General features: G+C 45.0%; 2 protein-coding genes across 3 annotated transcripts; both read right to left on the bottom strand.

The window, feature by feature from the left end:
• Positions 1-5257: 5257 nt before the first annotated feature.
• LOC138674697 (vomeronasal type-2 receptor 26-like) lies at positions 5258-58332 on the bottom strand. Its single transcript, XM_069762513.1, has 6 exons — positions 58273-58332; positions 49505-49704; positions 41701-41992; positions 9318-9441; positions 8303-9189; positions 5258-5311 (listed from the first exon to the last, which is right to left on the bottom strand). Exons 1-6 carry the CDS (start codon positions 58330-58332, stop codon positions 5258-5260), a joined length of 1617 nt encoding a protein of 538 aa, XP_069618614.1.
• Positions 58333-75643: 17311 nt separating this feature from the next.
• LOC138677354 (vomeronasal type-2 receptor 26-like) lies at positions 75644-129778 on the bottom strand. Of its 2 annotated transcripts, XM_069767412.1 has the most exons (5): positions 129230-129778; positions 117960-118251; positions 95982-96212; positions 76988-77111; positions 75644-76905 (listed from the first exon to the last, which is right to left on the bottom strand). In XM_069767412.1, exons 1-5 carry the CDS (start codon positions 129442-129444, stop codon positions 75989-75991), a joined length of 1779 nt encoding a protein of 592 aa, XP_069623513.1. In that variant the 5' UTR covers positions 129445-129778; the 3' UTR covers positions 75644-75988. The 2 variants fall into 2 exon arrangements, with proteins under 2 accessions (XP_069623513.1, XP_069623514.1); XM_069767413.1 differs by lacking the exon at positions 95982-96212.
• Positions 129779-144179: the final 14401 nt, after the last annotated feature.

Genomic DNA, 144179 nt, shown 5'->3' with positions numbered 1-144179 from the left:
GCAGCAATGAGCTGCGGAGCCCGAATGTGCTCAGCAGGCTCCCAGGATCTATCCTCAGGACCGTAACCGCTCCAGTGCACCAAATAAAATTTTTTGCCACGAACCACCTTGCACCCCAAAATAGCGTTCACCTCGTAATCATCCGTAGACGAACCCGATGTCCTGGCAGATGACTTAGAAAACCGGGACATGTATACGGGCTTAAGGAGGGACACATGAAAGGTGTTCGTGATACCTAGGCGTGGAGGAAGGGCTAGACGGTAGACCACAGGATTAACCTGTTCGAGGACCTTGAAGGGACCTAAGTAGCGAGAAGCAAACTTAGTGGACTCAACACGCCGCCTGATGTTACGAGCGGAGAGCCACACTAAGTCGCCAGGAGCAAAGGTCAGGGCAGGGCGCCGATGTGCATCAGCGGAGGACCTCATTCTCTCCTTGGAGGCCCGGATGGCATCCTGAGTGCGGTCCCAAATGTCTCATGCCTCCACTGCCCAGTCTGCCACCTTGGAGTCAGCAGAGGACATGGGCATAGGTACAGGAACCCGCGGATGCTGGCCGTAGTTAAGGAGGAAAGGAGTCTGACTGGTGGAGTCGGCTACAGCATTGTTAAGGGCAAACTCTGCCCACGGTAACAAGGATGCCCATTCATCCTGACTAGCAGAAACAAAATGTCGCAAATAAGTGACCAGAGTCTGGTTGGCTCCCTCAATCAACCCATTCGTCTCGGGATGATAAGCCGAAGAGAGATTTAACTCAATACTGAGTAAACGACAAAGCTCCCTCCAGAATCGAGACGCAAACTGGGGACCCCGGTCACTGACAATCTTGTCCGGCATACCGTGTAAGCGAAAGATGGGTTTGATGAACAAGGCTGCCAGAGCCCGTGCAGATGGTAGCCGTGGAAGAGGCACCAAATGAACAATTTTGGAAAAATGGTCGGTGATCACCCAGATAATGGTGCAACTACGAGACTTGGGTAAGCCCACCACAAAGTCCATCCAGACCATCTCCCAGGGCCTGTCCGCCACTGGCAGAGGATAAAGCAAACCAGCTGGCCGTTGCTGAGGGGACTTGTTCTTGGCGCAAGAGACACACGCCCGAACATAGTCTGCGACATCACGAGCCATATGCGGCCACCGGTATGTACTCGCCAGTAACTCAGATGTCCTTTTGGAACCAAAATGTCCACCCACCCTGGACGAGTGTGCCCAAGAGAGAACCTCTGGTCGCACACTGGGTGGTACAAAAGTCTTGCCCGGAGGCACAGACTCTAGCGAAACTGGGGCCACAGTTCTCAGGCTCTCGGTGGGGACAATAAGCCGAGGCTCCTCTTCCTCCTCCACAGATTACACAACGGAGCGAGAGAGAGCATCGGCACGAATGTTCCTCTCCCCAGAAAGAAAATGAAGGGTGAAATGAAACCAGGAGAAGAACAAGGACCATCTGGCCTGGTGAGAATTTAACCGCTGGGCTGTCTGCAGGTAAACCAAATTTTTATGATCTGTGAAGACCTGGAAGGGAAAAAGAGCTCCCTACAAGAGATGTCTCCACTCCGAAAAAGCCAACTTCATGGCTAGCAACTCCCTGTCCCCGATGGAATAATTCCTCTCTGCCGGTGAAAAGGCCTTAGAAATGAAGAAGCAAGGATGCTTCCGACTTTGAGCATCCTTTTGGAAGAGGACTTCTCCAGCACCAACAGAAGAGGCATCCACCTCCATGATAAATGGCTTATCTACATCGGGGTGAGGTAGGATGGGAGCAGTAGCGCAGTGTGATTTTATGGAGACAAAGGCCTTGGAGACCTTCTCAGACCACAATTTGGGATTTGCCCCCTTCTTTGTGAGAGCAACCAAGGGAGCTACCAAAGTTGAGAAGTGCGGAATGAACTGGCGATAATAATTTATGAACCCCATAAAGCGCTGCACCGCTTTAAGAGAATGGAGTTCTTGCCAGTCCATCACCGCCTGTAGTTTGGCAGGATCCATAGCCAATCCCTGGGCGGAGATGATATAGCCAAGGAAAGGTAAGGACTCCTGCTCAAACATACACTTCTCCAAATTGGCTTAGAGGGAGTTTGCCCGTAGGAGGTTGAAGACTTTGCAAACATCTCTCCGGTGGGAGTCAATATCTGGAGAGTAGATGAGAATATCATCCAGATAGACTACGACCGAGGTGGAAAGCATATCCCGGAAGATGTCATTCACAAAGTCTTGGAAAACGGCTGGGGCATTACAGAGCCCGAAGGGCATCACCAGATATTCATAGTGCCCATCCCTGGTGTTAAAAGCCGTCTTCCATTCGTCCCCCTCACGGATGCGAATCAGGTTGTAAGCACCACGCAGATCTAGTTTAGTAAACACCCTTGCTCCCCAAAGCCTATCGAAGAGCTCAGATATCAAAGGCAAAGAATACTTATTCTTAACGGTGATGGCGTTAAGACCCCTGTAGTCTATGCATGGACGCAGTTCTCCATTCTTCTTCTGCACGAAGAAGAACACAGCCCCTGCAGGTGACACTGACTTCCTGATGAACCCTCTTGCCAGATTCTCTTGAATGTACTGAGACATTGCCTCCGTCTCCGGGAGAGATAACAGATAAACTCGACCCCGGGGAGGCTCAGCACCAGGCAAGAGATCAATAGGACAGTCATAAGGGCGATGGGGCGGAAAGGTCTCTGCCTCCTTTTTGGAGAACACGTCTGCATAAGACCAATACTGCTTGGGGAGAGAGGATAAATCTGCGGGTACCTCTGTAGTAGCAACCTGAACGCACTCTCGGTGACACCTACCCCCACAAGATTCACCCCATCCCAGTATTCTGCCTGAGGACCACTTGATATGAGGAGAGTGGTACCGTAGCCAAGGTATCCCCAACAGGACCTCATCAATTTCCTCAGGAATGACGAGAAGAGATATAATCTCCTGATGGCGACATGGACAGAGTAAAAGGGATGGTCTGGTGTGTTATCTGTGAGGGCAGTGTTGACCCATTCACCACTCGTACTGTTACTGGTTGAGCTAGCATAACCAGGGGTATAGCGTGACGTTGGGCGAAGGCAGAAGACATAAAATTGCCCTCCGCCCCAGAATCCACGAAGAGCTCTACCGACTGGGAGGATGAGCCTATAGTAATTGTCCCTTTAAAAGGTAAATTTGGGGGCAAACGTCGCCGTGTCTAGTGTACCTCCACCTACTACCACTAGACGCTGATGTTTCCTCGACCGTTGGGGACATCTGGTGGCAAGATGTCCTGACTGCTGGCAAACATGACAGACCTTGAGTGCATAAGCGGTCCGGGACTTAGATCCCGCTTGTGACACTTCCAAGGCCTCATGTGACTCAGGAACCTGGACCTCAGATTCCAGAGGTTTGGCGAAGGTGGGAGCCAGCCGAAACCTCTGCCTACACTGGGCTCGCTCTAACCTCCGCTCGTTAAAACGGAGGTCAATTCGAGTAGAGACAGTTATTAACTCCTCCAGTGTGGCAGGAATCTCCCTAGTGGCCAGAGCATCTTTAACGTGGTCAGCCAGGCCCCTCCAAATATGGGGATAAGGGCTTTATCCGACCACTCCAGCTCGGAAGCTAAAGTACGGTGTACGGTGTATTGTGAAGTCAAATCACTGTGTCTCCAGGTAGAAAGCTTCCACGTAGATTCGAAGAATCTAGTTTGCATTTTGGGTTATTTAGCATTTCCAAGTAGAAAGTTGGAATGAAGCAGGAGAAAACAAGGATCCACACTGCTGAAGATATGCCCACCATCTTGCTTTATTAGCAAATAAGGCATTCGGGTTTTATGCAGTAAATCTGGTTAAGTAGCTCTCCTGGAAATAATCTAAGAAAATGTTAGAATTAGGTGGATCTCATAAAGCCATAAACCTGTGCCAAGACCTGGACTTTATTGTCCCTATTTGACCAAACTAAGGGTTCTAGAAAGATCTAGCTTTGGTTCCGTAGAACTGCGAGATATCCAGGATAAGTATACAGGATATTGACAGGGACACACAGCAATTACTTTACATTAGATAACAGATTGTATGGGAAGTGTGTGCTGTGGGACAGCAGTAGTTTCCTCACTCGCTCTGACTTGCCCATCTCATAATCATTCCTTCCTTCCCTATTTATATTGCCAGACGAATTTCTATTTCAAAGTGTAATTATAATGTTAAACCATGTGTATGTCATTGTTTCTACCTTATTCCTCACCTGTATTTGTTCTTCATGGGTTAAGAGAAGATGATTGCCTCAAATGTGAATTCCCTGGCATTGGTAACTCCCTGGTGAGGAGTTATCATCATTAACTTCTTGGGTGGGAATTCTCAACAAATACTATTTGGAGCAATAAGTTTTTTTTTTATTTTTAAGGGAAATACATAAAGTAAAGTTACAATTATTAAGGTTAGTTTTTGAGTTGTATATGTTTGCTTTCCATAGAGTCAATGAAATGTTAAAGGCATGGTATGAGCTTTATTCATTTTCTTTCTAAGGTTTATGTCGGAAAGTGTGATATCTTCTGAATAGAAACATTGACTACATTTTCGAGGTTTGATCTCTGACTTAGTCTACTCAAATTGATCATTTATTAAACAAACTGGACAGGAGATAGCCACAAATCACAAAGACTAGTGTTTCTAAACACCCCCATACACATTAGGATAATGTCTGCTACATCTATTGACAGATTTGGCCAACTGTCTAAAGAGTATGGGGGAGACAGACAACTAATTTTGATATTGCTTGGACATATCCAATTTCTGACTGCTGATCTCACCTATCACCTATCCACATGGTGCTACAGACAGTTTTGGATCGAAATTTTTTCGGTAGGGTTTGGATTAAATTTTTGTCTTATCCACTGTGTGCTAAAACTAACATTTCCACTTTATTCTTCATTACGATCCGAGCAAAATTTACTGTGTATATCTAATAATTTCTTTACTAAACTTCCAAAATATTATATAATAAAGAGATAAATTATTTTCCACAATTTGTGTGTTGAACGTCATAAGCTGTATATCCATATCATACAGTTCCAAGAACGATCAACAATTTCGAGAACCTAACAAAATGCTCTGTAGCACTTCTTTATGATACTCTTCTCCCCTGAATCCATCTCCTTGTGCTGCCTTTTCCTTCTGTTCGGTCTCTCTCTGCTCCCTGGCAACCGGGTCCCATCTCTAAATTCATGCTCTCAGGGCTTATAGGCCAGCTCAAGTGGTGGATCACTAGGAGATGCATCTAAGCCACAACTGTATCTTCTTTCATGTCACAGATACATTTATGAAATTTTCCACTTTTTCAATAGAAGTTCTTCCCTCCATAAGCTCTGAACCAGTTTTGTGACCAGTGTTTAGTAAGTTTCTTTCCTTATTCCTTTTTACTTTATTTGATTGCATATGTCATATTGTTTTTCTCCCATTTTGTATCATCTTGTATATTTTTTAAGAAAAAATGCCTTCATTTCTGGATCAAATATAAAATGTAATAGCTCTTTTCTTAATCTAAACTGCACCCCTGAAAGACATAGGTTACTTGTAACTGGTGTCCAATCAACCTGAATTAAGAATTGGTGGTGGCAGCTAGTGTTTTTTTTTATCATTGTTGAGGTGACAGTGACTGTACCGGTGGTATATATATATATATATATAATCAATAAGTTGGAATCGGAGGTGTATGAACTTTTCGCTCACTGTTAGTTCCCCGATAACCGGCCTAGTAGTGGAAGCAGCCGTGGTGAGACCTCGGTGAGATCACCGCTAGCACCGTGAGAAAGTCGCATGGTGCAGAGTCGAGTTCACCGGGAGAATTTCACTGCGGTGAGCTCGCCACTGCACCGTGTGACTTTAAAGGAGGTGCCTGTGTCACATTGTAAGTTTTTCCTAAACACTCTTGTTAGTTACCAAGTCCTCAAGTCCAAGACCTCGTATTCCTGTATAACAGTCTGTCAACCAGCAGTGTCTGAGTGTTTATCAGCTGTGCCCGCCTGCCTTACTATCAGCCGAGCCCATCTGCCTGTGTTTCAGCCAGTCCAGCCTGCACCTGAAAAAGGTCCTCTCTGCGTCAGCTGGTCCATCCACACTTGCCAGTGCTTATCCCTATCTCAACCTATCTAGTTGCATTTGCTAGGGCTCATCTCTACGACAGCCGGTCCAGCTGCACTTTCTACGGCTCATCTATACATCAGCTGGTCCCGTCTGCATCCATGACTCCCCGTAGTCTCACAGCACCTGCCTGCATCTACTGGACCTTCCTTTGGGCTGTCCCAGCTACCCGTCCTTAGGGGTAAGCTGTCACCTTCCCAAGCTCCACTCAGGAGTAACACCTGGTCAACCTCCTTAGTCCCTCCTTAGATTACTGTATCGTGTGCAGCTCTGTATCAGAGGTCGGATTTGGTATTCATGCCCCTCCAGACTTTCCTTGGTCTATGGCACAGTGTTTCCACCACCCAGCTCGTTAACGTATGCTAATTCTGTCCACAAAGATTTTACTGACATTAGCACTGACCAGCATTGGACTTAATCCAGCCTTGTGTGCAACATCGCAATATTCAATACCGAATGATACCTGCGTGCATGCATCCCCGCAGTTCTCCTCTGAAATCAAAATTAGCAGATGAGTAAGTAGTTGACTTCAGCAGTCCACCAGTCAGTGCCTGTTTAGACTCTTCCACAACCCTCTTGTATGCTTTTGTGCTGGGCCCGCATTCCCAGCCATCCTTGATTTCAACCAATTGCTGTGGATTTTACTCTCCTAATTTGAAAGTTTGGCTATGTAATATTGATCCTTTGCTTGATGGTAACAATTTGCCTGTTATCCCACCAGCATTCCAGCATACAGCTTGCTATCCTCGCCAGCATGACCAAAAGCCCCATGGAAAACTACGTTGCTACAAAGGTAAACACACAGGAAGTAAGCGACGGCAATACCCAGCTGTATTGTTCTATTGTTGTAGTACATACACTTGTTAAATTAGACTAGTAAAACAGTTGCAGAACCTTAACTTTTTGTTGCATTATTTCCAATCATCTCTTGGCAAAAAATCTATGTAACTCTAAAATACTACACTGCTTAGAAGCTATAAAGAAAGCAGAAAGGATGCCCATAAAAAATCTTGTGGCAACAACATGCAGTATGGTCATATGGTTGCTAAATTGGACTACCAAAACAGGTATTCAAAAATTAAATTGTGTCCTTTACTAACAAAAGCCAAATAAGTTATCATCCTGAAATTAAGCAAATGCAACAGACCGCTATATTCTGAGTCCCCTATATGACTATATATCAATTGGGCAAGGAAGTGAGTAAAAATACAGTATATATTTAAATCTTTGCAGTGTGTGAAGAAAAAGAAATCTAATATTAAAGTGCTGTTACTTCAGTATATTGCAGATCCTTCAATTCACAGTCACACTGAGTGACTATGCAGGTGCATCACTTCCCTATGTATCATGAGAATATTTGGATTGTTATTCACAGCCTCAGACTAAGTACTCATAATCACATGCGAGAAAGTCGGATGAGTCTCGCACGTCAATACCCGGGACTGCACCCGGCATGCGGATCGGAGTGTGCGCCCATGTAGCAATACATGCAGCCACATGCTCCGCTCCTGAGTGCCGGGTGCAGTGCCGGGTATTGATGTGCGAGACTCATCCGAGTTTCTCGCATGTGAGTATGAGCCCTAACACTCTCGTTTTCAATGTGCTTCAGCACTGCAGGAGGAAACGCCACAATCAGATTTATGTTTTTATTTTATCCCTATTTGTAATACGCTGAGCACTTTGACCTTTTGTTTCTAGGCTGTAAAATTGCTCCCCTTCTTCCCAGAGCCATAACTTTTTTACTTTTTTGGTGAAAATGGCCATGTGAGGGCTTTTGTTTTGCGGGACGAGTTGCACTTTTGAAAAACATCATTAGTTTTATTAGTTGTGTTTTCTAACGTTATTATAAAACAAAGTTAAGCTCTTTAAAAGTTTTTCATTTGTCCTCATAAAACCACATTTCCAATTTAGGAACCTTGTATTGAACTTTTGAAACTGTTGAGGCTAAAATAGATTTGCTTTATGACTGAAAGTCATTGCTTTATTTGAGGCAAATAAAGTAGGAAATTTGGATTCAAAAAGGTTTTTAGATATAGCTGATGCAGAAAAAGATATTGACAGGATAAATATATAGAATATTGTTAGGTTCAACATAATTCACAATAATTTATGTCAGGATAGAAATTATTTATTTATATGAAACGCTGAAGACAGAGATAAAAATGAATAAAAACACAATTGTCTATTTTAATTTTTTTGTTTTGCCATTAATTTCTCTCTTGAGTTCATATTGGGTCTGAATACAATAATAAAACATTTTGGAAGGAACATGCAAATAACCACACCCCAAGTTGATGACTGAATAGCAAAGATCTCCATGGCCACCACATATTTTCCTTGTGAACTGAGAGATGCTGGGATGTAAGATACCCAGACACTCAAGAATGCCAGCATGCTGAAGGTGATGAACTTGGCTTCATTAAAATTATCTGGAAGTCTCCTGGACAAGAAAGCAACAATGAAACTGATGAAGGCCAGCAGTCCAAGGTAGCCCAACATGCTCCAAAAAGCCATCGGTGAACCCTCATTACACTCAATAATTAGTACTTCTGAATTACTCTCTGATTTCACATCAAAAAAGGGAGGAGATAATGTCAACCACATAATGCAAAGAAAGGTCTGAATAAGCATACATGAGATTACTATGAGATATGATACATGTGGACCAGTCCATTTCCGCAGTTGGGTACCTGGCTTGGTGGCTTTGAAAGCTATAACAACCATAACAGTTTTGGCTAAAATGCAGGAAACAGAAAGTGCAAACACAATACCAAAAGTGACTTGTCTTAAAAGACATTTCGTTGACTGGGGATAACCAATAAACACTAAAGAACAAAGAAAGCAGAGTGATAATGACAATAGAAGAAGACAACTTAAAGAGTAGTTATTGGCTCGAACAATGGGTGTTGTTCTATGATGAAGAAAAAGTCCAAGGATGACCATGGGAATAAACGATGAGGAGATGCTTGTAGCCGTTAAGGTGATGCCTAGTGGATGTTCATTTGAAAGGAATTCTTGGGTCTTTGGAACACAACGATCTTGCTTACAATTTGGCCACATATTCCATGGACATTTTGTACATTGCAGTGAATCTATAAAAGAAGTTTCAAAACGCCTTGTTAAATGAGTTGATCTAAAGTTCTACCACATGGTTTGTCTTGCTCAACAATGGACTAAGAGAGTAAAACATTTTATAATTCAATTCTTTTTTGTTTCTTACCTGTTTCGTTAGTCATCTCTCCATTAAGACAAGTAATGCACTGGAAACAGCATGAAGGTTCACCTCTTCTGGCTGCCTTTCTGAAGCCTGGTGGACAACCCGGGCTGCAAACTGAAGAAGGTACCTTGAAAAAATTTTGAAGAAGAAAATTTTTAAAAAAATTATAGGAAGTGTTTTATAGGAGAAAAAAAAATCAGATGCTGATCTGCAACTTCAAAACATTTATTTGCCTGAGGTTCCACTCAGGATTCTCATTCTAAAGGATCATTTTACACAGAGTGGAATCAAAATTGTACTTGTCCTTCACGATGCGCTAAATAATGGTATTGTTTGTTTATAGCAATGATGTAGAAAAAACCTTCTCACCTTCGTAGAGGCCATTGTAGGAGAAAACCACATCTGCCCGGTATGGTGCAAGATGTTGATAGAGGTAAAGTACTCAAGCCATATTCCATATTAAAAGGTAAGCAGTCCTTATAAGAAACGCATGGGAAAAGGACAGAATTTTTACTCTGGATTATATTTCAAACTCTGGAATAAAGTTTGACCTAGAATACGGCTGGAGAACTTTTCTTCTTTGGACTTATTTATTTACACACTGGAAGTTGTCCGTCACACCTCTTTGAGAAATTAATGGAAATGTCATGATGCTAGGACCACTTTGGCTATCATTGTTTGTAAGTGGCAAAAATAAACGTTTATGGGCAAACCCTTTGTTTGCTTATCATTGCATTCATATTTTTTGGCATGTTGTACAAATATAAGTAAATTTATATCATGGTGGGACCTCTCCAAGTAAGGTTTGGAGGTCAACTGAAATTAACAGATTGTTGCTTGACATTCTAGTATACTACTGTGCTACTAAAGAAATAAAAAAAAAAACACGGCATCTTTATATAATATTGTGAAGACTCTTTCTAGTCTTATCCAAATGATGGCCTAGTGATAAGTGAGTCAGTTTAATTTTACTACAAAAAAATCTTGTTATTCTAAATTTTTCATCAATTTGCTTTGCGCAAATTAAACAAAATGGCAGTTAAATAGATATTATTCTCCTTACGTGTTGAGGGTTCAGTAATGGGAAGAAAATAAAACCCTGCTGTTCCCTTATCCTTTCGACAAAGCCCCCATTACGTCCTCCACACAGCACCCTCTAGCCCCTGCTTTACTTAAAGAGAAATAACTGGAGAGACAAAAAAGTGCAATAGGATCTTATCCAGTAAAACAAAGGGTGGCAGGGTTGTGACAGTCACAACCACTGTAGAAACCATGTAAAGGCCACTCCAGGACCACCAAGTAGATAGAATGCAAATGATGAGGGATGTGGTGGTTCTAAATCTGTGCTGCCAACTATCCAATATACGATTGGAGGAATTGTTTGGTCTCCAATCGTATGTTGGATACGTGGCAGCACGGATTTGCAACCACTACATCCATCATGAATTGCATCCTCTACTTTGGCATCATGCATGACATCTATGCGATAGAGCTTCTGGAGCTTCTGGCATCATGATGCACAGTATGTTGTGAATCACCAGAGGTGAAGACAAGGTCTCCAATGAGCCACATTTCTATACATTTATTATGCTCTGGGATCTGGATAAAACTCTGCTTGTGATAAGGTATGTTTCATTCTAATTGAATAAATTTACTGTGAATTAAATGTTCTGGCTAAATTCGAGTAAATCTGCTCAAATGAAATTTGGCAGGTTTGCTCCTCACTAAGGTGGATTATTTGTTACAGTGTGTTATAGATGATATACGTAAGTTATAGAATCTGAAAATCTCACCATATGGTCTTGTGTTCCCCACTGTACATGGCTGGTATTAATCATGAAGATGTTTCCACTAATTACGCTAGTGTCATAGCTGCCCACTTTGACTTGTTGGAGTTGTCCTCCTGGGCTCAGTTGCCAGTTCATTATATCATAAGCAGCAGGTGGATCGCCATTCTCATTGAAATAGAGTTGCCTTCCACTGGACAAGCTTAGACGTAACTTCTTCATGTAGTGCAACAACTATGCGGTAATAATACAACATTAATGGTTTTAATCTATCTGCAAACAAATCGGTAAATAATGGCGTTTTTTCAACAGCAGTGCCGTACGTGTCTTTTGGCTCTGTGCAGCATTGCAGCTAGCTTCCATACAGTTTAACTGTCATTTTAGGTAATTTCAGGCTAATTTGTGTGCGCACATGGGGAATAACACAATTTCTGGCTATTATATCACTTATATCCTTCATGTTTCATCAATTATCCCTTCTACCAGCTGTATCTCTATTTTTCAGTCGCCTCTGAGCTTTTGGGTAGAAAATTCAAAACTCTTGAACAGCATGAAGCTTCTCCAGAATTTTTATTTCATGAAGAATGCATGCAGTTATTTAAAAAAGTCATGTCAGGAGCCCTTTACATTGATAATATGTCTTAATTGTCTTAGATTCTGACTTAAAAGGAGTTTAAGAGACGAGGATTGATATTTTTTTTTATTTTGACTGTCACACTGAGTGCATGTCCCCCAAAAAGGAGTGAACTTGCAAATAAAACATGAATACAGCTCATATGCTGACCTATGTGTATTATGAATTCCTGTCCGCAGTGTGATTCCTATAAGTGTGTCCTAGAAGTGTGAAGATTACTGCCACCATCATACTCTAAACAGCATGCCTATTCTTCCTACAGGTATGTTCATACACCCAGCTCCCCAGCCTGCTCTCCTGCCTTGTCTATCTATGAAGTGCATATAGTACATCACCTAACTTTCCATACAGACTTACCTCTGCTCCTAGCTTCCACTTGATATGTATTTCAACTAACCCCAGCTTAACCCCCCACCCGTGTTATTTATGACCTTGTTTACTCTGGCTTGATTATATGCATCTGATCCACTCTTAATTCTCTGACCAAGATGAACAGAGGCCCCTCCTCTCTGCTTCACACCTGAATGCGCTCAATAGTACATATATTGCATAGCACAAGTCTGCAAATACTTTAGTCTGCAGTGTGATTCCTATAAGTGTGTCCCAGAAATGTGAAGATTACTGTAGAATTAAAACCAAAACTTAACCAGAAGGGAACTGAAGGAAACTGGCCAGTCACTGTAAACAATGTTTCTGTTTATTTTCACATTCACCCCTATAAAAAATGATAGTGTTGGCCCCCTTAAAAATAGTCTGGGTGAAATGGTGGATGAGGATGAGGAAAAAGCCAATATGCTAAATGACTTTTTTTCATCAGTATTTACACAAGAAAATCCCATGGCAGACAAAATGACTAGTGATAAAAATTCCCAATTAAATGTCACCGGCTTAACCCAGCAGGAAGTGCGGCGGCGTCTAAAAATCACTAAAATTGACAAATCTCCGGGCCCGGATGGGATACACCCTCGAGTACTGCAGGAATTAAGTACAGTCATTGATAGACCATTATTTTTAATCTTTAAAGACTCCATAATAACAGGGTCTGTGCCACAGGACTGGCGTATAGCAAATGTGGTGCCAATATTCAAAAAGGGGACAAAAACTGAACTCGGAAATTATAGGCCAGTAAGCTTAACCTCTACTGTGGGTAAAATCCTGGAGGGCATTCTAAGGGATGATATACTGGAGTATCTGAAGAGGAATAACCTCATGACCCAGTATCAGCAGGGGTTTACTAGGGACCGTTCATGTCAGACTAATTTGATCAGTTTCTATGAAGAGGTAAGTTCCGGATTGGACCAAGGGAACCCAGTGGATGTAGTGTATATGGACTTTTCAAAAGCTTTTGATACGGTGCCACACAAAAGGTTGATACATAAAATGAGAATAATGGGGATAGGGGAAAATATGTGCAAGTGGGTTGAGAGCTGGCTCAGGGATAGGAAACAAAGGGTGGTTATTAATGGAGCACACTCGGACTGGGTAGCGGTTAGCAGTGGGGTACCACAGGGGTCAGTATTGGGCCCTCTTCTTTTTAACATATTTATTAATGACCTTGTAGGGGGCATTCAGAGTAGAATTTCAATATTTGCAGATGACACTAAACTCTGCAGGGTAATCAATACAGAGGAGGACAATTTTATATTACAGGATGATTTATGTAAACTAGAAGCTTGGGCTGATAAATGGCAAATGAGCTTTAATGGGGATAAATGTAAGGTCATGCACTTGGGTAGAAGTAATAAGATGTATAATTATGTGCTTAATTCTAAAACTCTGGGCAAAACCGTCAATGAAAAAGACCTGGGTGTATGGGTGGATGACAAACTTAAATTCAGTGGCCAGTGTCAGGCAGCTGCTACAAAGGCAAATAAAATAATGGGATGCATTAAAAGAGGCATAGATGCTCATGAGGAGAACATCATTTTACCTCTATACAAGTCACTAGTTCGACCACACTTAGAATACTGTGCACAGTTCTGGTCTCCGGTGTTTAAGAAAGACATAGCTGAACTGGAGCGGGTGCAGAGAAGAGCGACCAAGGTTATTAGAGGACTGGGGGGTCTGCAATACCAAGATAGGTTATTACACTTGGGGCTATTTAGTTTGGAAAAACGAAGACTAAGGGGTGATCTTATTTTAATGTATAAATATATGAGGGGACAGTACAAAGACCTTTCTGATGATCTTTTTAATCATAGACCTGAAACAGGGACAAGGGGGCATCCTCTGCGGTTGGAGGAAAAAAGGTTTAAGCATAATAACAGACGCGGATTCTTTACTGTAAGAGCAGTGAGACTATGGAACTCTCTGCCGTATGATGTTGTAATGAGTGATTCATTACTTAAATTTAAGAGGGGACTGGATACCTTTCTGGAAAAGTATAATGTTACAGGGTATATACACTAGATTCCTTGATAGGGCGTTGATCCAGGGAACTAGTCTGATTGCCGTATGTGGAGTCGGGAAGGAATTTTTTTCCCCAATGTGGAGCTTACTCTTTGCACATGGGGTTTTTTTGCCTTCCTCTGGATCAACATGTTAGGTTAGACTATGGGTTGAACTAGATGGACATATAGTCTTCCTTCAACCTTAATAACTATGTAACTATGTAACTATGTAACTATAATCCTTCACTTTCTGCTACCTCCCCTAATCCCTACACCAAGTAAGGAACTGTTCATCTCTTCTTCAATCCTCCCCATCCATCTCACCTCCTCCTCAGAACTGTTGCTCAACATACAATCCTCTGTCTCAAAGCACAGACAGACACCTCATGCCCTCTCCTGCTATCACCTGCTAACACTTCCTCTGCTGCTTCTCACTGCTGGTGATATCTCTCCAAATCCTGGTCCTGCTCACCACATCCCCACAATCAGTTCTACCTCCCATCCACGCTCTATCACAAATTTCTGTAACCTCTCTAACCTTATACCCATTTGCCCGGCCATCACAGTCCCATAAACAGGAGCTCTATGGAACACTCGCTCTGTCTGCAACAAGCTTTCCTACATCCATGATCTTTTTATTACTAACAAACTTTCCTTCCATGCCATCACCAAAATCTGGCTTACCCCTTCTGACACAGCCTCTCCTGCTGCACTTTCGTATGGTGGCTTCCACCTTTCTCACACACCCCGCCCTAGCAGCAAGCATGGCGGAGGAGTTGGTTTTCTCCTGTCAGATAACTGCTCCTTCACCCACATCCCACTGCCACCCTCTGTTACCCTCCCTTCCTTTGAGGTGAACTCTGTGCGCATCTACTCCCCCCAACCTCCAACTGGCTGTCATTTACCGCCCCCAGGGCCAGCCACCACCTTCTTTGATCACTTCATCACCTGGCTACTTCATTTCCTTTCTGCGGACATCCCCACTATCATCATGGGTGACTTCAACATACCCATTGACACTTCCCTCTCAGCTGCCACTAAACTTCTATCTCTCACTTCCTCCTTCGGCCTCACTCAATGGTCTTCTGCAGCCACTCACAAAGATGCTCACACACTGGACCTCATCTTCACCTGCCTCTGTTCCCTATCTAAACTCTCTAACTCACCTCTTCCTCTATCTGACCACAATCTACTCACATTCTCTTCCCTCTCCATTCCTTGTCTACAATCCCCACCCCACAAACTTCCACATCCGCGCAGAAATCTTAAACACCTTGATCTGCAATCATTCTCTGAATCCCTCCCACCTATCTCAGATATATGTTCCCTATACAATGCGGATGATGCTGCCGCTCTATATAACACCACAATAGCTGTAGCTTTGGAATCGCTTGCCCCTCTCACACATACCAAAGCTCGCAAAATCAACAGACAGCCCTGGTACACCAGCCTGACCAAAGAACTGAGGCGAGCTTCCAGGGCTGCTGAGCGGAGATGGAAAAGATCCCACTCTATCGAGCACTTCATCGCATTCAATAGTCCCTCACTACTTTCAAGACCACACTCGCCACAGCAAAACAAACCTACTTCTCATCTCTCTTTTGTCTCACAACCCTAAACACTTATTCAACACCTTCAGTTCTCTCCTCCATCCCACAGCACCTCCTCTCTCCCCACTCATCTCAGCTGAAGACTTTGCCTCATTTTTCAAGCAGAAGATTAAGAACATCATAGACAGTTTTAGTCGACAATCCCCAGAGCCCTTCCTCCCAACTACCCAGTCCTCCACCTCCAAAACCATCTTCTCCACCATTACAGAAGATCGACTCTCCACTCTACTCTCAAGATCATATCTCACCACCTGTGCACTGGACCACTTCCCACTTCATCCCAAACCTCGCCACAGTCTTCATCCCAACCCTAACCCATCTCTTCAACCCATTACTAACAACTGGTGTTTTCCCCTCAAGCTTTAAACATGCCTCAATCACACCTATCCTCAAAAAGCCCTCTATTGACCCATTCTCTGTATCTAGCTATCGCCCTATATCACTTCTCCCCTATGCCTCAAACCTACTGGAACAACACGTCTATCTTGAATTGTCCTCCCATCTATCTTCCTGCTCCCTCTTTGACTGCTTACAATCGGGTTTCCGGTCACACCACTCTACTGAAACTGCCCTAACTAAGGTCACCAATGACCTATTATGTTATGAACTGGTGGTTTAGGAGCAACATGGGACAAGCTCTGAAAAAGGTGGAGCCTGTACTGACCGCAGTTCCTAAGCTTAACACAACACTAGCAGTAGCCGTGGGATGTTCCTGTCACTCCCTAGACACCTCGTCACAGCCGGAGAACTAACTACCCCTAAAGATAGAAACAGGAAAGCTATCTTGCCTCAGAGAAAATCCCCAAAGGATAGACAGCCCCCCACAAATAATGACTGTGAGTGGAGAGGGAAATGGCATACGTAGAATGAAAGCAGGATATAGCAGAGGAGGCCACTCTAGCTAGATAGATAGAACAGGACAGAATACTGTGCGGTCAGTATTAAAAAACTAGAAAAATCCACACAGAGTTTACAAAAATCTCCACACCTGACTAAAGGTGTGGAGGGTAAATCTGCTTCCCAGAGCTTCCAGCTTAACTGAATAAATCCATACTGACAAGCTGGACAAAAAACATAGAATGTACAGAACAATTAAGTCCACAACATGTGGACAGAAAAGAGCAAAGCAAGGACTTATCTTGCTGAACTGGTCAGGATATCAGGGAAATCCAAGCAGAGATGTGAATCCAACCAGGAACCATTGATAAGTGGCACTGGCTGAAGGAAAGAGCCAGGCAAAAATAGCTGAGCAGAAAGACAATCAGTGGAAGCAGCTGCAGACTGCTAAATCCAAGGAGCAGCCATTCCACTTAAAACCACCGGAGGGAGCCCAAGAGCAGAACTCACAAATGTGCCACTTACAACCACCGGAGGGAGCCGGAATTCACAACAGTACCCTCCCCTTGAGGAGGGGTCACCGAACCCTCACCAGAACCCCCAGGCCGATCAGGACGAGCCAAGTGAAAAGCACAAACCAAATCGGCGGCATGGACATCGGAGGCAACAACCCAAGAATTATCCTCCTGGCCATAACCCTTCCACTTGACAAGATACTGAAGCCTCCGCCTCGAAAAACGAGAATCCAAAATTTTCTCAACCTCATATTCCAACTTTCCCTCAACCAACACCGGGGCAGGAGGATCAACCGAGGGAACAACGGGCACCACATATCTCCGTAACAAAGATCTATGGAAAACATTATGAATGGCAAAAGAGGCTGGAAGGGCCAAACGAAAAGACACCGGATTGATAATTTCAGAAATCGTATAAGGACCAATAAACCGAGGCTTGAACTTAGGGGAAGAAACCTTCATAGGAACATGACGAGAAGACAACCAAACCAAATCCCCCACACGAAGCCGGGGACCAATACATCGACGGCGGTTAGCAAAACGCTGAGCCTTTTCCTGAGACGTTAAATTGTCTACCACAAATCTGCTGTAACCTGTCCACCACAGAATCCACACCAGGACAATCAGAAGGCTCAACCTGCCCCGAAGAAAAACGAGGATGAAAACCAAAATTACAAAAGAAAGGTGAAACCAAAGTAGCCGAACTAGCCCTATTATTAAGGACAAACTCGGTCAACGGCAAGAAAGCCACCCAATCATCCTGATCAGCAAACACAAAGCATCTCAAATAGGTTTCCAAGGTCTGATTAGTTCGCTCAGTTTGGCCATTTGTCTGAGGATGAAACGCCGAAGAAAAAGACAAATCAATGCCCATCCTAGCACAAAAGGCCCGCCAAAACCTAGAAACAAACTGGGAACCTGTGTCAGACACAATATTCTCCGGAATGCCATGCAAACGAACCACATGCTGAAAAAACAATGGAACCAAATCTGAGGAGGAAGGCAACTTAGGCAAAGGTACCAGATGGACCATTTTAGAGAACCGGTCACAAACCATCCAGATAACAGACATCTTCTTGGAAACAGGAAGATCCGAAATAAAATCCATGGAAATATGCATCCAGGGCCTCTCAGGGACCGGCAAAGGCAAAAGCAACCCACTAGCGCGGGAACAGCAAGGCTTGGCCCGGGCGCAAGTCCCACAGGACTGCACAAAAGCACGCACATCCCGCGACAAGGAAGGCCACCAAAAGGACCTAGCAACCAAATCTCTGGTACCTAAAATCCCAGGATGACCAGCCAACACTGAACAACGAACCTCAGAAATTACTTTACTTGTCCATCTATCAGGAACAAACAGCTTCCCTTCTGGACAGCGGTCAGGTTTATCAGCCTGAAATTCCTGAAGCACCCGCCGCAAATCAGGGGAGATGGCAGAAAGAATCACCCCTTCCTTAACCCCTTAATCCCATGTGACATACTATCCCGTCAAGGTGGGGTGGGCCTTAATTCCCACCGACGGGATAGTACGTCATAGCGATTGGCCGTGCTCACGGGGGGAGCGCGGCCGTTCGCGGCCGAGTGTCAGCTGCCTATAGCAGCTGACATCCGGCACTATGTGCCAGGAGCGGTCACGGACCGCTCCCGGCACATTAACCCCTGGCACACCGCGATCAAAGATGATCGCGGTGTGCCGGCGGTGCAGGGAAGCATCGCGCAGGGAGGGGGCTCCCTGCGTGCTTACCTGAGACGATCGGTACACGGTGATGTACTCACCGTGTACCGAGCGTCTTCTCCCTGCAGGCCCCGGATCCAAAATGGCCGCGGGGCTGCATCCGGGTCCTGCAGGGAGCACTTCCGGGTCAGGATCAGGCTGCAGCTGCAGCTCTAATCCTGCCCGGCTGTATGTCAGATCACTGATCTGACAGAGTGCTGTGCACACTGTCAGATCGGTGATCTGTGATGTCCACCCCTGGGACAAAGTGAAAAAGTAAAAAAAAAAATTTCCACACGTGTAAAAAAAAAAAAAAATCCTAAATAAAGAAGAAAAAAAAAATATTATTCCCATAAATACATTTCTTTATCTAAAAAAAAAAAAAAACAATAAAAGTACACATATTTAGTATCGCCGCGTCCGTAACGACCCAATCTATAAAACTGGCCCACTAGTTAACCCCTTCAGAGAACACCGTAAGAAAAAAAAAAACGAGCCAAAAAACAACGCTTTATTATCATAATGCTGAACAAAATGTGGAATAACACGCGATCGAAAGGACGGATATAAATAACCATGGTACCGCTGAAAATGTCATCTTGTCCCACAAAAAACGAGCCGCCATATAGCATCATAACCAAAAAAATAAAGAAATAAATAAAGAATAAAGCGATGCCAAAATTATTATTTTTCTATAAAATAGCTTTTATCGTATAAAAGCGCCAAAACATAAAAAAAGATATAAATGAGGTATCGCTGTAATCATACTGACCCGAAGAATAAAACTGCTTCATCAATTTTCCATCAATTTTCCAAACGCGGAACGGTATAAACGCCTCCCCCAAAAGAAATTCATGAATAGCTGGTTTTTGGTCATTCTGCCTCACAAAAAATCGGAATAAAAAGCGATCAAAAACTGTCACATGTCCGAAAATGTTACCAATAAAAACGTCAACTCGTCCCGCAAAAAACAAGACCTCACATGACTCTGTGGACCAAAATATGGAAAAATTATAGGTCTCAAAATGTGGAGACGCAAAAACTTTTTTGCTATAAAAAGTGTCTTTTAGTGTGTGACGGCTGCCAATCATAAAAATCCGATATAAAAAATGCTATAAAAGTAAATCAAACCCCCCTTCATCACCCCCTTTGTTAGGCTAGGTTCACATTGCGTTAATGGGTTAACGCTAACGGACAGCGTTGCACGGCGAAAATGTCGCAATTACCGCCGTGCAACGGGTCTGTTAGCACACCCATTGACAGCAATGTGATTTTCGGGTGTAGCGCATCGCTAGAGCCTGCCATTTTCGGCTCGCGCTAGCAAGGTGCCGTTCTTTTGTGGCGCGCCTCGGACGCTGCTTGCAGCATCCGCGGCGCGCCCGAGGTCCGATCCCCGATCTTCCAGAGCGGGGACGTTAACACGACCACTAAACGCGACACCTAAAAAGACATTGCGTTAGCGCAATCCGCTAGCGCTAGCGCTAAACGGATTTCCCTAACGCAATGTGAACCTAGCCTTAGGGAAAAATAATAAAATTAAAAAAAATGTATTTATTTCCATTTTCCCATTAGGTTTAGGGATAGGGTTAGGGTTAGGGCTAGGGTTAGGGCTAGGGTTAGGGTTTGGATTACATTTACGGTTGGGATTAGGGTTGGGATTAGAATTAGGGGTGTGTCAGGGTTAAGTGTGTGGTTAGGGTTACAGTTGGGATAAGGGTTAGGGGTGCGTTTGGATTAGGGTTTCAGTTATAATTGGGGGGTTTCCACTGTTTAGGCACATCAGGGGTTCTCCAAACGCGACATGGCGTCCGATCTCAATTCCAGCCAATTCTGCATTGAAAAAGTAAAACAGTGCTCCTTCACTTCCGAGCTCTCCTGTGCGCCCAAACAGGGGTTTACCCCAACATATGGGGTATCAGCGTACTCGAGACAAATTGGACAACAACTTTTTGTGTCCAAGTTCTCTTGTTATCCTTGGGAAAATAAAAATTTGGGGGGCTAAAAATCATTTTTGTGGGAAAAAAAAGGATTTTTTATTTTCACGGCTCTGCGTTGTAAACTGTAATGAAACACTTGGGGGTTCAAAGTTTTCACAACACATCTAGATAAGTTCCTTGGGAGGTCTAGTTTCCAATATGAGGTCACTTGTGGGGGGTTTGTACTGTTTGGGTACATCAGGGGCTCTGCAAATGCAAAGTGACGCCTGCAGACCAATCCATCTAAGTCTGCATTCCAAATGGCGCTCCTTCCCTTCCGAGCTCTGCCATGCGCCCAAACAGTGGTTCCCCCCCACATATGGGGTATCAGCGTACTCAGGACAAATTGGACAACAACTTTTGGGGTCCAATTTATTCTGTTACCCTTGTAAAAATACAAAGCTGGGGGCTAAAAATCATTTTTGTGAAAAAAAAAAAGAATTTTTATTTTCACGGCTCTGCGTTATAAACTGTAGTGAAACACTTAGGGGTTCAAAGTTCTCACAACACATCTAGATAAGTTCCTTGGGAGGTCTAGTTTCTAATATGGGGTCACTTGTGGGGGGTTTGTACTGTTTGGGTACATCAGGGGCTCTGCAAATGCAACGTGACTCCTGCAGACCAATCCATCTAAGTCTGCATTCCAAATGGCGCTCCTTCCCTTCCGAGCTCTGCCATGCGCCCAAACAGTGGTTCCCCCCCACATATGGGGTATCAGCGTACTCAGGACAAATTGGACAACAACTTTTCGTGTCCAATTTATTCTGTTACCCTTGTGAAAATACAAAACTGGGAGCTAAAAAATAATTTTTGCGAAAAAAAAAAAATTATTTTCACTGCTCTGCGTTATAAACTGTAGTGAAACACTTGAGGGATCAAAGCTCTCAAAACACATCTAGATAAGTTCCTTAGGGGGTCTAGTTTCCAAAATGGTGTCACTTGTGGGGGGTTTTAATGTTTAGGCACATCAGGGGCTCTCCAAACCAACATGGCGTCCAATCTTAATTCCAGTCAATTTTGCAATGAAAAGTCAAATGGCGCTCCTTCCCTTCCGAGCTCTGCTATGCACCCAAAAATTGGTTAACCCCCACATATGGGGTTTCGTCGCAGTCAGGACAAATTGCACAACAACATTTGTGGTCTAATTTCTTCTCTTACCCTTGGGAAAATAAAAAATTGGGGGCGAAAAGATCATTTTTGTGAAAAATTATGATTTTTTATTTTTACGGCTCTGCATTATAAACTTCTGTGAAGCACTTGTTGGGTGAAAGTGCTCTCCACACATCTAGATGAGTTCCTTAAGGGGTCTACTTTCCAAAATGGTGTCACTTGTGAGGGGTTCCAATGTTTAGGCACATCAGGGGCTCTCCAAACGCAACATGGCGTCCCATCTCAATTCCAGTCAATTTTGCATTGAAAAGTCAAATGGCGCTCCTTTCCTTCCGAGCTCTGCCATGCGCCCAAACAGTGGTTTACCCCCACATATGGGGTATCGTCGCACTCAGGACAAATTGCACAACAAATTTTGTGGTCTAATTTCTTCTCTTACCCTTGGGAAAATAAAAAATTGGGGGCGAAAAGATCATTTTTGTGAAAAAATATGATTTTTTATTTTTACGGCTCTGCATTATAAACTTCTGTGAAGCACTTGTTGGGTCAAAGTGCTCACCACACATCTAGATAAGTTCCTTAAGGGGTCTACTTTCCAAAATGGTGTCACTTGTGGGGATTTCAATGTTTAGGCACATCAGGCGCTCTCCAAACGCAACATGGCATCCCATCTCAATTCCAGTCAATTTTGCATTGAAAAGTCAAATGGCGCTCCTTTCCTTCCGAGCTCTGCCATGCGCCCAAACAGTGGTTTACCCCCACATATGGGGTATCAGCGTACTCAGGACAGATTGTACAACAAATTTTGGCATCCATTTTATCCTGTTACCCTTGGTAAAATAAAACAAATTGGAGCTGAAATAAATTTTGTGTGAAAAAAGTTAAATATTCATTTTTATTTAAACATTCCAAAAATTCCTCTGAAACCCCTGAAGGGTTAATAAACTTCTTGAATGTGGTTTTGAGCACCTTGAGGGATGCAATTTTTAGAATGGTGTCACACTTGGGTATTTTCTATCATATAGACCCTTCAAAATGACTTCAAATGAGATGTGGTCCCTAAAAAAAAAATGGTGTTGTAAAAATGAGAAATTGCTGGTCAACTTTTAACCCTTATAACTCCCTAACAAAAAAAATTTGGTTCCAAAATTGTGCTGATGTAAAGTAGACATGTGGGAAATGTTACTTATTAAGTATTTTGACATATCTCTGTGATTTAAGGGCATAAAAATTTAAAGTTGGAAAATTGCAAAATTTTCTAAATTTTCACCAAATTTTCGTTTTCCGTTTTCCGTTTTCCGAAGTGTTCCAGAGTTATAACCTCATAAAGGGACAGTGGTCAGAATTGTAAAAATTGGCCCGGTCTTTAATGTGCAAACCACCCTCGGGGCTTAAGGGGTTAAGAATGCCAACCGGCTCAAGGACTCCAGGAGAATCAGGCAAAAAACTGCTAGAGAGCGCATCAGCCTTAACATTTTAGATCCCGGAAGATACGAGACCACAAAATCAAAACGGAAGAAAAACAGGGACCATCGAGCCTGTCTAGGGTTCAGCCGCTTGGCCGACTCGAGGTAAATCAGATTCTTATGATCAGTCAAGACCACAACGCGGTGCTTAGCTCCCTCAAGCCAATGTCGCCACTCCTCAAATGCCCACTTCATAGCCAACAACTCACGATTGCCGACGTCATAATTGCGCTCCGCAGGCGAAAACTTTCTGGAAAAAAAAGCACACGGTTTCATCAAAGAACCATCAGAATTCCTCTGAGACAAAACGGCCCCTGCCCCAATCTCAGAAGCGTCAACCTCAACCTGAAAAGGAAGAGAAACATCCGGCTGACGCAACACAGGGGCAGAAGTAAATCGGCGTTTAAGCTCCTGAAAGGCCTTAACAGCCGCAGAGGACCAATTTGTCACATCAGCGCCTTTCTTCGTCAAATCAGTAAGGGGCTTAACCACACTGGAAAAGTTGGCAATGAAACGGCGATAGAAATTAGCAAAGCCCAAAAATTTCTGAAGGCTCTTCACAGATGTGGGTTGATTCCAGTCATGAATGGCTTGGACTTTAACAGGATCCATTTCCATAGATGAGGGAGAAAAAATAAAACCCAAAAAAGCGACCTTCTGAACTCCGAATAGGCACTTAGACCCCTTCACAAATAAAGCATTATCACGAAGGATCTGGAATACCATCCTGACCTGCTTCACATGAGACTCCCAATCATCGGAAAAAATCAAAATATCATCCAAATACACAATCATGAATTTATCAAGGTAATTGCGGAAAATATCATGCATGAAGGACTGGAATACAGAAGGAGCATTAGAAAGCCCGAAAGGCATCACAAGATATTCAAAATGGCCTTCGGGCATATTAAATGCAGTTTTCCATTCGTCACCCTGTTTAATACGAACAAGATTATATGCCCCTCGAAGGTCAATCTTAGTAAACCAACTAGCCCCCTTAATCCGAGCAAACAAATCAGAAAGCAAAGGCAAGGGGTATTGGAATTTGACCGTGATCTTATTAAGAAGATGATAATCTACACAGGGTCTCAAGGAGCCATCCTTCTTTGCAACAAAAAAGAAACCCACTCCCAATGGTGACGAAGACGGCCGAATATGCCCCTTCTCCAAAGACTCCTTAACATAACTCCGCATGGCGGCATGCTCTGGCACAGACAGATTGAAAAGTCGGCCCTTAGGGAACTTGCAGCCAGGAATCAAGTTAATCGCACAATCACAGTCCCTATGTGGAGGAAGGGAACTGGACTTGGGCTCATCAAATACATCCTGGAAATCTGACAAAAACTCAGGGACCTCAGAAGAGGGGGAAGAGGAAATTGACATCAAAGGAACGTCACTATGTACCCCTTGACAACCCCAACTAGTTACAGACATAGTTTTCCAATCCAGCACCAGATTATGTTCCTGTAACCATGGAAAACCCAGTACAACAACATCATGCAGGTTATGCAACACCAGAAAACAGCAATCTTCCTGATGTGCTGGAGCCATGTACATGGTCAGCTGCGTCCAGTACTGAGGTTTACCCTTGCCCAATGGTGTAGCATCAATGCCCCTCAAAGGAATAGGGCTCTGCAAAGGCTGCAAGGACAAAACCACAGCGCCTGGCGAATTCCAAGTCCATTATTTCAGGGCAGCGCCTGAATCCACAAATGCCATGACAGAAAAGGACGATAATGAGCAAATCAGGGTCACAGATAAGAGAAATTTAGGCTGTACAGTACTGATGGTAACAGACCTAGCGACCCTCTTAGTACGCTTAGGGCAATCAGAAATAGCATGAGCAGAATCACCACAGTAAAAACACAGCCTATTCTGACGTCTGAATTCCTGCCGTTCTGCTCTAGTCAAAATCCTATCACATTGCATAGGCTCAGGACTCTGCTCAGAGGACACTGCCATATGGTGCACAGCTTTGCGCTCGCGCAGACGCTGATCAATCTGAATGGCTAGAGACATAGATTCGCTCAAACCAGCAGGCGTAGGGAAGCCCACCATAACATCTTTAAGGGCTTCAGAAAGACCTTTTCTGAAAATTGCAGCCAGAGCATCCTCATTCCATTTAGTGAGCACAGACCATTTTCTAAATTTCTGGCAGTATAATTCTGCCTCTTCTTGACCTTGACACAGGGCCAACAGGGTTTTTTCTGCATGATCCACAGAATTAGGTTCGTCATACAATAATCCGAGTGCTTTAAAAAAATGCGTCTACATTCAGCAATGCCGGATCCCCTGATTCAAGGGAGAACGCCCAGTCCTGAGGGACACCACGCAGCAGAGAGATGACAATTTTAACCTGCTGAATGGGATTACCAGAGGAACGGGGTTTCAAAGCAAAAAACAATTTGCAGTTATTTTTAAAGTTAAAAAACTTGGATCTGTCCCCAAAAAACAAATCAGGAGTAGGAATTTTAGGCTCTAAAGCCGGAGTCTGGACAAAATAATATTGGATACTCTGTACTCTTGCAGTAAGTTGATTCACACGAGAAAACAAACCCTGAGCATCCATGCCAGCGCCAAAATCCTGAACCACCCAGAGTTCAAGAGGAAAAAAAAGACAAAACAGAGTGCAGAAAAAAATAATGGCTCAGAATTTTTTTTCCTTCTTTTGAGATGCATTCAATTCATTAATGGCCACTTGTACTGTTATGAACTGGTGGTTTAGGAGCAACATGGGATGAGCTCTGAAAGAGGTGGAGCCTGTACTGACCGCAGTTCCTAAGCTTAACACAACACTAGCAGTAGCCGTGGGATGTTCCTGTCACTCCCTAGACACCTCGTCACAGCCGGAGAACTAACAACCCCTAAAGATAGAAACAGGAAAGTTATCTTGCCTCAGAGAAAATCCCCAAAGGATAGACAGCCCCCCACAAATAATGACTGTGATTGGAGAGGGAAATGACATACGTGACATAAGAATGAAAGCAGGATATAGCAGAGGAGGCCAGTCTAGCTAGATAGATAGAACAGGACAGAATACTGTGCGGTCAGTATTAAAAAACTAGAAAAATCCACACAGAGTTTACAAAAATCTCCACACCTGACTAAAGGTGTGGAGGGTAAATTTGCTTCCCAGAGCTTCCAGCTTAACTGAATAAATCCTTACTGACAAGCTGGACAAAAAACATAGAATGTACAGAACAATTAAGTCCACAACATGTGGACAGAAAAGAGCAAAGCAAGGACTTATCTTGCTGAACTGGTCAGGATATCAGGGAAATCCAAGCAGAGATGTGAATCCAACCAGGAACCATTGACAAGTGGCACTGGCTGAAGGAAAGAGCCAGGCAAAAATAGCCGAGCAGAAAGACAATCAGTGGAAGCAGCTGCAGACTGCTAAATCCAAGGAGCAGCCATTCCACTTAAAACCACCGGAGGGAGCCCAAGAGCAGAACTCACAAAAGTGCCACTTACAACCACCGGAGGGAGCCCAAGAGCGGAATTCACAACATATTATCTGCCAAGAGCAAGTGACACTACTCTATCCTCCTCCTCCTGGACCTGTCATCTGCCTTTGACACAGTGGACCATTCCCTGTTGCTGCTGACCCTATCATCACTTGGCATCACAGACTTGGCCCTATCCTGGATCTCATCATACCTAACTGACCGGACATTCAGCATCTCCCTTTCACACACCTCCTCCTCACCTTGCCCACTATCTCTCGGAGTCCCGCAAGGTTCAGTTCTAGGGCCCCTGCTCTTCTCCATTTACACTTATGGCGTGGGGCAGCTCATAGACTCTCGGTTATACGGTTTTCAGTATCATCTCTATTCTGACAACACACAGATCTACATCTCTGGACCAGATATCACCACCCTACTAACCAGAATCCCTCAATGTCTATCCGCTGTGTTAGGACTGGCGGAACACACCAAGAATAAGATGTAATATTAATAGATGCGTTCGCAGTCCGGGGTCCACCGTGCAGGTGAAAACCTGCTGCTAGTAAATGGCAGCGTAATATGGCGGTGGAAGCGAACCCAGTAAAGCCACAGGTCCGCAATACCGCACCAAGGAGTGCAAGCAAGGAGTCAGCGAACTCAACCCCAAGACTCAGGATTGAAGTCCGATTAGACTACTTGCTCACACAACACCGCAACTGGGTGTGTTAGATAACTGTAATAATTAGAGCACCGAAGTGCGAACTGTGCCGTGCTGGCAGACACCACTAAGCACCCAGACGTGGGTCAGGAAGCGCACTACTGGCGCGTGGCGCCGCACTGGCGGTCACAGCAATAGACGCTGATACGTGTGTGACACGTTGAGTGGTTAGTCGGGCGCTAGATAGCAGCCATACACCATACGCAAACAGTCATACAATAGGGTAGGGGTATTTAATGAACGACTTGCACTCACAACAAACACACGTATACAATTGTACACTAGCGCATGGCCGTGCGGTCATGCGAAGCTTATATAGCTGCAGTACTTTCAGGACCTTCAAATAAAGGACCAATGGGCAGCTGCCACAGAAGTTAGCCCTTTCAGGACCTGCCAGGAGGACCAATGGGATCCACTGCAGCATCTGAGCATGTGACCCTCGATCTCCAATGGGAGATCACACCCTAGGCATGCTCAGAAGGGAAAAAGCAGGATTAAGGCTACGTTCAGACTAGCGTTGTGCGCCGCTGCATCGGCGACGCAACGCACAACGCACGCAAAAACGCGGTAAAACGCACGCAAAAACGCTGCGTTTTGCGACGCGTGGGTCGTTTTTTGCCAAAAATCGGACGCAAGAAAAATGCAACTTGTTGCGTTTTCTTGGTCCGACGCTTGCGGCAAAAAAGACGCATGCATCGCAAAACGCAACAAACAAAAACGCATGCGTCCCCCATGTTAAACATAGGGGCGCATGACGTGTGCGTCGCCGCTTCGTCGCCCGACGCAAACCAGACGCACACTAGCACAACGCTAGTCTGAACGTAGCCTTAGTCTCAAAAAGCATCCACTCGCTGCTGCCCAGCACTGGCTTTAATGGCAAAAGCTGGAGAAGCAACATCAAGCCTAAGCACAGAGTGAGACTGAGCCAGACACAAGGACCGTCGTCTCTGCTGAGCAGGTTTACCCGACCATCTCCCAGGGCCTGTCTGCCACCGGCAGAGGATATAACAATCCAGCTGGCCATTGACAAGGAGACTTATTTTTGGCACAGGAGACACATGCCCGAACATAGTCTCCGACATCACGAACCATATGTGGCCACCAGTACATTCTCGCCAGCAACTCAGATGTCCTCTTTGCCCCAAAGTGTCCACCCACTCTGGACGAATGAGCCCAAGAGAGAACCTCCGGTTGCAAATTGATGGGAACAAAAGTCTTGCCCGGAGGCACAGACTCAAGCGAAATCGGAGCTACGGTTCTCAGACTCTCTGAAGGGACAATAAGCCGGGGCTCCTCTTCCTCCTCCTCAGTTGACACAAGGGAGCGAGAGAGAGCATCAGCACAAATGTTCTTCTCCCCGGCGAGATAATGGAGAGTGAAGTGGAACTGGGAGAAAAACAAGGACCATCTAGCCTGACGAGAATTCAGCCGCTGGGCTGTACGCAAATAGACCAAATTTTTGTGGTCCGTGAAGACTTGGAAGGGAAACCGAGCACCTTCCAAAAGATGTCTCCACTCCGAAAAGGCCAACTTCATTGCTAGCAACTCCCTATCCCCGATGGAGTAATTTCTCTCCGCTGGTGTGAAGGTCTTATAGAAGAAGAAGCATGGATGCTTCCGACCTTGAGCATCCATCCAGCACCAACGGATGAGGCATCCACCTCCATAAGGAATGGCTTATCCACATCGAGACGATGTAAGATGGGAGCGCTAGCAAAATGGGACTTTATAGAAGTGAAGGCCTTGGAGACCTCTTCGGACCACAATTTGGGATTTGCTCCCTTCTTGGTGAGGGATACCAAGGGAGCTACCAAAGTTGAGAAGTGGGGGATGAACTGGCGATAGTAATTTATGAACCCCATAAAGCGCTGCACCGCTTTAAGAGAATGGGGTTCCTGCCAGTCCATCACAGCCTGTAGTTTGGCAGGATCCATAGCCAATCCCTGGGCAGAGATGATATAGCCGAGGAAAGGTAAGGACTCCTGCTCAAACACACACTTCTCCAACTTTGCATATAGGGAATTCGCCCGTAGGAGTTCGAAGACTCTGCCAACATCTCTCCGGTGGGAGTCAATATCTGGAGAGAAGATGAGAATATCATCCAGATAGACTACAACCGAGGTGGAAAGCATATCCCGGAAGATATCGTTGACAAAGTCCTGAAAAACGGCTGGGGCATTACAGAGCCCGAAGGGCATCACCAGATACTCATAGTGCCCATCCCTGGTATTAAAAGCCGTTTTCCATTCGTCCCCCTCACGGATGCGAATCAGGTTGTAGGCACCCCGCAGATCTAGTTTGGTGAATACCTTTGCTCCCCTTAGCCTGTCAAAGAGCTCAGATATCAGGGGCAACGGGTACTTATTTTTAATGGTGATAGCATTAAGACCCCTGTAATCAATGCAAGGACGTAATTCCCCGTTCTTCTTCTGTACGAAGAAGAATCCCGCCCCAGCAGGAGACACCGACTTCCTAATGAACCCTCTTGCCAAATTCTCCTGGATGTATTGAGACATAGCCTCCGTCTCAGGGAGTGAGAGGGGATATACCCTTCCCCGAGGAGGTTCAGCTCCAGGCAAGAGATCAATAGGACAGTCGTAGGGGCGATGAGGTGGTAGAGTCTCTGCAGCCTTTTTAGAGAATACGTCAGCATAGCACCAATAGCACTTGGGAAGAGAAGAAAGGTCTGCGGGTACCTCGGTAGTAGAAAGCTGTACACACTCACTCACACACCTGCCCATACAAGACTTACTCCAACCCAATATTCTCCCTGAGGACCACTCAATATGTGGGGAGTGGAAACGGAGCCAGGGTATTCCCAGCAAAATCTCATCCATTCCCTCGGGAAGGACAAGAAGGGAAATAATCTCCTGGTGGGAAGGGGACATGGACAGCGAGAATGGAACAGTCTGGTGTGTGATTTGCAGTGGAAGTGTCGCCCCATTCACAACTCTAACTGTTACAGGTTTGGCAACCATTACTAGAGGTATAGCGTGGCGCAGAGCAAAAGCAGAGGACATGAAGTTTCCCTCTGCTCCTGAATCCACACAAAGCTCGACTGTTAGAGTGGAGGAGCCTAACAGAATTGTCCCTTTAAAGGACAGTTTGGAGGAAAATGCAGCTGTGTCTAGTGAACCTCCCCCAATGGTTACTAGACGCGATCGTTTCCCGACCGCCGTGGACATTTATTGGCGTAATGTCCTAGTTGATGACAGTTTTTACAAACCACGGGTACTCGAGCGGCCTGAGACTTAGGTCCCGCTCCAGAAACCTCAATGGCCTCATGGGAGTCGGATGCCAAGACAGGAGATTAAAGAGGTCTGGCGAAGGTGGGAGCCAGCCGAAACCTCTACCTACACTGGGTCCGCTCTAACCTCCGCTCGTGAAAACGGAGGTCGATGCGGGTAGATGCAGAAATAAGCTCCTCCAGTGTGGCGGGTATCTCCCTGGTGGCCAAGGCGTCCTTCACGTGGTCTGCCAGTCCCCTCCAGAACACCGGAATAAGAACTTTGTCTGGCCACTCTAACTCTGAAGCTAGAGTCCGGAACTGGATGGCAAACTGGCTGACCACGGACAAGCCCTGAGTAATAGTCAACAACTGGAGCGCGGTATCGTGGGTAACACGAGGTCCTAAAAAGACCTGCTTCAGAGCGTCCAGGAAGAGAGGAGCACTCTGTACCACACGATCATCTCGCTCTCAAAGTGGCGTTGCCCACTCCAACGCCCTGCCCAACAAGAGAGATAGAATAAATCCCACTTTCTCCCGTTCCGTAGGGAAACGTGACGCCAGGAGATCAAGGTGTATGGAGCACTGGCTCACGAATCCGCGACATAGTTTACTGTCGCCAGCAAACTTGTCAGGAAGCAGGAGACGGGATAAAGTCGGAGCAGGGGTGGCAGCGGACAAACTGGCTGCGGCTACACTTGCAGCCTGAACAGCGACAGCAGTGACATCCACAGCTGAGGTTGAACACTCAAGAGCCGCCAACCTTCCCTCCAGCTGCTGGATGTACCGCTGTAAACGCTGATCGTCCGCCATTTACTAGCCAGACCCTGGCGCTAGTGTTCTGTTAGGACTGGCGGAACGCACCAAGAATAAGATGTAATATTAATAGATGCGTTCGCAGTCCAGGGTCCACCGTGCAGGTGAAAACCTGCTGCTAGTAAATGGCAGCGTAATATGGCGGTGGAAGCGAACCCAGTAAAGCCACAGGTCCGCAATACCGCACCAAGGAGTGCAAGCAAGGAGTCAGCGAACTCAACCCCAAGACTCAGGATTGAAGTCCGATTAGACTACTTGCTCACACAACACCGCAACTGGGTGTGTTAGATAACTGTAATAATTAGAGCACCGAAGTGCGAACTGTGCCGTGCTGGCAGACACCACTAAGCACCCAGACGTGGGTCAGGAAGCGCACTACTGGCGCGTGGCGCCGCACTGGCGGTCACAGCAATAGACGCTGATACGTGTGTGACACGTTGAGTGGTTAGTCGGGCGCTAGATAGCAGCCATACTCCATACGCGAACAGTCATACAATAGGGTAGGGGTATTTAATGAACGACTTGCACTCACAACAAACACACGTATACAATTGTACACTAGCGCATGGCCATGCGGTCATGCGAAGCTTATATAGCTGCAGTACTTTCAGGACCTTCAAATAAAGGACCAATGGGCAGCTGCCACAGAAGTTAGCCCTTTCAGGACCTGCCAGGAGGACCAATGGGAACCACTGCAGCATCTGAGCATGTGACCCTCGATCTCCAATGGGAGATCACACCCTGGGCATGCTCAGAAGGGAAAAAGCAGGACTTAGTCTCAAAAAGCGTCCACTCGCTGCTGCCCAGCACTGGCTTTAATGGCAAAAGCTGGAGAAGCAACAGCAAGCCTAAGCACAGAGTGAGACTGAGCCAGACGCAAGGACCGTCGTCTCTGTTGAGCAGGTTTACCTGCGGTAGGAGACGAATGGGAGACCGCAGCAGAAGCGGCCCGAGATTCCCCCTGTGCAGAAGCGGGAACTCGACCCCTAACACGCTGTTTCATCCTTTTTCTCCGCTAGATTTCTAAAACTTATTATGGACAAAACAGAATTCATTATGTTTCCCCCATCTCACGCGACCCCCCCAACGAACCTATCCATTACAGTAAACAACTGTCCACTCTCCCCAGTCCCACAAGCTCGCTGTCTCGGGATAATCCTTGACACTGATCTCTCCTTCAAACCACATATCCAAACCCTTTCCACTTCCTGCCATCTTCTACGCAAAAATATTTCATTGATCCATACATTCCCTCCCCACTTATCTCCGCTGAAGACTTTGCCTCATTTTTCAAGCAGAAGATTGATAGCATCAGAGACAGTTTTGGTCAACAACCCCCAGAGCCCTTCCTCCCGACTTCCCAGCCCTCCACCTCCAAAACCAACTTCTCGACCATTACAGAAGATCAACTCTCCACTCTACTCTCAAGATCACATCTCACCACCTGTGCACTTGACCCGCTCCCATCCCACCTCATCCCAAACCTCACCACAGTCTTCATCCCAACCCTAACCCATCTCTTCAACCTATCACTTACAACTGGTGTTTTTCCTTCAAGCTTTAAACATGCCTCCATCACACCTATCCTCAAAAAGCCCTCTCTTGACCCATCCTCTGTATCTAGCTATCGCCCTATATCACTTCTCCCTTATGACTCCAACCTACTGGAACAACATGTTTACGTTGAACTGTCCTCCCATCTCTCTTCTTGCTCCCTCTTTGATCGCTTACAATCTGGCTTCCGGTCATACCATTCCACTGAAACAGCCCTAACTAAGGTCACCAATGACCTCTTAACTGCCAAGAGCAAGCGACACTACTCTGTCCTCCTCCTCCTCGACCTGTCGGCTGCCTTTGACACAGTGGACCATTCCCTATTATTACAGACCCTCTCATCCCTTGGCATCACAGACTTGGCCCTATCCTGGATCTCATCATACCTAACAGACCGGACATTCAGCATCTCCCACTCACCCACCACCTCCTCACCTCGCCCCCTATCTGTCGGAGTCCTACAAGGTTCAGTCCTTGGGCCCCTGCTCTTCTCCATTTACACCTTTGGCCTGCAACAGCTCATAGAATCTCATGGTTTTCAGTATCACCTCTATGCTGATGACACACAGATCTACATCTCTGGACCAGATATCGTCTCACTACTAACCAGGATCCCACAATGTCTGTCCACTATTTCATCCTTCTTCTCCGCTAGATTTCTGAAACTTAACATGGACAAAACAGAATTCATCATCTTTCCCCCATCTCACGCGACCCCCCCAACGAACCTATCCATACAGTAAATAGTTGCCCACTCTCCCCAGTCCCACAAGCTCGCTGCCTCGGGGTAATCCTTGACGCTGATCTCTCCTTCAAACCACATATCCAAGCCCTTTCCTCTTCCTGCCGACTTCAACTCAAAAATATTTCACAAATCCATTCATTACTCAACCAAGAATCTGCAAAAACCCTAGTTCATGCCCTCATCATCTCTCGCCTTGACTACTGCAACCTCCTGCTCTGTGGCCTCTCTTCTAACACTCTCGCACCCCTCCAATCTATTCTAAACTCTGCTGCCCGACTAATCCACCTGTCCCCCCGCTATTCCCTGGCCTCTCCCCTCTGTTAATCCCTTCACTGGCTCCCCATTGCCCAGAGACTCCAGTACAAAACCCTAACCATGACATACAAAGCCATCCACAACCTATCTCCTCCATACATCTGTGACCTTGTCTCTCGGTACTTACCTACACGCAACCTCCGATCCTCACAAGATCTCCTTCTCTACTCCCCTCTTATCTCCTCTTCCCACAATTGTATACAAGATTTCTCTCGCGTATCACCCCTACTCTGGAACCCTCTACCACAACACATCAGACTCTCACCTACCATCGAAACCTTCAAAAAGAACTTGAAGACCAACCTCTTCCGACAAGCCTACAACCTGCAGTAACCACCGATCGACCAAACCGCTGCATGACCAGCTCTATCCTCACCTACTGTATCCTCACCCATCCCTTGTAGATTGTGACCCTTCGCGGGCAGGGTCCTCACTCCTCCTGTACCAGTTATGACTTGTATTGTTTAAGATTTTTGTACTTGTTTTTATTATGTATACCCCTCCTCACATGTATAGCGCCATGGAATAAATGGCGCTATAACAATAAATAATAATAATAATAATAATAATAATTCCTAAACCAAGAATCTTTAAAAACCCTAATCTGTGCCCTCATCATCTCCCGCCTCAACTACTGTAACCTCCTGCTCTGTGGCCTCCCATCTAACACTCTCGCACCCCTCCAATCTATTCTAAACTCAGCTGCCCGACTAATCCACCTGTCCCCCTGCTATACCTCGGCCTCTCCCCTCTGTCAATCCTTTCACTGGCTCCCCATTACCTAGAGACTCCAGTACAAAAGCCTAACCATGAAATGCAAAGTTATCCACAACCTGTCTCCTCCATACATCTGTGACCTCGTCTCCCTATACTTTCCTGCACACAACCTCTGACTATCACAAGATCTCCTTCTCTACTCCCCTCTTATCTCTTCTTCCCACAATGGCATACAAGATTTCTCTCACGCATCACCCCTACTCTGGAACTCTCTACCACAACATATCAGACTCTCACCTTGCTAGGTGTCAAGTTCCCACCTCTGCACAGGGGGAATCTCGAACCATCTCTGCTGCGGACTCACATTCTTCTCCAGCTGCAGTGGAGTCTGCTCAGCGGAGACGTCGGTCCCAGCGTCTTGCTCAGTCTCACTCTGTGCATAGGGTTACTGCTGCTTTTCCTGCTTCTGCCATTGAAGCCAGACCTGGGCAGTGGCGAGCAGATGCTTTTGGGACTAAGTCCTGCTTTTTCCCTTCTGAGCATGCCCAGGGTGAGATCTCCCATTGGAGATCGAGGGTCAAATGCTCAGATGCTGCACAGGTTCCCAATGGTCCTCCAGGAAGGTCCTGAAGGTGCTAAACTTCTGTGGCAGCTTCCCATTGGTCCTTTATTGGAAGGTCCTATACATGCTGCAGCTATATAAGCTTCGCATGATCATACGGCCATATGCTAGTGTACAATTGTAATCGTGTGTGTGTTGATGAGTGCAAGTCGTTCCTTAAAAAACCTATCCCTTGTGTATGACTGTTCGCGTAAGGTGTATGGCTGCAATCTAGCGCCCGGCTGAACTCACAGCGTTAACACACGAAACAGCGCCTACTGCTGTGACCGCCAGTACGGTGCCATGCGCCATTAGAGCGCTTCTTTAACCCAAGTCAGGGTGGTTAGTGGCGTCCGCCAATACAGCACAGTTCGCACTCTCGTGCTATTTAATTATTAGTTTTGTTACATGCGGTACTGCGGCCCTGTGACGCAACAGGGTTCGCTTCCATCACACAGCGTGAAGTTAACCCGTGTGTGTATTCACATTGTACCGCCATTTAATCCGTCATTACTTGGCAGCAGGTTCCATCTCTGCACGGTGGACTCCGGGCTGCGAACGCACCTTATTCCATCTTATTATTTGGTGTGTTCCGCTAGCCCTAACACACCTACCATGGAAACCTTCAAAAAGAACCTGAAGACCCACCTCTTCCGACAAGCCTACAACCTGCAGTAACCACCATTCGACCCAACCACTGCACGACCAGCTCTATCCTCACCTACTGTATCCTCACCCATCCCTTGTCAATTGTGAGCCCTCGCGGGCAGGGTCCTCTCTCCTCCTGTACCAGTTGTGATTTGTATTGTTCGAGATTATTGTACTTGTTTTTATTATGTATACCCCTCCTCACATGTAAAGCACCATGGAATAAATGGTGCTATAATAATAAATAATAATAATAATTAGCACTCTATATAAGTAATTTGAAATAACAGAAAATAATTATTTTATGAATAACATGATATAACAAACAAACTAGTGAGAATTCAATCTTCTATTAAGCTTTCTAGAACTTCCTTACCTGCCAAGGCTCAAAGTTGTCTATGTGAGCACATGTTCCATTGAGAAATGGTCCAAATTCATCCTTGCATTTACCCAAATCGTGCAGAGCTTTTGCTATCACATGAACTGCTGTATAAATGCTGTACGTCACCCTCAGACCAGAAATGTCATTGTAACTATTCCGTATGCCCTCAAGACTTTCTTGGCCAGTACATTCTTTTATTGATGAGTTTGAAGAGACTTTGATACTGTTCTGGTCTTGGAACTTGCAACCAAAAGCCTCTTCCCAAAATATTTGTATCCATTGCCTACCGACAACCATGGATGGGTTGATATTATTAAGGAAATCTCCAAATCCTGGCATGCTTCCACTGTGGAGGGCAAAACCAATAGTTCCAAAAAGAAGTCTTGAATATTTATATATTGACAAGAAAGGTGATGTTGCCCAAGCTTCACTGGCAATCCATACTTTACCTGTGATGTTCTGCTTCAACATCTCATCCAGTACATAGACTAAGTCTACATCAGTAGAGAAAATGACCACCGCTGTAGCTGTTGAATCTTTAACCACCCGAGCAATATGTTTGGCGTTACGATCCTGTTGACTGGAAACTATGGTCTCTGTGAAAGCCACACAAGCCCCAGCTTTTATTATATCATTCTTGATCATTTGTATACCTTGTTGACCATAATCATTATCGATGGCCAAAAGACCAATCCAGGTCCATCCAAAGTGCAACACCAGCTGCGCTAGACCCTTAGACTGAAAAGCATCACTGGGCACTGTTCTAAAGAATGACTGGAATTGAATACGGTTGCTAAGAAGGGAACTGGTGGAAAAGTGACTAATCTGTTGGAAAATTCAAGAATATCAGAGTGAGAAGACTAGTATTGGTCTTTTAGACAGCTTTTGAAGGCTACATATTTTATGAGTGCGGTTTAAGGTGTTATTCCCAAAAAACAATTATTTTGGGGGTTCTAAGTATAAAGGGCCCCTTAAGCGCTTGAACATGGATCTCAAAAGACCCTATATGAATGGAGCAGAAGTGCACATGTATGATTCCATTATATTCAAGTTTACTACTTCTCTCATTGACAGTGAGTGAACGGTTTTCAATGTGAGCAATGTAACTCCATTCACAGAAGGGACTTTGGAACTCTCTGTTAGGACTAGCGGAACGCACCGAGTAAATAGAGATGTTTTATTGATATTGGTGCGTTCGCAGCCCGGGGTCCACTGTGCAGGAGTACCTGCTGCTAGCAAACGGCGGAGCTATATGGCGGTATAGACTAACTCAGTTAATTCACTGAGTAGCCGTGAAAGGAAAGCACTGTGCCCTGTTAGACTCCACAGAGGCACAGGCTAACTGCCCAAACAGAGAGCAGTCAGTGGTCACGCAATTACACAAAACTCCTCGCCGGAGGAGCCAGCATTCTAGGGGCTTATTTCAGCCGGGTCCCTGAATACACACAGACTCAATCTCCTCGCCAGAGGAGCCAGCATTCTAGGGGCTTATTTCAGCCGGGTCCCTGAACACACACACATGTGACCACACTGGCGCAAAGCACATAACTTAAGACAATACTAGCGCATGGCCGTGCGGTCATGCGAGCCTTAAATAGCTGCAGCACGTCTAGGACCTGTGAAAGAAGGACCAATGGAATTGCTGCAGCACCTGAGCACGTGACCCTAGACCTCCACTGAGAGATCCTGCCTTGGGCATGCTCAGTGTGCAAAGCAGAACTAGTCCTAGTACCTGCAGGACCTTCCGTGAGAAGGACCAATGGGAGTCGCTGCAGTACCTGAGCATGTGACCCTAGACCTCCACTGAGAGATCTTGCCCTGGGCATGCTCAGTATGTGTAAATGTGTAAATAGGGACTTAGCCCCAGAGAAGCCTGCTCGCCGCAGATCAGTGCAGGGTACAATAGGAGAGCCAGAAGAGGCAGTAGTAACCCTATGCACAGAATCAGCCTCAGCGAGACGCTGGGAGCGACGTCTCAGCTGAGCAAACCCCACTGCGGCCGATGCAGAATGGGAGACCGCAGCAGACACGGATCGAGATTCCCCCTGTGCAGCAGAGGAAACTCGACTCCTAACACTCTCATTCCTAAGATCATGAGAGTCTGAATAGTTTGATTTCCAATGATCACAAATAGGAAAGGTGACAAATGTTGTTTCTGGTACAACCTTTCCCCAAAGGTGGAAATAGAGAATCTTTAACATCCTAGAATTTACCCATATCTATGTATGTTGTGGTCACTTTGACACTACTATGACTGAGTTTAATTTAAAGAGCTTGAAGAGGGTTCAAAACCATCCTGGGAGACCTAAGAGCGGTGGACATGTGTTTATAGGCCAGTGGACTTTATTGTACGTTCAATTTGCAGCAAATCAAATTTTGTGTGAAAATTCCAAAAGATTCCCTCATCTCTATAAAGATTCCATTCAAGTTATAATCACCACGAATATTAACCACAAACAATTCATCAAGATTGGTGCTTCGTATGAGAGTCTTAATGAGGGATAAGAAGGGGCTCAAATGAATATTAATATGATTAATATGATTAATATTAATATTAATATGAAGTAATAATTCTAATCTGGAGACTTAATGAATGGAGGATTAAATTTATGGCTAAAGATACTGCATTTCTACCACCAATATCGCTTCTTCCTTTGTGCACATTGAGCACATTGGTACCATTCGGAGTAAGTAGGATACCCCTCTTGAGAAACATATGCAAGCTGAGAGAATCTCATACTCATAAAATTCCAAGGAATTGAGAAATTGAAGCAATAGCCCTGATGGGGTGATGGGATAATTATATTTTGAGGAAGAAAGCTCAATGGATTTTTAGATTGACAACTGTGGCACCATTGAGCCTAAATTAATCCATCTCAGATACCCCATTATTTTTTTAATCTTGAGATGCTGTATATTTAGTTGGTAGATATTTTTTTTTACAATAGAGAGGATAGTTACCGGATATATTTAGGTTCTAGCTGAGGGGCAAAGTAGCAGTGTATGCGGGAACTAATAAATCTGATAAATACTATTTTAGCAACATTACGGGGACACCTAAATAGAAGGGGATGAATGTGTGCATTCAATCTAAGGGGTTTAATGGTGGGTACCAATGGCATGTTTTGGTGATGGAATGAGGGGGTAATTATATCATCCCATAATATGGGCGGGGTCTATTACATGGCCTCATCTGAGAGGGGATTGTGTAGTGGTGTTATGATGATTGCCAACTTCATTTTGTAGGAACCTTCTGTCTAGTTTTACTGCCTTTGCTTATCACTTACTATTTGTCTCTTGTATCTGGCAACCATAGTTAGTGCTTCATCACCAACACCATGATGGCTTTTTTCCTTCTTCAGCATTTTTATCGCCATGGCTGAGGAAGCACCTCCAGTGACACAGAGGCACGTGACCCGACCTGACCGCATGGGATTTGTCCCTTGAGAGGGATAAGATGAGAGGCCAGATCTGGTGGACATCGTTGTGTGGAAGCTTTAAACACACATAGCTCATATCGTGGCTGGCAGAATTTTATTCATACACTCTAGTACTGTTATATAGTGCTTAAATTAGTCTCCTGATGTGCCCACTGACAAAGTGTTGGCGAAACCCATTGAGGCTTCGGATACACTATTACCAGCTTGGAAGGATATCATGTTCCAATATACTCATACAATATGTGTTATAGTTATACTAAATTACCAACACTGGATACCACTGGGGCAAATAAAGATGTCCTTGACCGATGCCTCAGTTTTGACAACATTGGATTTTCAGAGAGTAATTTGAGGAATGTAGCAAACTCCTCTGTGCTATTATTGTTCAATGTGGAAACCTCCTTTAAGCACCTGCTGCTGCTTTTGTCTACTAGTGGGTAGAGCTCTTTAATGTAAATATATAGAGATTAAGGTGGCAAAAAGAAATACACAGCCTTGATTTCATGGCTACATTATTGTGTCCACTGACGGGAGTTTTGAATTAAGGCGACCAACTCCCCAGCTGCACCATAAGCATTCTATGCAAATGAAGAAGGGGTATTGGTGGCAGAAAAATCTTTATATCCATGATTTATAGGATATCTAGATTGGAATTAATATCCTGTAGACAATACAGCACCTTGAGTGTCAAACCTATTAGCTGGATAGACTTAAACAAAGCATGGTGAAATTGAATCACTACATGTTCAATTCTATAAATAAAAGTTATATTTTATCTATATTGTCCACCTGAGTCAGGGATATATTTGAAATTTGGTGGATTTCCTTAATTCCTAAGTCCTCATTCAATCATATCTACCTCTATGTGCTTTACCGGAAATGTTAAAAATTGAAGTAACTTTTTTGGTGTAGGAAGCACAACAACTTTATAGAAAATTTATGGGTGACCATCGACACTCTTCATCCCCAATCAACTCCTCCCCAGTGCTGCCCATTTTTTCAGAGCTTTATGAAGCTCTGATGTATCATCCTCAATGTTTCATCATGAAGTCGCATTGAGCTTTTAGAATGAAGGGCAACTCTTTATTATATGCCCAGTAAATATAAGAAAGTATCATGGAAGAAGACCCCAACACCTCTTATGTTGGCAGACTTTACTATATATTGCAGAGTGTGGATTTTTTTTAAATGGGTGCCATGTAATGCAAGTTGGGAGCCTTCCTTTAAAGAGATTGGGTAATATGTCAGGCTAAAGAAAATATACTGGAGGGCTAAAATAATCTTAAGCCCTAAAAATAAACATGACTAACTAGTATTCATTGAAGGCCAGCTCTCGAAGAAAGTCCAGGAGGCTAGAGAGAAAAGTAGACTTCCAAGACTCCAACGATGGGATGCTTTGTCATTGGGTTCATCTGTAGAAGCTAGATTGTTTTTCATTGGATGAGAACGAGTTGTTTATTAAGCATTGCTTTTCAAAAAGACAGCATATTTATTGAATAGCAATCCCTCATTTTCTGGAAAGAAATTTATCATAATTTAGTCTAATTAATGAATTTTATTTGTTCTTTGGCAAAACAATGTGAAACTTTCATCAACCTGCATCTATACCCTGTATAACTATTCCCTTCGACTGGATCCTTAATCATCATTACAAATTAACCAACACCCTAGAAGATGATCACAGAGGTTAAGTCATTCGCTAAAAGGATACCTAATATCATGGGTGCTCCAGCACTTACTTGTGGGTACCTGTATAGCCCCAATATTTGAGCTAGTAACATTGTGTATGTAGATATAGAGTGTCCAATTACTGCAGCCAAACGGATGTCCTGCTTACATCGATAATTAGGGAGAGGTTTTCCGTATCCGCTCAACAGCTGCAAGGTTCCTGAGATTGCTCTTTGGAGATCTGTACAAGCATCGAAGACCTGGAATCCTAGCGTGACATTTGGCAAGAAATCAGGAGTTTTGTTAACTTCTTCCACAGCAAAATGTACAGCCTGGACACGCTGGTAGTTCTCTAACCTGAATCTGAGGACAATGAAGGCAAGAAATTATTATTCCGAGCATCATATCGAGTAATAATAATTACTTTTGGCTTGTTGGACTTATCTTACATTAATAGTTCCATTTGCCAATGATGCAAATTTTCCCAAATTTCTTGAAAAATTAATTTTTCTTTTTAAACAGAAACTTAACCTGCTTACTGTAGTCTCAGTAAAACATTTTTCTTGCATGCCTATGAATCTCAAAATAGGTTTTCTAATAACTAATGAAAAACCACAACAAAAATATGCGTCCTTTATCTTTTTCTGCTTCTTAATATGGAGGAAATCATTTGGCTTTAACATGTTCTTCTGAATCAGATAATATTTTTAGTTCTTGCTCCGATCCGTTATTGAGATATGGCCTCCTCTTTCCCATAAATAAATCTAATTATTTTATCCTAGTGAGTGTGTGTTAGGTACTGGGATTCTCCCGCTGCACAGTGTAGATCCCAAGCCTTGCCTACATCAGCGGTCTCCCATTCATCTTTGGCCGCTGCTCCTGAGCATAGATGTCGGTCTCAGCGTCCTGCTCAGGTTCGTGCAGTTCATCTGTGACGCCCCAGGATCCTGGTTGTCATAGTGGCATTGCTGGGAGAGTGATGTCACGCTTGGAAGCGATGAATGATCTCTTTAATCAGGTAATCACATACACACAACATGTTCATACTCCAGGCAAGAAGGGGGAGCTCTGAACCCGGATTAAGGGTGAACTCCCCTATAAATACATTCTGGTCTGGAGGAAAAGGGAGTATTTGAGTAGTTAGTGCCAGGAAGCAGACTGGACCAGTCTGGGGCAGAGAGACATGCATGGGGCCGTGCAGCCAGAGTTGCTGCAGCTCCAAAATTGAGATATATTGAAGGAAAGAACACTGTTAGCGGACATGTAGGAGCGTGGAGCACAGAAGAGTGACACCAGGGGAGCAGAGCAGCGATTTAGCTACCTCCCTGGATGAGCGCAGACACCGGTAGCCGGAAGACCGGGGTTGTGTCGGACTTCATGAGACACAGCAGAAACTGTCAGGACAGCTGGATTATAAATCACCTGTCCGCCTTAATACCCAGGAGGCACAGTGGCATATAGGGCCCGGGTCATGATAGAGACCTTGTAAAAAGGATCGAGTCACCTGTCTTACAGGTTTGTGTCCTAACCTTTATGGGGGACAAAGAGGAACGGTGAGGACCTTATTAGAAGCCATAGGCAGTAAGGGACTACAGCACCACCGTGCTTTGAGGAAGGCTTTCATCTCCACTTGGTAAAGGGGACTCCGGATTCGCTTCCAAGCCGGCCGGACTCTGCCTGCCCTGTGATCTGATGCTCTGGATTGCGGTTGCCTGAAGCTTCAGTAAACCAGGTAAAGAGACTGAATGCCTGTGTCCTCCATTTCTTACCGCACTACTCACTATCTTTACCTATACACCGGGTGCCCTGGGGATATACTTCACCTGTGGGAAGTTATACTATCCAGCTGCCATAACATCACCCCAGAGGACCCCTTTAAGCAGCATCAGTTCCTACTGACCGAATACCACAGGTGGCATCACGAACACGAACTTTATTAAACCATTAAAAGACTTTTCCCTTTAATTGGGCTCCCAGGGCCACGAACTGGCTCGCTGCCACAGTGACATCCCCCTGTGAGTACCGGACTCTGGTGGGCGTTCCACATCTGTTTACTACTCGCTCTTCAGCCAAGCCTATGGTAACCAGCGGTAGACAGCGACGAGTCTACTGAGCATGCTCGTGATGTCGGGACATCTCATTGGTGGTCGGTTGTCAGCAGCGCTGGTGATGTGGCAGCTCTGGATTCGCCCGCGTGTAAGGTCCTGTCTGACTGGAAATGAACTGAACATATAAAAGAGTCTCAGAGGCACACGCGGGCGTGCTAGTATCAAACACTATACATATGTGTATGAGTCTATGCAAAAGTGTGGTCTTTGTCAGCATGAGCTCAGGGTTGGCGGTAAGACTTTAGAATTCCGGTTCCCAGGAGAGGAGTTTGTGTGGATGAATTCAGGGCTGGTGTCTAGCCATTTGAATTCCGGCACCTCCAGAGAGGAGTTTGTTGTGTGCTTTTGCAGACTGCGTGACCACTGTTTGCTACTTTCCCCGAGAGCAGGCTCTGATCCCCTGTGAGGTTAACAGGGATCATATCTAGTGTCAATTCTATTTCCTTTCTGTGTGCGAGTGACACAGCTTTATAGCATAGCATCTGTTTCACTACTGTATGCGAGTGACACAGCTCTACTGCTGAGCATCTATTTCATTACTGTGTGTGAGTGACACAGCTTTGTGTGCAGTTCACTAAGTGACGCTTAACTCCATGCGTGCTACCAATCGCTCGCTTTGGGTTCTGTCACTGTTCACATCAGCTGCAGTTCTACACATCTACACGGTGGCTTCTATATTAAATGTGTTCCTCATTTCTTCTCTGTGGGTCCTGGGCAATTTTCTTAAAAGACTAGATTTACACATGGGGAAGAGAGATCCATAACTCCTGTGGAAAGGAGAGGGTAAGGAAGAGCAACACTAGATTCAGGAGAACAGCGGCATTCACACCAAGTAAGAACATTAAATGTTTATTTGAAGTTATGTCTTCTTAAACCCCTTATCAACATATGACCTACTGATACGAATCCACATCTTTCCCCGCACATAATGGCTGTTATGTGTAGGACAAGCAATCAGATGATTTCAACTTCAAGTCCCCCTAAGGGGACTATTAAATACAGTACAATAAAAAGTAAAAAAATATGTTATTCCTATTTAAAAATAAAATAATAAAAAATACACATACATGGAGTCGAACTATCAAAATATAAAATAAATGAATCTGATTGGTAAACAGCATAATGAGAAACAAAAAAAAATCCAGAATTATGTTTTTTTTTGGCAGCGACAATATTGCAATAAAATGCAATGAGAGGTGATCAATATATTGCATCTGCCTCCAAATGGTATCGATAAAAATTTCAGCACAGGGAGCAAAAAATTAAGCCCTCACACAGCCCCCCATGCTGAAAAATTGAATGCTATGGGAGACAAAAAAAAGTTGGAGTTTTTTCGAATTTTCAATTTTTTTTCCACCTCTTAAATTAAAAAAAACTGTGCATAATTGAAAGCTAGTCACAATAAACTCAGAAACAAAATACACAAAATAGAATAAATGGCACGACTAAAATACTTAGTAAGTAGCAAAGTGCATTCCTGTTTTTGCCATTTACATGTGTAATATACGGTAGATATAATAAAGAGCATATCGGCAAGGTACATAACAAAAACGAAGAAAGAAAGTTGCATTTACAACCCAATCAGTAAAAAGAAAAGCATATTTTATTAGGTACAGTAATAAAATGTGGTTAAAGGTGGAAACAAATACTCAGGGGACCAAAAAGTGGATGCGATACACTGGGGACAAAAAGGAGATGTAACAAAAAGATGTTATTAATAATAGCAGCAAAGTATCAAATAAATATTAATATAATCTAATGTGTGATAATTATTTTGAGCTGGTCATATATCAGAAAAATCAATGATGAATATATATAGAGAAATATACCCTTGAGTCACCCCTTGACGAAGGCAGACGCCGAAACGCGCGTCGGGGTGGACGCATCCTTGGGGCAGCATTTGACATTATTATTGACAAAAAACATTTTTTTTTCTCTTTTTGCCATGCACTATTACTTTTCCTCTGCCATATATTATCTCACATGGTCACCAGTGATTTAAGGTGGCCAGATAGGCACCTGCACTTTATTATTATTTATTAATATTATAATTATCTTTTCTTATCATACTTCTTATCTGCCTTTCCTGCTATATGCTATTTTTTTAAGGATCCAATCCTCTATATACATTCATGATTAGTTTCTTGTGATCAAACTAATTATCATGCATTAGATTATATTGATATTTATTTGATACTTTGCTGCTACTTTTGTTACATCTCCCATCTGTCCCCAGTGTATTGCGTCCACTTTTTTGTCCTCTGAGTGCTTATTTCCATCTTTACCCACATTTTAATATTACTGTACCTAAGAAAATCTGCTTTTCTTTTTACTGATTGGGTTCTAAATGCGACTTTCATTCTTCGTTTTTGATGATTGGAATCTGCATAATCGTACTAACCTGGCAAATTATACTGTCAGGTGAGTTTTCTCATATTTTAAATATGGCAAATAAAAAAAAAAATTGTAAAATTGCACTTTTTTTCTGCAATTCAACCATTCAACGCACTTGCAATTTTTTTCCTGTTTTGCGGTGAATCACGTGATAAAATGAAAGGTGTCACTCAAAATTACCACTTGTCCTGCAAAATACAAGACTTGACATGGCTTCACTGATTGAAAAATAAATAATGTGTGGCTCTTGGATTAAGGAGAGGAAAAAAATGACAGCAAAAAACTGGTAAATAGCCAAGACGCGCAGGAGTTAAAGTAAGTACTCCCAAATATGACTTAAACTGATGAAGTATTGAGCAAAATGTAGGTGCACAACTATAGCTGAGGTTACATGCGGGTTGGATTATGACTAGTGTTGAGCATTCCGATACCGCAAGTATCGGGTATCGGCCGATACTTGCGGTATCGGAATTCTGATACCGAGATCCGATACTTTTGTGGTATCGGGTATCGGTATCGGATACATAGAGATGTGTAAAATAAAGAATTAAAATAAAAAATATTGATATATTTACCTCTCCGGCGGCCCCTGGACTCAGCGCGGGTAACCGGCAGGCTTCGTTGTTCAAAATCAGCGCTTTTAGGACCTGAGAATCACGTCCCGGCTTCTGATTGGTCGCGGGCCGCCCATGTGACCGCCACGCGACCAATCACAAGCCGCGACGTCACCGCAAGCTATTAACGCGCTCATTTTTGAAAAATGAGCGCGTTAATGACTTTCAAAGACGTAGCGGCTTGTGATTGGTCGCGGCCACGCGACCAATCACAAGCCGCGACGTCACCGCAAGCTATTAACGCGCTCATTTTTAAAAATGAGCGCGTTAATGGCTTTCAAAGACGTAGCGGCTTGTGATTGGTCGCGTGGCCGCGACCAATCACAAGCCGCGACATCACCGCAAGCTATTAACGCGCTCATTTTTAAAAATGAGCGCGTTAATGACTTTCAAAGACGTAGCGGCTTGTGATTGGTCGCGGCCACGCGACCAGTCACAAGCCGCTACGTCTTTGAAAGTCATTAACGCGCTCATTTTTAAAAATGAGCGCGTTAATAGCTTGCGGTGACGTCGCGGCTTGTGATTGGTCGCGTGGCGGTCACATGGGCGGCCCGCGACCAATCAGAAGCCGGGACGTGATTCTCAGGTCCTAAAAGCGCTGATTTTGAACAAAGAAGCCTGCCGGTTACCCGCGCTGAGTTCAGGGGCCGCCGGAGAGGTAAATATATCAATATTTTTTATTTTAATTCTTTATTTTACACATCCCTATGGATCCCAGGGCCTGAAGGAGAGTTTCCTCTCCTTCAGACCCTGGGAACCATGAGAATACCTTCCGATACTTGATGTCCCATTGACTTGTATTGGTATCGGATATCGGTATCGGCGATATCCGATATTTTTCGGGTATCGGCCGATACTATCCGATACCGATACTTTCAAGTATCGGACGGTATCGCTCAACACTACTCAACACTAATTATGACCTGAGGGCATTAAATTATGCCTCTGGCATGAAAACAATGTTGGATATGTAAAGTTCTAATCTATTAAAATGAAGTAGTTTACAGAGATCCTCCTTCACCATGAAATAAGAACAACATTCCGAGAGGCTTAAATTATCTAATTTTTGCAAACCAAATTAAGAAATTCTAAGTTTTTCGAAAGGTTTGGTCTATCAAGATCCTTATTTGTTATTCAGTCAAAAAAAGACCTATCAATGATGCCTGCGCCTTTGGAGGACCCAACTCATCTCTTTACTACTTTGGCAGCTCATTGATTTAACTGATAACTGTGCAATACTGTATTTCTCCTTTGGGGGTGCTGTAGGGAAACTAAACACTTAGTGAATGGTTCTCCCATAGATTAAAGCCAGAAAATTTTAAGCCAGAGCACATTTTTGGGTATTAAAGAGACGATTGATTGGCAGCCTCATGTCAAGATAACAAAGGGAGCAGTCTGAGAGTAGAGTAAAAGAACAATCCACCTCACTATTAGTTCCGTTATACAGACAGTGATCAATGAGCAATCAGATCAATGATCAATGAGTCAGAAATGAGGCATCAATGCCCAGGACATAATATAAACCAGGACACCGTCCCCTCACCGGGTACCATTTATAAAACTGGCATTTAGTTTTTTCTTTTGGGGTAGAAGTGAATTTGGTTTGGGTCCTCCTTGGGCACCAAGGTCTGGGCGCAATTGTTATCATTGCACTTTTTATATCCACCTATCTTAACACAAGCTTTCTAATAAATGTCATAAATCTGAAGACACAAAAGAGAATGGTAAAACCAAAAACACTCAGTTTGAAAAAATGTTTGCAGTAATCCGCAAGTGCTAGTAAAAGATGTAAATAACAGGGTATTTGGTTGATACGTTTTTTGCAAAAAATGTATACTAAGCTGCTCTACCAATCTTCACGGTATACCCATATCAGAGCAGTCCTAACTAATGTATGCAATCCCTATCTGATGTATTTAAAAACCTGATCATCTGTATATTACCTGTGTGAACAGGGTTCAGAGAGGAAAAATCCATGTGTGCATACAGGGTAGAACAGCTTTTGTGCAGATAGCCCAAGAGGAGTGGTGGAACTCCCCAGTCTTGTAGACACAAGAGAACAATCATGGAAACAGGAACACATGGGCTACTTGCACAGTGAACAAGTCTGTAAGAACATGTTCACACACCACCAAGAAATCTGAAGACACAAAAGAGAATGGTAAAACCAAAAACACTCAGTTTGAAAAAATGTTTGCAGTAATCCGCAAGTGCTAGTAAAAGATGTAAATAACAGGGTATTTGGTTGATACGTTCTTTGCAAAAAATGTATACTAAGCTGCTCTACCAATCTTCACGGTATACCCTTATCAGAGCAGTCCTAACTAATGTATGCAATCCCTATCTGATGTATTTAAAAACCTGATCATCTGTATATTACCTGTGTGAACAGGGTTCAGAGAGGAAAAATCCATGTGTGCATACAGGGCAGAACAGCTTTTGTGCAGCTAGCCCAAGAGGAGTGGTGGAACTCCCCAGTCTTGTAGACACAAGAGAACAATCATGGAAACAGGAACACATTGTTTTTGGTTTTACCATTCTCTTTTGTGTCTTCAGATTTCTTGGTGGTGTGTGAACATGTTCTTACAGACTTGTTCACTGTGCAAATAGCCCATGTGTTCCTGTTTCCATAAATGTCATAAATGTCTGATCTAAATATACCTTATCCTTTATTTACATAAAAATGGAAGACCCCTTTAGTACAATTTTATCTGAACCCTTAGCGAGAACCTCAACAACAGCTGAGGAACAAATCTTACGTCTTACAGATGACAGGTTCAGGGCTCTCCTTGTAACTGATCTTGGTGTATACTTTGTCCACGTGAACGGGGATCACCACCCCGATTATTATATTCCCATCCAAGGACATGCCCGTGAGCTCGCTGCTGTCCAGTCGGCAGCCATGTCCAATGCAGTCACAGAGTTGTAAGAAGCACAGCATGAAGAGAAGTCGCATTGTCTGTAGGAAATGAGGCGTTAGATGAACAAGAGGTCATACGTGGAGATGGTATTGTAGGGTTTACAATACGAAATCAGAACAATAGTATATTATACTAGAATTCATCTGACTTGGGGTTATGCATTCTGTAGACACGGGAATGTAGCGTTGACCGGTTGTGTTGTCTCAGTAGAAAAATTGTAAACGTCATGCGTATTAAATTATGACCATAAAGACAACAATTGAACAGAAAGACTGGCAGGCCCATAGTCAAGTTTTCTCATCAGTAGACCTTGAATGGGGGACCAAAGCCCTACGCACTGTCTTCTACCTCCCAACATCACGGGCGCGTCTTCTTATTTCTGGTTCTAGAGTGTCATGCCGCAACTATGATGTCGCAGCGGGCCTAGTAATCCTAAGAAGGGCTTTAACTGCCAGCAGGTTGGTAGAGATCTGCAATTCTTGGATCCTGTAGCTACAGACTACTGACATGGTTAATGGATTCAACAAATCTTTTTAATCAACTCTAGTAAATAAATATATAAATTACTATGTATAAACTTGAAGACCATCTCTTCCCCCAAATCCTCATCCTCTATTTCATTCATTTCTTCAGCTTACAGATGAATTAAAGCTTCAAATAAATTTACTTTTATAGAAACTAAACACTAATTCCTTGAGGTGTTTTTTTTTTACAGTTTTCTGGTATAAAATAGTTTAATAAGCCATAACATTTTTAGGTAATTTTGAAGTTGCACAAAAGTTTTGCGACAATCAACATTTTCATGCTAGTCCCGGTCAGCTTTACCATCGTCATAGTGGGGAGAAGATGCACCCTTTCGTTTTATTCATAAAAATTTACTTTAGTGGCACAATTTTCAACAGAAATGTACTACAGTCCGAGACAAGAATAGATTCTTGGTGGAGGAGCATGGAGCCAGTAAGATGCACTTAACTCATTAAGTGGCATGCCCGGCCTAATGAATTAGACGTGCCACTTCATTAAAACTAGCATGTACAAAGCTGCTCTTTGTAAATCAGTCACAATTAGTGTTGAGCATTCCGATACTGCAAGTATCGGGTATCGGCCGATATTTGCTGTATCGGAATTCCGATACCGAGTTCCGATATTTTTGTGATATCGGAAATCGGTATCGGAGTGTGCGGTGCGTGTGGTTCCAAGGGTCTGGAGGAGACGAAAGTCTCCTTCAGGCCCTGGAATCCATATTAATGTAAAAAATAAAAAATAAAAATAAAAAATATGGTTATACTCACTCCTCCGAAGAACCCTGGCTGTCCCCGCTGCAAGCGTCCGCCTCCGTTCCTGAGAATGTAGTGAGTGAAGGACCTTCGATGACGTCGCGGTCAGGTGAGCGGTCACCTGACCGCGACGTCATCGAAGGTCGTTCACTCACTGCAATTCTCAGGAACGGAGGTGGACGCTTGCAGCGGTGACAGCCAGGGTTCGTCGGAGGGGTGAGTATAGCCATATTTATTATTTTCATTCTTTATTTTTTACATTAATATGCATCCCAAGGCCTGAAGGAGAGTTTCCTCTCCTTCAGACCCCGGGAACCATTGAGGATACATTCCGATATTTGTGTCCCATTGACTTGTATTGGTATCGGGTATAGGTATCGGCGAGATCCGATATTTTGCCGGTACCATCCGATACCGATACTTTCAAATATCGGAAGGTATCGCTCAACACTAGTCACAATGCATTCGATGTGTGCCAAAACCACTAAGTTCTCAAAAAGAAAGGTGCAGAAATCGAAGTTATTAATGTATCTCCTTGTTTCAGAAACTCATTTAGATAACTCAAAATGAAGAGCCTTTGTGACAGAGTTAAGACTTCAATTTCCATGCACATTTCTTTATGGGTGCAGTCAGACAGCCATAAAATACGGATGACGAGTACATTGCAACGTTCGGACTGGCTGGCGGCTCTCCTCACCGAAGAGTGACAGCTGCATAGAAATGCATGCTGCCACACTCTGATCAGGAGAGCCACCGGTTATATGGCTGTCTGACTGCGCTCTATAAAAAAGGCAATGAATCAGGAGGTGCTGCATGTTTTCCAGCACAATTCCGCACTTATTCTGTGGGTAACCCCTTTAGTTAGCGTTCCTGTACTTAAAATTGACCTAAACATGTAGTCTACCATGATAAAAAAAGACACTAGATAATAATAGCAACATTTCAATTACATACTTAACAAACTTAAAAGTCTTAACCTTACCTTTAGATTATTGGCTGGGGATTCCTTGGAGGTCAATAGCTTTTGGAACCAAGATATTGGAAACCCTTTATCAAGGCGTCACCTTCACAGAGTCCAGATTCCCCTCTTTATAGATACCATCTTCGTACAATTTTCAGATTCAAAGAAACATACAATCAGTTGAAAAACAGTCATATAGTATATGCTTCACTCAACACCCTTTTTTTCCACCTTCTACCAAAGTGTAGCCGCTGAGGAGCCTTCTCTAACCAATGGCTCGAAGTATTGAAGTTAACAAATATCTTGAAAAATGAACACTTTCAATCACAGTTGATCACACCCAGATTTTTGGGCATGCTGACAGATACAAATATGAGAATCTGGTAAGTGTTAATCAGCTCAACGCTTTTAATAAAGGGTTATTCCAGATCTACCTCCATCAATCACACACACATTCGACAGGTATATGTAGATATTTCCATTTCAGAAATAGGCAGCACCGGAATAACCTTCTACAAATACATTCCCAGTACTCTTCCAGGAGAGAGCAATGGAAAGTTTAGCTCTTCCAATTCTTTTTTTTTTTTGTGCAACCATCATGACTCTAGTCAATGCTAAAGCCTACGAAGAGAGCATCTTGGAGATTAAACGCAGGGCCACTCACAGTCTGAATCGCAATCATTATTAGCTTTAGAAAAAGGTATGGCTGAGGATCTTCTGACATTGTCCCCACTGCCTTCACTTTGGAAGAATCAAAAGATTAAACATATAACACTGTCCTCAACATCTATCCTAATGATGACTCAATTGGAACAGCTTCTCTTGGTCTACCATCTAACCTCAATTGCTAATGCAAAAAACATTATCTTTGGACAACCTCCCTTGCCAAATCAACTCACTTCCAAAGGATTTCCAAACCAACTATCAACCTTTCTACTCCCGGGCACTACAGGGCGTCTTAGACTCCAGGACCCCTTTGACAGCACCATTACTTGTACATATGACTAGTGCTATGCATGACTGTGACCCACTGGGAATTGCTCGTCTACGATGACCCAATTGGTGTAGTGACTAACATTGTGCAAAGTATGATAATCCACTCATTAAACTGGGATGTGGTGTCATAGTAGGGGAAGCCCCCCTAGCTGCCTGAAACAACAGCAGTTTCCTCTCTGTTGCTTCCCTTTTGTGACATATGGTTCTGGGCTGGTTTAGTTGGTGAATAAAATCTGAAAGTGTTCGAATTCGTATGGAACCTTGAATTTCAAGAAAGTCACTAGAACTTGAGTGACCTCAGCTGTCAGCTTCCTCAATGATGTCCATGAATAATGCTACTTCTTGAAAAAAAGGGAGGAAGGGATAGAGAAGGTGCTCCCTAGTGTAATATCATTAGGTTACAAGAGAGAGGAGGACATGTACATACAATACGTCTATGAGCCGGTTATCTCAGATGAGGAGACCTAGCAGACGGGCTGGGTATTCTGATCTGAGCACAGACCGAATTTCATGGATTCGTGAAAGATTGCTATGATATAACTCTTATCCAGTGGCCATGTTGGTAGTCTGTGGTCACCAGATCAGATCTCTGCTAACTGTCTTCTGTGAAGGTTTGCAGGTTTCTGGTCCTGCAGTCTATGAACTATTTTATTCAACTAATTGCTATATCTCCTAAAGATTTGTCTCATATTAGTCTCCAGGAAAAACAGTATGTATCTCATACGGGAAAACCTGAGTGAGTAATAAGACATCATGAAATGGAGGCTGTCCCTAATAAAGCATGGGGCTTTGGTAGGTCATGTGTTCAGGCCTGGATTGATAGGCAGGTTTGGGTAACAGGCCTGTCCTTCCTTTCTGGCCTAGTGTTCTGTAGTCATCAATCAGTACAAGTTTTAGGCTGGATCATTACAGGTGAAAGAAAGGAGCACACTGTGTGGATGGTGGTTGGAGGAAAGTGTCTGAAGAGGCAAAAGGTGTCCTCTAAATGGATGACTACTGAGGTCCACTTGCCTCAAAGAGGTGCAATGGACGCAAGGTCTTAAAAAAAGCACCAAAAAAGCCCAGCGTGATCAAAACTTTTGTGTCACTGTCTCTTACTGCATTTATCCCTTTGCCTACCCACTACACAGCTTATTCCACAGCATGATCATACTGGCAGTATCACACATGAAGGGATTAGGTACACAGCTCAGCAGACAGTATCACTCATGACGGATTGGAAAAACAGCTCAGAAGTCAAAATCACACTCTATAAGAGTAGATACACTGCTGAACAGTCAGTATTACCCATGGTAGGATTAGATTCACAGGTCAGCAGTACCCAGTCCCTAAATCTCGCAGTATTAGCCCAATAGGTGAATTCTGCACTCACCTCATATCCTTCCAACACTTTCTCCTGTTGTTAATGCAGTCACTTATTATATGGAAGCTCCTGTCTGTCTTGGGAATCTCACTGATAATTACCCAGGTCGGTGCTGGAGGAAATGACACCGGCTCAATCCCACTGGAGACATTATCAGGAGAAATATATAATTATGTAATGATTAGTGATGGACGAGCACTAAAATGCTCGGGTGCTCGTTGCTCGGGTCGAGCAGATTGGAATACTCGGGTACTCGACCCAAGCAACGAGTCCAATGTAAGTCTATTGGAAACCCGAGTATTTTTACCGCGATCCCCCCCGGGGGTCCTTGTAAGGTCTTAAAATGTCAGAAAATTATGGAACCACTGCTCAACTGACAAGGGAACATCATGGGGATCGCCCCTGGAAGCATTCCTGACTCCTATGTAACAGCTGTAAGCAATGTAGTCAGAGTTTAACGCCATTTGTACAGGTGCACCAACAAACATACAAAACCAAAGTGGATTTTGCAGGGAAATATGTTAAGGTACATCCTTTCCAGGGTAATAAGTTGTATATAAGGCAAAATAATTAACTCCAGACCAAAATGTTCCTCCACCACTTTGGCTATGTTCACACGCATCGTTTTTGATGCGTTTTTCAACTTTTACATTGCTTTCAACCAATACAAATGCATTCACTGGGAAATGTCATTGTTACATTTAACACCCCTAGCTGGCCATGTGGTGTGTGACACATAAGCAGACCCATCTTGTTTCATTTATGAAGGAGGAACTCTTTCATTCACAAAGCCTATTTTTAGAAGGGCATCAGGCGGCATTAATATTCTTAAAGGGCCATTATTAAACAGTGGGTCTCCTATGCTGTTATTGCCTGTGCAGTGAGTGGCTGGGCTGCTAAGAATTATGACGCACCACAATACTTCTTTTACGAGAGGTACAGGAGGGCTTCCTGAAAAAATGTTGCATTGAATGCAAGGCCTGCCCTGCTATCAAGTCATATGCATCCCAAGAATCCTTTTGAACCCAGATACTGGATGGCCACAAGAAAACCCACTTCAGATTCTTCAGTTGGTCCTGCCATACTGTTTTCTTATGTACTGACTGCAAGGCCTATATTGCTACCCAGTCATATGCACCCCAAGAATCCTTTGAAGCCAGGTACTGGATGGCCACGGGAAAACCCACTTCACATTCTTCAGTTGTACTGTCATACTGTTTCCTTATGCATTGAATGCAAGGGCCGCCTTAACCCAAATTTGCATGCACACCAATCCCCTCTTGGAAGAACCATGGATAAGGGCCTCATAAAAAAAAAACTGTCCCATCACAAAGGAGCGGGTCTCCTATACTCGTAATGCCCATACACTAAGTGCATAGGCTGACCAGCATTTCCCCATGGGGGATACATTTTTTAAAAATATTTAACAGGGATCATAGACACCCTGTTAGGGCTAGCGAAACGCACCAAGTATAGATAGGTAGCTACAAGGTGCGTTCGCAGCCCGGGGTCCACCGTGCAGAGATATATGCGGCAAAGTAACGGCGGATAACCTCTGAGCTCACACGTGGGTTAAGCTTCACCCCGTGTGAACTGGAAGCGATCTCTGTTGACTCATAGAGTCATGCTGTACACAAAACTATTACCCTGACTACGGGTTGTGCTTTCTCTGGAACTCTTCTGTGCTAACCGCACACATGAAGGAACCAGATGCTAAGCCAAGGCTAATTGCCCCCACTGATGCTAGCTGCCTGCCTGAGTGTACAGTCCCAAAGCTACAGCCTCAAACCACATATATATAGAGTGGTATAGTATCCACTGGCATAAGCCAAACACATTGATACATTCGGCCATGCAAACCTTTTATAGTTGCAGCTTTACAGGACCTTCCTGGTGGACCAATAAGAGCTGCAACAGGGCCTGAGCGTGTGATCTCCGACCTCCAATGAGAGGTCATCCCGTTGGCATGCTCAGTGCCTGAAAAGCAGGACTTAGTCCCAGAAAAGCCTGCTTGCCGCTGACCAGGGCTGGCTACAAGAGCAGAGCCTGGAAAGGCAACAGCAACCATTCGCACAGCATCAGGCTGAGCCAGATGCTGGGACCGACGTCTCCGCTGAGCAGGTTCCACTGCGGCTGGAGGAGAATAGGAGACTGCAGCAGAGATGGTTCGAGATCCCCCCTGTGCAGCGGCAGGAACTCAACACCTAACACACCCTTGCCAAAAAATTGTCTGTCTGTAGCAGCACGGAACACGTGAAACCTGGTGATCTAGTGGTGGAAAATTATGAGAGGTGGAGGAAGGCCTCATTAAAAAGTAGGCCCAATTTAAAGGAGCGTGTCTCCTAGACTTTTAATGCTCATGCACGAAGTGCTAGGGTTGACAAACATTTCCCCATGGGGGTTACAGTTTAAAAAATTTATTCATGGGTATCATACACACCCTTGCCCAAAAATTGAAAGCCTGTAGCAGCATACAACACGTTCACCATGGTGTTCGAGTGGCTGAGAATGATGATATGTGGAGGAAGGCATTATTAAAAACTAGGCCCAATGATAAGGAGCGGGTCTCCTAGACAAGTAATGGCCATACACGCAGTGCATGGGCTGACAAACATTTCCCCAAGGCGGATACATTTTTAAAAAATATACTATGGGCATCATAGACACCCTTGCCAAAAATTGGACTGCCTATAGCAGCACAGAACATGTTCAGTGTAGTGATCTAGTGGTGGAGAATGAGGAGACATTGCTGAAGGCCTCATTAAAACTAGGCCCAATATAAATAAGTGAGTCTCCTAGACTTGTAATGCCCACACATGCAGTGCATGGGCTGACAAACATTTCCCCAAGAGGTATACATTTTTATAAATATACTATGGGCATCATAGACACCCTTGCGAAAGCTTGGACTGCCTGTAGCGGCCCAGAAGACGTTAAGCCTGGTGATCTAGTGGTGGTGAAACATTGCTGAAGGCCTCATTAAAAACTTGGCCCAATGTAAAGGAGCATGTCTCCTAGACTTGTAATGCCCATACACGAAGTGGTAGGGCTGACAAACATTTCCCCATGGGGGTTACAGTTTAAAAAATTTAAAAATTTATTCATGGGTATCATACCCTTGCACAAAAATTGAATGGCTGTAGCAGCATGATGATATGTGGAGGAAGGCATTATTAAAAACTAGGCCCAATGTTAAGGAGCGGGTCTCCTAGACAAGTAATGCTCATACACTAAGTGTATAAGCTGACAAACATTTTCCCATGGGGGGTACATTTTTAAAAAAACTACTCTGGGGATCATAGACACCCTTGCCAAAAAATTGACTGTCTGCAGCAGCACGGAACACGAGAACCATGGTGATCTAGTGGTGGAGAATGAGGAGAAATTGCTGAAGGCCTCATTAAAAATTAGGCCCAATGTAAAGGATTGTATCTCCTACACTTGTAATGCCCAAACACGCAGTGCATGGGCTGGCAAACATTTCCCCAAGGGGGATACATTTTTGTTAAATATACTATGAGCATCATAGACACCCTTGCCAAAACACGGACTGCCTGTAGCGGCACAGAAGACGTTAAGCCTGGTGATCTAGTGGTGGAGAATGAGGAGACATAAAGCTCAATCATAATGAAATCAAACAAATAAATAAAGGATGTGAATCCACTGATGAAACTAAATAACAACAATGAGGGGCGAACACAGGTTCATAGATTTGAAGCCAGAATGTGTCCAATGAGACATTTTTATCCCTACCGTAGCAACAGCTCAGCTCAAAGATAGGGCTATAAATAAAAGTATACTGTATTTTCCAGCATATAAGATGACTTTTTATCCCCTGAAAATCTTCTCAAAAGTCGGGGGTCGTCTTATACGCCGGGTACGGCGTGTGCAGGGAGTGGTCCTGGATGGTTCCCAGGGTCTGGAGGAGAGGAGACTCTCCTTCAGGCCCTGGGATCCATATTCATGTAAGAAAAAAAAGAATAAAAATAAAAAATAGGGATATATTTACCTTCCGACGGCCCCCGACTCTCAGTGGTGCAAGCAGCTGCTTCCGTTCCCAAGGATGCATTTCGCAAAGGACCGAAGATGATTGTCTTTACTTTGGGCATAACATTTCAAGCATAACCAAGAATGGAAAACAAGAACAAAAGCAACCGTTTAGCATGTGCACAGAGGAAAAAGGGCAATAGCTCAGCAGACAGGAGAACTGACCACGCTGCAATAAGTCACTAGATCGAATCCGCAAATCGAGCCATGACAGCCCTCCTGATTGCCTGCACTAGAAGATGTAATTCTGATACTTGTAGGGCATTATGGTTTACTCTACATGGTCATATCTGTCGTCATTATCCCACTCTGTGAGTATTCAGCAGTATGTGAAATGGCGCTGGTAATTTTTTTGGGTGATCCTCACAAATTAAACGGCAAAGTGTTTGAATTCGCAGTTATTAGCATATTTTTGGAAATTTGACTCAAAGACAATCTTTCAGAGACTGATCCACTAATCTCTATTGCTCACCACAATATAAATAAAGTCCATCAAAAAAGGAGTCAGGATGTTTTGTCCTATAACAATTCCTTCTCAACACTTTGCATTAGGTTCCTTTACTGCCTGTCTAGAAGGAGATTTTAAAGATGCTCTGGATTGTTGGAGACAGAAATTTTGTTTCTTTCGCTAAAGCTAATAGAACTGAAAGTGGCAAACCTGACAAACAGTATCTGAACACAAAGAAAAAAACACAAAAATTGAGCTTGAACACAATCCTGACTAAACACTCAGTCATCGTCACCATATCTAAGTCAGACTTAAATGGCCTTGGATGATGAAGTTAGTGAGGTATACCAAGCAACTTATGAAACCTGATGAAGTACAGCAAATGAACTACAGCCATAAGGAGAGGGATCAAAGTCTGACCTTGGAGTTGAGATGGGTGCGTAACAGAGTCTCTCAATTAGACCAGGGTCACACTTGCGAGTGTGATGTGAGAAATTTGCATGAGTCTCTTGCATTAATACCCAACACTGCCGCCGTCACTCCGGACCGGAGCATGTGGTAGTGCCGGGTACTGATGCGAGAGACTCGTGTGAGTTTCTCACATCACCCTCGGAAGTGTGACCCCGGCCTTACTGGTGGATTGGCACATAAATGAAAAATGGCCGGAGAGTTGAGATAAAAAAATCTGCTGATGTTCAAATTCGAGATTAAAGGAGATTTAATTATTATACTGCGATGCTAGTATAAATTCCTAATGGGGCTACAGCAGCTAGATTTTGATGTATGGCTTTTCAGTGTTGTGTCTTACATAATTAAATCAGGTCAACTCAACAGTTTTTTTTAATAATATTTTTATCATGATAACACCCTATTGCTCCTTTCCGTTCCCTTTGCTATTTCTCTACAATGAGATTCATATTTGAATTACTAGATGTTAGTGGTCGAGTTCCCGCTTCTGCACAGGGGGAATCTTGGTCCGTTTCTGCTGTGATTTCCCATTCTTTTCCTGCCGCAGTGGAGCCTGCTCAGCAGAGACGTCGGTCCTTGCGTCTGGCTCAGTCTCACTCTGTGCTTAGGCTTGCTGTTGCTTCTCCAGCTTTTGCCATTAAAGCCAGTGCTGGGCAGCAGTGAGCGGACGCTTTTGGGACTAAGTCCTGCTTTTTCCATTCTGAGCATGCCCAGCGTGAGATCTCCCATTGGAGATCGAGGGTCACATGCTCAGATGCTGCAGCAGTTCCCTGTATGCAAAGTTGGAGAAGTGTGTGTTTGAGCAGGAGTCTTTACCATTCCTGGGCTATATCATCTCGGCTCAGGGATTGGCTATGGATCCTGCCAAACTACAGGCTGTGATGGACTGGCAAGAACCCCATTCTCTTAAAGCGGTGCAGTGCTTTATGGGGTTCATAAATTATTATCGCCAGTTCATCCCCCACTTCTCAACTTTGGTAGCTCCCTTGGTATCCCTCACCAAGAAGGGAGCGAATCCCAAATTGTGGTCGGAAGAGGTCTCCAAGGCCTTCACTTCTATAAAGTCCCATTTTGCTAGCGCTCCCATCTTACATTGTCCCGATGTGGATAAGCCATTCCTTATGGAGGTGGATGCCTCATCCATTGGTGCTGGAGCAGTCCTCTATCAAAAGGATGCTCAAGGTCGGAAGCATCCATGCTTCTTCTTCTCAAAGACCTTCACACCAGCGGAGAGAAATTACTGCATCGGGGATAGGGAGTTGCTAGCAATGAAGTTGGCCTTTTCGGAGTGGAGACATCTTTTGGAAGGTGCTCGGTTTCCCTTCCAAGTCTTCACGGACCACAAAAATTTGGTCTATTTGCGTACAGCCCAGCGGCTGAATTCTCGTCAGGCCAGATGGTCCTTGTTCTTCTCCCGGTTCCACTTCACTCTCCATTATCTCGCCGGGGAGAAGAACATTCGTGCTGACGCTCTCTCTCGCTCCCTTGTGTCAACTGAGGAGGAGGAAGAGGAGCCTCGGCTTATTGTCCCTTCAGAGAGTCTGAGAACCATAGCTCTGGTTTCGCTAGAGTCTGTGCCTCCGGGCAAGACTTTTGTTCCCATCAATTTGCGACCGGAGGTTCTGTCTTGGGCTCATTCGTCCAGAGTGGGTGGACACTTTGGGGCAAAGAGAACATCTGAGTTGCTGGCGAGAATGTACTGGTGGCCACATATGGTTCGTGATGTTGGAGACTATGTTTGGGCATGTGTCTCCTGTGCCAATAATAAGTCTCCTCGTCAACGGCCAGCTGGATTGTTATATCTAGGGTTGAGTGACTTTTCTTTTTATAGGATCGGGTCGGGTTTCACGAAACCCGACTTTTTCAAAAGTCGGGTCGAGTGAAATCAGCCGATCCTATAGAAAAGTCGGGGTCGGGGTCGGCCGAAACACGAAACCCAATGCAGTGCATTGGGTTTCTAATGGTTCCCAGGGTCTGAAGGAGAGGAAACTGTCCTTCAGGCCCTGGGATCCATATTTAAGTGTAAAATAAAGAATCAAAATAAAAAATATTGATATACTTACCCTCGGACGCGCCCTGGTTCTCACCGGCAGCCTTCCTTCCTAAGAATGAGCGCCTGAAGGACCTTCGATGACGTCGCGGCTTGTGATTGGTCGCGTGAGCAGTCACATGGGCGTCACGTGACCAATCACAAGCCGCGACGTCATCTAAGGTCCTTCAGGCGCTGATTCTTAGGAAGGAAGGCTGCGGGTTAGAACCAGGGCGCGTCCGAGGGTGAGTATATACCTATTAGGAATATACTCACCCTCGGACGCACTCTCGGACGCTTCCTTCCTAAGAATTAGCGCCTGAAGGACCTTAGATGACGTCGCGGCTTGTGATTGGTCGCGTGACGCCCATGTGACCGCTCACGCGACCAATCACAAGCCGCGACGTCATCGAAGGCCCTTCAGTCACTCATTTTTAGAATGGAAGGCTGCCGGTGAGAACCAGGGCGCGTCCGAGGGTAAGTATATCAATTTTTTTTATTTTTATTCTTTATTTTACACTTAAATATAAATTCCGATACCGATTCCCGATATCTTAAACATATCGGAACTCGTATCGGAATGCCAATTCCAGATCAGAAGATCACCGACCTCATGGCTGACCCCACACAGGGGTCGGGTCGGGTTTCATGAAACCTGACTTTGCCAAAAGTCGGCGACTTCTGAGTCTAGCTGACCCGTTTCACTCAACCCTAGTTATATCCTCTGCCGGTGGCAGACAGGCCCTGGGAGATGGTCGGGATGGACTTTGTGGTGGGTTTGCCCAAGTCACATGGCTGTACTGTCATTTGGGTAATCACCGACCATTTTTCTAAAATGGTGCATTTGGTGCCGCTTCCTCGGCTACCTTCTGCATGGGTCTTGGCAGCGTTGTTTATTAAACATATCTTCCGCCTTCACGGTATGCCGGACAAAATTGTCAGTGATCGTGGTCCTCAGTTTGCGTCTCGGTTCTGGAGAGAGCTTTGTCATCTTCTCACTATTGAGTTAAATCTCTCTTCTGCTTATCATCCCGAGACAAATGAGTTGGTAGAGAGAGCCAACCAGACCTTGGTCACATATCTGCGACATTTTGTCTCTGCCAGGCAGGATGACTGGGCATCCTTGTTACCGTGGGCAGAGTTTGCCCTTAACAATGCTGTAGCCGATTCCACCAGTCAGACTCCTTTGCTCCTTAATTACGGCCAGCATCCACGGGTTCCAGTGCCTATGCCCGTGTCCTCTGCTGACTCCAGGGTGGCAGACTGGGCAGTGGAAGCACGAGGCATTTGGGACCGCACTCAGGATGCCATCCGGGCCTCCAAGGAGAGAATGAGGTCTTCCGCCGATGCACATCGGCGCCCTGCTCCGACCTTTGATCCTGGCGACTTAGTGTGGCTCTCCGCTCGTAAAATCAGGCTGCGTGTTGAGTCCACTAAGTTTGCTCCTCGCTACTTGGGTCCCTTCAAGGTCCTCGAACAGGTTAATCCTGTGGTTTACCGTCTAGCCCTTCCTCCACACCTAGGTATAACCGACACCTTTCATGTGTCCCTCCTTAAGCCCGTGTACATGTCCCGGTTTTCTGAGTCATCTACCGGGACGTCGGGTTCGTCTATGGACGATTACGAGGTGAACGCTATTTTGCGGTGCAAGGTGGTTCGTGGCAAAAAATTTTATTTGGTGGACTTACGGTCCTGAGGATAGATCCTGGGAGCCTGCTGAGCACAATCAGGCTCCGCAGCTCATTGCTGCCTTCGAGCGTAGTGAGGCCCAGGGGGGGGCCTGGGAGGGGGTGTGATGTTAGGGGTTGAGTTCCCGCTTCTACACAGGGGGAATCTCGGGCCGTTTCTGCTGCGGTCTCCCATTCTTCTCCTGCCGCAGTGGAACCTGCTCAGCAGAGACATCTGTCCTTGCATCTGGCTCAGTCTCACTCTGTGTTTAGGCTTGTTGTTGGTGCTTCTCCAGCTTTTGCCATTAAAGCCAGTGCTGGGCGGCAGCGAGCGGACACTTTTGGGACAAAGTCCTACTTTTTCCCTTCTGAGCATGCCCAGCGTGAGATCTCCCATTAGAGATCGAGGGTCACATGCTCAGATGCTGCAGCAGTTCCCATTGGTTCTCCTGGAGGGTCCTGAAAGGGCTAAGTTCTGTGGCAGCTGCCCATTGGTCCTTTATTGGAGGGTCCTGAACGTACTGCAGCTATATAAGCTTTGCATGACCGCACGGCCATGCGCTAGTGTACATTTGTATATGTGTGTTTGTTGTGAGTGCAAGTCGTTCATTAAATACCCCTACCCTATTGTATGACTGTTCGCGTAAGGAGTATGGCTGCTACCTAGCGCCCGACTAATCACTCAATGTGTCACACACAAATCAGCGTCTATTGCTGTGACCGCCAGTGCGGCGCCACGCGCCAGTAGTGCACTTCCTAACCCACGTCCGGGTACTTAGTGGTGTCTGCCAGCACGGCACAGTTCGCACTTCAGTGCTCTTACTATACCTAACACACCCAGTTGCGGTGTGGTGCGCAAGTAGTCTGTACGGACTTCAACCCTGAGCCTTGGGATTGAGTTTGCTGACTCCTTGCTTGCACTTATTAGTGCGGTATTGCGGACCTGTGGCTTTACAGGGTTCGCTTCCACCGCCATATAGCGCTGCCATTTACTAGCAGCAGGTTTTTCACCTGCACGGTGGACCCCGTACTGCGAACGCACCAATATTATTTCATCTTATACTTGGTGCGTTCCGCCAGTCCTAACACTAGAATTTTCCTAGGAAACTCTATTTGCATTAAACAAGTTCTATGCAAATCTATTCTGACAGGAAAGTTTTGTTTGTATCCTTTATTCAGTTTTCCTTGGCCTTCAGCATTCCACTCTCATTGGTCTTCTGGTAGACTCTTCTGTTTTCATTTTATTTTCTTTATTCTTCTATCTTCTTCTTGTACTCAACCTCTGTCAGTGCCATTATTCACTCTACCCCATGCATCCACATAAGGCATGATGCGCCATTAATGACATTAATGATACTTATCACACTGCACATGGTAATGTATGGGCATGACACACCAATGCCATACTTTGATTGGACAGGGTCTAGTGCAGAGCAACAGTGCTGGAGAGCCGGAATGGGAGAAGGTAGCAGACAAGCAATGGAAAGACAAAGCACTCTTTATGAAGGTCCAAAGAGAAATTAATATAAAAGTTTGTTGTCTTTTTAAACTTTTATCGACCTTCAGAATCCAGCAACAACTTGCTGTTTGGCCACCACTTTTCTGGATTTGAGCAATTTGAATCTTTAAAAATTTGGATTCATTCGAATTTAAACTCATATTGAAATTGATTATATTAGAATGAGTTTCTGATGACATACAGTATAATATTTCATCCAACTACCAAGTAGAGATGAGTGCACCTGAACAGTAAAGTTTGGGATCCATGCCGAACACCTACTGTTTGGGCACAGACCCCGAACACTTCTCTCCGAGAAGTCCATGTTACTGTTCAGGTTATTCACCCCAAACATCGGTTGTTTCCCATACTGTCATCTGCATGACAGTGTGAAAAATGGTGTAAAAAATAAATAAAATACACCTATAACTTCAGTGAGTAGAACAGCTGCCGTCTCTTAAATATATATGTATACTTATATATACACATTATAAGGGTTTTCTCCATCCCAGGTGAACATAAAATCAGTAGATACTTTTCCTCAACAGGGACATGTTAATTGTTCTTCTTTATATAGAGCACGCATTGTGCTATATGTTGTTTCTGGACATCTTTTTATTTATCGCCTGTGTCTCTTGGGTTGGATTGTAGGTCCTCTGAGAGGAAGATCTGAGATAAGATCATTTTGAAGGCAACTGATTATAGTGGCTACCTTTTTTTAGCCTTGACCACCTATTACATAATGTATTTGTCACGATCTATGTTTGGATCTGTGGCAGATCTGGTTTCCTTCAGACTAAAATGTTTTTTCCTTTCTGGTCATTGGGGGTTAATGCAGTTTTCTCCCCCCGGTGGCCGCTGGTGATATTGCATTACATTGCTGCTGGGTCAGCTGAAGTTTGTTACCACTCCCACCTTCCTTTAAAAGGTCACCTGGTGCTTCAGCTGACTGTTGGTTATGCAGGTCCTTTGGATACCAACCTTTCTGGAATTGCTGCTGGCTAAGTGCTTCGTTTCTGCAGCTGAATCCTCATTCCTGGTGCCTTACTCTGCTGCGCGGTGCATTGCAGCAGAGAAAGCTAAGTGTGCTGTTATTGTTTCTTTGTCCCTTTGTTGTGTAACTTTCCCAGTGTTGTATTAGTGCAGTGGTGGGACCAGTGCTCTCACCTGCCAGTTCCCTACATAGGGATTAGAGCAGGGCAAGGTATCCTGGTCGGCGACGGGTTGAAAGAACCCGTATAGTGATGGTAGTAAGATCGGGGCACCGCCTCAGGTGAGTGCAGGAGGTGCCCATTCCCCGTTCCCTACCATCAGGGCTCACCGTTGTTAAAGTGTCCCCGGTGTACCCTTCTGTGTTCCGTCGGTTTGTGACCGACCCGTCAGGTCGTGTTACACCAGGACAGTCACTTCGTGACATTATAACCAACCGACACTTGTTTTTCTGGTGAGCCATGGCTCAAATGCAGGCCTTTTCCCAACTGTTTCAGACCCTCACCGACGAGTTTAAGGTGCTGCGTGGTGAGGTGGTGCAGCAGCTGCAGCAGTTGGTGGGGTTTTGGGTTTCGGCCCAGGCAAATGCTCAACCTGAGCCCAAGTTATCTCTTCCTGACAGGTTCTCTGGTGGGAGAGATAAATTTTTGTTTTTTTGAGGAAGCCTGTAAGTTATACTTCAGGCTCCGCCCTCGTTCATCAGGGAGTGAGGAACAATGGGTGGGAATCATCGTTTCCCTTCTTAAGGGTGATCCTCAATCCTGGGCCTTCTCCCTGGATGAGTTTTTTGCGGCTCTGGCGCTGGTGTATGGTGACCCGGACTGCGTCTCCTTGGCAGAATCCCGTCTCCGTAAGATCAAGCAGGGGGCTCGGCCGGCGGAGGAGTACTGTTCAGAGTTCAGGAGGTGGGCCACTGACACACAGTGGAATGACCCGGCCCTTAGGAGCCATTTTGTGCAGGGTCTGTCCCCTAGGTTGCAAGATACTCTAGTACAGTGCGCCACTCCCAGGTCATTAGAGGCCGCCATGTCCCTTGCCATCCAGGTGGATAGACGCTTGAGAGAGAGGCATACACCAAATGTGCCCCCGGTAGTCCTTGCTAGGGAGGAGGACACACCTGACCAGGTGGACGAACCCATGCAGGTGGGAGGAGTTGCTTCCCAAACGGGGTTGTCTGGGCTTCGCCGTGGTGTGGGGGCATGTTTTTACTGTGGGCAGACTGGTCATTTTATCAATGTCTGCCCAGCTCGGGCCAAGATACCTGTTCCATCTAAAAAGCCATGCCCCCCTGGATGTGTGGAAGAAAGCAACCAGGGAGTGTATATTTCCTCCATTTTTTCGACTCACTGTACCTTACTTGCTGAGGTGGTTGTAGGTGGCGTAAGTGAGAATATTCCGGTGCTTGTGGACAGTGGAGCAGGAGTCAATTTGGTGGATGCTCGTTTTGTCCAGAACTATGGCCTGATGAGTAGGTCGCTAGCTATACCCCTAAGCGTTCAGGCCATTGACTCCGCCCCACTCAGTCAGGGGAGCATAACCCAAGTCGTAGACAATATACATCTGCGTATAGGGGCTTGTCATGAAGAGTCCCTGTCATGCTACATCTTGGAGGGCATACCAACTCCCATGGTCTTAGGTCTCCCTTGGTTGAAAAGACACAACCCGGTCATAGACTGGCGGTCCAGAGAAGTAGTCAGCTGGGGTCAGTTGTATGAGGACTGCTGCCCAGGAGCTACGATCTCAGCCGTCCTTCTACAACCTACCCCTTCTTCTCCAGTGGAGGCAGTAGAGGTGCTTGAAGGGAGTAGGGGCAAGAGTCTACTCTCACTACTTTCAAACCCGGTATGTCAGAGACCTCTTACGAGGAAGGGTCAGAGGAGGGTGGTGGTTCCCTCGGTGCATAGTGGGGGTGTGAGTTTGGTGACACAGGGGGACGCCTCTGTTGTCGGTTCTGTAAAGAGTTCACCATCTTGTGGCAGACGCATGCGTGAAAATAAACGTTCAGGTACGGACCTGTGTGTGAATGATTACGTATGGGTGTCCACCAAAAATATCAGGTGGAAGTGTGGAACTGGAATCTGGAGTTCAAGGGTAAAAGGGCCATATCGGGTGTCAGCCATTGTCAATCCTAAGACTTACCAGTTGGAGTTACCCTCAGTAATGCCCATACACAACTCATTCCACAGGTCGGCACTCTGGAGATTTGTGCCACCTACGTTGTCATCTCCATCGTGCTGTGTTCACCGTAAGCCTGAGGGTCAGGTGACTGAGGAGGTGAACTCTGGTGAATCGAGATGTTCTCACTGTAGGTTGTTTACTGGTGGGGTCCAGTGTTGAGGGTCCAGAGGCCCCTCATTGAAAGTGGGGTATTGTCACGATCTATGTTTGGATCTGTGGCAGATGTTTTCCTTCAGACTAAAATGTTTTTTCCTTTCTGGTCATTGGGGGTTAATGCAGTTTTTTCCCCCCGGTGGCCGCTGGTGATATTGCATTGCATTGCTGCTTGGTCAGCTGAAGTTTGTTACCACTCCTACCTTCCTTTAAAAGGTCACCTGGTGCATCAGCTGACTGTTGGTTATACAGGTCCTTTGGATACCAACCTTTCTGGAATTGCTGCTGGTTAAGTGCTTTGGTTCTGCAGCTGAATCCTCATTCCTGGTGCCTTACTCTGCTGCGCAGTGCATTTAAGCAGAGAAAGCTAAGTGTGCTGTTATTGTTTCTTTGTCCCTTTGTTGTGTAACTTTCCCAGTGTTGTACTAGTGCAGCGGTGGGACCAGTGCTCTCACCTGCCAGTTCCCTACATAGGGATTAGAGCAGGGCAAGTGAGGGACAAGGTATCCTGGTCGGCGATGGGTTGAAAGAACCCGTATAGGGACAGTAGTAAGATCAGGGCACAGCCTCAGGTGAGTGCAGGAGGTGCCCATTCCCCGTTCCCTACCATCAGGGCCCACCGTTGTTAAAGTGTCCCCTGTTATGAACTGGTGATTTAGAACCACAATGGACCTGGTGGTTAAGAGCACTGAAAATGACCTGATAGTTACTAATAACATAGGACGAGCTCTGAGACGTGGGAACTCTGCTGACCGCAATCCCTAATCCTATCACACCACAGTAGAGGTAGCCGTGGAGCGCTCCTGACCAGACCTAGGCGCTTCGGGCACAGCCTGAGAAACTAGCTAGCCCTGAAGATAGAAAAACAAGCCTACCTTGCCTCAGAGAAATTCCCCAAAGGAAAAGGCAGCCCCCCACATATAATGACTGTGAGTAAAGATGAAAATACAAACACAGAGATGAAATAGATTTTAGCAAAGTGAGGCCCGACTTACTGAATAGACCGAGGATAGGAAAGATAGCTTTGCGGTCAGCACAAAAACCTACAAACAACCACGCAGAGGGCGCAAAAAGACCCTCCGCACCAACTAACGGTACGGAGGTGCTCCCTCTGCGTCCCAGAGCTTCCAGCAAGCAAGACAAACCAATATAGCAAGCTGGACAGAAAAAATAGCAAACAAAAGTAACACAAGCAGAACTTAGCTTAGGCAGGGCAGACAGGCCACAAGAACGATCCAGGAGAGAGCAAGGCCACAAGAACGATCCAGGAGAGAGCAAGAGCTTGACTGGAGGCTAGGAACAAAGAACTAGGTGGAGTTAAATAGAGCAGCACCTAACGACTTAACCTCGTCACCTGAGGAAGGAAACTCAGAAGCCGCAGCCCCACTCACATCCACCAGAGGAAGCTCATGGACAGAACCAGCCGAAGTACCACTCATGACCACAAGAGGGAGCTTGACCACAGAATTCACAACAGTACCCCCCCCTTGAGGAGGGGTCACCGAACCCTCACCAGAGCCCCCAGGCCGACCAGGATGAGCCAAATGAAAGGCACGAACCAGATCGGCAGCATGAACATCAGAGGCAAAGACCCAGGAATTATCTTCCTGACCATAACCCTTCCACTTAACCAGGTACTGGAGTTTCGTCTCGAAAAACGAGAATCCAAAATCTTCTCCACTATATACTCCAAGTCCCCCTCAACCAAAACCGGGGCAGGAGGATCAACGGATGGAACCACAGGTTCCACGTATCTCCGCAACAAATTTTGTCTGCTGCAAATCAGGGGAGATGGCAGACAAAATTAACCCCTCTTTGAGAATACCCGCCGGCTCAGGCAAACCCGGAGAGTCGGGCACAAAACTCCTAGACAGGGCATCCGCCTTCACATTCTTAGAGCCCGGAAGGTACGAAACCACAAAGTCAAAACGGGAGAAAAACAGCGACCAACGAGCCTGTCTAGGATTCAACCGTTTGGCAGACTCAAGATAAGTCAAGTTCTTGTGATCAGTCAAGACCACCACGCGATGCTTAGCTCCTTCAAGCCAATGACGCCACTCCTTAAATGGCCACTTCATGACCAGCAACTCTCGATTGCCAACATCATAATTACGCTCAGCAGGCGAAAACTTCCTGGAAAAGAAGCACACGGTTTCATCACTGAGCCATCAGAACTTCTTTGTGACAAAACAGCCCCTGCTCCAATCTCAGAAGCATCAACCTCGACCTGGAACGGGAGCGAAACATCAGGCTGGCACAATACAGGGGCAGAAGAAAAACGACGCTTCAACTCCTGAAAAGCTTCCACAGCAGCAGAAGACCAATTGACCACATCAGCACCCTTCTTGGTTAAATCAGTCAACGGTTTAGCAATACTAGAAAAGTTATTGATGAAGCGACGATAAAAATTAGCAAAGCCCAGGAACTTTTGTAGACTCTTCAGAGATGTTGGCTGAGTCCAATCATAAATGGCCTGAACTTTAACAGGATCCATCTCGATAGTAGAAGGGGAAAAAATGAACCCCAAAAATGAAACCTTCTGAACACCAAAGAGACACTTTGACCCCTTCACAAACAAAGAATTCACACGCAGGACCTGGAACACCATTCTGACCTGCTTCACGTGAGACTCCCAATCATCCGAGAAGACCAAAATATCATCCAAGTATACAATCAGGTATTTATCCATGTACTCTCGGAAGATGTCATGCATAAAGGACTGAAATACTGATGGAGCATTGGAAAGCCCGAATGGCATAACCAGGTGCTCAAAATGGCCCTCGGGCGTATTAAATGCTGTTTTCCATTCATCGCCCTGTTTAATACGCACAAGATTATACGCACCACGAAGATTTATCTTGGTGAACCAACTAGCCCCCTTAATCCGAGCAAACAAATCAGACAGCAGTGGCAAGGGGTACTGAAATTTGACCGTGATTTTATTTAGAAGGCGGTAATCAATACAAGGTCTCAACGAACCATCCTTCTTGGCCACAAAAAAGAACCCTGCTCCCAATGGCGACGATGACGGGCGAATATGACCCTTCTCCAAGGATTCCTTTACGTAACTCCGCATAGCGGCGTGCTCAGGCACAGACAAATTAAACAGTCGACATTTAGGAAACTTACTACCAGGAATCAAATCGATAGCACAATCGCAATCCCTATGCGGAGGTAGGGCATTGGACTTGGGCTCATCAAATACATCCCGGTAATCCGACAAGAACTCTGGGACCTCAGAAGGGGTGGATGATGAAATAGACAGAAATGGATCATCACCATGTACCCCCTGACAACCCCAGCTGGACACAGACATAGATTTCCAATCCAATACTGGGTTATGGACTTGTAGCCATGGCAACCCCAACACGACCACATCATGCAGATTATGCAACACCAAAAAGCGAATATCCTCCTGATGGGCAGGAGCCATGCACATGGTCAATTGGGTCCAGTACTGGGGCTTATTCTTGGCCAAAGGCGTAGCATCAATTCCTCTCAATGGAATAGGAAACTGCAAGGGCTCCAAGAAAAACCCACAGCGCCTAGCATACTCCAAGTCCATCAAATTCAGGGCAGCGCCTGAATCCACAAATGCCATGACAGAATAGGATGACAAAGAGCAGATCAAAGTAACGGACAAAAGAAATTTCGACTGTACCGTACCAATGGTGGCAGACCTAGCGAACCGCTTAGTGCACTTAGGACAATCGGAGATAGCATGAGTGGAATCACCACAGTAAAAACACAGCCCATTCCGACGTCTGTGTTCTTGCCGTTCAGCTCTGGTCAAAGTCCTATCACATTGCATAGGTTCAGGTTTATGCTCAGATAATACCGCCAAATGGTGCACAGATTTACGCTCACGTAAGCGTCGATCGATCTGAATGGCCAAAGACATAGACTCATTCAGACCAGCAGGCATAGGAAATCCAACCATGACATCCTTAAGGGCTTCAGAGAGACCCTTTCAGAAAATTGCTGCCAGCGCACATTCATTCCATTGAGTGAGCACAGACCACCTCCTAAACTTCTGACAATATATCTCTACCTCATCCTGACCCTGACACAGAGCCAGCAAATTTTTCTCTGCCTGATCCACTGAATTAGGTTCATCATAAAGCAATCCGAGCGCCAGAAAAAACGCATCAATATCACATAATGCAGGATCTTCTGGCGCAAGGGAAAATGCCCAGTCTTGAGGGTCGCCACGTAATAAAGAAATAATGATCTTAACTTGTTGTACTGGGTCACCAGAGGAGCGGGGTTTCAAAGCCAGAAACAGTTTGCAATAATTTTTGAAATTCAGAAACTTAGCTCTATCTCCAGAAAATAAATCAGGAATAGGAATTCTAGGTTCTAACATAGATTTCTGAACCACAATGTCATGAATTTTTTGTACTCTTGCAGTGAGATGATCCACACAAGAAGACAGACCTTTAATGTCCATCACTACACCTGTGTCCTGAACAACCCAAATGTCTAGGGGAAAGGAAAGACAAAACACAGTGCAGAGAAAAAAAAATGGTCTCAGAACTTCTCCTTTCCCTCTATTGAGAAGCATTAGTACTTTGGGCCTCCAGTACTGTTATGAACTGGTGATTTAGAACCACAATGGACCTGGTGGTTAAGAGCACTGAAAATGACCTGATAGTTACTAATAACATAGGACGAGCTCTGAGACATGGGAACTCTGCTGACCGCAATCCCTAATCCTATCACACCACAGTAGAGGTAGCCGTGGAGCGCTCCTGACCAGACCTAGGCGCTTCGGGCACAGCCTGAGAAACTAGCTAGCCCTGAAGATAGAAAAACAAGCCTACCTTGCCTCAGAGAAATTCTCCAAAGGAAAAGGCAACCCCCCACATATAATGACTGTGAGTAAAGATGAAAATACAAACACAGAGATGAAATAGATTTTAGCAAAGTGAGGCCTGACTTACTGAATAGACCGAGGATAGGAAAGATAGCTTTGCGGTCAGCACAAAAACCTACAAACAACCACGCAGAGGGCGCAAAAAGACCCTCCGCACCGACTAACGGTACGGAGGTGCTCCCTCTGCGTCCCAGAGCTTCCAGCAAGCAAGACAAACCAATATAGCAAGCTGGACAGAAAAAATAGCAAACAAAAGTAACACAAGCAGAACTTAGCTTATGCAGGGCAGACAGGCCACAAGAACGATCCAGGAGAGATCAAGACCAATACTGGAACATTGACTGGAAGCTAGGAACAAAGAACTAGGTGGAGTTAAATAGAGCAGCACCTAACCGACTTAACCTCGTCACCTGAGGAAGGAAACTCAGAAGCCGCAGCCCCACTCACATCCACCAGAGGAAGCTCATGGACAGAACCAGCCGAAGTACCACTCACGACCACAGGAGGGAGCTTGACCACAGAATTCACAACAGTCCCCGGTGTACCCTTGTGTGTTCCATCATTTTGTGACCGACCCGTCAGGTTGTGTTACACCAGGACAGTCACTTCGTGACAGTATTATGTAGATGTAAATATTATACATTTCTCCAATCTCTAAAAGTTATTTTAAAATGACTGAGGCTTTTCAATAATGCTCATCTGTTACATTAAACAGTTCTTATGTCGCTGGCCAATGGGATTCTTTGCTGCTTTTGTATTTTCAGTGCAACGGGATAACTTATGATCTTACACCATTCATGCTTTCCCTATATGCTCCATAGTAGGCACATTTTCTTCTATTCTCCTACTCTCTTTAACTTTTAGACTCTGGTGGTAGATGCCACCTTATTATACATGCCTTAGCCACGCTGGTAATCCCAGTATAGCGATTGAGTGATCACCGTCAATCCAACTTCACTCACTCAGGAGTAGGTTTGGGGGAAATAAACAATAATGGGAATCAACAAGGCCAAACAAGTGCAACTTTTCTGTCTTTTAGTCAACCAATAGCAACTGGTATTTTCTTCTTTTCTAATAGATTGCTCTTTAGCATCAGGTTGCAATGCCCTGGTTCCTGATGTCATCCAGGTCAATGTGTGTGTGTGTGTGTGTGTGTAGGGGGGGGGGGGGGGGTTCAGCAGTAATCCGACCACCTATATGTAGATATTCCCCAGAGATGACAGAGGCAGCTTGTATTTAGAACTGATTTTACTGGAGGTAATCTGGTAGATAACTATATACAGTTGTGAGGTAAGCGGGTCAGCTTATTCCTTACAAATTAACATTTGCAGACAGGCAGTTTCTCAGTGTGATATCGGTGGCTTTCAGGTTCTCTCTATGTGGAGACCCTCACTCAGTTACACCTCAGTGGCTGAGCTGTTTTCTTCCCTCTGAGGATACTTCCCCTCCCAGAAATGCAGTGAAAATCCTCTCACAATGGCGGCTGTCCGCTGCCTTCCCTGCTATCTCCCTGTGGCAGGGCTCAGATCCCTGTAGAGGCCGGTCTTCTGTCACTCTCAAATACCAGTCCTTACTGCCATCACCATCCTTTTCTGACTGACCCAAATCTTACCGCCTCATAACAGTTAGCGCCTCCCCATAGCATGTGACTTTCCAAGAAGCAGTCATTGGTTGACAGCACTGTCAATACTCCTTCCCATAAAACTCACTAAAACCTTTACTAATGTTGTCCCTGTAAGAAAATTCACAATTAAGTAAGACGAGCAAAGAAATGGGAATAACATTGGAAAAACCACATACATTGAAAATGAAGAAATAACATAACAAAAATACTTCAATCTCAGAAACTTTATGTGATAGAGCAAAACTAAGCATATTTTTGGAATCGGGACGTCAAACTCCATAAAACTGACATATTACCTTTGCTGATGATTTTTATGTGTTAACCAGTGTAATGGAAAGACAACCCTTACTAGCCCTCTGAATCAAGCAAAAATTCTGGCCCATGGACACCCTTTTGCTTGATTTGAACATCTCGAATCTCCAAAAATTTGGATTTATTAGAATCTGAATTTTAGGGGAAATGTATATGATTTTATTTGGAATCAAATTGTTTTATTAAAATCAATTTGCTCAGCTCTACTCTAAGGAATTAAATATTATATTTCAACTATCTAGCTGTCATTAATATAGGTTTTGGAAAATATTAGGTCCACATACTGTTAGGTCCTCAATGTCAATCATCTCTAGCTTACATAATGTAAGAGTTTAGATGCTGTTAAACATAAGCTTCCTTAATTACAAACTGTTAGGTGTCGAGTTCCCGCCGCTGTACAGGGGGAATCTCGAATCATCTCTGCTGCAATCTCCCATTCTCCTCCAGCCGCAGTGGAGTCTGCTCAGCAGAGACGTCGGTCCCAGCATCTGGTTCAAGCTTATACTGTGCAGCTGGTTACTGCTGTCCTTCCAGGCTCAGCCATTGTAACCAGCACTGATCAGTGGCAAGCGGGCATCCCTGGGACATAGTCCTGTTGTTCTTCTTCTGAGCATGCCCATGGGACAACCTCTCATTGTAGGTTGGGGGTCACATGCTCAGGTCCTGTAGCAGCTCCTATTGGACCACTAGGAAGGTCCTGGAGAGCTTCCGCTATAAAAGGTTTGCATGGCTGCACGGCCATGCGCTAGTGTAAACTTATTATCATGTGTGTGTGGATGTATGCCTGTCAATGGATAAAAGCTCCGAATCATTCCCATCCCTAGTGTTGTTGTCTGTTCGCGAATGGTGGAAGCTACCTAGTGCCTGACAGTGCTATCCCGCACAGCTAGCACATGATACAGCGTCTGATAGCAGTGGCCGCCAGTGCAGCACCGTGCACTAATAGAGCGCTTTCCTGGCCCAAGTCAGGGTGGTTAGTGGCATCCGCCAGAGTGGCACTGCACGCACTCTTGTGCAGAAAATGATTAGTTCTATTAATCTCTGATACCCAAGTAGCGGTGTCGCGCACAAGAGGTCTAAAAAATCTCTTTCCCTGAGTCTTGGGACAGAGTTCTGTGACTCTTTGCTTGTGCTCTTTGTGCGATACCACAGCCCTGTAACGCAACAGGGTTCGCTTCCTTCATACCGGGTGAAGCTAACCCGTGTGTGTATCCACATTATACCACCATATAGTCCGTCATTACTCAGCAGCAGGTTCCATCTCTGCACGGTGGACCCCGGACTGCGAACGCACCTTATACCATCCTTATAATTATTTGGTGCGTTCCGCAAGCCTTAACACCAACCACCACTTTTTTTCTAAGAACTTTTAATAACATGGTTAAAAAAAAATTATGAAGAATACAGACAGACCATTATGTGATACAAAACTATCTTATGTGAGGTTTGGCATGGTACGCTTTGTAAAAAGGTGTTTTCGGGAATTAACTTGTGGTTGAAACAGAATAACATAACATTTAGGAAAAAACATGCAGCAGAGAATGGCCCAACTAGAAGCCATTATTGCAAAGATCTCCATCGCCACAGTGTATTTACCACTTGTACTTAGTGAAGCTGGAATGAAAGACACCCACACTGTGAGGAATGCCAGCATGCTGAAAGTGATGAACTTGGCCTCATTGAATCTATCTGGAAGTTGTCTTGCCAAGAAAGCAACAAGGCAACTAGTTAGAGCCAAGAAACTTAGATATCCTAAAGTCAACCAATATGCCGTGGATGAGCCTCGATTACATTCAATAATTAGGACTCCAGACTTAGCTTTTAAGTTATATTCAGGGAAAGGAGGAGAAAAAATAAGCCACATTATACAGATAACTATCTGAATGACAGTTCCTACACAGATTACCAGGTAGGAGACCTGAGGACTGGTCCATCTCTGTAAATCACTGTTGGGTTTAGTAGCCCTAAATGCAATCATAACTAAGATAGTTTTGGCCAAAATGCAAGAAACACATAATGCAAATATCAAGCCAAAGGCCATTTCATGTAGAAGGCATTTTAGCCTTTCTGGATAGCCGATGAATTCCAGGGAGCACAGAAAACAAAGGGACAAACAGATCAGAAGAAGACAACTGATGGTGTAGTTGTTGGCACGAACAATGGGGGTGGTCTTATTGCAAATGAGTAGTCCTAAAATAGCTATAGGCACAAAAGATGATGCTATACTGGTGGATGCCAATGTGATGCCCAACGTCTCTTCATAGGAGAGGTATTCAATTGGTTTTTGTAGACATCTGTCTCTTTCATCGCTTGGCCACTTATTCCATGGACATTTAGAACAATCGGTTGCATCTGAGAAGAGATGTAACATTTTTTTTACATGTTGTACGCTTTTATATTAATATTTATAATAAAAATTTAATAGGAGACATACCCGTTCCATTAGATATTTCTCCTTGTGAGCAGGGAACACATTTGAAGCAGCAGCTTGGTTGTCCTGGAATGGAAGTTTTTCTGGAGCCTGGTGGACAACTTTCACTGCATCTTGAGACTGGAGCCTAGAAAAAAATAAAAGGATAAATAATGTTATATACCTTGTAGAAATATAATACTGCATTTTAGAAATCAGTGAAACTTTTACGTTTATCAAAATAGAATATTTGATGTGGAGGCATATTATAGCATGGGGAGCAGGTACCGTTACTGTACAGGGATGGAGTTGGTATGCTGCAATGGCTCTCACAATTTTGGTAACCATGTGGTTTTACAGACCTAAGAGGCAGATTCTGAACCATGAAGCCTCACAGGTGGTACCTGAGTTCTGTAGTCACACCGGCGGTACCTGAACCGTGAAGCTTCACCTGTGTTATCTTAATCCTGAAGCCGTAACTGTCCGGTGATACTGAAACGTACTGATTGAACAGGTTCTGAATTCAGTCCTCCCTGTGACTCCTAGTCCTTGACCATGACTGCGATCCTGCCCCTTTTGGAATAAGCAGCTGCATTACTGAAAACTACCTAGGAGTATTACCTGGTGGCTACCTGCAGCTCAAACCTGAGTCCACTATCAGGAGCTCCAATGAAAACCAGGCAGCCGCTTAGCTATGAACCTGGCCCAGTGGTGGCACAATGGGCCCTTGATCCACGTGTTTCACCTGCATGCGTAACAACTGGGTCAGTTTGCGGACCGTTTTTCCTCCATGTGTGTTAGGTCTCGGGTTCCCGCTTCTGCACAGGGGGAATCTCGAGCCATCTCCGCTGCGGTCTCCTATTCTTATCCAGCCGCAGTGGAGTCTGCTCAGCAGGGACGTCGGTCCCAGCGTCTTGCTCAGTCTCACGCTGTACAGAGAGTTACTGCTGCTTCTTCAGCTTCTGCCATTAAAGTCAGTGCTGGTCAGCAGCGAGCGGACTTCTCTGGGACTAAGTCCTTGTCTGCACACACTGAGCATGCCCAGGGCAAGATCTCCCGTTGGAGATCGAGGGTCATGTGCTCAGGCTCTGCAGCACATTCCATTGGTCCTCTTGGCAGGTCTTGGAAGGGCAAAGTTTCTGTGGCCACTTCCTGTGCTGCAACTATATAAACTACGCATGACCGCACGGCCATGCGCTAGTGTACAATTGTTAATGTGTGTATGTTGTGAGTGCAAGTCGTCCTTGGATACCCCTACCCTATTAAATGTCTGTTCGCGGAAGGTGTATGGTTGCTATCTAGCGCCCGACTTAGCCTACAGCACGAATCACACATTACAGTGTCCAGTTGCTGTGACCGCCAGTACGGCGCTGTGCACTTCCTCTGTGCTTTCCTTACCCAAGCCTGGGTGGTTAGTGGCGTTTGTCAGTGCGGCACCGCATGCACTCTTGTGCCTTAATATTGCTATTTAGTTTCCTTACACACCCAGTTGCGGTGTTATGCCAGCAAGGGTCTAATCGGACTTCAATCCTAGTTGGGGTTGAGTTCGCTGACTACTTGCTCGCGCTCTATGTGCTGTACCGTGGTCCTGTGACGCAACAGGATCGCTTCCTTCACGTTGGGTGAAGTTTAACCCACGTGTGTATACTTATGAGTACCGCCATATAGTCCGTCGTTACTTGGCAGCAGGTTCCATCTCTGCACGGTGGACCCCGGGCTGCGAACGCACCATACTCTATCTGTCTTAATATTTGGTGCGTTCCGCTAGCCCTAACATTACACTAGCGCCAGGGTCTGGCTAGTAATGACGGACAAACAGCAATCCTTGCGGTATATCCAGCAGCTGGAGGGTAGGTTGGCGGCTCTTGAGAGCGCAACCTCAGCTGTGGATGTTACCGCAGTTGCTGTACAGGCTGCTAGCGTGGCTGCAGCAACCCTGTCCATTGCCACCCCTGCTCCGACATTTTCTCGCCTCCCGCTGCCAGAAAAATTTTCTGGTGATAGCAAGTTTTGTAGGGGATTTGTGAGTCAGTGCTCTATTCATCTCGAGCTCCTGGCTACACGTTTTCCCACAGAGCGGGCTAAGGTGGGATTTATAGTGTCTCTTTTGTCGGACAGGGCGTTGGAATGGGCTACGCCGCTGTGGGAGCGTGGTGATCATGTGGTGCAGAGTGCTCCGCTGTTTCTGAGCACTCTGAAACAGGTCTTTTTAGGACCTCAAGTCACCCATGATACGGGGCTCCAACTGCTGGCATTAACTCAGGGTGAGTCCTTGGTCAGTCAATTCACCGTCCAATTCTGCACTTTAGCTTCTGAGCTGGATTGGTCGGATAAAGCTCTTATCCCCATATTTTGGAGGGGCCTGGCTGACCACGTTAAGGACGCTCTGGCCACTAGGGAGATTCCTGCCACACTGGAGGAGTTAATAACTGTCTCCACTCGAATTGACCTCCGTTTTAACGAGCGGAGGTTAGAGCGAGCCCAGTGTAGACAGAGGTTTCATCTGGCTCCTACCTTCGCCAAACCTCTGGAATCTCCGGTCCTGGTTCCTGAGTCACATGAGGCCAGGAAAGTGTCACAAGCGGGATCTAAGTCCCGGACCGCTTGTGCACTCAAGGTCTGTCATGTTTGCCAGCAGTCAGGACATCTAGCCACCAGATGTTCTCAGCGATTGAGGAAACGTCAGCGTTTAGTGGTAGTAGGTGGAGGTACACTAAACACGGCGATGTTTGCCTCTAAATTGTTCTTTAAGGGGACAATTACTATAGGCTCATTCTCCCACTCGGTAGAGCTCTGCGTGGATTCTGGGGCGGAGGGCAATTTTATGTCTTTTGCCTTCGCCCAACGTCACGCAATACCCCTGGTTATGCTAGCTCAACCAGTAACGGTACGAGTGGTGAATGGGTCGACACTGCCCTCACATATAACACACCAGACGATCCCTTTTACTCTGTCCATGTCGCCATCTCATCAGGAGATTATATCTCTGCTCGTCATTCCTGAGGGAATTGATGAGGTCCTGTTGGGAATACCTTGGCTACGGTACAACTCTCCTCATATCGAGTGGTCCTCAGGCAGAATTCTGGGATGGGGTGAATCTTGTGGGGGTAGGTGTCAGAGGGAGTGCGTTCAGATTGCTACTACAGAGGTACCCGCAGATCTTTCCTCTCTCCCCAAGCAGTATTGGTCTTATGCAGACGTGTTCTCCAAAAAGGCGGCGGAGATCCTTCCGCTCCATCGCCCCTATGACTGTCCTATTGATCTCTTGCCTGGTGCTGAGCCTCCCCGGGGTCGAGTCTATCCGCTATCTCTCCCGGAGACGGAGGCAATGTCACAGTACATCCAGGAAAATCTGGCAAGAGGATTCATTAGGAAGTCAGTGTCACCTGCTAGGGCAGGGTTCTTCTTCGTGCAGAAGAAGAATGGAGAGTTGCGTCCATGCATAGACTACAGGGGTCTTAACGCCATCACCGTTAAGAACAAGTATCCTTTGCCCTTGATATCTGAGCTCTTCGATAGGCTTCGGGGAGCAAGGGTATTTACTAAACTAGATCTGCGGGGTGCTTACAACCTGATTCGCATCCGTGAGGGGGACGAATGGAAGACGGCTTTTAACACCAGGGATGGGCACTATGAATATCTGGTGATGCCCTTCAGGCTCTGTAATGCCCCAGCCGTTTTCCAAGACTTTGTGAACGATATCTTCCGGGATATGCTTTCCACCTCGGTCGTAGTCTATCTGGATGATATTCTCATCTACTCTCCAGATATTGACTCCCACCGGAGAGATGTTTGCAAAGTCTTCGACCTCCTACGGGCAAACTCCCTCTATGCCAAGTTGGAGAAGTGTATGTTTGAGCAGGAGTCCTTACCTTTCCTAGGCTACATCATCTCTGCCCAGGGATTGGCTATGGATCCTGCCAAACTACAGGCTGTGATGGACTGGCAGGAACCCCATTCTCTTAAAGCGGTGCAGCGCTTTATGGGGTTCATTAATTATTATCGCCAGTTCATCCCGCACTTCTCAACTTTGGTAGCTCCCTTGGTTGCCCTCACCAAGAAGGGGGCGAATCCCAATTTGTGGTCTGAGGAGGTCTCCAAGGCCTTTAACTCTATAAAGTCACACTACGCTAGCGCTCCCATCCTACATCGCCCCGATGTTGATAAGCCATTTATCATGGAGGTGGATGCCTCTTCTGTTGGTGCTGGAGCAGTCCTCTTCCAAAAGGATGCTCAAGGTCGGAAGCATCCTTGCTTCTTTTTCTCCAAGACCTTCTCACCAGCAGAGAGGAATTATTCCATTGGGGACAGGGAGTTGCTAGCCATGAAGTTGGCTTTCTCGGAGTGGAGACATCTCTTGGAGGGTGCACGTTTTCCCTTCCAAGTCTTCACAGACCATAAAAATTTGGTGTACCTGCAGACAGCCCAGCGGTTGAATTCTCGCCAGGCCAGATGGTCCTTATTCTTCTCCCGGTTTCATTTCACCCTCCATTTTCTTTCTGGGGAAAAGAAAATTCGGGCCGACGCTCTCTCTCGCTCCGTTGTGTCATCGGAAGGAGGAGGAGGAGCCTCGGCTTATTGTCCCCACCGAGAGCTTGAGAACTGTGGCCCCGGTTTCGCTAGAGTCTGTGCCCCCGGGCAAGACTTTTGTTCCATCCAATTTGCGACCGGAGGTTCTCTCTTGGGCACACTCGTCCAGGGTGGGTGGACATTTTGGTACCAAAAGGACATCTGAGTTACTGGCGAGGACGTACTGGTGGCCGCATATGGCTCGTGATGTCGCAGAGTATGTTCGGGCGTGTGACTCTTGCGCCAAGAACAAGACTCCTCGGCAACGGCCAGCTGGTTTGCTTCATCCTCTGCCGGTGGCGGACAGGCCATGGGAGATGGTCGGGATTGACTTTGTGGTGGGCTTACCCAAGTCTCGTAACTGCACCATTATCTGGGTGATCACCGACCATTTTTCCAAAATGGTGCACTTGGTGCCTCTTCCACGGCTACCTTCTGCACGGGCGTTGGCTGTCTTGTTCGTCAAGCATATCTTTCGCCTACACGGTATGCCAGACAAAATTGTTAGTGACCGGGGTCCCCAGTTTGCGTCTCGATTCTGGAGAGAGCTTTGTCGTCTACTCAGTATTGAGTTGAATCTCTCTTCGGCATATCATCCCGAGACGAATGGGTTGGTAGAGAGGGCCAACCAGACCTTGGTCACATATTTACGACATTTTGTTTCTGCCAGGCAGGATGACTGGGCATCCTTGCTACCGTGGGCAGAGTTTGCACTTAACAATGCCGTAGCCGACTCTACCGGTCAGACTCCATTCCTCCTAAATTACGGCCAGCATCCGCGTGTTCCTGTGCCCATGCCTGTGTCTTCTGCTGACTCCAGGGTGGCAGACTGGGCTGTGGAGGCACGGGACATTTGGGACCGCACGCAGGATGCCATTCGGGCCTCCAAGGAGAGAATGAGGTCCTCCGCCGATGTTCATCGGCGTCCCGCTCCGACCTTTGCTCCTGGCGACTTGGTGTGGCTCTCCGCCCGTAACATCAGGCTGCGAGTTGAGTCCACTAAGTTTGCTCCTCGCTACTTGGGTCCCTTCAAGGTTCTCGAACAAGTTAATCCTGTGGTCTACCGTTTGGCTCTTCCTCCACGCTTGGGTATCACCGACACCTTTCATGTGTCCCTCTTGAAACCCGTATACATGTCCCGGTTTTCCGAGTCATCTGCCGGGACATCGGGTTCGTCTACGGACGATTACAAGGTGAACGCTATTTTGGGGTGCAAAGTGGTACGCGGCAAAAAGTTCTATCTGGTGGATTGGAAGGGTTATGGCCCAGAGGACAGGTCATGGGAGCCTGCTGAAAACATTCGGGCCCCACAGCTCATTGCTGCCTTCGAGCGTAGCGAGGCCCAAGGAGGGGGGGGCCCTAGGAGGGGGGGTAATGTTAGGTCTCGAGTTCCCGCTTCTGCACAGGGGGAATCTCGAGCCATCTCCGCTGCTGTCTCCCATTCTTATCCAGCCGCAGTGGAGTCTGCTCAGCAGGGACGTCGGTCCCAGCGTCTTGCTCAGTCTCACGCTGTACAGAGAGTTACTGCTGCTTCTTCAGCTTCTGCCATTAAAGTCAGTGCTGGCAGCAGCGAGCGGACTTCTCTGGGACTAAGTCCTTGTCTGCACACACTGAGCATGCCCAGGGCAAGATCTCCCGTTGGAGATCGAGGGTCATGTGCTCAGGCTCTGCAGCACATTCCATTGGTCCTCTTGGCAGGTCTTGGAAGGGCAAAGTTTCTGTGGCCACTTCCTGTGCTGCAACTATATAAACTACGCATGACCGCATGGCCATGCGCTAGTGTACAATTGTTAATGTGTGTATGTTGTGAGTGCAAGTTGTCCTTGGATACCCCTACCCTATTGAATGTCTGTTCGCGGAAGGTGTATGGTTGCTATCTAGCGCCCGACTTAGCCTACAGCACGAATCACACATTACAGCGTCCAGTTGCTGTGACCGCCAGTGCGGCGCCATGCACTTCCTCTGTGCTTTCCTTACCCAAGCCTGGGTGGTTAGTGGCGTTCGTCAGTGCGGCACCGCATACACTCTTGTGCCTTAAAATCGTTAGTTTCCTTACACACCCAGTTGCGGTGTTGTGCCAGCAAGGGTCTAATCGGACTTCAATCCTAGTTGGGGTTGAGTTCGCTGACTACTTGCTCGCGCTCTATGTGCGGTACCGCGGTCCTGTGACGCAACAGGATCGCTTCCTTCACGTTGGGTGAAGTTTAACCCACGTGTGTATACTTATGAGTACCGCCATATAGTCCGTCGTTACTTGGCAGCAGGTTCCATCTCTGCACGGTGGACCCCGGGCTGCGAACGCACCATACTCTATCTGTCTTAATATTTGGTGCGTTCCGCTAGCCCTAACAATGTGTTAATAACTTTTTTTGTTTCGGTCCATGTTTCAGGTCTTATTAACTCTATTAATTTGTCATCCCTTTTTTCACATATGCAAAAAAACCCTGAGGTTTCACCAATGTCTCCCAGCACCTAGTCCGTGAAGGTTAAGTCCCCTAGTGAAGTAGAATAGTAGAATATCAAAGAAATATAAAATAAAAACAGAACAAAATGGTATTTAGGTTTTTTTTCGCAGTTGTAATAACATGCCGGATAAATTTATCGTATTATATTATTTGTACTGCTAAATGTGAACAAAGTAAAACACCCCCCAAAAATGAACTTATAAAAATGAATACAAATGAATTAATGGAGTATGATCCTAAAATGATGCAAATGAAAATAAATTGTCTTGTAAACAAAAAAAAAAAACTCTTTCAATGGAAAGATAATAATTAAAAAGTAAGGTTATTAGAAAGTGATGGCACGCAAAAATAAAAAAAATACTGTTCAAGAGTAGTATGACATAATCAAATATAGATTTGATATTGCTGTATTTTTTAGATGTATAGAAAAAAATTATGCTATCATCAACAGAAAAAATAACACATAAAATCCTAAACACAATGACAGAACTGCTGTTCCTTTCCACCCCCATTCATTACAGTGACTACAGTCATTTAGATAATACTTTAATTTCCCCTAAAATGTGACCACCAAAGCTACAATGGAAAGCAGCAGAATTTTAGTCGTCCAGAATTTAGCAACCTTGCTTTGATTCAATATGAAAAAAATGGTAAAAGAGCCATACTATGTACAGGGTTCAAAGTGTCGAATCCTCATCATCCGAGGGAAAACAGGAGTGTGTTGGCATTGTCAGCAATCCTGAGCTCATCAAAGTCCAGGCACTGCAGCATGACGCAGAAAGGTTTCCTTGAAAATGATAGAACCAAGGCGCTCCGTCTGGTAGAGTCCCCGGTAAACACGCGACTGAAAGAGTCAGCGGTGTGTGACCATTGGTCAAAACCTATAAGTTTCGGGGAAAACACAGTCCCCTTTCATCACGGTATGATGGTAGGAGCCACAGGATGGGTTTTTAGAGATGGTGATTTCACCCCACCCAATGGTCACAAAGAGTTCAGATTCGCCCCCAAATAAAGAAGTGAAGGAGTGAGATTGCTCATTTTGAGAGAGTGGTATTGGAAAGTGGGGATACATAAATATATACATGGTTGTAGTGTATATGTGTGCATCTTTTATGCAAACTGAAAATTATGAAAGCGAGGAATTTGGATAATATAATATAAGGTAGAAATCCGCAAATTGTCTCTTCAGAGAGGAAGACGACTAGAACTCTAGTGCCACCTATTGGAAGTAGCAATCCTAACAGTCAATGTCGACTCTTTAACGAGCCTTGTCACATGACTTAGGATAATAGCCAAACCAGAATCTCAATTTGCAGACACTGTGTTTCGGGGTACTGCCCCTTGTCAGTGCAAAGTGGAGATCTGGTTTGGCTGATTGAGAGGCATCTGACCGGGATCCAAGATTTATCGTTTCTCCTTGCGGAGAGTGACATGATAAGCATGTCGAGGTGAGGAAACTTAAAGCCGCTATGCTCCTCTGGGAAATATGCAAATTTTCTCTTCAGAGAGGAAGAGGACTAGAACTCTAGTGCCACCTATTGGAAGTAGCAATCCTAACAGTCAATGTCGACCCTTTAACGAGCCTTGTCACATGACTTGAGATAATAGCCAAACCAGAATCTCAATTTGCAGACACTGTGTTTCGGGGTACTGCCCCTCGTCAGTGCAAAGTGGAGATCTGGTTTGGCTGATTGAGAGGCGTCTGACTGGGAGAACTCCAAAATACAATGATTAAAAATACATTGGTTAAAATAATTTAGCGATAATATAAAAATGATTTAAAAACATGTACTTAAAGATGGATCATATAGTATTGGTTAAATGTTAATTTATTCAGAATATCATCATGCCAGAGTGAGTGGCGTTTGTTAATGCCTAGTACTTCACATACAGGCCTCATCAACCTGTATCTACTTGGGATCCCAGAAATTGTAAGTGGAAACTGCAAAAGAGAAGGAGGTAGAGGAGCCCAAAAAGAATAGTAAAATATATGTAAGAACAGCCGAGTGTTTCTCGTGCTGTCATGTGCTTTTTACCACCAGTCATTGGCGTGAGCTGATGGGAATACTGCTCCCATCAGCCTAAGCTTGCTGCCGCTTATAACAGCGAGAGGAGGTGAAACTGTCAGCTGGGCGCTGCAACTCTCAGCTGTCAGCGTTAGCAAGGCTTGTAATTAAGAAAAGATGGGTCCACACTCAGTATTTTTTAATTAATTAAATAAATAATTAAAAAGAACGATGTGGGGTTCCCCCATTTTTGACAACCAGGCAAGCTAAAGCAGACAGCTGGGGGTTGGTATTCTCAGGCTTGAAGGGGCCATGAATATTGGCACCCCATCCTAAAAATAGCAGCCCGTAGCCACCCCAGAAAGTTCACATCTATTAGATGCGCCAATTCTGGCACTTTGTTTGGCTCTTCCTACTTGCCCTGTAGCAGTGGCAAGTGGGGTTCATATTTGTGGGGTTTATGTCACCTTTGTAACCAGCCTTGCAAACGCTGACAGTTGAGGGTTGCAGCACCAGCTGTAAGTTTTGCCTGGCTGATTGTCAGAAAAAAGAATGGACCCCATACAGTTTTTTAAATTATTTATTTAGAGTGCAGGCGTTGGCTAATGAATACTCCCATCAGCTGCCACCTGCTCTTCCTGTTATTAGCGGCAGCAGGCGTAGGCTGATAGGAGCAGTAGTCCAATCAGCCTACGTCAGTGACTGGAGGTACTTTTTACCTCCTATCACAGTGGGAACTGCGGCTGTTTGACTGGTGGTAATGATCTTAAAAACTGATCAGAAGCAATTTTTGCCGAGCTGCTATGCACATAACTGCTTGGCAAACTTTGGATGTTTGGGACCCCCATTCAAGTTCTGTTTCGCATCTGGGTACTGTTTTGGTACTCAAAACTGAACTTTTTTTAACTGTTCGGCCAAACCCGCTGGACACAAACTTCCACGGATCCGCTCATCTCTAGTGTTAACTCTACCTATTTTGTTTGAAGGTGTATAGTTCATTGTTATGGTTCAGGCCTTTTGAGGATAAAGAGTTTAGTTGGAATACCTTGTGGATTCTGCTTTAGACATCTGGAATAGAATGTCGCCACCAGGCCACGGTTTTGGAACACTTTGGGTCCTATAATTGAGGACCTATGGAATTGACTGTGAATTTCCTTAACATGGCAGGATAGATGACCCATAAAGCCTTTATTGATTTTATTAATATGCTCTTTTATTCTTATCAATAACATTTGTTTAGTTCTGCCCACATAATTTTGCTCTATGGGCAAACAATGACGTAAGTGACTCATGTGATGTTGTCCCTAAGTGTATAGTCGTGGTCCGCTCTGAATGAGTTAACTGTTTTCTATGAGACCTTTTCATTGAGCATAATTTGCAACAGGGGAAATACCAACATGATAGAAAGACCCATTGATTAGGTAAACCGGTCCAGAATTGATTATTAGAGATGGAGTTTCCTGTATCGCTAGGTGCAATTTTATTCCCCAAAGTCGGTGCACGCTTGAAAACAAATCTAGAGTGGGCTGGTAGGGATTGGCCAATGATCTTATCTTGTTTTAAGATGTGCCAGTAGTTGGGTATAAAGCCTAAATTTGCCACAGTGGTTGTGGTACTCGATAATGATAGGAAAAAGACCAATTTGGTCATGTAGATCCAGAGTTTATAGTGGGTTCTTATTTTTGTGAACTAGATTAGTGTGGCCTCCACTGAATCTGTGCGGTATCCTTTGGATATGAACTGCTTATTTAGAAAATTTGCCTCATAAATATATTGGTTATATTTGTGCAGTTCCTCCGGATACAGGTAAATTGGCCTTTAGGGTTGTTAAGAAACCATGAAGGTAAGTGGCAGCTTGTTATGGGTATGAAACTGTTTGAATCCACATCTTTTCAACAATTTATAATTAGAGTGATGTGGCCCACACCTACTGTATATATAAATCCAGAAAGTGGGCATTTGAAAAGTTAGTAGTGGCGGAAAATTGCAGGCCATAATCATTTTGGTTTAATTCCTTGAGGAAAAATGATTGATCATTTTGGGAACCTTCCCTTATAAAGATGTCATCAATGAAGTGACACCACAAAACTACTGTAGGTTAGCACATAATTGCCCACCTGTATATATAGATGATTATTCCCACTTCCTCACATATAAATTAGCATAGCTGGGAGTGAAAGGAGTGCCCATCGCCATCCCCCATGTTTGAAGGTAGAAGAGGCTATCATTCACAAAATAATTGTGGGTTAAGATGAATTGGATACTGTCAATGACAAATTTAATCTGGGTATTTGTGTATTTGCCATTTTTTGTGCCTCATTATACCATTTTTTGTGGCCAATAAGAGCATACAAGGTTGTAATATCCAGTGTACCAAGTATGTAGTAGGTATTTTTATCTATTTGCAAATAAAGATGCACAAATACATATACTATGACAATGTATATAAATTTTTTATTTATCCTCACTATCCAATATCACGCTCTAAGAATGAGCAATCCCCATTCTCCTTCTCTTCCTTTTTTTTTTCCTGGACTCTGGACTCATTGTGACAATTGGGTAGGGGAGAGCCATCATATTTAAAAACCCATCCTGCAGCTCCCAGCTATCATACCCTGATGAAGTGAGACTGCGTTTTTCCTGAAACACATAGGTTTATATAATTTTCAAGGAAACTTTTCAGTGACATGCTACAATGCCTGGATTTTAATGAGCGCCGGAGTTCTGAAGATGCCAACACACTCCTCTATTCCCTTGGATATTGAGGATTTGACTTCTTCACATGGTATGACTCTTTTACCTTTTTTTCCATATTGAATCAAAGCAAGATTGCAAAATTTTGGATGACTGATTCTGCTACTTTCCAGTATCCAGCTATCGCTGTCCTCATATGTGTCTGGAGACTATTGCTAACATTACCCACCTAATGCACATTTTTACATTTTTATTATCCTATTTGTATGGGTGTTTATTACCTGTATACACCAATACAGCCTCACTCTAATTGGCACTAGTGCCCTCTTTGCTCTTACTTCAAGGTTTCAAACATACCTTTCTCATTAATTTCTTTATGTTAATATACCTGTTTAGCATGATATTGTTTATTCGCGTAGAAATATAAAAATAGAAAAAAAAATGTTGAGTTCTGAACACCCAAAATGTGTTGTGTCAATAAGGGGTTAGTGTTGTGAATTCTGTGGCTGAATTCACTCCTGTGGTCACAAGTGGTACTGCAGCTTCTGAGCTTCCTCCCTCAGGTGTTCTGGTGAGCTCGTTAACTGCTTCATTACTTAACTCCGCCTGATGCTGCTATCCTTGCTCCTTGTCAATGTTTCAGTGTTGGATCTGAGCTTCTCCTGATTGTTCCTGTGTCCTGCTGCTCTGTATAGCTAAGTGCTTTTTGCTTTTTTGTTGCTTTTTTTCTGTCCAGCTTGTCTTTTGTTTTGCTGGAAGCTCTGAGACGCAAAGGGTGTACCGCCGTGCCGTTAGTTCGGCACGGTGGGTTTTTTTTGCCCCCTTTGCGTGGTTTTGCTTTAGGGTTTTTTGTAGACTGCAAAGTTCGCTTTACTGTCCTCGCTCTGTCCTAGAATATCGGGCCCCACTTTGCTGAATCTATTTCATCCCTACGTTTTGTCTTTTCATCTTACTCACAGTCATTATATGTGGGGGGCTGCCTTTTCCTTTGGGGAATTTCTCTGGGGCAAGTCAGGCCTATTTTTCTATCTTCAGGCTAGCTAGTTTCTTAGGCTGTGCCGAGTTGCCTAGGTAGTTGTTAGGCGCAATCCACAGCCGCTTTTAGTTGTGTTTAGGATAGGATCAGGTGTGCAGTCTACAGAGTTTCCACGTCTCAGAGCTCGTTCTTGTATTTTTGGGTATTTGTCAGATCACTGTGTGCGCTCTGATTGCTAAGCACACTGTGTTTCTGGATTGCCTTCATAACACCTGTCATTAGCAAACATAACAGTACAAGGAGCCAAACTAATGATTCTCAATAGAGGGAAAGAAAAAGTTCTGACATCATTTTTTTTTTTTTTTTCTCTGCTCTGTGTTCACTTTTTTTTTTCCCCTAGACATTTGGGTGATTCTGGACACAGGTGTGGACATGGATATTCAGGGTCTGTGCTCTTCAATGGATAATCTCGTTATAAATGTACAAAAAATTCAAGATACTATTGATCAGAAATCTATGTTAGAACCAAGAATTCCTATTCCTGATTTGTTTTTTGGAGATAGAACTAAGTTTCTAAGTTTCAAAAATAATTGTAAGCTATTTCTGGCCTTGAAACCTCATTCTTCTGGTAATCCTATTCAACAGGTTTTGATTATTATTTCTTTTTTGCGCGGCGACCCTCAAGACTGGGCATTTTCTCTTGCGCCAGGAGACCCTGCATTGAGTAGTGTCGATGCGTTTTTCCTGGCGCTCGGATTGCTGTACGATGAGCCTAATTCAGTGGATCAGGCTGAGAAAAATTTGCTGGCTTTGTGCCAGGGTCAGGATGATATAGAAGTATATTGTCAGATATTTAGGAAATGGTCAGTACTCACTCAGTGGAATGAATCTGCGCTGGCAGCTTTGTTCAGAAAGGGTCTCTCTGAGGCTCTTAAGGACGTCATGGTGGGATTTCCTATGCCTGCTGGTTTGAATGAGTCTTTGTCTTTGGCCATTCAGATCGGTCGACGCTTGCGCGAGCGTAAATCTGTGCACCATTTGGCGGTACTGCCTGAGGTTAAACCTGAGCCTATGCAGTGCGATAGGACTATGACTAGAGTTGAACGGCAGGAATACAGACGTCTGAATGGTCTGTGTTTCTACTGTGGTGATTCCACTCATGCTATTTCTGATTGTCCTAAGCGCACTAGGCGGTCCGCTAGGTCTGCCGTCATTGGTACTGTACAGTCCAAATTCCTTCTGTCCATTACCTTGATATGCTCTTTGTCGTCGTTTTCTGTCATGGCGTTTGTGGATTCGGGCGCTGCCCTGAATCTGATGGATTTGGATTATGCTAAACGTTGTGGGTTTTTCTTGGAGCCTTTGCGGTGTCCTATTCCATTGAGAGGAATTGATGCTACACCTTTGGCCAAGAATAAACCTCAATACTGGGCCCAGCTGACCATGTGCATGGCTCCTGCACATCAGGAAGTTATTCGCTTTCTGGTGTTGCATAATCTGCATGATGTGGTCGTGTTGGGGTTGCCATGGCTACAAACCCATAATCCAGTATTGGATTGGAATTCCATGTCGGTATCCAGCTGGGGTTGTCAGGGGGTACATGGTGATGTTCCATTTTTGTCGATTTCGTCATCCACCCCTTCTGAGGTCCCAGAGTTCTTGTCTGATTATCAGGATGTATTTGAAGAGCCCAAGTCCGATGCTCTACCTCCACATAGGGATTGTGATTGTGCTATCAATTTGATTCCTGGTAGTAAATTCCCTAAAGGTCGATTATTTAATTTATCCGTGCCCGAACACGCCGCTATGCGCAGTTATGTGAAGGAATCCCTGGAGAAGGGACATATTCGCCCATCGTCATCACCACTAGGAGCAGGGTTCTTCTTTGTAGCCAAGAAGGATGGTTCGCTGAGACCGTGTATTGATTACCGCCTTCTTAATAAGATCACTGTTAAATTTCAGTATCCCTTGCCATTGTTATCTGACTTGTTTGCTCGGATTAAGGGGGCTAGTTGGTTCACTAAGATAGATCTTCGTGGTGTGTATAATCTGGTGAGAATCAGGCAAGGAGATGAATGGAAAACTGCATTCAATACGCCCGAGGGTCATTTTGAGTATCTAGTGATGCCGTTCGGACTTGCCAATGCTCCATCTGTGTTTCAGTCTTTTATGCATGACATCTTCCGTGAGTATCTGGATAAATTCCTGATTGTTTACTTGGATGACATTTTGATCTTCTCAGATGATTGGGAGTCTCATGTGAAGCAGGTCAGAATGGTTTTTCAGGTCCTGCGTGCTAACTCTTTGTTTGTGAAGGGATCAAAGTGTCTCTTCGGTGTGCAGAAAGTTTCATTTTTGGGGTTCATCTTTACCCCTTCTACTATCGAGATGGATCCAGTTAAGGTCCAAGCCATCCAGGATTGGATTCAGCCGACATCTCTGAAAAGTCTGCAAAAGTTCCTGGGCTTTGCTAATTTTTATCGTCGCTTCATCTGTAATTTTTCTAGCATTGCCAAACCATTGACCGATTTGACCAAGAAGGGTGCTGATTTGGTTAATTGGTCTTCTGCTGCTGTGGAAGCTTTTCAGGAGATGAAGCGTCGTTTTTGTTCTGCCCCTGTGTTGTGTCAGCCAGATGTTTCTCTTCCGTTCCAGGTCGAGGTTGATGCTTCTGAGATTGGAGCAGGGGCGGTTTTGTCACAGAGAGGTTCTGATTGCTCAGTGATGAAACCATGTGCTTTCTTTTCCAGGAAGTTTTCGCCCGCTGAGCGTAATTATGATGTGGGCAATCGAGAGTTGCTGGCCATGAAGTGGGCATTCGAGGAGTGGCGTCATTGGCTTGAAGGAGCTAAGCATCGCGTGGTGGTATTGACTGATCATAAGAACTTGACTTATCTCGAGTCTGCCAAGCGCTTGAATCCTAGACAGGCCCGTTGGTCGTTATTTTTTGCCCGCTTCGACTTTGTGATTTCGTACCTTCCGGGCTCTAAAAATGTGAAGGCGGATGCTCTGTCTAGGAGTTTTGTGCCCGACTCTCCGGGTTTATCTGAGCCAGCGGGTATCCTCAAGGAAGGAGTCATTGTGTCTGCCATCTCCCCTGATTTGCGGCGGGTGCTGCAAAAATTTCAGGCGAATAAACCTGATCGTTGTCCAGCAGAGAAACTGTTCGTCCCTGATAGGTGGACTAATAAACTTATCTCTGAACTTCATTGTTCGGTGTTGGCTGGTCATCCTGGAATCTTTGGTACCAGAGAGTTAGTGGCTAGATCCTTCTGGTGGCCATCTCTGTCACGGGATGTACGTACTTTTGTGCAGTCCTGTGGGATTTGTGCTAGGGCTAAGCCCTGCTGTTCTCGTGGCAGTGGGTTGCTTTTGCCCTTGCCGGTCCCAAAGAGGCCTTGGACACATATTTCGATGGATTTCATTTCTGACCTTCCCGTTTCTCAAAAGATGTCAGTCATTTGGGTGGTCTGTGATCGCTTTTCTAAAATGGTCCATCTGGTGCCCTTGGCTAAATTGCCTTCCTCCTCTGATTTGGTACCTTTGTTCTTTCAGCATGTGGTTCGGTTGCATGGCATTCCTGAGAATATTGTTTCTGACAGAGGTTCCCAGTTTGTTTCAAGGTTTTGGCGAGCCTTTTGTGTTAGGATGGGCATTGACCTATCCTTTTCCTCGGCTTTCCATCCTCAGACTAATGGCCAGACCGAACGAACCAATCAGACCTTGGAAACATATCTGAGATGTTTTGTTTCTGCAGACCAGGATGATTGGGTGTCCTTTTTGCCGTTGGCTGAGTTCGCCCTTAATAATCGGGCCAGCTCGGCTACCTTGGTTTCTCCATTTTTTTGCAATTCTGGGTTCCATCCTCGTTTCTCTTCAGGACAGGTTGAGTCTTCGGACTGTCCTGGTGTGGATTCTGTGGTGGATAGGTTGCAGCAGATCTGGACTCAGGTAGTGGACAATTTGATCTTGTCCCAGGAGAAAGCTCAACTTTTCGCTAATCGCAGACGCCGTGTGGGTCCCCGACTTCGTGTTGGGGATCTGGTTTGGTTATCTTCTCGTCATATTTCTATGAAGGTTTCCTCTCCTAAATTTAAACCTCGTTTTATTGGTCCGTATAGGATTTCTGAGGTTCTCAATCCTGTGTCTTTTCGTTTGACCCTCCCAGACTCCTTTTCCATACATAATGTATTCCATAGGTCGTTGTTGCGGAGATACGTGGCACCTATGGTTCCATCTGTTGAGCCTCCTGCCCCAGTTTTGGTTGAGGGGGAATTGGAGTATATTGTGGAGAAGATTTTGGATTCTCATGTTTCTAGACGGAAACTCCAGTATCTGGTTAAATGGAAGGGTTATGCTCAGGAAGATAATTCCTGGGTTTTTGCCTCTGATGTTCATGCTTCCGATCTTGTTCGTGCCTTTCATGCGGCTCATCCTGGTCGGCCTGGGGGCTCTGGTGAGGGTTCGGTGACCCCTCCTCAAGGGGGGGGTACTGTTGTGAATTCTGTGGCTGAATTCACTCCTGTGGTCACAAGTGGTACTGCAGCTTCTGAGCTTCCTCCCTCAGGTGTTCTGGTGAGCTCGTTAACTGCTTCATTACTTAACTCCGCCTGATGCTGCTATCCTTGCTCCTTGTCAATGTTTCAGTGTTGGATCTGAGCTTCTCCTGATTGTTCCTGTGTCCTGCTGCTCTGTATAGCTAAGTGCTTTTTGCTTTTTTGTTGCTTTTTTTCTGTCCAGCTTGTCTTTTGTTTTGCTGGAAGCTCTGAGACGCAAAGGGTGTACCGCCGTGCCGTTAGTTCGGCACGGTGGGTTTTTTTTGCCCCCTTTGCGTGGTTTTGCTTTAGGGTTTTTTGTAGACTGCAAAGTTCGCTTTACTGTCCTCGCTCTGTCCTAGAATATCGGGCCCCACTTTGCTGAATCTATTTCATCCCTACGTTTTGTCTTTTCATCTTACTCACAGTCATTATATGTGGGGGGCTGCCTTTTCCTTTGGGGAATTTCTCTGGGGCAAGTCAGGCCTATTTTTCTATCTTCAGGCTAGCTAGTTTCTTAGGCTGTGCCGAGTTGCCTAGGTAGTTGTTAGGCGCAATCCACAGCCGCTTTTAGTTATTATTATTATTATTATTATTATACATTTTTATAGCGCCATTTATTCCATGGCGCTTTACATGTGAATACGGGGCAAATATAGACAAATACATTAAACATGAGCAGATAACAAGGCACACGAGTACATAAGGAGGGAGGACCCTGCCCGCGAGGGCTCACAGTCTGCAGGGGATGGGTGATGAAACACTAGGAGAGGGAAGTTGTGTTTAGGATAGGATCAGGTGTGCAGTCTACAGAGTTTCCACGTCTCAGAGCTCGTTCTTGTATTTTTGGGTATTTGTCAGATCACTGTGTGCGCTCTGATCGCTAAGCACACTGTGTTTCTGGATTGCCTTCATAACACCTGTCATTAGCAAACATAACAGGTTAGTAGAAATAACCTTTTTGGTCCTATATGAGGAAAATGTTTTATGGTTAACAGATAACTTCCCCAAAGTTATGCTCAATGCATATTTTACTGTTTGCCTAAATTAATAAATGACAGTCATAAACTTTGACCTCAGTGCATCAAAGTGATGATACCAGAATCACCTAAGTAAATCACTTTGAAATGCAAGAACATTTTTCGTGCAAGGCGGAGTTGTACAAACATTCTCTGAGTTTTGGTCTTTCCAAAACTGTTTCGCATAGATCTGCCAAGATTGATCTCTAACCAGAGTAAAATTTGTGACAAGTCTTATAGAGGCATACGCTACTTATCAGATACTACTGATATATTAAAGGGGTTTCTCACTACTGGGACAACCCCTTCTCAGTCTGAGTGTTTGCCCCCAATAGAATAAAAACACTTTTAACCACCTCCCGCGCCATTCCAGAGATGTCAGCACTTCGCGGACCATCTAATCTCTTACTTCCTCTTGATTATTTATATGACCATCAAAGCCGGCGCTGATTGGGTGCAGGAGTCACGTGATGCAACAAACTCAGCCCCAGAAATGTGACTGCCGACATCATTTGAATGGAACGTTGCGGAGGTGATAATAGATGGTTTTATTTTAACAGAGGCAAACATTCAGATTTAGAAGGGGTTGTCATTGTGGACAACCCCTTTAAAAAGTGTGTATCTCTTAATGAATCAGGAGCATCTGACTCCAGAAAGCATCCTCATCAAGATCCTTGCAAACATCACCGATCTTGAATCCAGGCAGTTGACTTTACGATTTCTATTCCCTTGGGAGTCTATTGGATTTCAGTACCTTATCATTACCAAATGGCCATCGAATAGATGTTGTGTTAATAATAAGGTCTCCTCTGTTGTATGTGGCTGTATTGATATAATTCCCAACCTTGACCTGTTTCATTGAGCCTCCCAGGTCAATTTGCCAGTTGATGATATGATATATTGGAGGAGGATCTCCATTCTTATCAAAAAACAAAACCCTTCCATTGCTCATATTCACTCGGGAGTTCTTCATGTAATGGAAAACCTATTGGGAGAATTTGGTGAAGTTCAAAAAGTTAAAACTTTTTAGGTGATTTAGAAAAAAATAGATAAATAAAAAAGATATATAAAACATTAAAACTTTAATTTTTCGAGATGAATCGATCCTTCTTATCACATACCATATTTATACAAGTGCAGAAAAACTTCAAAGCTCAATTACGTAACTCAGTTTATGGCACCAACTAGTCTTTAGGAAATTATCATGGTGGACAGTGATGCTATTTTGGTTCTAAAACATTTGTTGAAAATTTCAATCATTTGAAATACTATGATAAGTAAAATGCATGATTTGCCAAACTAAAAAAATGGAAAACCAAGAACATCTTACCACCCCATAAGAATAAGCCCGAATACTATGTTATCTGAGATTGAAACATTTCTGGTGTGGAGACGGCTTGAAATAATCAGGGAATCTGAGGTCAAAAGCCAGGAGGGTACATCATGACCACAAGGAAGAGACAAAAGGGTAGTCAGGTAACAGTCTGAGGTCAATACTGAGAGGATAGTGGACAAGAGCAAAGGGGTTAAACAGATGGATGGTCAGAATGAGGTCATCAAAAAAACAACAAACAGAACACAAGGTACAGAGATACAAACCTTATAAAAGCTGAATATTTGTCTGACAATCACCTGGGACAAAGGACCCCTGGAGACAGTCAGCACCTCCCAGTCTCAGTTTGGATGGCCAAGCTGTCAATGAAAAGCGCGGTCTTGCACCCAACTGAATGACTGAGCTCTCAGTCAAAGTACTTCAGCATGCCCCTGTACTAGATTGGAAGGCTGATCCATCAGTAACTGCATCCCAGACACACTAAGGGGTGAAATTGTGACAGTATCCCTTGTTCCAAGGGGCCAATGGACCCCCAGGCTTGCCATGAAATTTTAGATGGAAGGCCCTGACTAACTGCTCAGCCTTCACGTCTCATGCTGGGACCCAGGATGTCTCCCATGGTCCGTATCTAGTCCAGTGGATGAGGTATTGGAGGAAATTTCATACCATATGAGAATCAGCAACACACTGAACATCATACTCCAAGCCACCGCCATCCAAAATTGAAGGTGGTGGGGATGAGGAAGACACTGCCAAAGGGACAAACTCCTTTAATAGTGACTTATGGAACATGTTGGGAATGCAAAGGAATGGCAAAAGCTTTAATCTTATTGCCATAGGCTTGACCACTTCTAGAATCTCATTTCGATCAATAAACTTTATACCCAACTTTGTCAATGGCACTTTAAGTTTACTGTTCTTAGATGACAACCAAACAGGACCCACTGAACGTCTTCTCTTTTTGGTGGATCTGTGCAGACCCAATAATCTTTTGAACCTTCCTCCAGTCTTTGCACCCCAGAATATTCAGAGCCAATTCTAGAAAATTCACCAAAATGGAGATGAAAACTATAATTACAGAAAAATGGCGAGGTTCCAGTAGACTGATTTACTCAACTGTTAAAGTCAAACTCAGCAAGAGGTAAATATGAAGACCCATCCTCCTGCCAAGCTGCCACAAAGCACCTTAAAATTTGTTCCAAAGAATGATTTGTCTGTCTGTTTGTTTCAGCTGGTAAGTGAATCTTGAGTTTACTACAAAAAGCTCTCTAGAATTTCGAGACAAATTGTACTCTTCTATCAGACACAATGTTAAAAGGGATCCCATGTAATCTTACAATATAAGAAATAAACAACCTGGAGTGTGTCTCTGCATTAGGTAGTCCTGACAAAAAAAACAAACAAAACAAAATGAGCTTGATTGCTGAATCGGTCAACTATCACACAGATAGCAGTTTTCCCACCAGAGAGAGGCAAATCAGCAATGAAATCCATGGACAAATGAGTCCATGGCCTTTCTTGAATTGGAAATGGAGTCAATTTCCCGGCCTGCTGTGACTGACTATATAGCGTATGAGCAGACTTGACAAATGGATGCAACATTTTTAATATCATAATGCATGGACAGCCACCAAAAAAGTCTAGCAATGGCTTTCTATGTAGCAGTAACCCCTGGATGACCACTCAAGGTAGAATCAGGAAATTCATGTAACTCAAGCAATCATAGGTACACAGGTACAAATATTTTGGGCCCTAAAGTAGCGAAAGGAGACAAATAATTAAATTTACAGATCTCTTCCAATTCCAAAGTGGCCATAGCAACTAAAATACACTTAGAAAAAATGGAGGATGAAGGTTCTGGTGGAGAAGCTGAATCAAAATTGCGAGAAAATGCATCTTCTTTGACATTCTTAAACCCTGGCCTGAATGTTATGAAAAAATTATAGCAAGAGAAAAACAAGGACCATCTGTCCTGTGTAGGACTGAACCATTTAGCTGATTCAATGAAAGCTATGTTCTTTTGATCAGTGCCTACAGTACCTGGATGAACTACCCCCTCCAAAAAATGCTTCCTTGGTCAATTTGAAAGGAAGTAAATCACAATTCTCAACATCATTACTTTTTTTCACAGGCGAACATTTTTTGTTGGAAAAAAAAGCACATGGATGCAGGCTAGTCAGAGTTCTGGGCCCCTGAAATAAAACTGCCCACACTCCGACCTTCAAACCATCTACCTCCACAATTAATTGTTCTTGGAGAATCAGGTTGGGTTAGAATGGGAGCGGACATAAAATTCCCTGTTAATTTTCGAAAGCCCTGATGGAACCCATCAACCAAATCTTGAGATTTGCCCCTTACATGTAAAGTCAGAAAGAGGTTTAGCAATCTGAGAAAAACCTTTGATAAATTTCCTATAATTACTGAATCCCAGAAAATGCTGCAAAGCCTTAAGATCACAAGGTTTAACCCAATGTAATATGGCCTGCACCTTCCCAGGATCCATCTTAAACACTTCTGCTGACAAGATAAACCCCAAGAAGGAAATTTACTAAACAGAAAAAAAACAAATTTCTCTAATTTAGCAAACAAAAACTTCTCCCTCAACCTTTATAATACAATATGGACGTGTTCCTGGTGACAGTGTATGTAGGGCGAGAAAATTAAAATATCATCCAGGTAAATCACAACATGTTTTCCAATACAATAAAATAAAAGAATATTCATAAAATATTGATACAGCTACAGCTACTCCCCTCTTATCTCCTCTTCCCACAATCATATACAAGATTTCTCTCGTGTATCACCCCTACTTTGGAACCCTCTACCACAACATATCAGACTCTTGCCTACCATCGAAACCTTCAAAAAGAACCTGAAGACCCACCTCTTCCGACAAGCCTACAACCTGCAGTAACCACCGATCGACCAAACCACTGCATGACCAGCTCTATCCTCACCTACTGCATCCTCACCCATCCCATGTAGATTGTGAGCCCTCGCGGGCAGGGTCCTCATTCCTCCTGTACCAGTTATGACTTGTATTGTTCAAAATTATTGTACTTGTTTTTATTATGTATACCCCTCCTCACATGTAAAGCGCCATGGAATAAATGACGCTATAATAATAAATAAGAATAATTAGACCCTTCCATAAACTTTCTTTAAGATATTCTTTCCTGTCCGTCCGTTTAGGCCCAGACAAATTGTAAAGGTGAGCTTTATGTGATTTGGCGATAGGGACAAGATTAACAGCACAATCATAAGGATGATTGGGAGGTAGTATCTCCACCTCTTTTTCCGAGAACACATCTCTGAAGTCCTTTAGGTACCCGGCAGGCCTGTCAGACTAGCATATTTGTACAGTTTTTAGACATTTCTTGCAACAATTGTGGCTTCATTATCAATCTCCTTCTGACACCAATCAATAACAGTACTGTGAATCTGTAACCATAGCACGAGCAGCAACTCAGAAGGAAAATTATCCAAAACAAAAAAGGAGATGGATTCAGAGTGGAGTGCTCCCACTTGGAGTGTAAAATCTGCAGTTACCCTCTTAACCAAATTCCGAGCTAATGGTGTCTTGTCAACGGCGATGATTTGAATGGATTTCTCTAAACTAACACAGACAGAGTCCAAGATCTTGTGGATGTCTTTTCTCCACAACACAAAGACTCATAGTCTCATAGATTCTGCAGTGCATTTATATAGCCCGAGTCATGGTCTCCACCACAGAACAAGGGGCGTCATGAAGGACCAGAGCATCCTTAAGAGTTTTGGAAAGGCCTTTGTAGAACTGGCACCTGAGAGCTGCATTATTCCACAAAACTTCAGTGGAATACTACTGGAACTCAGTATCGTAGCTGTGTGACCCCGCTGTGCCAGGTTCATGATGTTAGCTTCAGCTACCTGGATCCTGTCTGGTTCATTATAGATCAGACCTAAACTGTAAAAAAAGGCATCAACATAATACAGTTCTGGGGCTTATGGCGACAAGAAAAATTCCAAAAGGAAATGAATATTCCCACTTGCTGAAATTCATCCCCTGCAGGGTAAAAACAAGTTAGAGGTCTCCCTGAATAGCCTAAACTGGTCTTTCTCGCCTGTAATTTTATCAGGGAGGGTCATTAAAGGTTTGGGAGAGACCAACTGTACAGCAAAGGGAACTGATGTCACAGCCACAGCCAGCAGTGGAGGGCTGTAGGAGGTATTCATAAAATTATTTATCTGACTCTGCAACTGATATTGTGATAACTCCAGTCTCTAACATTCCTTATCCAGATCCTGAGTCATCTGTGTTAAATTTGCCACCTGGTCACTGAGCATGTTAAGTCGATCCATACTAACAAAAAAGAATAACGTATTGGCCAGATGTAATGTGATCACTCACGTCTTGTTTTTTCACAGACGAGACATGAGTCAAGATAGCCAAGGAGTCTGAGGTTAAAAGTCTGGAGGGAACTTCATAAACAGAAGGAAGAGATGAAGGTGTAGTCAGGTAATGGTCCGAGGTCAAAATACCAGGAGAATAGAGAATCAAAGCAAAGAGGTTAAATAAACAGATGGTAAGAACAAGGTCCAAGGTCAGGTAATGAAAGATCAACAAACAGAACACAAAGCACAGAGAGACAAACAACATAAAAGTTGAATGTACATCTCCCAGAGGTCTGGGACTAAGGGTACCGTCACACTATAACATTTCGATCGCTACGACGGTACGATTCGTGACGTTCCAGCGATATCGTTACGATATCGCTGTGTCTGACACGCAGCAGCGATCAGGGATCCTGCTGAGAATCGTACGTCGTAGCAGATCGTATGGAACTTTCTTTCATCGCTGGATCTCCTGCTGTCATCGCTAGATCGGTGTGTGTGACACCGATCTAGCGATCTAGCGATGCGATCCAGCGATGCGTTCGCTTGTAACCAGGGTAAACATCGGGTAACTAAGCGCAGGACCGCGCTTAGTTACCCGATGTTTACCCTGGTTACAAGCGTTAAACTAAAAAAAAACAAACAGCACATACTTACATTCTGGTGTCCGTCAGGTCCCTTGCAGTCTCTGCTTCCCACACTGTGACTGCCGGCCGTAAAGTGAAAGCAGAGCACAGCGGCTGTGCTTTCACTTTCACTTTACGGCCGGCAGTCACTGAGTGCGGGAAGCAGAGACTGCAAGGGACCTGACGGACACCAGATGTAAGTATGTGCTGTTTTTTTTTTTTAGTTTAACGCTTGTAACCAGGGTAAACATCGGGTAACTAAGCGCGGTCCTGCACTTAGTTACCCGATGTTTACCCTGGTTACCCAGGGACCTCGGCATCGTTGGTCGCTGGAGAGCTGTCTGTGTGACAGCTCCCCAGCGACCACACTACGATTTACCTACGATCACGGCCAGGTCATATCGCTGGTCGTGATCGTAGGTAAATCGTATAGTGTGACGGTACCCTAACAGTGCAGTTAAGTAGTCTGGCAATCACCTGGGACAATGAACTCCTGGAGAGAGCAAGCAACTTCCAATCTCTAATTGGACAGCCAAGTTGTTAATCAAAACACCGACAGCTCAGTATGCCCCTACACCAGACTGGATAACTGAGCTGTCAAAGTACTGACAGCTTCATCACGCCCTGTAGAAGATTGGACTGCTGAGGCATCAGTAACTGTATCCAAGACACACTGAGGGGTGGAATTGTGACAAAATTCACATGCAGATTTTGCAATGAAATTTAATATAGATTGAAACCTATGCACATCTATGATCCCGTCTCTACATCATTTGGCCCAAAATTCATACCAGCCTATAAAAATCTAATGGATGGGTGGTAAATGTTAGATCACCAGTACTTTTTTTTAAAGGTATGAAAACATAACGGCTTGACCAGTGCTCCATATATCTCATAGCAAACATAGACATACTGAGGAAAAGGAGGACATAGGTATGGTCCCAACAATCCTTAAAGCACCACCTGTCCATTGGCTTAACTCGCCCTTAATAATAATATAATAAAGGCAATTGTGTAATTTTTCTTTTATTTTAGGTACAATTTTCTTACTTGCCATGGATTAAGGTTCGAAGTATCTGAGCAACTTCCATTTAGAAAAGGTCCTTCTCCAACTCTACATAAATTGAGATCATGCATAGCATTTGCAATGACATATATAGCATTGTAGAGATTATATAAATGTCCAAGGTTGCTGATATTATTAAGGCTTAGTTGAAATGGTTCCAATGTATCATCTTCTGTACAATTCTTGTTAAGTGATTCACGGTTGAAGTTAATGTTTGTGAAATCAAGAAAAGAACACCCAATAATTTCTTCCCAAAACATTACATCCCAGAACTCTGAAATTTTTGAGAAATTCAGATCCTTTATAAAATCTTCAAATCCTAGGATGCGTTCACTAGAATAAGTAAAGCCAAGAGTTCCTTTAAGAAGATTGTAATATCTTTCAAAACTCAGCAAATTGGAAGTTGCCCAGCCTTCACTGGCCACCCAAAGCTTATCAGTGATATTATTATGTAGAAATTCCTCAAAAAGCAAAATTATATCAACATCAGTTGCAAAAATAACTACAGTTTTGGCTCTGGAGTTCTTGATGGTCTGGATGATACGTGGAATGTTGCGATCCGGACGACTGCTCTGGACATATTCTAAGAATTCCACACAAGCTCCAGATTTGATGAATTCTTGTCTAACTCCTTGTATTCCCTGGTATCCATAATCATTAGAATCAGCGATCATGCCTACCCAGTTCCATTGGAAGTGTAACAACAGTTGAGCCAGCCCTTTGGACTGGAAAGCATCACTTGGGGCAGTACGAAGAAAGAATGGGAACTGAGTCCTGTCACTGAGAAAGGAGCTGGTAGAAACATGACTGATCTACAGAACAAAAAAGAAACATTTTTTTTAAATTACATAATATATATATATATATATATATATATATATATATACACTGCGTGCAGAATTATTAGGCAAGTTGTATTTTAGAGGATAATTTTTATTATTGATCAACAACTATGTTCTCAATCAACCCAAAAGACTCATAAATATCAAACCTTAATGGTTTTGGAAGTTGGTATGGGTTTTTTTTTTTAGATTTGGCTCTTAGGAGGATATCTGTTTGTGCATGTAACTATTACTGTGCAAAATTATTAGGCAACTTAATAAAAACCAAATATATTCCCATCTCACTTGTTTATTTTCACCAGGTAAACCAATATAACTGCACAAGATATAGAAATAAACATTTCTGACATGCAAAAACAAAATCCCCCCAAAAATTAGTGCCCAATATAGCCCCCTTTCTTTATGATGACACTCAGCAGCCTCCATCCATAGATTCTGTCAGTTGCTTGATCTGTTTATGACCAACATTGGTGCAGCAGCCACCACAGCCTCCAGACTCTGCTCCGAGAGGTGGACTGTTTTCCCTGCCTGTAGATCTCACATTTTATGAGGGACCACAGGTTCTCTATGGGGTTCAGATCAGGTGAACAAGGGGGTCATGTCATTATTTTTTCTTCTTTGAGACCTTTACTGGCCAGCCATGCCTGTAGTTGGAGGCATGTGATGGAGCATTGTCCTGCATGAAAATCATGTTTTTCTTGAACAATACTGACTTCTTCCTGTACCACTGCTTGAAGAAGTTGTCTTCCAGAAACTCGCAGTAGGTCTGGGAATTGAGCTTCTCTCCATCCTCAACATGAATAGGTCCCACAAGTTCATCTTTGATGATACCAGCCCATACCAGTCCCCCACCTCCACCTTGCTGGCGTCTGAGTCGGAGTGGAGCTCTCTGCCCTTTACTGATCCAGCCTCTGGCCCATCCATCTGGCCCATCAAGAGTCACTCTCATTTCATCAGTCCATAAAACCTTTGAAAAGTCAGTCTTAAGATATTCCTTGGCCCAGTCTTGATGTTTTATCTTATGTTTCTTGTTCACAGGTGGTCGTTTTTCAGCCTTCCTTACCTTGGCCATGTCCCTGAGTATCGCACACCTTGTGCTTTTTGATACTCCAGTAACGTTGCAGCTCTGAAATATGGCAAAACTGGTGGCAAATGGCATCTTGGCAGCTTCACGCTTGATTTTTCTCAATTCATGGGCAGTTATTTTGCGCCTTTTTTGCCCAACACGCTTCTTGCGACCCTGTTGGCTATTGGCCATGAAAAGCTTGATTGTTTGGTGATCAAGCTTCAAAAGTTTGGCAATTTCAAGACTGCTGCATCCCTCTCTGCAAGACATCTCACAATTTTGGACTTTTCAGAGCCCGTCAAATATCTGTTCTGACCCATTTTGCCAAAGGAAAGAAAGTTGCCTAATAATTAAGCACCTCTTATATAGGGTGTTGATGTCATTAGACAACACCCCTCCTCATTACAGAGATGCACATCACCTGATTTGCTTAATTGGTAGTTGGCTCTCAAGCCTGAACAGCTTGGAGTAGGACAACATGTATAAAAAGTATCATGTGATCAAAAATACAACTTGCCTAATAATTCTGCACGCAGTGTAAATACAAATCTTCAGTCCTAATCTAAATTTATTAGAATGTGCCTGGTGTTTGTAGGATTAGAGAGAAATCAATAGACCCCAAGGTATGTTAGCATTTTCCTAAAGAACAATCATAAAAACCATCAATCGTTAGAGATGAGTAAACCTGTGTGTGAATGTTCCGGTTTGCCGAGTTTGATGAATATACAGTAAAAAGTTTGGTTCGGGTCTGAATTTGACCTCAAACTTAAGCCTGGACCCAACGCAACAGAAGTAAATGGGGAACCTGAACTTTGGTGCTTTAAAGTGGCCGTAAAATGGTCATAGTGAGTGCTAGTGAGGAGCACAAAGAAGATAAATGATGGTAAGAGCAAGACAATTGCACTGCAAAAAAAATGTGAATAGGAAAATGACTTAAAGGAGTTCCGTCATTATAGAAATCATTCAAAAAATAGGAAGTAATTTAATAACATAACAATTTTAACACTGCCCTCACAGAGACTGAGGCTAGTTACTTGCCATCCAGTTAAAAATTATGACCACAGATGATGAAGCCAAATACCTCCTTAGAAGCAGCTTACAAATTTCAACCACAGAACATGGGGCAGAGTACCCCTTAAAGAGAACCTGTCAGCAGAATTTTACTGAGTAGCCTAAATACAGTGTCAGGTCGGAAAAAAATTCTGTTACTTGTTAGGAGTCGAGTTTCCTCTGCTGCACAGGGGGAATCTCGATCCGTCTCCGCTGCGGTCTCCCATTCTTCTCCAGCCGCAATGGAGTCTGCTCAGCAGGGACGTCGATCCCAGCGTCTCGCTCAGTCTGACTCTGTGCGAAGAGTTACTGCTGCTTCTCCTGCTTCTGCCATTGAAGCCAGTGCTGGGCAGCGGCGAGTGGACGTTTCTGGATCTAAGTCCTGCATTTCTCTGTCTGAGCATGCCCAGGGCAGGGTCTCCCATTGGAGGTCGAGGGCTACATGTTCGATCACATGCTCAGGTGCTGCAGTACATTCCATTGGTCCTTCTGGAAGGTCCTGAAAGGGCAAAACATGCTCAGGTACTGCAGCACTTTCCATTGGTCCTTCTGGAAGGTCCTGAAAGGGCAAAAACTTCAGTAGCAGCTTCCTGTGCTGCAACTATATAAACTGCGCATGACCGCACGGCCATGTGCTAGTATTGTCTTGATATTATGTGTGTGTGTAGATGGATGTATGTCGATGGATGAAAGCTCCTAAGTATCCCTCCCTAGAGTTGTTGACTGCTCGCGGATGATGGTAGCTATCTAGCGCCCGACTAACCATCTGCACGTAACACACATCACAGCGTCCTGTTGCTGTGTCCGCCAGTACGGCGCCGTGCGCTTCCTCTGCGCTTTCCTTACCCAAGCCTGGGTGGTTAGTGGCGTCCGTCAGTGCGGCACCGCACACACTCTCGTGCTTATAGATTCTATTTTATAAGTTTCCTTACACACCCAGTTGCGGTGTTGTGCCAGCAAGTGTCTAATAGGACTTCAATCCTGTGTAGGGGTTGAGTCCGCTGACTTCTTGCTCGCGCTCTATGTGCGGTACTGCGCTCCTGTGACGCAATAGGATCGCTTCCTTCACGCAGGGTGAAGTTAACCCATGTGTGTGTATTCTTAGTACCGCCATATAGTCCGTCTTACTAGCAGCAGGGTCTTTTACCTGCACGGTGGACCTCGGACTGCGAACGCACCTAGTGTCATATCATCTATACTTGGTGCGTTCCGCCGGTCCTTAACATTACTAAACGTCATACAACCTGCTTTGTTCCCAGTTGTAATATTTTGAGGTTGAAATTAAGCTGTTTGCAGAATTGACACACAACAAAAAAATAATTTTTCTGTTGCTAATCGTGATACAGCCTGCCATAGCCCACATTGTAGTTTTGTGGCTGTGAAATTGTTATGTGTGCAAAGATGTTGCACTTAAAGGTAATTTTTCACTCCCCTGGCGTTTTTAAGTGAAAGAGTCACCAGGTCCAGCACTAAAGCTGCATTCTGTGAAAGTGGCTCTTCTTTTTGTGCTCCCTTCTAACGCTGCAATATTAAAACCCCTTCCCGACCTGTAACGCCACGTACGCGTCATGAAAGTCAGTGCCAATCTGACCTGTGACGCCTATGTGGCATCATGGCAGGATTGCGTTCCTGCAGATCGGGTGAAAGGGTTAACTGAAATTTCACCTAAACTGCAGGGACAGGGGGAGTGGCACTTGAGGAGGGGGGAAGGGTTCTTCGCCCCCACTGTAGCTACGATTGCTCTGATTGGCTGCTGAAAGTGAGGTTTCACTTTCAATCAGAGCTATCATAATATTAAAATTATAATATTGGTGAAATATTACAATCCAGCCCTGGCCGATGCTGCAATATAATCGGCCATGACTGGAGACCACGATCTGCCCCCGCCTGTCCGCTCCCCCTGTGCTCCATTCCTACCCCCGTGCTCCGATCACACCCCCCATACTTACTGACCTCCGGTGTCCCTCCCGGTGTCTGTCCGTCTTCTGCATGGGCGCCGCCATCTTCCAAAATGGCGGGCACATGCACAGTGCGCCCGCCGAATCTGCAGGCGGGCAGATTCATTCATTCATTTTGATCACTGTGATAGATCATATCACAGTGATCAAAATAAAACAAATAGTAAATAAACCCTCCCTTTAGCACCCCCATAGGTATGGAAAAATCCGCACACAAATCTGCAACGTGGGCACATAGTCTTAGGTTTGGAATTAGAGTTAGGGTTGAAATTAGGGTTAAGATTAAGGTTTGGAGTTTGTTGGGGTCAGGGTTAGACTTGTGGTTAGGGTTATGGTTGGGAATAGGGTTAGGGGTGGGTTGGGGTTAGGGTTGTGGTTAGAGGTGTGTAGGGGTTAGGGATGTGGTTAGGGGTGTGTTGGGGTTAGGGTTGTGATTAGGGTCATGGTGAGAGTTGGGATTAGGGTTAGGGATGTTTTGTGGTTAGTGTTGGAGTAAGAGGGGTTTCCACTGTTGAGACACATCAGGGGGTCTCCAAATGCAACATGGCGCCACTATTGATTCCAGCCAATCTTGCGTTCAAAAAGTCAACTAGTGCTCCCTCCCTTCCGAACCCCGACGTGCGCCCAAACAGTAGTTTACCCCCACATACGGGGTACCAGAATACTCAGGACAAACTGGACAACAACTTTTGGGGTCCAATTCCTCCTGTCACCCTTGTGAAAATAAAAAATTGCGGGCTAAAAAATCATTTTTGAGGAAAGAAAAATTATTTTTTTATTTTCACGGCTCTGCCTTATAAACTTTTGTGAAGCACTTGGGGGTTCAAAGTGTTCAAGAAAACAAACCAAAAACGGGCAGAGATGCTTACATGTCTAAATAGGCCTCAATACAATTGCACTGACAGGGTGCAGCGGACCCAAGTAAAATTGACTTCATTAATAGGCTGAGAACCAGATGCACTGCATTCCTTGTGTGAACACGCCACATAGAGAGTATATATTTTAGTGCATTGGTGTGCCACACGGCCAATCCCTGATTGAAGGCTGGCTGTTTCATTTGGTATTGCACCTGTGCAGTTGCCGTTTTACTTGGGTCCGCTGCACCCTGTCAGTGCAATTGTATTGAGGCCTATTTAGAGGCTCTTTAACTGTACATTAAAAATATGTTTCCTAACATTTTTCCCTCTAAAATCCACTTAATCTTTGGTTTTGTATATTTAATTTTCATTCTGTAAGAGTGGAGTAATACTCTGACAACATTGTTCTCAGCAGCGTCCCGGAGTCAGAGATACATCTTTATTATGCTATTTCCATTCATTTCAATGATTTTCCTGGCCGCCCCAAGCCCTCCCGTTAGGGGTCTTCAGGAAAGATGCTTGAGTTTCCCATTGACTTTTAATATACTTGTTACTTGAGTCCTGCCCGTCTGAGCCTCCGACCTAAGAGCTTTTTAGCATTTTAGTTCTTGCTCATCATTAATTTCAATAACAACTGTCCAAAGTAAACTTCAACAATCAGGCCAGTAAAGTTGGATTGCTACAAAGAAATCACTAATGAGGACTGCAAACAAGAAAAAGAGACTTTTTGAGCAAAGCAACATTAGATCAGTGGGAATATGTACTTTGTGGTTTGAGGAATCATAATTTGAGATTTTTTTGGTCCAATGCTGGCTTTGTGTTCCCAAGAAATGCTACCACAGTCCCCAACTTGAGTAATATTTCTGGTGAGATGCATGGACGCACACACCAATGAATTAATTCATCACCTCTTTTGGGTGGCGTGTTCCTATGTGCACCTTGTCAGCTATTCAGAAGATACACTGAATTCATTAAAAATAACTTTTCATCATGATGTTGCTGTTATACAGATTTAATGGATGTCTTCAGTGAAGAAATCCACTTCTTGGTTGTTGCTTATTCAGAATTTGAAGTTTGGGTTTCATAAGCTTTCGGTGCATTGGAGAGAGAAAGTGGAGCGGGACTGTGGGTAGGGTCTTTTGCTCTGCCTCAGCTCCTCCACCTGCCTCTGGTGTCTGTATCTTCCTCCTGTTTACATTTCTCACCATTGCCATCCTAGCCACAAGCGGTGCTTGCGCAGGTTTATCTCTTGATAGGCTTTAGCAAAATAGCACCAGTGAAGGCGCAGGCACATACTGCGATTTTCCTTAAAATGGCACCAGTGGAGGCGCATGCGCAGGTTGACCTCCCGGTGGTCTTCAGTAAAATGGCGGTGCATGCACAGTTTGAGATCTTGGTTCCTCATTGAGCTGAGATCTAAATATGCGCATGCGTCATCACCGTCACTATTTGGCTGAAGCTCAATAAGAGATTAATCTGTAAGTAATGAAAAATAGTACAACAATTCAACGTTTTCCTCTCCTGCTGAAATAACTCCATCATTAATGGAAGTTGATTAATGAAACCCCCAATGCATGCCCTAGGACAGTACTAATATACAGCACTATTCGCCAATCTGACATTCATGCACATGGTCTTTGCCTGACTTGTGGTCTAAATGACTTACTTGTTATGTGCTACCATGTATTTTGCGCACACCTCACCACAGCAATAACCTACATAGTACAATGTAGATTCTACTACAGTCTTAAATATTTATCGTCTTTCATGGTTATTTGCCACTACACTCTTAATACTGATATTTTGAGGATTATTTTCCTGTTTCCTTGAGTAATAATTAGAGATGAGTAGATCTAAGCGCGGAGGATCGAGTTTGATTTAACTTTCTTGAAATTTGTCAGTTTCACGTAAATTTTAACACTTTCACTTTGAGATTAAGATTTCAGTTTGCAAAAAAAATTAATAAAAACTTGCCTGACACTGCTTTCTTCACTGCCGAGGCACCAGGCAGCAGACTAATGTCTTTTTGTGACTGGAAATGCTGGCTTCACCAAAACGTCTGGCAGCTATGACATTTAGTGGATTATCATATCATCCTTGTACAGTTGTGATCAGCAACAAGGCCATCTCAGGTCAGCAGTTCCCAATGGAGCACAGTGTGTGAAGCAGAAAAATTTTCCATCTCCAGAGTCACTGGTAAGTCTATCTCTTTCCTGGAGAGTGTAAGCTGTTATGGTCAGTGAGGTCCTCTCTCTCCTGTAGAGTGTAAGCTCTTATGGTCAGTGAGGTCCTCTCTCTCCTGTAGAGTGTAAGTTCTTATGGTCAGTGGGGTCCTCTCTCTCCTGTAGAGTGTAAGCTCTTATGGTCAGTGGGGTCCTCTCTCTCTCTCCTGTAGAGTGTAAGCTCTTATGGTCAGTGGGGTCCTCTCTCTCCTGTAGAGTGTAAGCTCTTATGATCAGTGGGGTCCTCTCTCTCTCTCCTGTAGAGTGTAAGCTCTAATGGTCAGTGGGGTCCTCTCTCTCTCTCCTGTAGAGTGTAAGCTCTAATGGTCAGTGGGGTCCTCTCTCTCCTGTAGAGTGTAAGCTCTTATGATCAGTGGGGTCCTCTCTCTCTCTCCTGTAGAGTGTAAGCTCTAATGGTCAGTGGGGTCCTCTCTCTCCTGTAGAGTGTAAGCTCTTATGATCAGTGGGGTCCTCTCTCTCCTGTAGAGTGTAAGCTCTTATGGTCAGTGGGGTCCTCTCTCTCCTGTAGAGTGTAAGCTCTTATGGTCAGTGGGGTCCTCTCTCTCCTGTAGAGTGTAAGCTAATATGGTCAGTGGGGTTCTCTCTCTCCTGTAGAGTGTAAGCTCTTATGATCAGTGGGGTCCTCTCTCTCCTGTAGAGTGTAAGCTCTTATGGTCAGTGGGGTCCTCTCTCTCCTGTAGAGTGTAAGCTCTTATGGTCAGTGGGGTCCTCTCTCTCCTGTAGAGTGTGAGCTCTTATGATCAGTGGGGTCCTCTCTCTCCTGTAGAATGTAAGCTCTTATGGTCAGTGGGGTCCTCTCTCTCCTGTAGAGTGTAAGCTCTTATGGTCAGTGGGGTCCTCTCTCTCCTGTAGAGTGTAAGCTCTTATGATCAGTGGGTTCCTCTCTCTCCTGTAGAGTGTAAGCTCTTATGGTTAGAGGGGTCCTCTCTCTCTTGTAGAGTGTAAGATCTTATGGTCAGTGGGGTCCTCTCTCTCCTGTAGAGTGTAAGCTCTTATGGTCAGTGGGGTCCTCTCTCTCCTGTAGAGTGTAAGCTCTTATGGTCAGTGAGGTCCTCTCTCTCTCTTCTGTAGAGTGTAAGCTCTTATGGTCAGTGAGGTCCTCTCTCTCTCTCCATTTAGAGTGTAAGCTCTTATGGTCAGTGGGGTCCTCTCTCCTGTAGAGTGTAAGCTCTTATGGTCAGTGAGGTCCTCTCTCTCTCTTCTGTAGAGTGTAAGCTCTTATGGTCAGTGGGGTCCTCTCTCTCCTGTAGAGTGTAAGCTCTTATTGTCAGTGGGGTCCTCTCTCTCCTGTAGAGTGTAAGCTCTTATGGTCAGTGGGGTCTTCTCTCTCTCCTGCAGAGTGTAAGTTCTTATGGTCAGTGAGGTCCTCTCTCTCCTGTAGAGTGTAAGCTCTTATGGTCAGTTGGGTCCCCTCTTCTGTAGAGTGTAAGCTCTTATGGTCAGCGGGGTCCTCTCTCTCCTGTAGAGTGTAAGCTCTTATGGTCAGTGGGGTCCTCTCTCTCCTGTAGAGTGTAAGCTCTTATGGTCAGTTGGGTCCCCTCTTCTGTAGAGTGTAAGCTCTTATGGTCAGCGGGGTCCTCTCTCTCCTGTAGAGTGCAAGCTCTTATGGTCAGTTGGGTCCTCTCTCCTGTAGAGTGTAAGCTCTTATGGTCAGTGGAGTCCTCTCTCTCCTGTAGAGTGTAAGCTCTTATGGTCAGTGGGGTCCTCTCTCTCCTGTAGAGTGTAAGCTCTTATGGTCAGTGGGGTCCTCTCTCTCCTGTAGAGTGTAAGCTCTTATGGTCAGCGGGGTCCTCTCTCTCCTGTAGAGTGTAAGCTCTTATGGTCAGTTGGGTCCTCTCTCCTGTAGAGTGTAAGCTCTTATGGTCAGTGGAGTCCTCTCTCTCCTGTAGAGTGTAAGCTCTTATGGTCAGCGGGGTCCTCTCTCTCCTGTAGAGTGTAAGCTCTTATGGTCAGTTGGGTCCTCTCTCCTGTAGAGTGTAAGCTCTTATGGTCAGTGGAGTCCTCTCTCTCCTGCAGAGTGTAAGTTCTTATGATCAGTGGGGTCCTCTCTCTCTCCTGTAGAGTGTAAGCTCTAATGGTCAGTGGGGTCCTCTCTCTCCTGTAGAGTGTAAGCTCTTATGATCAGTGGGGTCCTCTCTCTCCTGTAGAGTGTAAGCTCTTATGGTCAGTGGGGTCCTCTCTCCTGTAGAGTGTAAGCTCTTATGGTCAGTGGAGTCCTCTCTCCTGTAGAGTGTAAGCTCTCATAGTCAGTGGGGTCCTCTCTCTCTCCTGCAGAGTGTAAATTCTTATGGTCAGTGAGGTCCTCTCTCTCCTGTAGAGTGTAAGCTCTTATGGTCAGTTGGGTCCCCTCTCCTGTAGAGTGTAAGCTCTTATGGTCAGCGGGGTCCTCTCTCTCCTGTAGAGTGTAAGCTCTTATGGTCAATGGGGTCCTCTCTCTCCTGTAGAGTATAAGCTCATATGGTCAGTGGGGTCCTCTCTCTCCTGTAGAGTATAAGCTGTTATGGTCAGTGAGGTCCTCTCTCTCCTGTAGAGTGTAAGCTCTTATGGTTAGTGGGGTTGTCTCTCTCCTGTAGAGTGTAAGCTCTTATGGTCAGTGGGGTTCTCTCCCTCCTGTAGAGTGTAAGCTCTTATGGTTAGTTGGGTCCTCTCTCTCTCCTGTAGAGTGTAAGCTCTTATGGTCAGTGGGGTTCTCTCCCTCCTGTAGAGTGTAAGCTCTTATGGTCAGTTGGGTCCTCTCTCCTGTAGAGTGTAAGCTCTTATGGCCAGTTGGGTCCTCTCTCCTGTATAATGTAAGCTCTTATGGTCAGTGGGGTCCTCTCTCTCCTGTAGAGTGTAAGCTCTTATGGTCAGTGGGGTCCTCTCTCTCCTGTAAAGTGTAAGTTCTTATGGTTAGTGAGGTCCTCTCTCTCTCTCCTGTACAGTGTAAGCTCTTATGGTCAGTGGGGTCCTCTCTCTCCTGTAGAGTGTAAGTTCTTATGGTCAGTGGGGTCTTCTCTCTCCTGTAGAGTGTAAGCTCTTATGGTCAGTGGGGTCCTCTCTCTCCTGTAGAGTGTAAGCTCTTATGGTCAGTGGGGTCCTCTCTCTCCTGTAGAGTGTAAGCTCTTATGGTCAGTGGGGTCTTCTCTCTCCTGTAGAGTGTAAGCTCTTATGGTCAGTGGGGTCTTCTCTCTCCTGTAGAGTGTAAGTTCTTATGATCAGTGGGGTCCTCTCTCTCCTGTAGAGTGTAAGCTCTTATGGTCAGTGGGGTCCTCTCTCTCTCCTGTAGAGTGTAAGTTCTTATGGTCAGTGGGGTCCTCTCTCTCCTGTAGAGTGTAAGCTCTTATGGTCAGTGGGGTCCTCTCTCTCCTGTAGAGTGTAAGCTCTTATGATCAGTGGGGTCCTCTCTCCTGTAGAGTGTAAGCTCTTATGATCAGTGGGGTCCTCTCTCTCTCGCTCATTCTTTACCGCAGAGTGTAATGTCTTATGGTCAGCAAGATCTTCTCCTGTAGAGTGTAAGATCTTATGGTCAGTGGGGTCCTCTCTCTCCTGTAGAGTGTAAGCTCTTATGGTCAGTGGGGTCCTCTCTCCTGTAGAGTGTAAGCTCTTATGGTCAGTGGAGTCCTCTCTCCTGTAGATTGTAAGCTCTCATAGTCAGTGGGGTCCTCTCTCTTCTGTAGAGTGTAAGCTCTTATGGTCAGTGGGGTCCTCTCTCCTGTAGAGTGTAAGCTCTTATGGTCAGTGGGGTCTTCTCTCTCTCCTGCAGAGTGTAAGTTCTTATGGTCAGTGAGGTCCTCTCTCTCCTGTAGAGTGTAAGCTCTTATGGTCAGTTGGGTCCCCTCTCCTGTAGAGTGTAAGCTCTTATGGTCAGCGGGGTCCTCTCTCTCCTGTAGAGTGTAAGCTCTTATGGTCAGTGGGGTCCTCTCTCTCCTGTAGAGTGTAAGCTCTTATGGTCAGCGGGGTCCTCTCTCTCCTGTAGAGTGCAAGCTCTTATGGTCAGTTGGGTCCTCTCTCCTGTAGAGTGTAAGCTCTTATGGTCAGTGGAGTCCTCTCTCTCCTGTAGAGTGTAAGCTCTTATGGTCAGTGGGGTCCTCTCTCTCCTGTAGAGTGTAAGCTCTTATGGTCAGTGGGGTCCTCTCTCTCCTGTAGAGTGTAAGCTCTTATGGTCAGCGGGGTCCTCTCTCTCCTGTAGAGTGTAAGCTCTTATGGTCAGTTGGGTCCTCTCTCCTGTAGAGTGTAAGCTCTTATGGTCAGTGGAGTCCTCGCTCTCCTGTAGAGTGTAAGCTCTTATGGTCAGCGGGGTCCTCTCTCTCCTGTAGAGTGTAAGCTCTTATGGTCAGTTGGGTCCTCTCTCCTGTAGAGTGTAAGCTCTTATGGTCAGTGGGGTCCTCTCTCCTGTAGAGTGTAAGCTCTTATGGTCAGTGGAGTCCTCTCTCCTGTAGAGTGTAAGCTCTCATAGTCAGTGGGGTCCTCTCTCTCTCCTGCAGAGTGTAAGTTCTTATGGTCAGTGAGGTCCTCTCTCTCCTGTAGAGTGTAAGCTCTTATGGTCAGTTGGGTCCCCTCTCCTGTAGAGTGTAAGCTCTTATGGTCAGCGGGGTCCTCTCTCCTGTAGAGTGTAAGCTCTTATGGTCAGTGGGGTCCTCTCTCTCCTGTAGAGTGTAAGCTCTTATGGTCAGTGGGGTCCTCTCTCTCCTTTAGAGTGTAAGCTCTTATGGTCAATGGGGTCCTCTCTCTCCTGTAGAGTATAAGCTCTTATGGTCAGTGGGGTCCTCTCTCTCCTGTAGAGTATAAGCTGTTATGGTCAGTGAGGTCCTCTCTCTCCTGTAGAGTGTAAGCTCTTATGGTTAGTGGGGTTGTCTCTCTCCTGTAGAGTGTAAGCTCTTATGGTCAGTGGGGTTCTCTCCCTCCTGTAGAGTGTAAGTTCTTATGGTCAGTTGGGTCCTCTCTCCTGTAGAGTGTAAGCTCTTATGGTCAGTTGGGTCCTCTCTCCTGTAGAGTGTAAGCTCTTATGGCCAGTTGGGTCCTCTCTCCTGTATAATGTAAGCTCTTATGGTCAGTGGGGTCCTCTCTCTCCTGTAGAGTGTAAGCTCTTATGGTCAGTGGGGTCCTCTCTCTCCTGTAAAGTGTAAGTTCTTATGGTTAGTGAGGTCCTCTCTCTCTCTCCTGTACAGTGTAAGCTCTTATGGTCAGTGGGGTCCTCTCTCTCCTGTAGAGTGTAAGTTCTTATGGTCAGTGGGGTCTTCTCTCTCCTGTAGAGTGTAAGCTCTTATGGTCAGTGGGGTCCTCTCTCTCCTGTAGAGTGTAAGCTCTTATGGTCAGTGGGGTCCTCTCTCTCCTGTAGAGTGTAAGCTCTTATGGTCAGTGGGGTCTTCTCTCTCCTGTAGAGTGTAAGCTCTTATGGTCAGTGGGGTCTTCTCTCTCCTGTAGAGTGTAAGTTCTTATGATCAGTGGGGTCCTCTCTCTCCTGTAGAGTGTAAGCTCTTATGGTCAGTGGGGTCCTCTCTCTCTCCTGTAGAGTGTAAGTTCTTATGGTCAGTGGGGTCCTCTCTCTCCTGTAGAGTGTAAGCTCTTATTTTCAGTGGGGTCCTCTCTCTTCTGTAGAGTGTAAGCTCTTATGATCAGTGGGGTCCTCTCTCTCCTGTAGAGTGTAAGCTCTTATGATCAGTGGGGTCCTCTCTCCTGTAGAGTGTAAGCTCTTATGATCAGTGGGGTCCTCTCTCTCTCGCTCATTCTTTACCGCAGAGTGTAATGTCTTATGGTCAGCAAGATCTTCTCCTGTAGAGTGTAAGATCTTATGGTCAGTGGGGTCCTCTCTCTCCTGTAGAGTGTAAGCTCTTATGGTCAGTGGGGTCCTCTCTCTCCTGTAGAGTGTAAGCTCTTATGGTCAGTGGGGTCCTCTCTCTCCTGTAGACTGCAAGCTCTTATGGTCAGTGGGGTCCTCTCTCTCCTGTAGAGTGTAAGCTCTTATGGTCAGTGGGGTTCTCTCTCTCCTGTAGAGTGTAAGCTCTTATGGTCAGTGGGGTCCTCTCTCTCCTGTAGAGTGTAAGCTCTTATGGTCAGCGGGGTCCTCTCTCTCTCTCTCTCTCCTGTAGAGTGTAAGCTCTTATGGTCAGTGGGGTCCTCTCTCTCCTGTAGAGTGTAAGCTCTTATGATCAGTGGGGTCCTCTCTCCTGTAGAGTGTAAGTTCTTATGATCAGTGGGGTCCTCTCTCTCTCGCTCATTCTTTACCGCAGAGTGTAATGTCTTATGGTCAGCAAGATCTTCTCCTGTAGAGTGTAAGATCTTATGGTCAGTGGGGTCCTCTCTCTCCTGTAGAGTGTAAGCTCTTATGGTCAGTGGGGTCCTCTCTCTCCTGTAGAGTGTAAGCTCTTATGGTCAGTGGGGTCCTCTCTCTCCTGTAGAGTGTAAGCTCTTATGGTCAGTGAGGTCCTCTCTCTCCTGTAGAGTGTAAGCTCTTATGGTCAGTGGGGTCCTCTCTCCTGTAGAGTGTAAGCTCTTATGGTCAGTGGGGTCCTCTCTCTCCTGTAGAGTGTAAGCTCTTATGGTCAGTGGGGTCCTCTCTTTCCTGTAGAGTTTAAGCTCTTATGGTCAGTGGGGTCCTCTCTCTCCTGTAGAGTGTAAGCTCTTATGGTCAGTGGGGTCCTCTCTCTCCTGTAGAGTGTAAGCTCTTATGGTCAGCGGGGTCCTCTCTCTCCTGTAGAGTGTAAGCTCTTATGGTCAGCGGGGTCCTCTCTCTCCTGTAGAGTGTAAGCTCTTATGGTCAGCGGGGTCCTCTCTCTCCTGTAGAGTGTAAGCTCTTATGGACAGTGGGGTCCTCTCTCTCCTGTAGAGTGTAAGCTCTTATGGTCAGTGGGGTCCTCTCTCTCCTGTAGAGTGTAAGTTCTTATGGTCAGTGGGGTCCTCTCTCTCCTGTAGAGTGTAAGTTCTTATGGTCAGTGGGGTCCTCTCTCTCCTGTAGACTGTAAGCTCTTATGGTCAGTGGGGTCCTCTCTCTCCTGTAGAGTGTAAGCTCTTATGGTCAGCAGGGTCCCATCTCTTTCTCTGCGGTTAGATTTAAACTCTAAGAGAGAGAAAGGTCCTTTCTTTCTCTATCTCCTCTCCCCCATGTGTATTCTCCAAGCAATTACAAGCTTTTTCTGTTGGTGAATTTTAATTTCAAAGATCCTCTCATCTGTAATAATCATTGGTATTTTGGTAACTGTATAGTACTTACTTTATGCTCCATTATAAATTATCATGTTTTGGTGACAGGGATGTTGACAGTGATAAACATACTTGTTACATTGTTTAAAGCCAAATATTTTAAATGTTGTTTTTTTTCAAATATTTTTAGTCTCAACCTACTTGTGGATACCTGATAACTTTCAGAATATGAGCCATGAGTATTGAGAATGTTGATGTAGTGTAGCCGATGAACGCAGCCAGTCGATTCCTCCTTTGGCACTGGTAGTTGGGAATAGCACCTTTCTCCCCTGTTATCATCCATAACGTGCCTTCAAGTTCCCTCTGGAGGACTCGACAAGAATCATAAACCTGGAAACCCAAAGTCATGTTGGGTAGAATGTTGGGATTATCGTTGATCTCCTTCATTGTATACTTTATAATTTGCAACTGAAGAAATTTATCCAGCTGAAAGCTACAAAAAAAAAACACTGAAAAACTTAGAATTTAGAAAGATTGGAAAATCCTCCAAAACTCATTCACAATGTTATAGAATTATCTTTTAATAATACGAAAGGCAAGTTATTAATCAAACACCATACAATCAAGTAAATTACAATTAGGTCAATTATTTTAACCACTTCCCAACATATGTTGTACAGTCATGTCGTATGTCGGCTCCCAGACTTTGATGTTAAGCTCTTACAGTTGCATTTAAGACATGTCAGCAAGGAGTCACCTCATTGGTGCTCCCGTTACATGATCTTGGGGAGCTAATGGGTTTTCATGACAGTCGGGGGTCTGCTGAAGAAGTCCATGCTTGTCATTACGATTCTCTGGGCCTGTAGCTAGCGTTCATAGGAGACCGTGATTTTAGGACTGCCATGAATACTACAAGTGATTTGACAATCTTAGGTTTAAATCAACCAGTAAAAAGTGAAAAACATTTGAAAAAAAAGATAATAAAGTATAAAAATTGCAATGACCCCCTTTTGACCCTTTTTTTATAAAGTAATTACCAAAATATAAAAAAACATCTTTATCATTGAATTTGCCCCAGATTTGCCTCAGTTGAATCTGTGTGAGTCAGGGCATAAGCTCCGTGACCCCCTGCCTGATTTCAACGTCAAGATTTCCCCAGTTCGGAAAGCTTCTTACAGGCTACTTGAACTCTACCAACAACGCTTGTAGAGCCAGCAGCCTAGTTTGGAGTTAGGACTGAGTCTTCTATCTTCTCTGTCACTCTATGTAATGATCTGGGTCTGGGTTAGAATTTTTACTATCGCTACGAACTAGGGGAAGCACAGGCATGTAACATAGTGAGTGGATAGCCAGAGGTAGGTACACAGGAAACAGCAGTAAGGTATGGTGTAGAAGCACGGAGTGTAGTTGTGGATAGCCAGAGGTTGGTACATAGGAAATAGCAGAAGGATATGGAGGAGCAGTATTTACTAAGAAACTCTCCTTCCTCGGCATTACTGAAACCTGGCTCACAACCTTTGACACAGCCTCTCCATTTGCACCTTTTTATGGTGGATTCAGTCTTTCTTGGGCCCTGCCAACCCAACAACAAGCACGGTGGAGCAGTTGGCTTTCTCCTCTAAAATAACTGTCCCTTCACCAAAATTACACAGCCATCCTTTGTTACTCTCCCTTTTTTCGAAGTGCACTCTGTGTGCATCTAATCCACCTCCAACTGGCTATCATTTACTGACACCAGGGCTACTAATGACCTTTTTTGACCACTTCATCATGTGGCTGCTTAATTTCCTTTCCGCTGACATCCCCGTTGTCATCATGGGTGGCTTTAACATCCCCATTGACACTTCCCTCTCAGCTGTCTCTAAGCTTTTATCTCCCACTTCCTCCTTCAGCCTTGCTCAATGGTCTTCCACAGCCACTCACAAAGATGGCCACAGAATGGACCTCATCTTTACCTGTCTCTGTTCCCTATCTAAGGCTACGTTCACACTAGCATTGTGCGCCGCTGCGTCGGCGACGCAACGCACAACGCACGCAAAAACGCGGCAAAACGCATGCAAAAACGCTGCGTTTTGCGACGCATGTGTCGTTTTTTGCCGAAAATCGGACGCAAGAAAAATGCAACTTGTTGCGTTTTCTTGGTCCGACGCTTGCGGCAAAAAAGACGCATGCGTCGCACAACGCAACAAAAAAAAACGCATGCGTCCCCCATGTTAAACATAGGGGCGCATGACGCGTGCGTCGCCGCTGCGTCGCCCGACGCTAACCCGACGCACACTAGCATAACGCTAGTGTGAACGTTACCTAACCTCTCTAACTCACCTCTCCTCCTGTCTGGCCACAACCTACTCTCATACTCTTCCCTCTCCTCTCTAGGTGCACAATCCCCACTCCACAAACTTGCACAGTCGCAGAAATCTCAAACACCTCGATTTACACTCACTTTGAGTCCCTTCTCTCTCTTGCAGACACAGGTTCCTCACACGGTGCAGATGCTGCAGCCACTTTATATTACACCACAACAGCTACAGCTCTCGATTTCTAAAACTTAACATGGACAAAACCAAATTCATCATCTTTCCCCCATCTCACCCAACCCCCAACAGTCAATGGCTGCTCACCCACCCGTGGCTCTTAGGCCGGCGTCACACTTGCGAGTTTTACGGACGTAAGAGCGCAGAAACTACGTCCGTAAAACTCGCAAAAAATACGGCACAATTATTCTCTATGCCTCTGCTCCTATCTGCCGTATTAAACTGATCAGTATTATACGGCTTTCTACGGCCGTAGAAAATCGCAGCATGCTGCGTTTGTCACCGTATTGCGCAAATAAAACGCCAATGAAAGTCTATGGAAGCCCCAAAAATACGGATTACACACGGACCAGCAGTGTGACTTGCGAGGAATACGCAGCGCTGTTAGAGAGAAAAGCCGGCAATTCAGTGCGGTGTACAGTAAAATCACACTGACAGCTGACATTAGAATAGGTAGAATAAATGTGTACACATAGAATAGGTATATATATATATATATATGTCAGTGAGACACATATATGTATATATATTCTTACTTCATACAGCCGCGATATAGCAAAAAGCCGGTAATTCAATTACCGGCTTTTTCTTTCTCCTTCCTAAAACCCGACATGATTTGAGACATGGTTTACATACAGTAAACCATGTCTTCTCTCCTTTTTTTTTGCAGATTCCACACTACTAATGTCAGTAGTGTGTATCTGCAAAATTTGGCCGTTCTAGCTCTTAAAATAAAGGGTTAAATGGCGGAAAAAATTGGCGTGGGCTCCCGCGCAATTTTCTCCGCCAGAGTAGTAAAGCCAGTGACTGAGGGCAGATATTAATAGCCTGGAGAGGGTCCACGGTTATTGCCCCCCCCCTGGCTAAAAACACCTGCCCCCAGCCACCCCAGAAAAAGCACATCTGTAAGATGCGCCTATTCTGGCACTTGGTCACTCTCTTCCCATTCCCGTGTAGCGGTGGGATATGGGGTAATGAAGGGTTAATGCCACCTTGCTATTGTAAGGTGACATTAAGCCAGATTAATAATGGAGAGGCGTCAATTATGACACCTATCCATTATTAATCCAATAGTAGTAAGGGGTTAAATAAAACACAAACACATTATTTTAAATTATTTTAATGAAATAAAAACAATGGTTGTTGGAGTATTTTATTCTACGCCCAATCCAGTCACTGAAGACCCTCATTCTGTTACAAAAAAAACATAATAAACCAACAATATCCATACCTTCCGCAGATCTGTAACGTCCAACGATGTAAATCCTTCTGAAGGGGTTAAAACATTTTGCAGCAAGGAGTTCCGCTAATGCAGGCTGCTCCTTGCTGCAAAACCCCGGGGAATTAGGCTAAATATAGATCAATGATCTATATTTAGCTTCATTTGCAGTGAGGCGCCCTCTGCTGGATGTTCATAGATCGTGGGAACTTACCTAGAAAGCCTGGGAGATAGGTAGGGTAACACCCCAAAAGAAAGCACCTGCAACAGGCTATTACCTTTGGTTGGCATGTAAGGGTGTAAATAATTAAATTTTTATATGAAGGAAGAGTGAAAGAAAATTTACAACACAATGTAGACAGTTGCATTTACATTTTTGCGATGTAAAGATTTGTCTTTTGTTTATTAAAAAATGATAAAAACATGCTAAACAAAACATGTAGCTTGTTTCTAGTCTGTCTCACAAGTCAGAAGCACACTTTTTATGACACACAAGACTTGATTTCAAGATTTTTCATCAGTAACAAGATTAGGACAGACTCAGAAGAGTATTAATCTGAAGAATAAGACCACTAAAAGAAAAAACAGTGCTATTACAGTGCTGTTCTACAATTTATAACAGATCAATCAATAATTACACAGACTATCCAGCTACAGCACCTCCCTATCACTTGAATATTTGTATTATTATTCACAGACTGCAGCCACCAGTTCTATTTCCAATGTATACCACAATCAGATTCCAAGTTTCATGTTCCCTATTTGTAATGATGATCTGTGCGCTGTTAAGAGCTCATCTTGTGAGGTAGTTCCTCTAAGCTCAAGTCTAGGTGGGCACACAGATACTGGGCATTGATGCAGCAGCAGAAAGGCACATAGGGATTGAGGAGCGAGTTCTGTAGGCCACGGCATACAGGGAACTAGAAAGCAGATGTGGAGCAGGTACTAGAAGCACTGGAGGCCGCAGGCAAACCAGAAACAGGAAAACAAGTATGGAGCAGGTACTTGACGCACAGTTAAAACCAAGACACGGGTGTGTGTCTTGGTGGGCCTCATATAGCCCTATTCAGATGATCACAACATGGGTGAAATGGAGCACAATAGTGCAATAGTGCTAGACCATGTGATGTGATTTGATAGCTGTAAGACATATAGGGAGTATGTTCGGATGCATGTGAAAACCACAAGACTAATTTCTGCTGCTACAATCTTCAGCGGTGTGTGGAGTAGCGCTTGAATTTATTTTGCTATGATCCTAGCAAATTGAATCTTTTTCAATTTCATTGAATTTTTGGGGACCTTAAAAATTTCATGGAAATGTATTTCCGGTCACCATTAGAGGTCAATGAAAATATAATGGACACCAGAAGTTCATAATAGTTGATAGATGAAAAATCCCTTTGATAAAGATAGCCCTATGCTTATGGCTAGAATCTGGTTTCCTCAAGGGGTCTGATAGATAATCAAAATGTATACATAGATCTCTACTGCATCACTCTTAATAGTAATACTAATCCATGCTTGACTTGCGCAGCTGTGGGAGAACAGAGCACAGGAGATAAAACGATGCAATACCGTGTGGCTTCCAGGCCTGAACAAAACCCCACAGAACTAATCCATATGAGAGAAGTTGCATGGGGGACCGAATTAGCCAGTGCTTTGGGTCAGGTGATGATAATGAAGCCAGCATTGGATACAAAAGGCCTGCGCCAAAGGAGAGATGATTTGGCTCCAAGAGAAATGACAGTTGCTTCTGCTGCAGCTCCAGCAGCTGAAGGAGTTGGTAGCAGTCACATGTATCAGTAAAGCCCAGACTCAGACGACAATGGTCAAGCACGGAAGACCAGAGCTACACCAGTCAAGGTCCAGACTCCACCTGTTGATGGTAATGCATTAAAGACTCGATCATCACCGGTCAAGGCTCCCGACCCAGTCGACGCCGGTCAACAGCCGAGGACAAGCCCCCATCCATATGGACCAAGGAGACATTCATCAGCGGTCAAGTACCGAAGAGGTCCTGACAAAATCCAGCCAGAGACACAAGCTTGGGCTGGTGATCGGAGGCGAAGTGTGAGACGGGCTGTGACTTTCACCAGAGACTTATGATACCAGGCTAGGGCAGATGGAGTACTTCAGGCCAAACAGGATCTGGCTGATGCTAGGGCAGCCAAGAGAGAGCTCTTTGTTTTAAAAATGTGCAGTTAGCGAGATGGAGCAGCAGCCCTTATCAAGGGTCGAATAGTCTCAGAGGTGCCTTAGTGACTTTTATCGTGAATACAGTGCTTGTCACCTCCATGCCAAACAGAAGTTGACCCATAAATCCTGAACTGCCATTGAAGTCATGTCATTTTGTGCATTAACTAATGTATCTCTGTATATATAATTGCTTGTTATTAGTATTGTGAAAGCTTTGTTCATGCGATACTAATCTTTCTTGTATTAACCCTGTTAAGTAAATAAAGTAGCAGTAGATTGTGTATCCCTGCCTGGTGTATCCGCTGTTGCATTTTGACCATCTGCTTACATTTGGCATAGACGGCAGGATGCAACATTCTAGTGCGGAAATGGCAGATCAGGTTGAAACACTCTCCACCAGGGGAAGAATTCCCCAGGTGCCATGCTCAGTAACCTCAAAAAAGTTCACGGTGAATAATTTGTAGTTTGTGGGATTCCGTGGCGAGACTGCGGAGTTTGTTGCTTATGTATCCCATGTCCACCTCCATACAGGCAGAGCAAGCCTTACTGACCCTCGAAGGAAAGGAGCTACAAACAGTTATGTACCAACAGTCAAAAGATCGTGACACTGTAGAGAATGTAATTAAGATCTGAGAGGACATTCACGGTGACACTACTGAACTCGGTAATTTACGAATGTGCCTATTCCGAAGGGTAAAAGAATAAGGTAAGACTGTAGAATAGTATGTCAATGCCCTGCAGGAAGTGACGGCCCATATCACCCAGAAAACTCAATCAGAATACTGGGGGCTGGGGTCTTTAGACAAAGTGCTGTGGGACCAATTAGTTGCTGGCCTGAGGGATTCCTATTGGAGACAGGCTCATGTCTGAGAAAAAGAAGTAACTTCTCTAATGGGTGTAGCCTGGATCTATCAGGTGGCAGCATCTTTGGAAGCAGCTAAAAGAGAACCTGGCTATGTCAAGAATTACATCAGGAGATCAGGGGCCTCTGAGAGGAACTGCGCAGTGTAAACGGATCTTCTGGCCACTTTCACAAAAGTGACCCTCGACAGGGTACAGAGCTAGACATGAAGTGAAATATGCTCCTCCACCTGGCCCATCATCTGGAGTTCATCACTTGTCATGAGAATGCGGAGTGGAGTGTTGGACCTGCAGCAGTAAAGGATAAATATCCCGAGTATTGAATGAGCATGGGCCCTGGAGGCAGAGGCCATCTGTTAAACTAATGCATCCCATGGTTTAGAAGTGCCCCATAGGGCCCAGTACCCTGAATGAAGGGGATGAAAACTCAGAAGATATTGTTTCCAAAAGGCCTATCATCTGGACTAAATTTGATGGGGAGCGCATCTGCTGCTTTATGGACACAGGGTCCCATGTAACCACAATGCCTGAAGAATACTTTCGAACTCACTTTCCTGACGCTGGCTGGACTGCGAAGGGGCCAAATATTAGACTCGTGGCTGCCAAACAATTGCCTACTCCAGTGGCCAGGGTGGTGTGGATGACAGTCCGGATGTGTGGAAGAGAGCTGGAAAGAAAAAGGGATTGTGTTGATAGAAGGGCCAATGGGCCTAGGACCCATCATGACCCTGGGGATGAATGTCCTCAAGGAGGTGGGAGAGTTTCTTGCTGATGGATGCCGAGGGAGTTTCTGGAATCATGTGAGTAGATACCATGCCAGTCAAAGAGTGTTCCAACAACTCATCCGAGTAAGTCAGGTCAAGAAATTACCTGACACCTCTCAGCTCCCAAGTAAAGTAGTCATATCCATGAAGGCTACATTGACCTTGCCTTCCAGTGTGTTCACCATGCCGATGCAGGCCTGTGTGCCAATGAAAGGGGTAGAGGTGGAGATTGAGCCCATAGAAGGAGATGAGACAGCTCCTGAACTCATTAGCACTCTGTCCACAGTGTGGGAGAAGCATGTGCCTGTACGCTTCATCAACTTGAGTGGAATGAACTTGCAGTTAACACCCCGAAAAGAGATCACTTAGGGCACGTAATGTAGGAAGCACTCACCAAGCATGATGACATCAAGTTGACCCAAGGACTCTGTCAGTTTCCCTCAGTGTGAAAGAAAATGAAGGGGAAAGAAAGGCTGGCCACCTCTAGGAGCTAATGGAGGCTAATATCACAGGGTTTTCACCTGGACACATAGGGCAAACAGGAAACTTGTTGAAGCGCTACCAAAGAGAATTTGCCATTCAGCTTGAAATCACAATTGGAACCACTGCTCTCATTAGAGAAATAGAGAAAGATATCGACAGATTCCCCCAGATGTACTAAGAGGTGAAAGAGTTATTGTCATATATGCTGTGAAACAGAGTAATTCGGGTAAGTCACAGCTCCTGGGCAGCGCCTGTTGTGCTGGTCCAGAAGAAGGATGGAACCTTGAGGTTCTGCATTGACTATTTCTGGTTGAATGCCTGTACTGTGCAGGACGCCTACTCCCTACCAAGGATTAAAAAGTCCTTGTCCACTCTGGGAAAGGCCAAGTATTTCTCATCCCTAGATTTAGCCAGGGGCTACAGGCAGGTTCCTGTGGCTGCTAAGGACAGACTGAAAACTACCTTCATCCTCCCCATGGGACTATTCGAATTTTATCAGATGCCCTTCAGCCTGACTATTGACTCTGGGACATTTCAAAGGCTAATGGAGAGATGCCTTGGGGATCTGAATTTGGAAGCAACCTTAATTTACTTAGATGACATTGTTGTATATTCCTCTACCAATGAAGAGCAATTCAGTTGGTTAGAGCACATGATGGAGCGACTCTAAATGTGTGGGCTTAAGGTAACTCCCTGAAAATGCAATTTGTTCCAGAGAGAGATGGAGTAGCCAGGATACACTGTCTCCACTGAAAAGATATCGGCCATCCAGAAATGGCCCACTCCTATTAAACTGAGTGGGGTATTTCCAAAGGTTCATGAAATACATTGCGAAGGTTACAGCTCCACTCCAAGAAACTCCTAAGAGGGATGGCAGGAGAGCACAAACAAAGGACTATCAAGTGGGGACCCAGCAAGAAAATTTCTATTGTCTAAAGATAGCCCTGACCAACATTCTCATTCTGGCGTAGGCTGATTTTTCCCAAACCTTCGTGTTGTACAAGGAAGGAAGTCTGTACTGATTAAGGGCACTGTTGTTAGGGCTAGCGAAATGCACCAAATAATTAGAAAGATGGTATAAGGTGCGTTCGCAGCCCGGAGTCCACCGTGCTGAGTAATGACGGACTATATGGCGGTATAATGTGGATACACACACGGGTTAGCCTCACCCAGTATGAAGGAAGCGAATCCTGTTGCGTCACAGGGCCACGGTACCGCACAAAGAGGGCAAGCAAGAAGTCACAGAACTTTGTCCCAAGACTCAGGGAAAGAGTTCCTCTAGACCTCTTGCGCTCGACACCGCTGCTGGGGTATCAGAGTTTAACAGAAATAATAATTTATTGCACAAAAGTGCGTGCAGTGCTGCTCTGGCGGACGCCACTAACCACCCAGGCTTGGGCCGGAAAGCGCTCTATTAGAGCACGGTGCCGCACTGTCGGACACTGCAATCAGACGCTGCATCATGTGTTAGGTATGCAGGTGGCACTGTCGGGCGCTAGATAGCAAGCATCCACCATTCGCGAGCAGTCAATAACACTAGGAAGGGAATGATTAAGGAGCGACAATCACACATCTACACACACACGTTATCAAGTATACATTGGCGCATGGCCGAGCGGCCATGCAAACCTTTTATAGCAGCAGTGCTACGGGACCTTACAGGTGGTCCAAAAGGAGCTGCAACAGGACGCAAGCATGTGACCCCTGACCTCCAATGGGAGGTCGTCCCATGGGCATACTCAGTATAGAGAAAGAAGGAAAGACCTGCTTGCTGCTGAACATTGCTGGCTGCAAAGGCAGAGCCTGGAAGGGCAGCAGTAACCAGTCACACAGTATCAGCTTGTGCCAGACCCTGGGACCGATGTCTCCGCTGAGCAGACTCCACTGCGGCTTGAGAATAATGGGAGACCGCAGCGGAGATGGTTCGAGATTCCCCCTGTGCAGAGGCAGAAACTCGACCCCTAACAAGTGTTGGCTCAAGTTCAGGAAGGGAAAGAAAGAGTGATCGCATACGCCAGTCAGTTGTTAAGGTTAAGGGAAACTGAGAAGAACCCTGATAATTATACGTCATTCAAACAAATAAAGTTGCACTCTGGAAACTGGAGTGAACAGGTACAAACTAAAAGTAGCCATCACAATGTATAACAAACATATAAAGTTGTACTCTGTAGTGCTAAAGCATGTAAATATGAAGTATATGAAATATGAATAATGTAGATAATAAGAAAAATGTTTGTTATTTATACCTCTTTCAAGCTAGGGCTACTGGAGCTGGTATGGGCCATGACCGAGAAGTTTGCAAAATACTTGTCGGGATCGGAAGTTCCAGTATGAACTGATAACAATCCCCTCGCTCATCTGGAGAAAGTGTAGATGGGTGCGGTGGAGCAAAGGTGGATCACAAACATGGCCAAATACTGGTACAAAATCTTGTACTGTTCAAAAGCCCAGAATACACATGCGGATGCATTATTCCGGGTCACCTTAGTGGGTCCTATGAGAAACACAGGTGAAGATCTTTAGGGTGATGAAACTCCAGACTGCAGCCGGTTCGCAGCAGCTGTGGTGGCCACTCAAGTAATAAGAGAAATGCAAGCCAGCTCAGATCCTGGGGTGCCCAAGAGATGAGGGGGTCCAGCTACAGCATTGCCTGAAATTGCGGAGGTAGGGAAGTGGGTCCCTTTGGGACAAAGACCTGACCAAGAGTTTAGAACGTAACTACCAGCAAGTGGCACTGTTTTGGCCACAAAATGTTTTTGAAAAATGTAATTTGAGGCCAACATGTTACTGTTTGCATTTATTGTAATGATTAATAAAGAATTAATTTAGAAACTATGGAGCCTCAATTTTTTTTTTTTTTTTAACTACATAATCTAACCCAATCGTGGGCCGACATGGCTCACATTTTAAGATCTCACACATATTAGATTGTCACCAGATCTTACGACAATTTTTGGATTTTGGTGACTTTGATTAAAGGCCAGCTATAAAATCTGGATGCCTAAGAGTGATCATGGTCAGTTATCTTTCATAACACACATCCAGGGTTCCCTTTGCTCTCAAGACAAGTAGATGAAACATCTTACATGTTCTAAAAAACACTTCTCTAAAATTAAGCTACATCACAGATGAAACAACACAGATTGGTGGACCGATACCTATAATGCCTTCGATAACTATCTATCTTTAAGCCCCAACCACTTTTGTCATTTGTTCTATTGTAAAATTCCATTACATTCTACCTATATAGCTATTTCCCGCATGTGATTTTTTTTTAATCTTTACTTCCTCTAATGTTTCATAGTAAGTGAAGATAATACTGTATATCCTTATTTTGATATCCTATTAAGTTGCAGTTCTCAAGGGAGTTTATTAAAACATTTATAACTATTAGAAAAGTCAGAAATTCCTTACTTCCTACAGATGAACGGTCCAGGCTTCTCTTGATAAGTTATTTTCGTATTTACTTTCTCCACATGTAAGGCTAATACTGCTCCAACCATGATATCTCCACTCCACAACATGGCCGTCTGGTCTGCAGAATCCAGAGCGCATCTGCGCCCATTAGAATATAAGGCTGTGGTGAAATAATACTGAACAAGGTGCCATAGTATCTTGAAGAAAATCATCCCCAGCCTGGTTTTATAAAAAAATTAACTGTAGTACTTTATTAATGTTGTAAATTATAACACTTGATAACACATAAAAAAATAATTTTAATAATACTAAACACCCGAAGAATAAGGCGCATTGAAAATTGTTAAGTACCCCAAGCTTAAATTAAAGACCATTTACAAATTCAGGATCATCTTTTTGTGTATTCCTTTATTTTTGGCTAAAAATAATTTTTGCAAATGGATGTAATTGTTTGCTTTCTGAAGCCTGCACACATTCTCATACACTGCAAGCTGCTGAACTTCCATCATTGTAAAATCCAAGAGATGAGCTTTCTGCCGTCTCGGTCTGTAAGAGGCTGAGCCAGCTTCGTGATGGTCCTGAAGAGCAGAAAGTGGGGTTACAAACCAAGTCATTAGGTTTTCACAATGAACGGGACTGAGCAGTGTGCAATGTATGAAAATACGTGCAGGCTAAAGAAAAAAACCCTCTGAAAATGTTTGAGTCACCAGTTTTTGAGTCTCTGAACAAAGGCCACCAACTTTATCTACTCCTCTACTGCATTCCATGAACATGTCTATCATCTCCTGACTCCCCCGTAAACCCAGAAAAATACCATTTTAATTGCTCCCTCGCTGTGTATAAATGAGGATGGAAAGTCAAAAATCACTGCACTCTTTGATCAGAAAGGGTTTGCTTCAAGTGAAAACAGTTTATTCATAGGTGAAGAGCGACAGGTGATAACGAATGAGGTAATGAGGATCAAGGTAATCATGTGCGGCAAACCGCTCAATTTATAAGACACGGTCCGACGGGAGCCGCGATGTGTAGAGAAGCGTGGCTACAGGAGCCGACGTCGGTGGAATAGTGGGAATGCTGGAGGACTTGCGTCTGGGAGAGAAGACTTCTCTCATTTTAAAGCGTAAATTTCCCTGTGATGTTCCATCTGGACATATCCCTCAATTTACCTTTCTTCCTGACGGGAACTTACAAGTACGACCATTGATATATCAATTTAAGGCGAAACTGTGATCAAGGCAACGTTGTGGCCAAAATGTCGTTATCACCTGTCGCTCTTCACCTATGAATAAACTGTTTTCACTTGAAGCAAATCCTTTCTGGTCAAAGAGTGCAGTGATTTTTGACTTTCTATGTTTATGGGATCTCCAGCCCCGTTCACTAGCACCACATATCCTAATCGTGTGCCAGCCATTCGTTTCTGCTCCTATAAATGAGGATGGTCTGGTCTGATGGGCATCCTCCCTTCAGCTAATGTTCCTCTTCTCTGCTCCTAATGGCCATCCGAAGGTTTTGATTGATGTGCATGACAGGTCCTAACATCATCCGATCTCTCGCATGAGCAGTAGCCTTGTAGGCCCGTGCAGGTGTATATTGCTCTGCCCTACTGCGGGAAACGTTATTCTGGTCATTTCTGGTGGCACCGAAAATAACAACGAGGGCAAACGTTTACAGAATATTGGAGCCAGAATGATGTTTCTCTTAGCTTGCGCAGTCACGTTTTTTACTCTGCCCACAGTAGTGCAGAAATAAGTGCACCTGTTCGGGCCTGTGAGGCTATTGTGCAGGTACAAGATTTTGTTTCTCTATGTAGATGACACAAGATTCGTCATCCACATCCATGAAAGGCAGAGGACAACGATCGACAGAAGACAGGACGAGGACGCCCCTCAGACCAGACCATCCTCCTTTACATAAAGAGTGGGAGCAATTGAAATGGTATTTTTGTGGGTATTCAGAGGGAGTCGGGAGATGATGGACACATTTGTGCAATGCAGCGCAAGATGAAGGTGGTGGCATTGGTTTGGAGACTCAAAAACTGGTGACCGGTTCCCTTAACGACAAATAACTTTTAGATTTTAGGAGTGTTTCGGTATTGCTTTATATTTTTATTTTTAATTACATTTTGTATCTATTTAATCTATTTTGCCTTCTTTAAATGTTTGATTATTTTTGTTACTATACAATGAAATCACTATACATAAAGCATTTTAAATAATTATTAAGACTTCAAAAATGAAAATGATATCGCAACTGCAATGTAAAAAATTATAATAATCATAAATGAAATTAATGACATACCTCATTTTACTGAGACTCGCACCTGTAATTGCTAAGAGCAGAACAGCTGCCATCTCATGTATATATGTATCCTTATATACATACATACAAAGGGTTTTCTCCATCCCAGGTGAACATAAAATCAGTAGATACTTTTCCTCTACAGGGACATGTTAATTATTCTTCTTTTTATAGAACACGCAATGCGCTATATGTTGTTTCTGGACATCTTTGCATTTATCGCCTGTGCCTCTTGGGTTGGATTGTAGGTCCTCTGAGAGGAAGATCTGAGATGAGACCATTTTGAAGGCAACTGATTATGGCGGTTACTCTTTTTTAGTCCTGATTAATTTTCACGTAATATATTATATAGATCTAAGCATTATACATTTTTAAAATCTCTAAAAGTTAGGTGAAAGTGGCCAAGCTTTTCAATGATGCTGACTTGTTACCTTTAACATATCTTATGCTGCTGGTCAGTGGGATTCTTTGCTGCTTTTGTTTTTTCAGTCCAACGGGATAACGTATGATCTTACACCACTCATGCTATCCCTATATGATCCATAGTTGGGACATTTTCTTCTGTTCTCCTTCTCTCTTTAACTTTTAGACCCTGGTGGTAGATGCTGTGAGGGGAAGAGACAGGGCCGTAATCATGGCCAAGATCATATGCGTTAGCATGCCCTGGCCTCCCTTCACATGAATATAGTGTTCCCACTGCAGCATACCTTGCATTTCACTTTCTGTACCATTGGGGTTCCCTCGGGCTGGCTGAAGAGTCCGTTTTAAACTTCAAAGGCAAAACTTTACTTCCATGTTCTCACAGCATATCCATTTTCATAACAGTATCAGCAACCGATTCCACTTTGGGGTTTTCTCAGCCATCTAGCTCCAGATCTGAGGGCATCAGCCCATGCTCTGATCTGCCACATGGTGAGAGACCTGCCCTTCGTTACTGCTGTACCTTCTCCTGCAGCTCCAATTCTTACTAATGCTTTCTCTGCTGCCACTCTGCTGCTGATCTGGACTGCTGGCCCTGGATAGCTGGGCTCTTCCCTTGGAACACTTCGTGGCCACCGTGTGGTTTCGGGCATTAAGCCTGAATTAAAGGGACTGTATAAGCAAATTGATAAGTCTGCAGTCACTCTGTGCACATGCCCTGTGCATTGCAGAGATTCACCGGCTTTTGAGCCCGAACAGGAAGGTATGTTATACATGCTCCCGGGAAGAGCCTGTCCAGTGGGAGTGGCCTCACTCCATACACTTGCATGGAGCGAGGCCGCACCCCGAATAGAGATGCGGCAGTCCAGTGGGCATGGCCGACTAGAGGACGCGGCCTTGCTCTATAGAAGTGCATGAAGCAAGGCCACACCCAATGGATGGGCTCTGGCCAGGAGTATGTATAACTCATAAATACCCTCCAGTCCCTGCTTAGAAACTGGCAAATCCCCACACTGCATGTGCTGGGGGAATTCATAAGTTTGAAAACTTCAAAAACCTGACCATCACATCCAAACATAAACTAAGTGTGAACAGGTGCTGAACCTAGAGTCACCAACTCATAAACTCTCAAGCAAAAAGGCAGCACACTGTAGCGCCATAGCATGTAAATATGAAATATGAAAATTTAATTGCATTACTGCATTAGAAATATGAAAAATATGAAAAATTAAATTTGAAAAATTGAGAAAGTTTAGCGCATAAATTGGCCAATTCATGTGTACCTGGAAGCCACGATAAGGCATTTCTCATTTCCAGGACCTAGCAATGCCTTTCCTCACTTAGAATAAAGTCTTCATCTACCGTGGGTTGCTAGGGACAGCATGTGTCACTTGTTTCAGGCATTATTGGCATCCTGAGTGGTCAATCCTGTCATATCCGAAGCCCAAAGTCTGGCATAGGACCTGCCGGACACATTGTGTCCTTGTCATGATCTGCTTTGTTTGTGGAATTAGGTAGTTCAGAGGTTAATCTGGACGGCCTCACTCTGGGATTCTGGGAGGCTCCTTATAGCCTCATTTTGGGTCCACTACCTGTCGCTTGTACTTTGACCCTTGGCCGAGTGTGTGTGACCCTATTGTGCCTGTGCTTTGTGCCTGTGCTACTTTATCCTTGTCTGGTTCTGACCTGGTTCTGTCCCCGTTTAGAGTTCTGTCTGTCCCTCCTATACTGCGCTGCTATCTCTGTGTATGACTCCTTGCCTACTTTCTGACTATTCTCTGCTCGCCCCTCCTGTACCCCGCCCCCCTCTCCGTGTATGACCCTCGCTTGTCCCACCTGAGTTCCCTATTCCCCTGTTCCAGGGTTCCTGTAGCATCCTGCTCTCATCTCCAGCAGCAGGATGCTAAGCCCCTCCCCCTGTGGTCACATGATCGCAGGTCCTTCTGTTTTCTGCTACCCTCAGCTTCTCCTCTCACCACGCTGCTCAGGTGCCGCCTGCCTGAGTTTTCCCCACAGCATCTGACCCCGGGCTCTCCCGCAGTGTTGGTGAGTCACCCTGCCCAGCCGTGGCAGTTCGTCAGTGCTGACAGGATCCTGATAGTCCTCTGGTGTACTATCGAAGATAGACAGGGACGCGCATAGACAAAGTGATGGCTGGTCCTGGGTGCACTGCTGAGGTGGACAGGAAATCCCTGAGGCTGAAGGAGTTAGGGAACTTAGGGGTCGTCTAGGACCAACTAGTGACGGGACTAAAAAGAAGTTGTACTAAGGAGGTAGAAAATGTGAATAGCAGTGCCCTTACACCTGTCACCACCTGATGAACTTGAACTGACCAGTAAATGTTTGCCTGTTGTAAAGAACTTGGTGTTATTTGAGTTGTGTGTGGCTGCTCCTGAGAATGGAAATCTGGATGCAATAGAGGTCTACGGCCTGTAAGTTAGTGTGATGCACCCCACAATCTACAGCATACTGGGACTGGACTGGGACTGGGATTTAAAGTGCCAGAGCAAATCCAGAAAGCAGCATGGCATTGACTATCGCTCTGCCGCACTTTGCAATCACACAGAGTGACTGCATTTGGACCGCACAACCCCATTAATTTGTGTGTCTGGTCTGTGATCAAGATGAATTCTGTGATCTGATTTGATGTTTCATCTAATTACGGATCTGGTCTTTGGTCTGAAATATTTTAGAAATTTGTTTTAAAGTCAGAAATAATTTAGCAGTCTAGAATTGTTTCTGGAGTTCTAGGTGGATCTAAGTTATTAATGTTGCTGTAGAAGATAATACTTTAATGATTTAATAATTAGGACTACTTTAGTGTAAGCAGCTCAGCTGGTGAGGTGGATTCTCTGGGCCATAGGTCTATGGGAACAGCATGGGTTGGCGGTGATGGTGCAGCAAGGCTGGACTTATTGGATGACAAATGGATCTAGGGGGACCAGGACAGCATAGCATGTCGAAAGAAAATTGGGTAAGCAGATCTGGAACCACTAGATGCAGCTTGAGTGTGGCCACACACCAGAACAGCAGAGATGTATATGCAATCTAGAATCTTGCAGTCAGAGAATAGTTACACACAGAAACAGCAAAGTCCTAAATGTGTGATATCACCAGAATAACAGAAACCAATACATAAAATGTCAGGTACCTTGATAGTAGAGATGAGAGTGTAAGCATGTACTTTGACATGAGAATGTAATAGTTCTAGGAGTAGCTGAACAGAGTTAAGGTACTGTCACACATAATGATTTCTTTAACGATATCTTTGCTTTTTGTGACGTAGCAACGATATCGTTAATGAAATCGTTATGTGTGACAGCAACCAACGATCAGGCCCCTGCTGGGAGATCGTTGGTCGTGGGGAATGATCAGGACCTTTTTTTTGGTCGCTGATCACCCGCTGTCATCGCTGGATCGGCGTGTGTGACGCCGATCCAGCGATGTGTTCGCTGGTAACCAGGGTAAACATCGGGTTACTAAGCGCTGGTTACCATTGTAAATGTAAAAAAAAACACTACATACTCACATTCCGGTGTCTGTCACGTCCCTCGCCGTCAGCTTCCCGCACTGACTGTGAGCGCTGGCCGTAAAGCACAGCGGTGACGTCACCGCTGTGCTCTGCTTTACAGCCGGCCCTCACAGTCAGTGCAGGAAGGTGATGGCGAGGGACATGACAGACATCGGAATGTGAGTATGTAGTGTTTTTTTTTTATACATTTACAATGGTAACCAGGGTAAATATCGGGTTACTAAGCGCGGCCCTGCGCTTAGTAACCCGATGTTTACCCTGGCTATCCGGGGACTTCAGCATCGTTGGTCGCTGGAGAGCTGTCTGTGTGACAGCTCTCCAGCGACCACACAATGCTTACCAACAATCACGGCCAGGTCGTATCGCTGGTTGTGATCATTGGTAAATCGTTTAGTGTAACGGTACCGTTATTGGTTACTGAATTGCAGACAGAGATGGCTATCTGCTACCTACAAAGCTGAGATAAATTTGTTGACCTTTACCCAGCTGGAGCTGAGTCAAGTAGAAGCATGGGGTAACAGTGTGCTGTACTTCCTGAGAACTCAAGCAGCAAAGAGCTGCCTGAGCCCGCCTTAAAAAGGCCTTAAGTGATGACAGCAGAGGTGATTACCAGTTTACCCTAATAACCTGAGACAAACGAGCAAAGATGGAATTAAGGGGAAAACAATTTCTGGAGTTGGAGCAAAGACAGGCGAGTAACAATTTGTTGATGTACTTTTTTAAACTCATTTAAATTGACTCTCCAGTGACAAAAATTGAAAACTCACCTTTTAGAGTTTAGAAGAAAACTAAGATCTCCTAAAAAGTGTAACTTATATGAATGTAACCCTTAGGGCCCCTTTCCACTTGTGAGAAAAACGGACGAGTGCAATCCGATAAAGAATCGGATTGCACTCGGACCAATGTTAATCAACAGGTGACATTCCATTTGCGATTTTTTTTTTAGCCGAAATCGGACTGAGAAAAATCTGTGTCGGCTGAGAAAAAAATCGCAGCATGCTGCGTATTGCTGCGATTCTCGGACGAGACTCGCCAATGCAAGTCAATGGGTGCGATAAAAAAAACGCACAGCACTCGCACCATGCGTATGACATCCGTTTTAAACGGATACAAGATTCAGAATTTAGCACAAAAGAGTAAAATGATCCCATGACAGGAAGTGACATACAGGGAAGTGTTGGCAGGCTCCCCTACACCACATGTCAGTAATCACTGCTTGTGACACACCTCCACGGAGTGGAAAGTTATTCTGTGTTTGCCATGTCTCATATAATTAACGTGGAGACGCTCTTGGTGTTAGTACAGGAGCGCCCCGAACTTTGATATCCCCAAGATTCGAATTATCAAAACCGACTTGTCAAGGACGCCTCCTGGACTTACATTTGCCGGCAATTATTTCCAAATTATGCTGAGAGCCCCCCAGATGTCCAAATTAGGCTGAGTAAGTAAAAACGTTTTATTTATATATATATGTAAATTTGTTAACTCTCCTTTGTGTATATATATATATACAAAAAATATGTATGTATATGTTAGGTTTCGAGTTCCCGCTTCTGCACAGGGGGAATCTCGAGCCATCTCCGCTGCGGTCTCCCATTCTAATCCAGCCGCAGTGGAGACTGCTCAGCAGGGACGTCGGTCCCAGCGTCTTGCTCAGTCTCACTCTGTACAGAGAGTTACTGCTGCTTCTTCAGCTTCTGCCATTAAAGTCTGTGCTGGTCAGCAGCGAGCGGACTTCTCTGGGACTAAGTCCTTGTCTGCACACACTGAGCATGCCCAGGGCAAGATCTCCCATTGGAGATCGAGGGTCATGTGCTCAGGCTCTGCAGCACATTCCATTGGTCCTCTTGGCAGGTCTTGGAAGGGCAAAGTTTCTGTGGCCACTTCCTGTGCTGCAACTATATAAACTGCGCATGACCGCACGACCATGCGCTAGTGTACAATTGTTAATGTGTGTATGTTGTGAGTGCAAGTCGTCCTTGGATATCCCTACCCTATTGAATGTCTGTTCGCGGAAGGTGTATTGTTGCTATCTAGCGCCCGACTTATCCTACAGCACTAATCACACGTTACAGCGTCCAGTTGCTGTGATTGCCAGTACGGCGCCGTGCACTTCCTCTGTGCTTTCCTTACCCAAGCCTGGGTGGTTAGTGGCGTTCGTCAGTGCGGCACCGCATGCACTCTTGTGCCCTAATATTGTTATTCTGCTTCCTTACACACCCAGTTGCGGTGTTGTGCCAGCAAGGGTCTAATCGGACTTCAATCCTAGTTGGGGTTGAGTTCGCTGACTACTTGCTCGCCTTCTATGTGCAGTAACGCGATCCTGTGATGCAACAGGATCGCTTCCTTCACGCTGGGTGAAGTTTAACCCACGTGTGTATACTTATGAGTACCGCCATATAGTCCGTCATTACTTAGCAGCAGGTTCCATCTCTGCACGGTGGACCCCGGGCTGCGAACGCACCATACACTATCTGTCTTATTATTTGGTGCGTTCCGCTAGCCCTAACATTACACTAGCGCCAGGGTCTGGCTAGTAATGACGGACAAACAGCAATCCTTGCGGTATATCCAGCAGCTGGAGGGTAGGTTGGCGGCTCTTGAGAGCGCAACCTCAGCTGTGGATGTTACCGCAGTTGCTGTACAGGCTGCTAGCGTGGCTGCAGCAACCCTGTCCATTGCCACCCCTGCTCCGACATTTTCTCGCCTCCCGCTGCCAGAAAAATTTTCTGGTGATAGCAAGTTTTGTAGGGGATTTGTGAGTCAGTGCTCTATTCACCTCGAGCTCCTGGCTGCACGTTTTCCCACAGAGCGGGCTAAGGTGGGATTTATAGTGTCTCTCTTGTCGGACAGGGCGTTGGAATGGGCTACGCCGCTGTGGGAGCGTGGTGATCATGTGGTGCAGAGTGCTCCGCTGTTTCTGAGCACTCTGAAACAGGTCTTTTTAGGACCTCAAGTCACCCATGATACTGCGCTCCAACTGCTAGCATTAACTCAGGGTGAGTCCTTGGTCAGTCATTTTGCCGTCCAATTCCGCACTTTAGCGCTGAGCTGCATTGGTCGGATAAAGCTCTTATCCCCATAGTTTGGAGGGGCCTGGCTGACCACGTTAAGGATGCTCTGGCCACTAGGGAGATTCCTGCCACACTGGAGGAGTTAATAACTGTCTCCACTCGAATTGACCTCCGTTTTAACGAGCGGAGGTTAGAGTGAGCCCAGTGTAGGCAGAGGTTTCGGCTGGCTCCTACCTTCGCCAAACCTCTGGAATCTCCGGTCCTGGTTCCTGAGTCACAAGAGGCCAGGGAAGTGTCACAAGCGGGATCTAAGTCTCGGACCGCTTGTGCACTCAAGGTCTGTCATGTTTGCCAGCAGTCAGGACATCTAGCCACCAGATGTTCTCAGCGGTCGAGGAAACGTCAGCGTCTAGTGGTAGTAGGTGGAGGTACACTAGACACAGCGACGTTTGCCTCTAAATTGTCCTTTAAGGGGACAATTACTATAGGCTCATTCTCCCACTCGGTAGAGCTCTGCGTGGATTCTGGGGCGGAGGGCAATTTTATGTCTTCTGCCTCGCCCAACGTCACGCAATACCCCTGGTTATGCTAGCTCAACCAGTAATGGTACGAGTGGTGAATGGGTCGACACTGCCCTCACAGATAACACACCAGACCATCCCTTTTACTCTGTCCATGTCGCCATCTCATCAGGAGATTATATCTCTGGTCGTCATTCCAGAGGGAATTGATGAGGTCCTGTTGGGAATACCTTGGCTACGGTACCACTCTCCTCATATCGAGTGGTCCTCTGGCAGAATCCTGGGATGGGGTGAATCTTGTGGGGGTAGGTGTCAGAGGGAGTGCGTTCAGGTTGCTACTACAGAGGTACCCGCAGATCTTTCCTCTCTCCCCAAGCAGTATTGGTCTTATGCAGACGTGTTCTCCAAAAAGGCGGCGGAGATCCTTCCGCCCCATCGCCCCTATGACTGTCCTATTGATCTCTTGCCTGGTGCTGAGCCTCCCCGGGGTCGAGTCTATCCGCTATCTCTCCCGGAGACGGAGGCAATGTCACAGTACATCCAGGAAAATCTGGCAAGATGATTCATTAGGAAGTCAGTGTCACCTGCTGGGGCAGGGTTCTTCTTCGTGCAGAAGAAGAATGGGGAATTGCGTCCATGCATAGACTACAGGGGTCTTAACGCTATCACCGTTAAAAATAAGTATCCTTTGCCCTTGATATCTGAGCTCTTCGATAGGCTTCGGGGAGCAAGGGTATTTACTAAACTAGATCTGCGGGGTGCTTACAACCTGATTCGCATCCGTGAGGGGGACGAAAGGAAGACGGCTTTTAACACCAGGGATGGGCACTATGAATATCTGGTGATGCCCTTCGGGCTCTGTAATGCCCCAGCCGTTTTCCAAGACTTTGTGAACGATATCTTCCGGGATATGCTTTCCACCTCGGTCGTAGTCTATCTGGATGATATTCTCATCTACTCTCCAGATATTGACTCCCACCGGAGAGATGTTTGCAAAGTCTTCGACCTCCTACGGGCAAACTCCCTCTATGCCAAGTTGGAGAAGTGTATGTTTGAGCAGGAGTCCTTACCTTTCCTAGGCTACCTAGAAAAACCAAATCACAATAATGCGGAATCCCAGAAAAACATATACACCAACTTAGAAAAACAGAGATCCCTAAAAAATAACTTTTATTAATATGATTAAAAAAGACTATATTTATCCACAATCAATATAAAACAGTATTAAATGTACCTAGTGGACCCTAGACCGAGCTACAATGCACCCTGCCTGACAGTGGAGGTTGGCACCCTACTTTGCTGCGGTAGGCGCCCCCACTCCTCGACGGCTAGCCCTTACAAGCCCTATAAGGACCTATAATAAAAGAAAGACTAATTAGCCCTACTGAAATCTATGCTAATACCCTGCCTAACAGTGGAGGTTGGCACCCTAATTTTCTGCGTTAGGCGCCCCCACTCAACGACGGCTAGCCCTAGGGTCCCTAACAGTCCCTAAAGTTCGGGATAGACAAAGAGAGTTATTTTTTAGGGATCTCTAATTTTCTAAGTTGGTGTATATATCTTTCCTAGGCTACATCATCTCTGCCCAGGGATTGGCTATGGATCCTGCCAAACTACAGGCTGTGATGGACTGGCAGGAACCCCATTCTCTTAAAGCGGTGCAGCGCTTTATGGGGTTCATTAATTATTATCGCCAGTTCATTCCGCACTTCTCAACTTTGGTAGCTCCCTTGGTTGCCCTCACCAAGAAGGGGGCGAATCCCAAATTGTGGTCTGAGGAGGTCTCCAAGGCCTTTAACTCTATAAAGTCACACTTCGCTAGCGCTCCCATCCTACATCGCCCCGATGTTGATAAGCCATTTATCATGGAGGTGGATGCCTCTTCTGTTGGTGCTGGAGCAGTCCTCTTCCAAAAGGATGATCAAGGTCGGAAGCATCCTTGCTTCTTTTTTCTCCAAGACCTTCTCACCAGCAGAGAGGAATTATTCCATCGGGGACAGGGAGTTGCTAGCCATGAAGTTGGCTTTCTCGGAGTGGAGACATCTCTTGGAGGGAGCACGTTTTCCCTTCCAAGTCTTCACAGACCATAAAAATTTGGTGTACCTGCAGACAGCCCAGCGGTTGAATTCTCGCCAGGCCAGATGGTCCTTATTCTTCTCCCGGTTTCATTTCACCCTCCATTTTCTTTCTGGGGAGAAGATCATTCGGGCCGACGCTCTCTCTCGCTCCGTTGTGTCATCTGCGGAGGAGGAGGAGGAGCCTCGGCTTATTGTCCCCACCGAGAGCTTGAGAACTGTGGCCCCGGTTTCGCTAGAGTCTGTGCCCCCGGGCAAGACTTTTGTTCCATCCAATTTGCGACCGGAGGTTCTCTCTTGGGCACACTCGTCCAGGGTGGGTGGACATTTTGGTACCAAAAGGACATCTGAGTTACTGGCGAGGACGTACTGGTGGCCGCATATGGCTCGTGATGTCGCAGAGTATGTTCGGGCGTGTGTCTCTTGCGCCAAGAACAAGACTCCTCGGCAACGGCCAGCTGGTCTGCTTTTTCCTCTGCCGGTGGCGGACAGGCCCTGGGATATGGTCGGGATGGACTTTGTGGTGGGCTTACCCAAGTCTCGTAACTGCACCATTATCTGGGTGATCACCGACCATTTTTCCAAAATGGTGCACTTGGTGCCTCTTCCACGGCTACCTTCTGCACGGGCGTTGGCTGTCTTGTTCGTCAAGCATATCTTTCACCTACACGGTATGCCAGACAAAATTGTTATTGACCGGGGTCCCCAGTTTGCGTCTCGATTCTGGAGAGAGCTTTGTCGTCTACTCAGTATTGAGTTGAATCTCTCTTCGGCATATCATCCCGAGACGAATGGGTTGGTAGAGAGGGCCAACCAGACCTTGGTCACATATTTACGACATTTTGTTTCTGCCAGGCAGGATGACTGGGCATCCTTGCTACCGTGGGCAGAGTTTGCACTTAACAATGCCGTAGCCGACTCCTCCGGTCAGACTCCATTCCTCCTAAATTACGGCCAGCATCCGTGTGTCCCTGTGCCCATGCCTGTGTCTTCTGCTGACTCCAGGGTCGCAGACTGGGCTGTGGAGGCACGGGACATTTGGGACCGCACGCAGGATGCCATTCGGGCCTCCAAGGAGAGAATGAGGTCCTCCGCCGATGTTCATCGGCGCCCCGCTCCGACCTTTGCTCCTGGCGACTTGGTGTGGCTCTCCGCCCGTAACATCAGGCTGCGAGTTGAGTCCACTAAGTTTGCTCCTCGCTACTTGGGTCCCTTCAAGGTTCTCGAACGGGTTAATCCTGTGGTCTACCGTTTGGCTCTTCCTCCACGCTTGGGTATCACCGACACCTTTCATGTGTCCCTCTTGAAACCCGTATACGGGTCCCGGTTTTCCGAGTCATCTGCCGGGACATCGGGTTCGTCTACGGACGATTACGAGGTGAACGCTATTTTGGGGTGCAAGGTGGTACGCGGCAAAAAGTTCTATTTGGTGGATTGGAAGGGTTATGGCCCAGAGGACAGGTCATGGGAGCCTGCTGAAAACATTCGGGCCCCACAGCTCATTGCTGCCTTCGAGCGTAGCGAGGCCCAAGGAGGGGGGGCCCTAGGGGGGGTAATGTTAGGTCTCGAGTTCCCGCTTCTGCACAGGGGGAATCTCGAGCCATCTCCGCTGCGGTCTCCCATTCTTATCCAGCCGCAGTGGAGTCTGCTCAGCAGGGACGTCGGTCCCAGCGTCTTGCTCAGTCTCACTCTGTACAGAGAGTTACTGCTGCTTCTTCAGCTTCTGCCATTAAAGCCAGTGCTGGTCAGCAGCGAGCGGACTTCTCTGGGACTAAGTCCTTGTCTGCACACACTGAGCATGCCCAGGGCAAGATCTCCCGTTGGAGATCGAGGGTCATGTGCTCAGGCTCTGCAGCACATTCCATTGGTCCTCTTGGCAGGTCTTGGAAGGGCAAAGTTTCTGTGGCCACTTCCTGTGCTGCAACTATATAAACTGCGCATGACCGCACGGCCATGCGCTAGTGTACATTTGCTTACGTGTGTTTGTTGTGAGTGCAAGTCGTCCTTGGATACCCCTTCCCTATTGAATGTCTGTTCTCGGAAGGTGTATGGTTGCTATCTAGCGCCCGACTTATCCTACAGCACTAATCACACGTTACAGCGTCCAGTTGCTGTGACCGCCAGTACGGCGCCGTGCACTTCCTCTGTGCTTTCCTTACCCAAGCCTGGGTGGTTAGTGGCGTTCGTCAGTGCGGCACCGCATGCACTCTTGTGCCCTAATATTGTTATTCTGCTTCCTTACACACCCAGTTGCGGTGTTGTGCCAGCAAGGGTCTAATCGGACTTCAATCCTAGTTGGGGTTGAGTTCGCTGACTACTTGCTCGCCTTCTATGTGCGGTACCGCGATCCTGTGACGCAACAGGATCGCTTCCTTCACGCTGGGTGAAGTTTAACCCACACGAGTATACTTATGAGTACCGCCATATAGTCCGTCATTACTTAGCAGCAGGTTCCATCTCTGCACGGTGGACCCCAGGCTGCGAACGCACCATACACTATCTGTCTTATTATTTGGTGCGTTCCGCTAGCCCTAACAGTATATATACACACATATATACATACATATATATATATATATATATATGTTTATATATATATATATATGTTTATCCAAAAAAATATATATATATGTATTTTTAAAAATTAAAATTATAAAAAAAAAATATATATATATATATATATATATATATATATATATATATACTAGATGGTGTCCTGATTCTAACGCGTTGGGTATTCTAGAATGTGTAGGTAGTATATAGCAGAGGCCACGTAATAGATAGCATAGCCATATAGTATATAACATAACCCACGTAGTATATAGTATATATAGTATTATATAGGCCAGCCACGTATTTTTGCCAATGTGGCCAGTATATTCCATTGCAAACAATACTTAAAATAAAAAGTCATTATCTACTCACCCTCCGGCGTCCTGCGTATCCAAGTCAGGCGTTTAGCGATGGACGGTGCGACGCGGCGGTCTGAAGAGTGCACTTTGGTCTTGACAGATGATGACGTGCGAGAGCAAGACCACTACATCATCATCTTGCGAGATTGCAATGCATGGTCCATAGCCTCGCCAC

This window comes from Ranitomeya imitator, chromosome 4 (genome assembly GCF_032444005.1).
Source record: "Ranitomeya imitator isolate aRanImi1 chromosome 4, aRanImi1.pri, whole genome shotgun sequence".
Lineage (NCBI taxonomy): Eukaryota > Metazoa > Chordata > Amphibia > Anura > Dendrobatidae > Ranitomeya > Ranitomeya imitator.
Note: the sequence above shows the minus strand (reverse complement) of the source record. Positions and strands in the feature narration are given on the sequence as shown.

Excerpts from the sequence above, each read along its gene's own strand:
- LOC138677354 (XM_069767412.1), bottom strand. The coding sequence starts at position 129,444 with ATGATTTTCTTCAAGATACTATGGCACCTTGTTCAGTATTATTTCACC. Across the intron at positions 118,252-129,229 it reads GGACCGTTCATCTGTAGGAA|CTTTCAGCTGGATAAATTTC; the intron begins GTAAGGAATTTC and ends TTTTTTTTGTAG. Across the intron at positions 96,213-117,959 it reads AAGTTATCAGGTATCCACAA|GTTTTCCATTACATGAAGAA; the intron begins GTAGGTTGAGAC and ends TTCTCCCAATAG.
- LOC138674697 (XM_069762513.1), bottom strand. The coding sequence starts at position 58,332 with ATGCATCCTTGGGAACGGAAGCAGCTGCTTGCACCACTGAGAGTCGGG. Across the intron at positions 41,993-49,504 it reads GAACCTGTCATCTGTAAGAC|ATTCAGGTTAGAGAACTACC; the intron begins GTAAGATTTGTT and ends CATTGTCCTCAG. Across the intron at positions 9,442-41,700 it reads GGCTATACAGGTACCCACAA|GTACCTTCTTCAGTTTGCAG; the intron begins GTAAGTGCTGGA and ends AATTTTTTCAAG.